Source organism: Rhinolophus ferrumequinum, chromosome 24, assembly GCF_004115265.2.
Source record: "Rhinolophus ferrumequinum isolate MPI-CBG mRhiFer1 chromosome 24, mRhiFer1_v1.p, whole genome shotgun sequence".
NCBI lineage: Eukaryota > Metazoa > Chordata > Mammalia > Chiroptera > Rhinolophidae > Rhinolophus > Rhinolophus ferrumequinum.
The window spans coordinates 5,127,935-5,262,955 of record NC_046307.1 but is presented as its reverse complement, the minus strand read 5'-3'; the positions used below and the strand labels follow the sequence as shown (position 1 = coordinate 5,262,955).

The window sequence follows — 135,021 nt, the reverse complement described above, 5'->3', positions numbered from 1 at the left end:
GGCAGCTGAGGGTGCCAGAGACAGACCCAGCCTCTGCCCTCCTGTATCAACCATAGCTGCTCTACCCAAAGTCATTCAGGGCAAAGCGGGCACCCAAGCTCTGCCCCCAGCCCCAGCAAACCCATGGGCGCCCTGGCTCCTTTCAGCAACCTACACACGTCCGTTTATCTTTGCCCTTCCTGGGCCTATTCCAAATGCTCTGTGCCGCCTCTGGGAATCCCGAGGGCCACAGGTTTGCTACTTGCTGGTCATCGGGAGCTTTCTGAGGCCATGCACAGCTGAGATGGGGAGGGACGGACAGGCAGGGCGTTTGTCACAGGGATGTGCATAGAGAAGTACCTGCGAGCCAGGCGTCTGGCTCCTTCCATGGATTACCTCTGGACAGAGCTCAGAGGAGGAAATGACTTCCTGAGGGCAGCCAGCAAGTAGAGGGGCCGGCATTTGAACCCAGCTGGTCTGGCTCAATGCCAGGACTCCTCGCCTCCCTGAACTGCCTGGCTGTGCCCTCCCCCACCGCCCCCTGCCACCACCCTACCCATTGCCATTCCCTGCAGAGGCAGCTTCATTTGTCAGCCTTGCCTTTCTGCCACTCAGCTTGTCAGGCAGTTGCAATGAAACCTGTCACTTAGAGATGGCTCCCAGCCCCCCTGCCAGAGATGTCACACAGCCCCAAATGCCACTTCATTTGTTCACTCACTCATTCAATCAACAACCCCTCCTTAGGGCCTGCTCTGTACCGGCCCTGTCCCAGGCACTCAAGACCCCAGCCCATCACCCTGGCCCCTGACCTCAGGCAGCTCCCATTCTGGCAAGACGTGTATGACATGGACACAAATACCAGACTAAAATTCGGGTTTGGGCAACAGCCCCTGCTCAGGGATAGAGAAAGCCTGGGAGGGACCTGGGGAGGGAGAACTAACCTCCCCACCCACTCGGTGCCCTGTGGCATGTAAGATATCCTGACAGGGTGTGCCAGCTGGAGGAGGGCATGGCCTGGGGAAAGGCCCAGAGGTGGGGAAACACGGGATGGGCGTTTATTGTGTCCTGTCACTCTCGGCAGGCCCAGTTCATCTTCCCCACCGGACACGGAGACGTGCACGGTAGAGCCCACTACACCTCTGGGTGGTCCAGCTCAAGGCCAGGTCCTGGGAAGCAGGGTGGCCTTACAAAGGGCCCAAGGCTGGGGTCCGCTCCACATGACTGGCTCGGACTGACGGGGCCAGGCTCCCAGGATTCTCTGTGGATGTACCCAGAGAGGATCTCAGACCTCAGTTCTCTAAGCTGGGATGAAATGAGACGATAGTAGAGAGAGTCCAGCACAGAAGATGCTCAGTAAATCAGCCCTCCCTTTGAGATCTGACCCCCCCAGGGGTCAGAGTTCAAGAGGAGCCCCTGGGCCCTTTACTCCCAATTGACCTTGACCAACAGTGTCCCAAGGGCTGAAGTCCTGGGCCTCCCAGCTCCCCTGGGACATCGGTCTGCCCAGGGAGGCAGCTTAGCAGAGGGGAGACCTCAGGCTCCAGAGTCAGGCACACCTGGGTTCCAACTTCAGCTCAGCCATTTTCCAACGGCATGACTGCTTTGGGCCTAGGTCTCCTCACCTGTGAGATGGAAGTAGTACTAGTTGCCACACAGGATCAGGATGTGAGGATGGACTGAGAACGAGGACGTGTGCTGTCAGAGTGTGCCTGTCACACAACTGGAGCTCAGAAATGCGAAGCCACCTTCACCTTAGTAGTCTCAGATACCGGGGCTCCTCCAGGGCCCATTTCCTAAGGAAAAAGTTTGGCAAACCAAGGCCTGGCCATGGGTCAGAGGTGTCACTGGCCACCACACCCTTCCTCATCCTCCTTCCCCTTTTCTCCCATTCACTCACCACTTCTCCTCAGGCAGGCCGGGGTGGGGCAAGGCCAGGCCTGCTCAGCACAAGTACCCCAGGCCTGGGAGCCTGGGCAGGTCAGAGCACGGCAGCAGCAGCAGCATGAGGTCAGCGGAGCCCCTGCATGCTTGCTGTTTCACATACGGGCTTCCTTTGCCCTTCCTAGCAGCCCCAGAAGTTTGGGAATGCCGAGTCCATGCTCCCCAGGGGGAAGCAGGTCCAGAGAAGGGAAGTTACTTGCTCTGGAATAGTGGAACTGGAACCCCTCCCTCTGGATCTTGGTCCCTACCCTGTCTCAGCCCCAACCACACAGATCAACGACCAGTGGGGCAGGAGGGGCTCAGGAAGGTGAATGCAGGCTGCAGAGATGGGATGCTCGGTGGTGGGGCATCCCTGATGGGGAGGAGTGCCAAGGCCACCTAGGAGGGCAGAGGAGGGCTCCTCAGGGCCCTGGTGGCTGGTTGGGAGCAGCAGGGCAAGGAGACAGGGAGTTGTGGGTTCCCTCTTACAAACCAGGCCTGCCCTCTGGGAGCCACCAGATTGGCAGGGGAGAGAGGCCCAGACGAGCGTGGTGGGCAGGGGGATTTGGGGTGGCTGGTGTTTGTGGGTGACTAATATCAATGGGCATATATTGGAGAGCCATTGGGTGGGGGAGCAGGAGCAGATACCCAGGCAGAGGAAACAGCAAAGCAGGAAGCAGGAGTGTGTAGGGGTGCGGGGAAAACAGAAAAGTTTGATAAAGTGTAGGGTGGAAACGAGGGGGAGGGAAAGAGGGGGGCTGAAGGGGTTCATTAGTCAGGCCCAGGCAGAGCTTCAGCTATCACCCAGCGCCTGCTCCGCCTCCCAGGGCAGGGAGTGGGGCCCGGGGAGACCCTGGGAGCCAGCCCCACCTAAAGATACAGAATGTCAATTCTACCTATTGCAAAGAATAAAACAAAATAGGAGTGTGGGCTGGGAACTGGGGGGCAGGTCGGGGTTGTCAGCTCTCTGGGGTCCTTGCCTGCCCCAGCTGCCGTGGGGGCTCTGAGCAAGGGAGAGGCTGAGTCCTGGGTTAGAGGGCAGGCCAGAGAGAGGCCAGTGGGTGTGGGAGAAGGCAGGGCCAGGTGGCACCCGAGGAGGGGGAGGAGAGGGGAGGCAGGGTGGTTCTCAGAGACCTGGGAGGAGGGCGTGGACAGACAGCAGCACGGTGGCTGGTAAGTGCTGCAGAGCAGCCTGGACAGGCAGGTGCGGGGATCAGGGGAGGTCCCAGGAAGAGAAAGAGCAGGCTGGAGGGGCTCTGTCGTCCTTGCACACCCCGACAGTTGAGACTTCGTCCTGCAGCCTTGGGAGATGACTTGGATGCAGCCATCGGATGGATGGGGGAGACTGAGGCAGGAGGGCAAGGCTGGGAGGCCAGGGCGGAGTGTGCTGGGAAAGATTCCAGGCCCAACCCTGCCCTTCCCAAACTTTCCCTCGTCCTATCCCAGTGCTCCAGGTGGGAGACGTGGCTCAGGGAGGAACGCACGGTTATGAAACTAGAGAAGGGCAGGGCTGGAATTTGAATCCAGGTCTGACAGACCCTGACACCTGTGCTCTTTCCTCTATGGCAGGGATTGCAAATTTGAAAGAGGGAGCAGGGTCCGACACCAATACTAATATAACAACAATAGTAACGTTCCTTTGGTATTGGCTGATAGTGTTCTGAGATATGTATGTGTGTGTATATATATATATATATATATGCCCAAAAAATGTATAAAAGTGGACACTTTGGTCAACATTGCTCAAGCAGTAGTTCGCTGTGATCAGAAGTGTCTGGACACTGATGGTAACCACTTTGAGCATCTCTTGTAATTGCAGGAGTCAAACGTGACTTGTATTCATTCATCTTTTGTTATCAGTATACTTGTATGTTGAGTATCATAATTTTAATACAGGTTTCCTTTCTTAAAATGTGTATACATTTTTGACACCCTCTGTATATATATATGTAACTTATTTAATCACAGCAACCCTTTGAAGTCAAGAGCATTATTTGCTCCATTTGTATAGCGGAAGAAACTGAGACACAGAGAGGTGAAGTAGCCTGTCAAAGATCACACAGCACAGATTTGAACTCATGCAGTCCAGAGCAGTGCTTGCCTCCATAAGTAACATAAATGCATCAAACTGGCACCAGGGACCTCTGAGGGCAACCAGTGCCCCTTCTAGGCACTGGTTGCTCTTCAGTGCCAGCCAAGGTTGCCATCTTGGAAGAAACTCAGGATAGCTGGGGCATTACAGTCATAAAGGGGAGACAGAAAGCTGGGGTTTTCTGTAAAACTATTGATTTTTAAATGAGGGAAACGTCTTTAAACTTAAAAAGAAAAAAACATTCTGAGGACCAAGATATTAGTAATGTCCTACATATCTGCAGGCCAGCTCCTGCGTGTGACCTGAGTGCCCCTGGTGGAGGGGGGATCAGAGAGAGAGGTGGCAGCCAGGAAGGCAGGGAGAGGCTTCGGGGATGGTGGTGGCGGTGGTTGCAGACCTGTTTCCAGTGGGGATGGGAAGAAGGGAGGGTAGTGCAAGCTCCCATGACGACCTAGTGAAAATGTAGGAGGCGAGAGGGAGGGAAGAATTGGGGATGACTCAAGCCCTGGTGTCGGGAGCTCAGATGCTGGGAAGAAAGATGGGGTGCAAGGAAGCTGGTTGGGCGCCCGCTGTGGTGGCAGGAGGTGGCTTCCGTTTGGGACTGGATGAGTTTGACGGGCTTGTGGGACACTTGCGGAGATGTTAGCAGGAATTTGGGGAGATGTGGGTGGGAGAAAGGGCCCAAGACAGAGTCAGGGAGGGGTAGAGGCCACCTTGTGTGGGTAGGAGATGACGAGGAAGCTGGAGGAGCTGCTGGGAAGGTGGGAAGACCAAGCAACAGTCATTTTGAAAGGAGGGTTTTTCTGTTTCACTAATAGTTGGGATTCCCAGAGAACTCAGATTTTGCGGGGGGGGGGGGGGGGGGGGGGGGGAAGGGTGGAGTGGGCCTCAACAGCAATGCTACTCACAGTGTAGCCCCTGGGCCAGCAGCGTCAGCGTCACCTGGGAGCTTGTCAGGGCCATCCTGGGCCTACTGAATCTGAATCCCTGGAGGTGCGTCCCTCCCAGTCACTCTAATGCACACTGAAGTTTGAGAACAACCGTTCTGCAATATAAAATAGCATCCTGTACCTACCCAAGGAGGGGTGGGACTCAAGGGAGACCGGAGACCGTAGGCCTCAAGAGGAAATGATGGCAATAAGGAGACCATCAGCTACAGAGATACCTCTCCATCCTCAGAGAGCAAACATTGATATAGCACTTCCCACCTGCTGGCCACTGTTCCAGGTGCTGGAAATGCTTTAAACTAACTTGGTCCTCACAACAGCCCCAGGAAGGAAGTTACTATTATCATCATGCCGTTTCCAGGTGGAGACAAGTAATTTGCCCAAAGTCACACAGCGAGTCAGTGGCAGAGACAGGATTCAAAGTCTTCCTATCCTACATAGCCATGCTATATGTACACCTGGGCTCACCCAGCAGGCGCTGGAGAAGGAGGGAGCCAGGGGACACTGGAGGATACCAGGCAAAAGTCCCAGCACACAGGGGTTGGCACATGGTGGAAGGAGAGCTGGGGACAGCCTAAGCAAAACCTTGAGCAAGCAGTGACCTGGCTGGGAACGCCCAGCACAGCCCCCCAGGCAGAGAACACAGCTCCAGTCCTGGGGGGCCAGGGCCAGAACTGTCTTTCAAAATCCACCCTGGGCTCTACTCTGATTTTCTACCTTGGGTCTCTTGTAGGTTCTGGCTGTCTCAGATGGAGGTAAGTGACAGAGTGTATGAACTCTGGCTGGGGCTGGCGGGTGGTGCATGTGGAAATGGGGTGGGGATACCCTTTCTACTTGCTATCTTTCCACAGAAAGTATCTGTAGTTGGGGTTGGGCCAAGGGCTGGGGAAGGCCAAAAGGCTCACCTCCACTTGTCCATCCCCCTGCAGAGCTGAGCAGCACGGCAGGGCCCAAGGGCCAGGGCGAGGGCCGAGGCAGCTCCCTCAGCATCCACAGCCTCCCCACTGGCCCCAGCAGTCCCTTCCCCACCGAGGAGCAGCCTGTGGCCAGCTGGGGCCTGTCCTTTGAGCGGCTGCTGCAGGACCCACTGGGCCTGGCTTACTTCACTGTAAGACCTGGGGTGGGATAGGGAGGGTGGAAGGCAGTAGCCACTGGGGGCGGAGGTGAGGGGGTGTTGGGTCATGGAGAGGGCATGGATGGAGCTTCAGGCTGGTCAGTGGGACTCTTCTGTCTGCTGCCTCTTCGAGCCTTTCTTTGGCATCCTCTCCCTCTTCTCCCAGCTGGGAACTTTGCTTTTCTCTGTCCTTGTCTCTGCTACTCATTTTCTCTCTGTGCCTCTGGATCTGGCCCCATCTGTCTGTCTGGCCTGTTTGGCTTGGCCTCTTGGCCCTGTGTCTCTATCCCAATCTCTTTGATCAAATCCCCTGAGTTTCTGTGACTCTGACTGCCTCCTCTTCACCCACCCTTCCCCAGGAGTTCCTGAAGAAGGAGTTCAGTGCCGAGAACGTGACTTTCTGGAAGGCTTGCCAGCGCTTCCAGCAGATCCCTGCCAGTGACACCCAACAGGTAGGGGGAAGGGGGAGCTGAGGCAGAGGGGTGGCACCAGGGCTTCGGCGGTGCCCCTGACCTTCTCCTGTTCCTCCTGCCCAGCTAGCCCAAGAGGCCCGCAACATCTATCAGGAGTTCCTGTCCAGCCAGGCACTGAGCCCGGTGAACATCGACCGGCAGGCCTGGCTCGGCGAAGAGGTGCTGGCCGAGCCCCGACCGGACATGTTCCGGGCACAGCAGCTTCAGGTGAGAGAGTGTGGCCCAGGAAGGGAGCTCAATGAAGCAGAGGCGGGCCCACATCCAGGGGCGGAGCCTGAGCGGCGTGGAATAGGGAAGGGGACAAACTTGGACGTGGGCACCGAGCCAGATAAATGCGGGGACAGGGCGCCAGTCAGAGGTAGGTACCCAAGCTGCGGTGAAGAAGGGGCCAGGGGCGGGGCCTAGCCGGGATACAGGAGGGGCCTGGCCCTTGGAGGTGGGGGTGCGGGGCTAGGGGCTAGCTCCCCAGGTTGGGGACCCGGGCAACCCCGGGGGCCTGGCTGGTGGCTCCGGCTCACCGCCCGGGCGCCCACCCCGCAGATCTTCAACTTGATGAAGTTCGACAGCTATGCGCGCTTTGTCAAGTCCCCGCTGTACCGCCAGTGCCTCCTGGCGGAGGCGGAGGGACGCCCCCTGCCGGAACCTGGCTCCTCGCACCTCGGCAGCCCAGACGCGACGAGGAAGGTGCGGACGACGGGTTGTAGGGATCAAGGGGCCGGTGCAGGTCTGCGGGGGTTGCCCGCCGTCTGTGTGCGGGCTAGCGCCCAGACTCGTGCCAGCGTCTTCCCTGTACCTGCAGAAGCCGAAGCTGAAGGCCGGGAATTCGCTGCCGCTGGGCGTGGAGGAGTTGGGACAGCTACCGCCGGCTGAGGGCCCTGGGGGCCGCCAGCTCCGCAAGTCCTTCCGCAGGGGTGAGGGCGGGAGTGGGCCTCAGCAGAGTGGGGGCCGGGAGTTTGGGCAAGCCTTGAGAACTCCCCCTTCCTCCTACTTGTCCCACAGCCTGTAAGTCTGTGAAAACCGAAATAAATGCAGGTACCTGTGACCACCGCGTTTCCCCCGTGGTTCGCTTCCCCGGCTAGCCCCCAGAAGTTTGGGAAGCCCCCTCAGTAGCAATGCTTGCAGGAACCCAAACCACGTTCGACCCATGTAGGCGAGCTCCAACAGCGTCCACCGGCTGGGGAGAGGCCTCAGCAGAGGGATGGGGGTGGGGGCTGCCCCGTTCATTGCTCCCTCTCTTCTAGAACTGGCGGGCACCGCGGCAAATTCGGCCTTGCGGCGAGGGTCCCAGGGCTCCCTCAACTCCTCCGCCAGTCTGGACCTCGGCTTCCTTGCCTTCGTCAGCAGCAAATCTGAGGTGAGCCCACTGCCGGGAGAGACGAAGTGTGGGCTAGGGCCACTACTCAGGCCCCTTTGTGTGGCGGCCGCCATCATTCCCAGTCACTGTCCCACTTCCCACCCCCTTACCCCTCACAGCCAATCCCTGAGCGTCCTTACTTTCTTCCTGTACTTATCACATTGTGTCCATGCACATCATGGGTGCACATCTTCTTCCGTCAAGGTGTATGCACGCATGGGTGCCCAGGTGTACACAGTGCCTGTGTGGGGGTCAGTAGGTGGACTTGCCTCTGGGTGCCTGTGTGCCTGGGTGAGCACACATGTGTTCCTGTAGAAGGACTATCTTGCTTGCCTATAGGTGTGCTCTTGGACGTGTGTGTGCAGGTGTACATGTGTGTGCCCCAATGAGCTCACCTGTCTGTGCACCTGTCTGCATGTTCTTGCATGTGTATACATGACCTCCCCCCACTCCTGCCCTGAATCAGAGCCACCGGAAGAGCCTTGGGAGCTCAGAAGGTGAGAGCGAAAGCCGGCCAGGGAAGTACTGCTGCGTGTACCTGCCCGATGGCACAGCTTCCTTGGCCCTGGCCCGACCTGGCCTCACCATCCGTGCCATGCTGGCAGGCATCTGTGAGAAACGTGGCCTCTCTCTACCTGACATCAAGGTCTATCTGGTGGGCAACGAGCAGGTGCGAACCTGGCCTGGTCCCCAACTCTAACTCCCTTCCTGGTACTGAGCCCAGTCATGTTTCTATCTGTGCTCAGCTATGACCTCCACCCCAACTCCATTCCTAACCCCCTGGAGCAACCCTAATTGCAACCCCGTGCCCTATTCCCGACCCTTCCCTAACTCCACTCCCCCCCGCCCCCACGCACGGCCAACTCCAAATCAACCCAGCACCAGCTCCTAACTGGAACTCAGATATCCGCTCCTAACCCCTGGAAATCCTACCCCTACCCCACCCCCATCCGGTTTCCAGCTTTACCCATCATCCTCACAGGGACGATCTCTGGGAGGTAGAGTAGGGAGAAGCACTGCTGGAGCTGGGTTTGTCCCGATCACTCCAAGCTGACTGCCCATCCCTGAAATGACCATTTGGGGGAGCCCTCACCTCCTCTGTCACCAGGAGCACCCATGCACAACTAACCTATGAAAAACTTTCCCTTAGGTGCAAACTAGCATAGCTTTAACAAGGAGACTAGGGAAAACGCAACTTTAAATTAAACCACCCAGTAAGGGGGATCTAAAGGAAGGATGCTGCATCCCAGAAAACCCAACATGATTTCATCCACCCAGTAGACAAGTCCTAAGGCCCTGCCAGGTGGGTGGGCAGAGGGACCTGGGCCTGAGCTCTGTCCCCAAGGTCTACCAGCTGGAGGTGAGCCAGGCAGAATGTGATCAGGGAAGAGGAATCCAACCACCAGAGAGTTTCTGGAGCACGGTAGACATTTCTGGTTGGTCCCAGGAAGGCTTCCTGGAAGAAGCAGCAGTTAACAAGAATGAGGAGGAGTTTGCCTGTCAGAGCTGTGGGGGGAGGACATTCCAGGCAGAAGGAAGAGTTTAAGCGAAGACCTGTTGGTGGGTAAGAAGTGCAGGACATGTTCAGGGGCCTGGAACATGGGAGCCTGAGGGCAGCAGTGGGAAGAGCTCCGCCCACACTCAGGCCTCCCGTAGCCCAGATGGGCTTTCATGTTTACTAAATATAACTTCACCACCCACACCCCACCTGTCCCTGCAGCACAACACAGGCCTATGGCAGGGGAGAGTTTGCCTCCCTGCCCCCAGCTGGTGCAGGCATGGGGCCTGGGGGGGGGGCAGTAATCACTACAGCTACTGTTTATGTACCTACTATGTGTCAGGCACTTCACATCCTCCTGTTCTCACAGATCTTGGGGGAAGAGCCCTTTTTGCACTGAGGAGACAAGAAGTGTCCATAGTAGGTGGGGATGGAGAGAAGTGGTCAAGTGTCCAAAAAGGGACAAGGCCTGGGTGGCTGAGCAAAGGTGGGTGGTGAGGAAGGAAATTCGTCTAGCTGGTTTGGGTGGGTTTCACATGCCATAGGGACAAGGGGCAGCTGTCCAGGAGGCAGATCCTGTCCTGGCCCAGGAAGAGGTGCCCTGTGATCTAGGACCTAAGCCTGCTCTTTTGCCCAAGCAACCCCATTACCATTCGTGCTGACCCCACCCCCATGTTTCCCATAACTGTTCCTTTTGCTAGTCTGTCCAGCTTTCTCACCACCCTTCTCCCTGGCCTTGGCCATGCCAGGCTTCCACTCCAGCCTGGCCTCTGCCCCATTCGCATCTCTACTGCTCACCTGCCCATCTGCCCTTCCCTCTGACCCTTAGGGCGGCCAGTGAGGAAGTGAGGGTGGTTCCCTCCGCAGCAGGGATAACTAGGGGTGGGGGGCAGGGACTCAGACCCTGCCTGGCGTCTGCAGAAGGCCCTGGTCCTGGATCAGGACTGCACAGTGCTGGCGGACCAGGAAGTGCGGCTGGAGAACAGGATCACCTTCGAGTGAGTGCCCCCACTCCAGGCTTGGGTCCAGGTGTCGTTCAAGCTACTGTTCTCCCCTGCAGGTCCCGCCCCTTGTGCTAACCCCGCCCGGTGGGCTAAGGCCCCACAGCCAGCTGGCGCTTCTCCCCAGTTTAGACTCTGTCGCTTCGGGGGTTGGCGTGGGTGGGTTGGGGGAGAGGCGGGGTCGGCTCTCCACCCTTCCGCAGCCCCAGGGTCCCACGCAGGCTCGAGTTGGCTGCGCTGCAGCGCGTGGTGCGGATCTCCGCCAAGCCCACCAAACGGCTACAGGAGGCGCTACAGCCCATCCTGTCGAAGCATGGCCTGAGTCCGCAACAGGTGGAGCTGTGCCGGGTGAGTCGCGGTGGGAGGCAGGGGGAGGGGGGGCACAGGAGCGGGGGCTGGGGAGCCAGGGGGGGGGAGGGGCTGCGCTCGAACAGGCAGGGAGGCCGGAGCTGCTGACCTGTCCCCGCAGCCAGGTGAGAAGCAGCTGCTGGATCTAGGGAAGCTAGTGAGCTCCGTGGCGGCCCAGAGACTGGTTTTGCACACGATCCCAGGTAGGGATATTGGCCCTGGCCTTTTTCCCCTGGGGATGGCTCTGGCCCAGGAGTAAGGGGGTCCAAATAGAAGGCAAACACAAAAGGTGGTGCTCTCTGCCGCAGGTGCGAAGATTTCCGAAGCCAGTGTCACATCCCCGTGCCCTAACCAGGTGAGCGAAAGGCGGCGCCCCTCTTCTGCACGTTGCTCCTCCCCTCCTGGTTGTGGCTCTGACCCCGCGTTCTCTCAGGGAGGGCCACCTAGAACCCAGGACAAGGCCACCCATCCGTCTCCACTGCCCCTCAACTCGCTGGCCAAGGCGCCCAGTAGTGTCACTGAGAAGCGACAGACCTGTGACATTGAAGGTACATTGGGGATGGTGGGGACTAAGAGACCAGGGAGGTTGGGACCAGGCTGGATGCCACTGGGGCTGAAACAGGAGGGCTGGGGGCCATTGGGGTTGGGGAATCAGTGGAGCTGGGACAGGGGCGGGAGGGACATGGTGCTGGGATCAGGGAGGCCGTGGCAATAGTATGGGCTGTAGAACTGGGGTGGACTAGTGTGGGCAGGTATGTACCGGGGGGCCCCCTGACTCTGTGGCCACCCCTAGGCCTGGTGGAGCTGCTGAACCGGGTGCAAAGCAGCGGGGCTCATGACCAAAGGGGACTTCTCCGCAAAGAGGACCTGGTGCTTCCAGAATTTCTGCAGCTGCCTGCCCAAGGGTCCACCTCCCAGGAGGCCCCACAACAGACTGAATCATCGGCCCAGCCCAAAGGGGGCACCTCAGAGTCTACTGCCCACTCGGTCCTCTGACAGCTGTCCAACCGTCCAGGCTGGCTGCATGGCACCTGGCGGGCCAAGCATGCCGTAGGCCCGCTCTGCATGCCCTGTCTGTGCCATGAGTGTCCCTGGCATCTTCCTGCCACGGGCAGGCCCGTAGGAAGAGTCAGGATGGGGTGGAGCAGGGCTCAGAGTAGCCACACCCCACAGCTGCCACCACTTGGTCCCTTACAGGCTTGCCCACCCACCCTTTACAGCCAGGCCAGTAGGTGGAGATGGGCACCCCCACACTCCTCCCTGTGTAGGCATGTCCAACACGGGGGCGGCGTTGGCAGTGCCAGCCTCCCTACCCTGTGCCAGGCCTCATCAGGGAGCAGGAAGAGGAGCCAGCCCCTCCTCAGGGAGCTGGTATGAGTAAAGCCTGGGGGTGCAGGTGGGCAGCCCCTCCGTCCACAGATTTTGCAGTCGGTTTGGGACAGCTGGGTTTGTCCTCGATGTATGATATTGTTATTATAATAATTATTGTTATTCTGCCATGAGGGTGTTCCTTGTGTACCTTGTAATCCCCCCCCCCCAAACCGCACTGCCTCTGTCACCAAGTTCACAGTGCCCGGAAGCTCTTGGGGACCTCAGGATGTGTCCCTTGACTTCCTGTTGTCAGAATCTCTCTTCCTGACTGCACAGAGTGTGGGGGTGTGAGTGTGTGTGTGTGTGTGTGTGTGTGTGTGTGAGAGAGAGAGAGAGAGAGAGAGAAAGAGAGAGAGAGACAGGGAGAGAGAGAGGAGGGATGAGGGGCAGGCCCCTCTGCGGAGCTGGGCCTCTGCCAGATGTCACCATGTTATCCTTTGGTCTCTGATCTGAATAGTGTTTGGTCGCTGTTTTCTGCTTCTTTTGTGACTGTGTTTCTAGCTCCGGTTCCTTTGGAGGCATTGAAGGCCTTGTGGGGGACAGTGGGTGGTGTGGTAGGGGCAGGTTCTGCCCCTTGCCTGCTTTGTCTGGATGGTCTTTCCTGTCCCCAGGCAGCCAGGGAAACCTCACACAGGGAGGGGCAGCAGGCAAGACCTCCCAGAAGGAGGGCCCCAGCCTGCAGGCAGAGAAGCCAGACTGAGTCCTGGTGCTTTGACAGAGGAAGCAAGGGTACACAGGAGCCTGGAGAAAGTATCTGAGGACTGAGTGGCCCTCCTGACCCCTCAAACAGGTTGAGCTCTCGTCCCCACTCCAGCTCTTTGCACTTGCTGTCCCCTCCACTAGGATCCCCAGCCCCCACTCACCCTTATCATGTAATGGGCTCCTCATCCTTGAAATTTCTGAAAGAGATCCATGGGGTTTGCTGACCCACCGAGCCTTTCTCCAGAAGTTGAAGCCAAGCCTTCCTAGGAGAAGGGGCCTCAGCCCTCTGCTACCCTCCGTCCATATTTGGCTGTGTTGACCTGACCCCTGGCTGCCGGCATGAGCTCTTGCGCAGACCCAACCAGTCAGTTTGGTTCAGGGATGATCCTTTCACCCAATCAGAATACCATTCCTGGTCATTTTCTATCATTTCCTGGGGATTTGCAGAAAGGACCTGTAGGAAGAGAACCTGCATGCAAATGAGGGCAACACAGGACTGAGAGATGGAAGGAGATTACTGACAAAATTATCTAAATGCCTAAATTCACACATGCCTGAAGTCAGTCACTCCTAGACTTCAGCGTTAGGCAAGCCAATACATTTTCCCCAGGTGTGTAAACTTGTTACTTTGGGTGGGATTTCTAAGATCTGCACCCACAAAAGCCCTGCTCATTGAAGAGTTTGGCTTAAACATCTCAGAGGAGCCTTCCCTGGTCACCTGGTGCTGTGGGCTAAATGTGTGTATCCCCCACGTTCATATGTTCAAATCCCAAGCCCCACGGGGATGGTGTTAGGTGGTGGGGCGGGGGAGGTGAATAGGCCGTGAGGTGGAGGCCTCCTGAATGGGATTAGTGCCCTTATAAAAGGGACGAGCTCCCTCACCCCTTCCACCATGTGAGGGCACCGCGAGAAGAGAGCCCGAAGAGGGCCCTCACCAGCCCCCGACCACGCTGGCACCCTGATCGTGGACTTGAAGCCAGCCTGTAGAGCTGTGAGAAATACACTTCTGTGGTTTATAAGCCACCCAGTCTCAGGTATTTTTATTGTAGCAGCCGAAACGGACTAAGACACTCTATGTGAAGTGCTCCCCAACTTTGTACTCTACCAGTCTATCCAGTGTTTGTTCTTCACAGCACTCAGCCCGCTCTGTAATGATCCCGTTTCTTATTTACTTGCTGACAATATGATGTATGTGCCCTGCTGGCAGGGACCTCGTCCCTCTTAGTCACTTCTGTGTTTCCTTGGCCTAGTGCGCTGACAAATGAGGCTGCAGCCTCAGATAGTCCCAGTGGAGGCAGGGCAGTGGGGGTCCTGGCCGGGGACCGCATAGCACCAGGGTCACAGTCTGTGGCCAGAGGTGGGGGTAGGAAGGGATAAGCCCAAGTCCCTTCCCTGGGCTCTGGGACTTCTCCCTGTGGAGGAAACACCCTTCCATGCCCAAGGATAGAGAAGTGAGGACACTGGGTGAGAGATGGGGTATCTTCTCAAAGTTGGCAGATACTGCAGGCCACGCCCACCCTTCTGCAGATCCCCTAGTGATTGATGATGCCTGTGACTCCTAGGAACCAAGGAGATCGTCCCATGGGAAAGGGGTCAGGGGTTAAGTGGAAGAGTCTCCCTGGAGGTCAGCCCCTGCAGGGGGAGGAATTCACATCTACTGAGGTCCCCAAGTTAGGCGCACTCCATCTTTTATCTCATTTTTGTTCTCACAACAAAACAGCCTGGTGGGGATGAACCCACCACTGCAGGAGGGGAAGTGACCAGCCCAGGATCCTGCAAAGAATTGTCCCTGAAACTTGACCAGCACATGTTGTCTGACTTGGTGACATACCCCAGGGAGGGCCTGGATGCTGTAGCAACCCCCAGGGCCCTTCCATGGAGGGGACATTGATATGGCTACCCTTGGGGGCAGTTTGGGAGTTTCTGCTAAAAATTGAAAACAACCTCATGTGACCCCAGCGGTGCCACTAGAGAGTCGCTCATTCTCAGGGAGACCTATTCCTGCACGGTTGTCTATGACCTGAAAACTGACAAACAGCCCAATGTGGACGGGGGTAGGAAGTCAGGTAACACAACTGGTGGTGTTGTGTCCATGCTCTGCAATGTCACACAGCAGGTAAGGAACTGGGTACAGTGTGTCCTGATGTGGGAAGTTCTCCACGATGTGTTATTATTCAGAAAAAAAAAAAAAGCAGAGCAGAGCATGAAATCTTTATATAAACCACAAACACACAGGCACTTATCAGTGTACAGAAAGGGGAGAGAATGTTCTAGAAGGATACATGCCAAACTGACAAGGAGATGGGGAGGGCACCAGGATTGGAGGCAGAGGTCAAAGGAGACTTTCACCTTAGCTTTACTTTTTTAAAAGGATGAGACTGAAAATAATCATAACACAAAGAACTTCCCAAGGCCACTTCTTTGTCACTGCTGGTCCACCATCTCTTTCTCCAGAAGTAGAACAACTCTTCCTTTGGGGACTTCAGCCCACCACCCCAGAGGCCCATTTTGGTTTGGCTGGGTGTGTCCCTCTGCCACAATCCTCTGTGATCCCCTCCTCCAACATGTCCCCTGCAGCAGCCCTGGGCTGAGGGAAACCCAGTTCCCTCCTCCCAGTTTCTGTGCTCCCAGAACCCCTCGAGGTCCTGGGCTCTCGTCATCCCAGCTTGGCCAGGCCCAGGGGCAGCCGCTGGTGAACCCACGGGCTGTGTTCCAAAGCTACTGCACAGAGTTAGACTCCTGGGTGGTCAGGAAAGTTCGCAGAACTGCTTCCCCTCATCCCACGAGGTAAGAAGCCTGGAGGGGTGTGGGCCCATCTACCCAGCGCCCAGCGGGAAGGAAGGGAGAGAGCGCACATTTGCTGACAGCTCTGCAACCTCCAACAGCCCCATCTTACAGAGGACACAGGCTTGGCCAGCAGGTGTGACTTCGTTGAGGACACCATGGGACCCAAACCCATGTGGTTCCAAGCCTCTGAGAGAGAATCTTGTCCCCTGTCTCTTGTCTCTAAGCCCACTTAATAGCCTTGGATGACATGAAATGGGCACGGGCCAGCAAGGGGCTACCCAGTGACCTGGGCTCTGGGCCAGGGTGGGGGCAGATGGAGGCACGGGCTGCTCACCTGGAGCCCACTGAAAGTGCTGACACAGCTATGGGCCGGTGCTCCCTGCAGCCACCCCCACCCCTAGAGTGAGCACAAGGTACACCCCACAGGGGGCCTGGCCTGCTGGTCAGGTGACTAACTTCTGGGGGAATTAGAGGCTGGAATTCAGCTTCCACAAGGAAACACAGGCCGGGCTAGGGAGGAACACGCACGGTTGGTTACCTCGAAGCAGATGCAGGCCTGGCTGGGCACAGGCCCATAGAGCTCCACAACTGCTGGAGTTGCCATTCCTGTCTCTGTTAGTCCTAGGGGGTCCAAGAAGATCTGGGGACATTAACGTGTATGAGTCCTGTGAGTTCCGCAGGGTCTGGGCAATGGGTGCTCTGTGGCCATCTCAGCTCCCATCTCCAGAGAACTGGCCTGGGGGTAGGGCAGAGGCAGAAGCCAAAGAAAAGCGCCACAGAACCAGTGCCCTACTTCCAGACCAGCCCAGGGTGCCAGCTGCCAGGATGAAGTCCTGGCCAGCTAAGATGGGTGGGGAGGGGTGACCCTACTAGCCAATGAGACCACCATCTTCCTGTCCTGATGCCAAGGAGCTGAATGAAGGAACCCAGAACCCAGACTCAAAACCCACAGTATGGAGTGTGGAACAGGAGCTTGGAGCCTGGGTACACAGCCTGGAACTGGAGTCTAATACCCAGACTCAGAACCCAGAGCTTGGACCTGAGAACTTAGGGGCAGGACCTAGAGCTCCCCGCTATAGGCCACAACCAGGATGGGGACCCCAGAAGCTGGAGCCCAGGACCTGAAATCTAAAGCCAGACCTCAGAGTTTCAGGTCTGGAACCTAGCAGGCAGAGCCTGGGACTGCCATCTGGGAACATGCTGTCCACAGCCTCACGCTCAGGCCTGGTCCCCTGGGCCAGCGGGAAGAGCATAGGGCTGGAGCACCGTAAGAAAGGGAGCTGCAGTGGAGAGGTGATTTCTGAGAAAAGCCTGAAGCAGCCTCAGCTCTTTTGGCCACAGACTTTGGCCTCATCAGTCAATGAGTGACCAGTGCCTGAGTCACCAGGACTAATCATTATCCAGGGCACTTATCCCCTAAACAGAGACAGGACATTCTCAGGTCAGCTGCCCCTGCCCTGCCCCACAGGACCTAATGTAGTCTTAGAAAGAAAATGGGGCTTGGATGGGACAATGTCTCAGAGCCCTGCCTGCTCTATGCTGGCAACTCAGATTCAAGTCCAGGCTCTCCAAGAGAGGACAAAGTCAAGAGGGCCAGGGGACAGATTGCTCTGTTCCCCAACAGGAGTGTCAAGCAGCTCCTATTCTCCTGTATTCTTCACCCAGCCCACAGGAGAGAAGGGCTGCCTTGACCACAGATCAGAGAGGATGTGTCCATGTGTGTGCAATGCACAGCGGCTGTGTCCCTGTGTGACCATGCTGGCCTGACTGCTGGAACGGAATGTTCACTGCCGTATTCCCCACGCACAGCAGCACCGTGCTGACTCAATGGGGCTTATGTGTTGGGTGAATAAATAAGCATGTTGATGAGAGGGGGCAGTTCTCAAACTGTGCTGATGGGGAACCCTGCTCTGGGGTTACACCGCTCATTAGCCAGATCCCCCCAAAATCCAGTTCCTGGACAGATGGTCTGGAATGTTAGTTTTTCCTCCCTTGATTGTCCTCAAACTTTAGGTCCTGCAGAAAATTCACCCATAGAAAACTGTGTGTATTTAAGGAGCAATGGATCTTAGTGGAGAATTGCAGAGACAGCTGGCTGTGCCCGCCTCCGCAGCTTGCTCCGTTCCTGGACTTGCATATTTGTTCTTGGCATCGTATCTACTCCGGTCAGCAGCCATGCTGCTCCTGGGAAAATCGCTTTCGTTGGTGTGACGAAATTCAATATCTGTCCGCCTGTCACATTCACACTGGCCATGATGTCTGCGCTTCCCACTCGTGGCCAGCTGCCTCCTCCCCCAGCGCTCTCCCACATCACTAAATCTGCTCTGTTCTCACATCAGCTGCCCTCTCAGCAGACATAGCTGACCAGGGCATCTCTCAAAACTTGGCAACTTCGGCTTCTGGGGCATCCGCTTTCTCCTCTTCCTCCTGGTCCCGGCTGCAGGCGGGGATCTCAGTGTCCTTTCCTGGCTCCTCTTCCTCTGTCCTCCCAGAAATGTGGGGGCTCCTCTGGACTCAGCCCTGGGCCCCAGCTCTCCTCATTGTGCATACTCTCCCTGGGGGGGATACCTTCACAGGGGGAGCCAAGCCACGTTGAGACCCCGGGCTGTGATGGAGGCTATCTTCATGTTGAGAGGCTAGCAGGGGCAGGATTTAAAAGGGAGAGAGGTGACACGATGAGAACTGCGCTTTGAAAAGCTGGCTGGCTGCTTTGTTGGAGGCTGGATTGTAAGGAGTGAGGGCAGAGCCGGGAGAGCATTTGGGAGGCTATTGCAACAACCCAGGTGAGTGACAGTGGCCCAGAGCTCCTGGAGAAGGAAAATCAGGAGAATTGGACAATGGATTAGAGATGAGGAGGTGCAGAAGGAGGTGTCAAAGACGCCTGCTCCATTTCCTGTTCGATGGACCACATGCTGCTTCCTGGGGTTGGGATAAGCAGGAGGCCCCATGTGGAGTAAGGGGAGCACAGTGTGTGCTTTAGACCCACGGATCCAACTGCTCACGCCAGAGGCCCCTCAGACACAGCAGTACAGACAGATCTTGGCATCTTCCCTCCAGGATGACTCCTCCTCCTGGAAGCCTTTTCTCAATGTGAGACACTGCCAACCACCCAGTTCCAGGCCTAGAGGTCTGGAGAGGCCGTGGCCAGTGTGCACGTGACCAAACAGGACAGGAGTCACCCTTCCGGGGGACACAAAGAATCTGTCATAGACAGGGAGGAGGCAGGCTGTGAGCAGGAAGGAGGTTGAAATGAGCGAAGGGGTTGAGAGGCTGGAGGCTGGCGTGCAGCCACTTTCTGTGCTCCTCTCAGGAGTCCCTGAAGCAGCCCTGCTCGGCTCCCACGTTGTGGGGCTTTTGCTAGGGCTAGAGCAGCCCCATCCCACCCCCAGCATTTTGGGAAATATTTTGAATGTATAAGTCCACAGTATTTTGTAATGATATCTTTTGTGATGGGTTTGATCAGTAAGTGCCTCCCCCACTAACCCCTGAGCGCCATGAGAGCAGAGAAGGGCAGCCTTGAAACTGTCAAAGATCAACCTTATTAAAAAGGGAAGCACCCTGGTTCACAAGCAGCACCTGTGAAGCAGGCTGCGGCCACTTCTGTCCAGCCCAGTCTGAGCAAGGCAGGGTGGGGTGGGGAAGAGGGCCTGCAGTTTGGAGTCTCTGGGCCCACTGTGGGGCGTCGGGTGCTCCCCGGGTGGGGTGCTCAGGCTCAGACAGCCTCTGACCCACCCTTAATGTGACTTTAGCAGGACCTCTGAGCCTAAGGACAACTCCGACAGAAGAACTCACTAACAACCGCATTTCCCTAGCTTGGGGACACCCCTCCACCCATGCATGAACCCTACCTTATCCAAACCACTCTTTCCAGGTTGAAGAGGTTCCTACATCAATTAGGGGTGAAAAAAAAAAAGAAACCACAAAACTCATTCTTGAGAACATTTGAGATCTTGCTTCCCAGCACGTCATCAGTTTGGCTCAAATAAACTCACAATTAAAAAAAAAAAAGGCAGAGAGAAAAGGACAAAATGCACTGTTCTAAACATCACAGTGATGGTTCTGAGAAGCAGGGTTGCTTTTATTTTCCTTTTCCTATGAATGGAGACTTTTGTAGCAAGCACCAGGTGGCTGATTCCCTGCCTCAGTTTCCCAGAATCTCCCAGAACAAGTCATAATACTATGAGTTGTGATTAAAAAATACGAGGAATGCTTAAATTAAAAAACAATGTATCACAGTAAAAGATACATTGCCATTAATCCCCCTCAAAATACTCCCCTTCGCTTTGAACACATCCCATCATTCTCGCCACTTTCTAAAGCAGTTCTGGAAGTCCTCTTCCATGTGTTCAGTTGCACTATTGTGGCTGCGTAGTGTCCTGAATCAATTCAAAAATGTTTACTTTTCATGGTCATTTTGACTTTGGGGAAGAGCCAGAAGCCACATGGTGCCAGATCCAATGAATAAGGTAGATGAAGGCACACCGTAATGCTTTTATTTGACAGAAATTGCCTTACCAGAATCAATGTGTGACATGGAGCCTTTCTGTTGTGATCAAAAACTACAGTGAATGCTGCTGCCACATGCCATCTAACGGAAAGGCAGAGATCTTCAATACGGGAATTGGAAAGTCGAAACTTAGTAACGGTGTGTGACAAGTTTCACCTTGTTCAGTGCTGTCAGTCGGGTGTGAGCTACAGGTGAGGGGAGGTGTGTTTTCAAGTGTGCTGTAAATCATCCTCCATCATGACAGCGCTCCATGTCACACATGGCTTCTGGTACATGGCAATTTCTGTCAAATAAAAACATTACAGTGTGTCCTCATCCACCTTATTCACCAGCTCGGACACCGTGCAACTTCTGGCTCTTCCCCAAAGTCAAAATGATTTGGGACATCGAGGCAGCCATGACAGTACAACTAAAGACACTCATGAAAGAGGACTTCCAGAACTGCTTCAGAAAGTGGCAAGAACAATGAGATCAGTGTGTTCGAAGTAAGGGGGAGTATTTTGAGGGGGATTAATGGCAATGTGTCTTTTACTGTAATCATTTTTTTTTATTTAAACATTCACTGTATTGTTTGATCACATCTCGTATATGGCTTATTGTCCTAAGCCGAGCACGTCTCAGAGTGAAAGGGGATGCTGGGCCAACAGTCATACCAGGACTTGGCCAGGAAAACCGGGACTTACGGTTACCAAACCAATCCCAGCTGCACCTCCGCCCCCACCCACTTCTCTCCCCTGTGGGTTCTGTGACCTAAACTGACACAGCCCTGATGTGATGGACCTGGGATCAAACCCAGGCTTGCCATGTTTTCTGCTCTGAGTCGCTTCGACGGAGTCCATTCTGAGCACTACACAGTGGACAACTCCACAATGCACTGCAAATTAAGTACTAACTAGTTAACTTTTGTCACATTACAGAGGGAACTGTGCAGAAATGTCTACCTTCCTTGATGGAAAAAAGGTTGGGTCTGTGTCACCCTAATAAAATACGTTCAATATTGAGTAGGACTGCAGCTTAGGGGGCCCTGAGCAATCAGACGGTAGGTAGCTGGTGGGCCAAGAGGAGTTGTGGACCTGAAACAGGACTGAGAATCTAGAGGAGGTGGGGCCATTTTATAGCCAGGATACTTCAGCCATCCTGGAGACAGTGAAAAGGTCACGAGAGCATGAAGAGAGCAAACACGCTGAGGACTCTGTTCTAGGCACGGAATGGGTCATTTATCTCATTGAATTCTATAACTCAGAGAAAAAGCTGAGCTAATTGCCATATGGTGAAGGAACTATGGCTCAGAGAGGTGAGATGACTGGCCTCAGAATCCCAGGCTGACTCAGGGATTGGACCATTGCTTGGACCAGGAGAGAAGCTGGTCTTGCCAATCTTGGCTCAGAATAGAGTAGGAACTCAACTAATATGCTTAGAAATAGATGGACAGATACATGACCAGCTGGTGGCTGGCTGGCTGGCTGGCTGGCTGGCTGGCTGGCTGGCTGGCTGAATGAATGGATGGATGGCTGGCTGGCTGGCTGGATGGATGGATGGATGATGTTAGGTAGGTTAGTCAGACAGTTGCCAAACTAGATCTTAAATGGAACCACCATTGCTGGATCTGATCCAACTATGATCCCTTAGTCTAAAGGAAGTTTCCTTCTCGTCACTCTGTGCATCTGGTCACTAATTCAGGCTCCACAGTCCTGTGAAAGGGAAACAAGCTTCTGAAAGTCTTCCTTAGACCCTCTGAGTTTCATATCATCCTCAGTTTCCCAATCCAGAAATCCAACTGTATATTTCCTCCCCTCCCACTCTCCGCATCACCAATTCTACTGCCCAAGTATCCCTGGGATGCATCCTCCCCTTTCCATCCCTCCTGTTCCCACCTTGGTTCAGACCTCATTATCTCTCACCTGGACCATCTTATCAGCCTCTTAACTGATTTCTTTGCTTTCAGACTTGCTCCCTGTGATGCATCCCAATCCACATTCCCACCCCTACACCGAGAGGGACCATTCCAAAATGCACATAGGTCCTTCCATGTCTGGCCAGGGGCCTCACTTTCTGTTAGACTCACATCCTGGATTAATGGTCAGGCATTGTAGACGCTTCAAGATTCCATACTATGCAGCGTCTCCATGTTTGTTTCCTGTTGCTTCCTCCATCACATACTCCCTCTCCTCCAAACACCTTCTCCCCAAGACCTACAGACACAACAGGACATTTGGGTCACTCCCAGGGAGTCCTGTCATGCCAAGAATGAAAGGAAGGGACTGGAGCTATGGAATCTCTTTGGGGGCCCTGGGAACAAGATGCCTGAGTGGCTTCAGGGTCTCTACCTGGGGGTAGGGAATGTGTCCCTGCCTTGGCTGAGTCTGGGTGGTGGCTCAGGCTGACTGTCTGTGTGGGGGAGGGGATAGCCTGACTACAGACTCCCTCTGCAGAGCTGACGATTAGCAATTAACTGGGAGGAATCTCGGGGGTGAGGTTAATCGGGGAACAGAGGGAGGGCAGCTAGGGTTCTAGGAACTTTGCCCTTGACCGGAGGGTATAAAGAGGAGGGTCCCAGCTTCTCTGGGACTTCCCTGAGCCGCTGAGCAGGAGCTGAAACACAGAACCCCCAGGTGAGCCCAGGGCCTTCTCATCCCAACCTCATCCCCTACTCCTAGGTTATCATCCCGGTCCTCTCACTGCTGTCCTAACTGTCGCCTGCTTCCTGCCCCCACAACATCTCAGGCCCAGCCCAATCTGGCTCACTCCCCAAAGTAAAAAGGACTCATGGTCTTCCAGGGCTGGGAATTCAGCTCGACACCGCTCCTCCAACCCCACAGCCAAGAATCCTTGGGACAATGCTGGGGGTGGGAGTGGGGGTTGGAAGCAGACTGGAGCACTCCCACCATAACAGCCAAGAGCTCCTGGGGCAGTTCAGGGGCGGGACCTGAAGCAAGTCTGGGCTTCCCAGACTAGGGGACAGGGTGGGAGGGCCCTCATTCCCTAAACCATTCCTGGTCTGAGCCTCATTCATGGGAGAAAGGCAGCAGGGTTTGTTTATTGTTGGGGGGTGGGGTAGGGGTTGGATGGGGAAAACACTTCACTTGTGAGGGGAAGCCAGGAACTTGGGATCCAGGCCAGTGGACCCTTCCCTGAGTGCGTGCCCAGCTGGCCCCATGAGCAAGCAGGGGTCCATGGTTCCTCAGCACTGGACAGTCAAGACTCCTGCGTGGCCCTGCCCCGGGCCCACACCTATAGCCTCTTGCCAGCGTGCTCCCTGGTCCCCTCCAGCCACTGGGCCTTCTCAGCTCCTCCCTGCACACGGCCTTGGCATGCATACTCTGCCCCTTCTCCTTCTGGTAACTCCTACTGACCATTCTTTTCAGCTTGATCCCCTCTTCTCTCCCCCAACAGGCCACCCATTCATCACAGGCACCTATATCTGTCATAGAACACTTGTCCCCATTGTCATTTTCCATCTATTTAAGGGATTATTTCATTGACATCTGTCTCTGGACCACACTTTAAGCTTCCTGGGGGCAGGAGCTGTTTCTGTATTCGGCTGCCACTGAACTCCAACATCTAGCTCGGTGTCTGAAATAGAGCTGACGCTCAAGAAGTCCTTGCTAAATGAATGAATGAATGCCCAATTCATGCTGAGCACCTGAGCGTGCGTCCCGGGGCGGGGGGGGGGGGTCGGGGGGAGTGGATGGTGTACTTCTCTGGGTGTGTAGTTCAGGATTACCTGCCATGAGTGTTTCTGCAAGTGAGTGTGGAAGTGTGGATGTGAGCGTGGGTGTGTGAGTGTGCGTGAGTTTCCAGGACACAGCAGTTGTCATTCAGTGTTGCTGCAGGCTCTACAGCGTGTGCCCAGGATGATGTCCTATGGAGAGAGGCTGGGGGCCCCTGCTGTCTCCCCACTCCCAGTTCGCGGGGGGCACATGATGCACGGGGCAGCCTTTGCCTATGTGCCCAGCCCTCAGGGTGAGTGTGCTCCCACCCCCGGACCCTGCTTACCCTCAGTTGCCCACATCCTGGGCGAAGCCTCTAGCACTCCACCCACACTCTCTGACCCCCCCACCGGACCTGGGGCCTCTGACCAGCCTCCTGACCAGCCTCCCTCCCCAGTCCTGCACAGGATCCCAGGGACCTCCGCCTATGCCTTCCCCAGCTTGGGCCCCGTGGCCCTCGCCGAGCACAGCTGCCCCTTCGGGGAGGTTCTGGATCTCCATGACCCTTTGTCTGCCAAGCTGGCCCTGGAGGAGGAGCAGAAGCCAGGTGGGCCTGGGTGGGGAGGTGGCAGGGCATCAGCAGTCAGTGCCCCAGCTCTCTGGCTACTGTGCTCACAGCTGTCCCATCTCCAGAGCCCGGACTGGTCCAGAAGCTGCACCGGGCTGGCCTGAGCCTCCTCAAGGTGCCACTGATGCTCTCTTTCCTCTATCTCTTCGTCTGCTCTCTGGATGTGCTCAGCTCGGCCTTCCAGCTGGCTGGAGGTAGGGCCAGGAGAGGGCACTGGGGGAGGGTCCCTGAAGAGCCTCAGACAGCACTGGCTCATGCTTCCCAGGGAAGGTGGCTGGCGACATCTTCAAAGACAATGTCATCCTGTCCAACCCGGTGGCGGGACTGGTGGTGGGCATCCTGGTGACCGTGCTGGTGCAGAGCTCCAGCACCTCCACGTCCATCATTGTCAGCATGGTCTCCTCTGGCTGTGAGTTGGCCCACCAGGGCCCGGGAAAGTGTGGGCAGCTGGGTGTGCTGGACAAGAGGGTTGGGGGGGACAGGGCAGGGCTGGGGTTCAGGGGGCAAGAGTGGGGACAGGGTGCTGAGGACAAAGGGCAGAGCTCTGGTGTCTCCCACTCTGTCCTCCAAGGCCTGGCCAAGACTCTCAGCAAGGGGAGGTGCCCCAGGAGCTGGAAGGGAGGCAAATGGGGGGCACAACCCCAGGAAGGCTCACCTCCATACTGCCACACAGTTACTCATTCCATCAGTCAGGGAAACAGAACCAAAGAAATCAGAGAAACGGAATCTGCAGGACATACTTATGTGATTTATTGCACGGAATTGGCTTACATGATTGTGAGGCTGGCTAGGCAAGCCCAAAGCTGGGAGGCAGGCCGTGGGGAAGGGCAGGCCGTGGGGAAGGGCAGGCTGTGGGGAAGGGCAGGCCAGAACTCCTGGGCAGAAGCCCGTGCTGCAGTGCACAGGTGGGATTTCTTCATCCCCGGGGAGGCTGCAGATGTGCTCTGACAACCTTTTACCTGATTGGGTAAGGCCTACCCAGGTTATTGAAGTTATCTCCTTTCTTTAAGGTCAGCTGGTTGTAGAGGTGAATCACATCTGCAAAACACCTTCAAAACAACATCTAGATTAGTGTTGGATTGAATAACTGGGTACCATAGCCTAGCCATCACAATTATGTACAACGTGTGCACACACAAGCAAGACACACATTGGCATATAGGACACATGGCTTCATATGCACGTGCCCACACATATTCACATATGTGCACTGCAGTGCATGTGCATTGGTTCACGTGCATGCACATACATATAAACACACAGCATGTACCCACATGTACCTGTGACACTGAGGTGGGCAGAGTCAGCCGCATGGCGGGAATGCCCACTGGGGGCCTGGATGAGGGTGGGTATGGCGGGAAGTGTTTGCGAGCAGAAGCGGCGTGAGCCAGTCAGTTATGAGGCCCCCTCTTCTCCCAGTGCTGGACGTGAGCTCTGCCATCCCCATCATCATGGGCTCCAACATCGGCACCTCTGTCACCAACACCATCGTGGCCCTGATGCAGGCGGGGGACAGGACGGACTTTCGGCGGTGAGGGGGTAGAGTGGCGAGGGGCCTGCGCTTGTGGGAGAGGGTGGTCCCAGAGGTCAGGAGCCTCCGCGGGAAGGGCCTGCCCTGCAACGTGGCCTCCCTGCCCAGGGCCTTCGCGGGGGCCACCGTGCACGACTGCTTTAACTGGCTGTCAGTCCTGGTCCTGCTGCCCCTGGAGGCTGCCACTGGGTACCTGTACCATGTCACTCGACTCGTGGTGGCCAGCTTCAACATACGGGGTGGCCGAGACGCCCCTGACCTGCTGAAGATCATCACGGAGCCCTTCACTAAGCTCATCATCCAGGTAGGAGCAGGGCTGGCACGGGGGGGCACCGGGGCACCGCGAGGGCCCCGCCCTCACTCCCCTTGCCCACATCTTGCCCACAGCTGGACAAGTCCGTGATTACCAGCATCGCCACCGGTGATGAGTCCCTGAGGAACCACAGTCTCATTAAGATCTGGTGCCACCCAGAACCCCTGGAGGTGAGTCCCAGGTCTGGCCCCAGGTGAGAGGACCGCTGATTAGCGTCATCGTCTGTTCAAAATGTTCCAGGTAGACCCTAGAGAGCATTAGCCTCCAGTAGGCAAGTACATCTCACTTTTACTGTGAGTCTGCACCCATGGCAGACATTGCTAATCTCTGCCAGCCTCACACCGGCTTTAGACTGCCATTACCAATCAATCAGGGTTGGCACGTAATCGATCTAGCCCAGTGGTCCTCAAAGTGTGTACCAATGGCACCTGTACTACCTGGGAACCTGTAAGAGATAGAGTATTAGGCCCTTCCCTCAAACTACTAAATCAGAAAAAAAAACTCGGTGGTGGGAGCCTAGCAGCCGAGTTTCAACAAGCCCTCTACATCTGCTCCAGCCTCTAGTTTAAGAACCACTGATCCAGTTCACTCCTCTGGTTTCACAGGTAGAGAAATGGACTCCAAGAGGCTAGGAAACTTGCTGGAGGTTGTACTGCTGTGTCAGGTCCCTGAGCACAGGTCTCACCTTCTAGGGCGCTCTCTTCCCCACTAGGGGTCGCAGGGGGCTAGTGACTCAGCTCTGCCATGTTTTGGGGCCCAGGTAATGTGGGGAGGAGGGCAGGGAGAGAACGCTATAAGGAAGCTCAGGAAAGCAGAGCTAACAGGATACTAGCCCAGGGCCACATGGAGACCTCACTGGAGACACAACAGCTCGTTGTGCCAACATCGGGGCTCCTTCCCTGGAAGACTCCCACAGGCATGTGTCCCCTTGTCCTTCCGCACGGTTTCTACTGCTTCCTGGCTTCTACTGCCCAGATGACAATCTCTTTGGATGAGTTGGACATTCATGGACTGGCCATTACACCAAGCTAACAAGGAAGCAGGCAATCAGCGCTCTTTCTCACTCAGCCATAAATGGGGAAATGCTTCATCAAAACCAAAATATGCCCAGCACCTGCTTTCCCTTGATTCTTACACACAAGAGCAACTCCATTTAGAACAACATATAAGGAAACCTAAAGCCCAGGTCTTTCCTCCTCATCATCTCCACCGCTACTTGATGTCACCAAGCCTTTCTCCCCTGTGGCTTGAACAGAGAACAGCCTTTCAACCTGCCCTGGAAGATTCCCTTGCATCTGAGTGGCGCAAAGCGCCAGCTCAGCCCCCCTGAGTGTCCAAAGCAGTTTGACATCAAAAAGCCTGTGCAGGCAGCTTTTACTCTGGCATTGTGACTTCTCTAACAACCTCCACTTTCTCACGGGCTTGCGGGGCACTCCCTAAGCTCTCCGAATCATCACAATCCTCTCTACTTCATAGCAAAACCTAGACTGAGAGAAATCACACACTTTGATATCTGCACAAAAAACAAGCCATGGAAGGGAGCTCCTGGGCCACCCCACTCGCTGCTCTGAAACCCCGTGGCCCACCTGCACCCAGCAGGTCCCCCTGCCACACGTACCAGAGATGGAATTCCCATGCTGTGCTGGTGAGGTGGACACGAGCATCCCGTCTTCCACGTGAAGCAACCCACCTAAGGTGTCTGGGCCAGAGCTGTCTTCACTGCTCCAGCTGCCACCTGCATGAGCACTGGCTACTCTGCTCAGCTCTCCCAGGAGATCCTTTCCTTAAGAGCAGTTTCCTCGGCCTGGAGAGTCGCTGCGGGTGAGACCTGAGCTCCCTGTTCTCGCCTTCTCTGTGGGATGATTTCAGTAGGAATGTGGCTTGTGCAGCCTTGTGCTCGCTCTTAGGAGGTGATGTGTGCTGGTGGCTCCTCCTGCACTGAAGACAAGTTTTGCTCTGGCCACCGAGTCTCCCTGTGCTCCCTTCCAACCTATCCCCGTTGCCTCCAGCTTTCACCAAGCTGGACCCGACCCCGCCCAAACCAGTCTCCAGGGAGCTGTGTCACCAAGGAGAGGACTGGAAGTCTGTAGTTGTCTAGATGGTGAAAGAAAAACCAGAGGCAGTTTTAGTGTTCCAACACCTCTTGGCGCTCTGTGGGTCTGACTCTGTCTTGTAAATTATCTTCTTTTGTTCTCATTCTGTGGATTGTCAACCATACCTGCCTAGATTAGCATCTTTTGAGGACTTGCAACCTTGGAAGCAGGAATTATTACATCCCCATTTTACAGATGAAGAAACTAAGGCTCAAAGAAACTGAGGCCCAAATCCGTGCGATTGAAGTAGGACAAAAATCCTGGGGGAGTTTGGAGCCCGCGTTCCTGAATCCCCATCTTGCTGCCTCTTCCAGACCGAGTCTGCTGTCCCACCATTCATGCCCATTCCCCACTCTGCCCACCATATCTGAGCGCCACCAGGTGACTACAGACATTCAGAGGTGGTAGGCGGTGCTCTAAAGAGTTCTCCTCTTCACCACTAGAGGGCGCTGCTGGCACGGTGATCTCCCTCTGCTTCCAGAAACAAAGACCCTAGAGCTCCCCTTCCCCTGGAAGAGAATCTATTGCGCAGGCCCACATCCTGGTGTTTCTCCCAGCGGAAGGATTCTTAGAGTCCGGCATTCCTCTGTAAGGTTAATCATCTCGTTCAGTTCCGAGAGGTGCCTCCTTAATTTGGGGTGGCTCTGCGGGCATTTAAATCCCAACTCCCTTCCAAGATTCCTCACAACTAGCCCTTGGGGAGAGGTGGGCAGCATTGTGGACCTCTTGCTGCAGAGGAGGAAACTGAGACCCAGAGAGGTTATGTGTTTGGTCCAGTGTCGCACAGCTGGAAGTGGTTCAGCTGAGGTTTGAGCTCAGGGCTGTCAGGCTCACCATTCTGTTCTTCCCATGGAATTCACGACCCCTCCCACTCCCCCACCCCACCTCCACCATGCCCTGGGGGTATTGCCCCAGACCCTGGGCTTGCTAGCTCGTTATCTAGGCCGGAGCTTCTATCCTCTCCCTTCTTCCCTTTATAGTCTCTGGACTCCCCCTGTGAGCTTAGCCAGGGCCATACAACTTCAGGCAGGAAGGTCAAGTTTCCAAAACCCCAGGTCTTAGCCCCCGGCCCTTGCCCGTCTCAGCACTGCCAGCCCCCAGTGAGACCCCAGCCAAGCTACTGTCCTCCAGCCTCCCAGGATCCCACAGGCCCCTCCCCCAAGAGAACCCCAGGCCCGGCCCAGGGAAAGTCAGTGCGGCACAGGTTGGTCAGGCGCCCATCCATCTCAGGGAGTCATCTTCCTTTCAGGGATCCAGGCTGGGGCCCCTCCAGGAAGGTCCACCAGGCTCTTCTCCAAAAGGGCCAAGACCTTCAGACACATCTGCAGGAGCCACTGATCCTGAAGTAGGATGTCAGCCACACAACACACCCTTTCCACTGTGTACTCCCAGATGGGCCCTGCGAGGGAAGCGTCTGTCCTTATTTGGAGGCACAATTTGCTGAAGGCTTGTCATAAGCTAAGCCCTTTGCTGAGCATTTCACACTCATTTTCTCCTATAACATTTTTAACAGCTCTTTTATTGTCCTGCTTTAGAGAAAACAGGCTCAGGGAGGTGGCATGACATGCGCAAAGTAGTTGGTATAAGCAGCAGGATTTGAACTCAGATATGCCTGACATCAAACACCTGTCTCTGTTTCTCACACCTGGTGCTCTCCCTCACACCTGGTTCTCCTGATTTAAAAGTAGGTGCTATAAGTACTAGATCTTACCTCTATCATACACCTTTTACATGATACAGTTTAGAATCAAACTTAAAAGAGCTGTAACACTGAAGTGCCAGGACCCCACCTGAGTGCCACCCACCGTCAGCACCGGGGGAGGTCAGAGGTGTGTGGGATGCAGAGCTGGGGGTGGGGGTGGAAAGGGAACCAGCGCCCATATCAACTCCCAGAAGAGGCAGAATATGTTTGTGGGGGCACGGGGGAAGTAGTGGCTCTTGCATTTTGCCCGGGGCCCTGGGAGTAACTGTCCATTCTGGGGCTCCATTCCCCTCTGTGAGCCATGGCTCCCCAGCCAAGCCAAGCCCACTTTCTCCTTTCAGAGATCTGGCGGAAAGGGAAGGCACCCCAGGTTGCATTTTAAAAATAACTCTTTAACCCAATGAGGCTACAAATTAGTGTCCGCAGACCAGACTGGCCTCCACAGAGTTGTAAAGCACGCCTTAGAGGGGTTGCCAACATTTACAGATTGCCAAAATTTACAACATTTATCTAAAACCAGAGAGTTGTGGTTTCTCGTGTAGATAAGGCCCTTTGGCCATGTGGGCTGTGTCCCTGGATGGTGACAGTAGCCAGGAGCTGAATAGCTGCTGCCCCTATAGGCCCAGCACACTCCCCCCACCACCTCCACGCTCAGCCTGAGCCCCTCACTTAGGCTACCTACCTGGCCCGGGGCCCTCTGAATTGGGGGGCCTCCCCAGAAACCTCCCTCACTTCACTGATAATATAGGTGGGGGAAGGAAGAGATGTGGAGCCCACCAGTGACCCCTGCCCCCTGCCCCTCTCCAGATAGGGAATTCAGCAAGGAGGAAACGGAGCTTGAGCAAGGTGCCTCAGCAGAGAGAATGGGACGAGGATGCTGGGGAGAGGGGCACCGAGAGGGACAGGTAATAAAAGACGGGGAAGGAAGAGTTTTCAGAAGAAGAGAACTATGGTCAGCAGCATCCAATGCCAAGGGGAGGTGGCAGAAACAAGGGCAAGAAGCCACCAGACCATGGGCCCAGAGAGAGCCAGATTAGTGGACTGATGGGGCAAAATTGCAGAGGGCCGACCGTGGACAGATTTTTGTGTGGCATGTATTTTTACGTCCGTCTCTTCAGCAGAGCAGATAGGCTCAGAGAGGGCAAGCAAACCACCCAAAGGCACGTAGCCAGGAGGCCCATCACCATTCCCCCATCCCCTCTCCTTAATCTCCATATTAGCTCCAAACCCAGGCTGCATTTTCCTAAATTCTCTAAGACACCTTCCTCTTAATCTAGGCTCCCACCCCTATGCCCAGGGCAGAGGCCAACACCAGTCGGAGCCTTGGAAATGCCACCATGGAGAAATGTGAGTGCCTGCATGGTGGGAGAGGTCTGGCCTGGCAGGGGCAGAGCCTGGCAGAGATAGAGCCATCCCCCACTTGGTCACTGCTACTTCCAGCCCAAGGAAGGGTGGCTGCCAACGAGCCCAGCTCCTGCTGTCGAGGTTTAAGGAGACTGAGGTGGGGCCTTAGGCTCCAAACTGAAGAGGGTGGCACTGGTGGGGGCCGAAAGCCAGGTAGGGGCTCAGCTCTCAGCAGCTTGACACCCCCCCCCCAACAGGCAACCACATCTTCGTGGACACCGGGCTGCCTGACCTGGCCGTAGGGCTCATCCTGCTGGCTGGCTCCCTGGTGCTCCTGTGTACCTGCCTCATCCTCCTTGTCAAGATGCTCAACTCTCTGCTCAAGGGCCAGGTGGCCAAGGTCATTCAGAAGGTTATTAACACCGGTGAGCCCAAGAAGTGGGTAGAGAGGCCCCAGGATGGGCCCTTTCAGATCTCTCTACGTCCTGCCACTGCCTCATTGTGATCTGGGGAAAGCCCTACCATCCGAGTTTCAGTTTCCCCATGTGATCAAAGAGGTTGGAATGGGTGATCTGTAGGCCCCGGAGGTGCTGATAGCTAGGGATCTTTGCCTGCCTCTGGCTATGGTCCCATTCTAGGAGATGGCTCTAGGGAGATTCTCAGAGACCACTGTTTGATTTGATCAACAAATGGTCATCAAGCTCCTACGGTGTGCCAAGCGTAGGATTGTGCCAGAGATACAGAGGTGAGCCGCACAGAGATGGATCCTGCCCTCAGGGGCTCGGGGCCCACAGAGAGAGAGGGCAATGAAAAACAAACGACCAGGGAGGATACATTCGGAGAAAAAGAGAGGTAACTGCCGAAGAGAAAGAAAAATGGCAGCACAATAGAGTGTGGGAGAGGCTGGTTTTGATGGGCCGTCGGTGGCCTCTGTGTGGAGGTGACATTTGAGCAGAAAGCTCTAAATGAGGCATCCAGATATGGCTGAAGTGCCTCTGGGTGAAGGGAACAGCAAGTGCAAAGGCTCCGAAGCAGGAACCAGCTGGGCGGGTTTGTGGCCCAGAAAGGTGGCCAGCTGCTCGCGGGAGCTCAGTGAGGGAGGCTGAGAGAGGCAGGGAAAGGTCATCAAGGAGATGGAGGAGCAGATCCCTGGCCACAGGCTGTGCTCCGAGCCTGGACTTTGTGAAGGATGATCGGGCCACTTGGAGGGTTGGGGGCGGGGACTGACACCGTCTGATTTTCATTTTAAGCTTCATTCTGAGCTTTCAGATCTGCTTGGCACAGGCAGAGGCTGCATGACAAATGCTGGAATCGGGAGCTCAGAGGAGGGAGCTACAGAGTCTGCCCGAGGGCTGGGTCAGGGAGGGCTTTTCAGTGGCGGTGCTCTCCACACTGAGCCCTGAGGGTGAACATGTAGGAGGGGGGAGGGTATCTGGGCAGAGAGAACAGCCTGGGCAAAAGTGTGCTGGAACCAGGCTGAGAAGGGCCTTTAACTCAAGATCAGAGGGCCAGTGGAAGACACCGCAGTTGAGCAGGAACTGACAAGCTCCCCTTGGAAGCTGGCGTCCAAGACCTGCTCCCCAAGGCAGGCTTTGGCTGCCCGGCCCATATGCCTCCACTGACCCTGCTGGGCTGGGTTTCCTCGCAGACTTCCCCGCCCCCTTCACCTGGGCCACAGGCTACTTTGCCATGGTGGTGGGTGCTGGCATGACATTCGTTGTCCAGAGCAGTTCTGTGTTCACCTCGGCCATCACGCCACTCATTGGTGAGTGCCCATACTGAGGGGGGGTCTAGCAGGGACAGGGCTGAGCGGGGCGCGGGGAGACCATATTCTGCCCTCTGCCCCCAGGCCTGGGTGTGATCAGCATTGAGCGTGCCTACCCCCTCACACTGGGCTCCAACATTGGCACCACCACCACAGCCATCCTGGCTGCACTGGCCAGTCCCCGGGAGAAGCTGTCCAGCGCCTTCCAGGTGTGCCAGAGGCAGGACTGGGCTGGGACTGGGGCGTGGCACTGACCAGGGTGGGATAACATGTAACAAATGATTTGAACTGCTGACGAGAGGCCATCCACTATGCCAGGCTCTGTGGCAACCATACAGGCAAAGTAGAGCTGGTGCCATCCTCAGGACCCTCGCGTCTACCAGGAAGATGTGACTTAGAATCACACCAATAAACAGTGCGTGGGATGTGCCCTCTTAGGAAGGGGTGCTTAAGAGAGGGCATGGCCCAGTCTGGGGGATCAAGTATGAGTAGGGGATACGTAGGACAGCAGAGGGGTTGCTGTCCTAGGAGCAAAGGAGTAATGACAAGCCAGGGGCTGGGGCCCAGGCCCAGATCCATCAGGAGGCGCCACCAGAAACTAATGAGGAGAAATCTTTGAGCTGCTGGATTTGGGCAGGAGCTTCTGGGGGATTCCTGGGAGAGGGATCCCTGGGGGAGATGTGGAGTGTTCAGGGGAGTGGTTATTTGTCACCTGGCCCAGGAGTGTGTCCATATTTTACTGGAGGCACATCAGCCCTAAGCAGTGACTTTCCTGCTGTCACGATCAGGCCGGGCCCCTATTATCTTTTCCTGCCCAGCTGACTCAGGAGCCGGCCGGGCCTGTGCCCACATCGGCCCCTTTGCCCTCTCCCCTGCAGATCGCCCTCTGCCACTTCTTCTTCAACATCTCGGGTATCCTGCTGTGGTACCCAGTGCCCTGCACACGCCTGCCCATCCGCATGGCCAAGGCTCTGGGCACGCGCACCGCCAAGTACCGCTGGTTCGCGGTCCTCTACCTCCTGCTCTGCTTCCTGCTCATGCCCTCTCTGGTGTTTGGCATCTCCATGGCAGGCTGGCGGGCCATGGTAGGTGTGGGCGCACCCTTCGGGGCCCTGCTGGCTTTCGTGGTGCTCGTCAGCATCCTGCAGAGTCGCAGCCCCCGGCACCTGCCCAAGTGGCTGCAGACGTGGGACTTCCTGCCCCCCTGGATGCACTCCCTGAAGCCCCTGGACCGCCTCATCACCCGTGCCACCCTGTGCTATGCCAGGCCCGAGCCCCGCTCCCCCCCACTGCCCCGCTCTCCCCCACTGCCCGCCAGGGTCTTCCTGGAGGAGCTTCCCCCGGCCACACCATCTCCCCGCCTTGCCCTGCCTGCTCGCCACAATGCCACCCGCCTCTAGGCGTTGGGCCAGACTGCCACGTGGGGTGGGGAAGGGCCTGTGCCTGGTGCCAGAGGTGGAAAGGCAGAGGGGTAGGTCTGTGTCCTGTGGGCGTGGGCCTGTCCTTGTGCAGGTCCTCGGAGGTCTGGGCTGTGTGGTGTGTGAGCCTGTGTGTCAGCCTGCGCGTGTGTACATGATGATGTACCTGTGGGGGCGCTGTGCAGGCTGCAGGCTACCTGGGGATAATTTCCTGTCCTTTGCACATATGTTTGGAGGCCTGTGCTTGTGTCCTTGTGTGCATACAACTCCAACAGGGCGGGCAGGAGGAAGGGTAGGTCTGAGTAGTGACTTGCAGCTGTTTGCTTGTGTATAGATGTGGTGCCTGAGTCACTGGCTGTATTCTCACCCCTCCCGGCCACCTTCCTTCCTTCATGATACCACTCTCCTCGTCCTCACCCAGCTTTCTGAATCACCACTAAGATGCCCTTTCCCAACACTGCCTGATTAAAAATACGAATTAAACTTTGTCCTGCATGTGGAAGCCTGTTTGCTCTCACCTGGGGGGGCGGGGGAGGAGAGACCATGGTTTGGAGTCCAGCAGCACTGTCTCCCCTCCCAAAGACAGCCCGCTGTGCCCTGGAGAGCCAGCCTGCAAACTCACCCCAACAATCTGCCTGGCCCTGCCTTAATGAGTCCAATCCACAGTTCAGATTCCCTGGAAGCACCCCAGGGCCTGGGGCCACCCCCAAAGCAAGTGTCAGGAAGGCTCTCTGCACCTCCATCCCCCAACTTACCAGGCTGGCCTCCCCCATCGCTCCTTGCCTCTGATTCCCACCTCCCTTTTTTTGGGACAAGATCAGTTCTCCAGAAAACAAGTGACAGGTGGGGGCTTGTTAGGTTCACTGAGGGAGGGGACCAGGAGGGTGGAGATGGACAAGAGAGGCCATGCCCCGTGTCCCAGTGCACAGGGGACAGGGACCATCCACCCTTCCTCCCACCTTTGCCCTCTATCTTTGGCAACAAACCAGGCTTCATTTAAAGCCACCCAAGTTTTCAATTCCTCTTCCTCCATAGCCTCTGTCACCCCCAGCTGAGGCCTGCAGAGGGCTGGAAGGTGCCAAAGTTCCTCCCTCTAACCCAGGAACCTCTCTGGAACCTTTGGACCCCAAAGTGGCAGGAAGGCTATAGGGCCCAGACCCAGCTGTAGTCGTTTGGGCCACATCCCCTCGACCCACCCCCTTTGAGGTATGTGGAGGGAAATGCAAGGGCCTGGGCCCAGGGAGTTCCCACGCTGCTCCCCAAGCCTCCTTGTCACCCGCTCACACCCTTGCTAGTGCCCCCTCCCGCCAAATGGAGGGTGTGAGAAGTACACTGACCTCCAGCCTGGTGAGGGGACTCCTTTTATATTTGTGCTGCCCAGAGGTGAGGAAAGTTTTGTGGGAAAGGATGCTCAGGCCTGAGCTCCAGGGTTTGAGAAGGCTGTTCCTTGGAACTCTTGCTGAGCTGCGGTGGCCCAAGGACCCTGGGGAAGGCGACAAAGCTCCTGGACTCCGGTCTGGGGAATCAGGTCTGAGGTCCCTGTGGGGGAACAAATAGCAGGGACCGTTCTAGAGCACAGGGAGCTGGGAAGCCTCTGGACTCAAAATCCCAGCCCCACCAGGAAACCCTTCTGCAAGGATCTTCCATGAAACCGGTGTCATCATCATCATCTCCCCCCGCAAAAAAAAGAAAAACCAAGGATGAGTCTGCCACGCCCGGATCTGACTTTACTTTGGCTCCTCTGCTGCCTGGCTGTCTCCTAGGTGCTATGAGTGCGCAGTCCACGGATCAGCTCGTGCACCTTCTTGTTGAGGATGCCCCCATGCACACCCCGTCGGCCCATGAGCACTAGGAGTGCGCGCGGGGTGTGGCCCACGCAGACGGCACGCCCATCCAGTCCCTTTGTGCGCGCATCCAGCACTCCGTCACCCTCCGCCAGCAGGTGGTCTCGGATGACGCAGCAGCGGAGTCCCGCCATGCTCAGGCCCGCCTTCAGGAAGGTGCTCCGGTCCGGCCCAGTGAGCACACCCACTTCCTGCGGTGAGATGGCTGCCAACAGGCCCCCCGGCCTAGATGCCCACACGCAGCGATTGTCCGAGTGACCCACGATGGCCACGTCGTCGATTCGCTGGTCCCGCAGCACAGCACTGATGTAGCCTTTCCACTCTCCCATTCTGGCTCAAAGTGTGCCCCTCACCTTGCACTTTTGAGGGATGCTGGGCTGCTCCCTCCTAGAACCCCGGGCACTGTAACGTATGTGGGGCGGGGTTGTGACGTTCAGGCAAGGAAATGTCACAGAGCGGCTACCTCCTGCTGGAGAATCGGAGAATCAGAGCAGGGATTCACGTCTTACCCCTGGTGAAGTTCTAAATTTAGCCTGAAGGAGGGGATCGTATGAAAGTCAAAATAATCCTCCAAATCCAACTTAAATGACCCTTCAAGTACAGTACACATGTGTTTAAAAACGAAAAGAAAAATGCCATGTTCGGACTATCGGACCTCTTGGCCCGGTAACCATTCAACCCCCAGAACGTGGTTCGCAAACGTTAGGAGCGTCAGCATCTCCTAGAAAACTGTTAAACAGATCGCTGGGACCCAACTCAGTTTGATTCAGTAGTATGAGGTGTAGCCTGAAAACATGCATTTCTAACAAGTTCCCTGCCCTCCCTGCTACCTCTGGTCCAGGGACCACACCTTGAGACCCACTGCCCTAGCGTGGGTTGGGCGGCAGTGAGGGTCTTCCTCGCAGGTCCCCAGCCTGAAGAGTTCACGTTGCTGTTTTAAAGTTAAGCATTTATAACCATGGTTCTCAACCCCAGCTGCACATGTAATCACCTATGACGTTTTTAAAACATACCACTGCCCACTCCCCACCCCTAGAAATACATACTGACTTAATTGCTCTGAGGTGGATTTGGGGCATAGGTTCAAAAGGCTCCCCCACGTGATTCTGATGTACAGTCGAGGTTGAGAACGTCTCCATAAACTTAAAATATTGGTAAGTTTCAAACGAGAAATAATATGTGGAATCACCTTGCTCAGGGCTGGGTACACAAGGCTCAGTAAACATCAGGGGGACATGAATCTAAATCTTGCATAAGGTATTGATAGATCCTGTTCCAAGGGGTGTGTAGAAGCCTGCACGAGTTCACAGTCTCAGCATTTCCCAGCAGGACCCCTAAGAGCTGTGCCTCTCAAGCATTTCCAAAAGCACTTTATTGAGTGCCCATGCCATGCCTGACACGGGCTGGTGGTGCTGAAACACAATTCTTGCGGTCCAGGATCGTGCCCCAGCCATTCTCACATCCAGAATCGCCCAGGAGGGAAAGACCAGTTCCTGGGAGGTCAGGAATTGATGTGCTCCCGGATCCAGGTCAGGTAGTAGGCCACATCGGTGTATACACCTGGCTTGTTGCGGTCGCCACAACCCGAGCCCCAGCTGATCGTGCCTCTCAGGATGAGCTGGCGCTCTACGGACTTATCCTCACACACCAGCGGTCCCCCGGAGTCACCCTGGGTGAGGAAACGCGGCTCAGCGTCCTTGGCCTGGGGTCTGCACTTGACCCGGTCGGAGGAGAGCGCCAAGCGGGCCCAAGGCCTCACCTGGCAAGCATCGGTGCCGCCCTCCAGGAAACCAGCGCAGAGCATGCCAGGGAGGAAGGCGGTGTCGTGCACGTCGGGGGCGGAGCAGCGCTCCTGAGGGATGAGCGGAACCTGCGCTTCTTGCAGGAAGCTAGAATATTCCTCCGCCCCTGGGAACCGAAAGCGCTTTGTTCACACCCCTTGGGACTTGGCTTGCCGCTTGGCAGTGGACCTGGCTGAGCCAGGCTCTTCCAAACCCACTGATTTCCTGCCTCCTTCACAGCAAGCTCATGAGGGAGGGAGCTCCCGGTAACCCTGTTTCACAGATCAAGAAATTGAGGCCCAAAAGGATCGGGATGTGAATAGGCGCCCCCGGAGCAGGGCTGCTTTGGAAGTCCACTCCGCTTCCCTGCCAGGGAACCTCGCTCCTCATCTATCCACCCTGCTGGAGCGCAGGGCCGGTGTCCTTTAGCCTTGCAGCCCAACGCCCAGAGAGAGAAAGAAAGTGTGATTCTCCCCGTACCCCTCAGGAGATTTGGGGGCCCCCAACAGTGAATCCCAGGCCCTGAGACGAGCGGGCTGCTCGGACAATGGCCGTGCACATCCTCACAACCCACCAGTTCAGAGCCTCCTGTCCCTGGTGGTACCCACGCTGTGGGATCTCTGGCCTAGCCGGGTGACCAGAGGTCTCCCTCCCGCCCCCAGCCGTTCTGCCTACCCTCGAACTGGTGCCCCCAGCCGGCGATCTCGCAGGGCGCGGCCTCGGGTTGGGCGGGGTCGGCAGCACTGCTCGGCAGGCACACTGGCTGAACGGAAGGCGACAGGCGCGCGCAGCTGCCATCCGCGTTTTCCTGCAGGTGCAGCAGCGCTAACCAGGGCAGGAAGGAGTGTGAGGCCGAGACGCCGGGCTCCAAGCCCTCCCCACCATTCATTCCCCTGATCCCCTCGGGGCGTCCCCACGCACCCAGGTCGTGCTGGTAGGTGATGGGCGAGAAGGCCTCGTGCAGGCGGTAGGCGCGCACCGCCAGCGTCTGACACTGCTCACAGCTCTGGTTGTAGCGGACCTGGCCCAGCACCACCGTCAGCTCCTCCGGCGCCGGCCTGTGGGCAGGGCGGGGAGAGGACGCGCGATCAGAGCGGGCCACAGGCGGCCTTGGGGAGCCTCCCTTCTCGAGCCCCTTCCTGGGGTTTAGCTCCTGGGACCCTCTGGAGGGGAAAGGGGGAGCTTAGGGAACGGATTCGGGTGTCGCGCGGAAGCTGGGCACGGAGGAGAGGAGCCAGGGCCCGGGCTGGCGCTGGACTCTCGGTACTGGCCGGTTCTGCAGGCAGTGAGCCGCGGTCAGCACCCAGCAGGAGGCAATGAGGCTGCCAGCGCAGAAATGATGGCCCCAGTACAGCGCGGCGATGTAGGGGTGCGCGCCGGGCAGGGCCACCAGTCCCCCGACGACGCGGCTCAACGAGCCTTTCCGGAGCCGCTGACCACAGCCCGCCGCACTTGGTCCGGGCAAGGGAGTCAGCTGCATCTGCTTTGTTCTCGAGGCTGTGGAGGAGCCAGGGCTAAGGACAGGGAGATCCACGAGCGGCTGGAACGTAGCTCGCCCTCGCCCTCTCTGCTAGGACTTCCGCCCCTTCCCTATTACCTATCATGCAGGATTGAGATGAGGTCTGGAGAGTCGATCTTGGGATCTGCGCTGCCTAGAGGCAGCAAAGGGGAGTCCTGGTACACAGGTGGGGCCTGGAGAGTCCCCCGGATTGGGGCTTGACACTGTGCAAGGAGGCAGTATTCCCAGCTCAGCCGGTCGTCGCTCCACACAAAGCACCACGGGCGGGTGTCATTGTCCGGGTTCCTGTAATCACAGGAGGGAGCACTGTTAGAGCATGGGGAGCCCCAGGGGGTCCTGGAGAGGAAGGGGATGCCTTGCCCTGCAACTCTCGGCGCACCGGCAGAAGGCATGGTCGCCCAGTCCCCAGTTCAGTGCTTGCTCTGCAGTCAGGTTCCGGTAGGTGGCCTCCGAGGTCCAAGGCTGACACCGAGCGCCGGAGAGCGTGGTCTCAGCTTTGCCGCGATAGCTGAGCCCGCGGCCGTCGTAGCAGCTCGCCTTAGTGTCTGGGGAGAGAGGAGACTCCCTGCTGCCAGGGGATAGTATGGTCCCGCCGCCCTCTCAGCCACTCTCTCGTCCCTCGTCGCATGCTGGCCCCACGTTGGGGCGGGGCTTCTGCTTCCCCCTGGGCCCTAACTCACCCACGTCGCAGTTCCGTCCTGCGTAGCCCTCCGGGCAACCGCACAAACGGTGGCCCTCCGCCTCTAGGCAGCGGCCCCCATTGAGGCATGTGTTGGTGCGGCAGACTGGGAGAAGGAGCACATTGAGCCACCTGTGGGCCCAAAGACCCAGCAGAGAGCTGTCCTCCCTACACTGGCACACCACCCGGTCTCCTCGTATCTTCTCCTCCCGACCTTTGACCTTTGGTGCTCCTCCCCACCCAGTTCCCAACGGATCCACTCACCCTGGCTGGCCAGGGGCTTGCAGTGGGCTCGGGGACCCTGGCATTGGCACTTGGTCACACCTGTCGGCTCAAGACTATGCCATGTTTCATTCTCATGGAAGAACTGGAGAAGCTGAGGCTCAAAACACTTCTCTGGGGACAAAGTGGGGCAGCGGTCTCAGGAGAGGCTGGGACCATGCCAAGTCTCCAGAGGTCCAGAGACCTCTTCAGTAGGCCCCTGCTGCTCCTGTTCCCGAGCCCCCTCCCTGGCCCTTGCATCTCCTTACCTCTCTGGCAGTGCTTCCCGGTGAATTGTTCTGGACAGATGCAGTGTGGGCCTCTTGGCATGTTCACACAGGTCCCTCCCCTCTGGCAGGGGTTGTGTTTGCTGCAGTGATCTGAGAGATGGACACAGTGGGAGGCAGGCGGGGAGCCTGAGTCAGACAGATGGGAGCCATGTCCGTACCTGAACCTGTTTGTTTTACGACCTTGTTTCCAGGCCTTAAAACGGGGCTATCCCCCCTTCCAGAACTTCTCCCTCTGGAGGGAGGGAAGGAGCTGGGTGGACCCAGAATCCCAGGTGTGTAGAGTCTGATGATACCCAGGAGAGTAACTAGGGGGAAAAAGAGCGCCTTTGGCCACCCCAGAGCTACATGTGTCACCTTGCACTTTCTTGGGCTCCAAGCAGTATGCCCATCGTTGGTCCTGCTCGAAGTTGGGGGTAGTAGCACACCTGGAGAGAAAGATAAGGCTCCCAGCTCTGCTGAGGGGCTGTCCCGCCCTCCCCATCACAGCCCCCTGTCTCCAAGCAGGGTTCTTGGGTAAAAGGATGGGCAGAGTCCATTTGCCCAGGCCCCTGCTCCAACCACGTCTGGGTTATCTTACCAGGGCCGGGAGCCGGGCCAGCGCCTGTGGATGCATTTGTGGTGCAGCTGCCGGTTGTACTGGAAAGGGAAGTGGCAGAGCTCCCCAGTGACAGTGAGAACTGCAAGGATAACACACTCTCTGAGGATGTTCCCTGTGCCCAACCTTCCAGGTACCACCCTCAGGGTCTAGTTGAAAAGGGATAGACCCTTGAAAAGATCATTGTGCCTTCAAACATCCTGCTTAAGAAGTTGGATTCCAGAGTCAAGCAGCTGGAGCAGACTGTGACTCCAGCACCTATAGCTGTGTGACCTTGGGCAAGTCTGCAGTCCCCCACTTTAGAAGAGTACTTGCCACAAAGTAGGCACTTCATAAATACTTGTTAAATGTTGAAGTCACTTGACCACTCTGAAGCTTAGTTTCCTCTCCGTAAAATAGCAGTAACTATATAGTTGAAAAGTTTCAGTTTTGCATGATAAAAAGATTTCTGGAGATGGGTGGTGGTGATATTTGCACAATATAAATGTACTCAATACCACTTAACTGTACACTTAAAATGGTTAAGATAAATTTTATGTTATGTGGATTTTACCACAATAAAAAATTTTTAAATAATGATGTAGGTATATTAGTGCAGAAAGGTGTCCATAATTTTAAACAAAGAACAAGTTACAAACAGCATGTCAGTATGGTCCTATTTTTATACAAATACATATGCATAAATAAGAAATCTAGAAGGGCGTTTTCAAAATTTGTAAGAGCGGTTTTTGGGAAATGGTGGATTATGGATGACTTTCTTCTTTTGCATTTCTGTAATTTCTAAAATTTTGGCAATAAAAATTTATCGCCATTATAATTTTTAAAAACAGTATAATCGAGCCTCATCATTCACAGATTCTGTATTTGTGAATCTGCCTTCTTGCGAAAATTTATTTGTACTCCCCCAAACCAATTCTTGAGGGGCTTTCATGGTCATTCACAGACATGTACAAAGCAATGAAAAATGTGAGTCAGCAGAAGCATACCTTCCCATCTGAGGTCAAACTAGGTGACACTCTGCTTCTCGTTTCAGCTTTCCTACTGTAAACAAGTGTCCTTTCCATGATATGAGTGCCACGTTTCTCACATTTTGTGCTTTTGGTAGGTGATTTTGCTGTTGAAAATGACCCCCATAGAGCTGAAGTGCTGTCTAGTGTTCCAAAGTACAAGTGGGCTGTGATGTGCCTTATGGAGAATATATGTGTCTTAGGTAAGTTTCGTCCAGGCTTGAGTTATAGTACCACTGGCTGTGAGTTCAATGTTAACAAATCAACAATACCTATTAAGCAAGATGTCTTTAAACAGAATCACACATAAAGCAAGGTTATATATTGACAGTTGATGAAACCATTGTGACCAGAGGCTCACAGGAACCCAACCCTGTATTTCCTTTAGGAGCAATGGTTCAGTATATTTGCTAACTCAGTGTTCGCAGTGACTTTACAGGACGTGACTACCACAAATAACAAGAATTGGCTGTATCTGCTTCAGAGGAGTGTTGGGAGGCTTAAATGAGGTAATGCCTATAAAACACTTAACCTGGCACATAGTACCTGCTCAATAAACATTAGCTGCTCTTTTGTTGTTAAAGGCACAGTGGCACTTGCTGAGGGCCAAACCAGGGACAGGACAATAAAGGAAGAGGGAGGGGTTTGAGATGGACTTTTAAGATGCCAATGGGCTGGACAGAGAGGAGGCTCATCCTCAGTAGGTGATTAGACAAGGACAGGACACCTAGGCTGGATCAGACAGGAGCGCCGGCCGAGAGCCGTCTGGCTGAGGGTGAGGTGAGGAGAGGAGAGGGGGCTGAGGCCATTGGGGCTGGATATACCGAGCCTCAGTGCCCTGCTAAGGGGCTGGGCCTGTCCCCACCAGACTTGCCACCAGGGGCAATAAGGTCACAACTCTAGGTGAATATTTAGTGCCTGGGAGAATGAAGGCAGTGGGGAGCTATGGCAGGGTTTGAGGAGGGGGGAGATGGCAGACCACCCCCCTCCTAAAAGGGAGCTTAGTAAGAAAAGCTAATATAGTTTAAGCATTTACCATGCACCTGATGGTGGGCTGAGTGCTTTACATGGATTTATGACTCATTTCTCCTTCCCAACAACCCTAAGAGGTTTACTATTACCAGCCTGGTTTTACAGATGGGGAAATTGAAGTTTGGAGAAGTCAAGTCACTCGCCCAGAGTCACCCAGCTCATAAACGATGAAGCCAGGATTCAGAGGCATTTGGACTCCAGAGCCCAGCTCTCGATCCTTCCTTGTCCATGGAGGGCCCTGGCCACTGTGTGGCAAGACTCAGTGAGTGTATCGAGGAAAGGAAAAGAAGAGGGGAGGCTGGGGAAACTGAGGAAGACTGGCAGGCAGTGAAATGGCACTCAGATACAGCCCAAACCCTGCCCTCAAGGAGCACACAGCACACTACCACTCTGGCCCCCAGTGCCCTTGGGCACAGACCTGGCGCACAGCTGGCACTCAGGTCTGAATGTCAGCCAGATGCCTCTGGGGACAGGAGTGATGGTTGTGCGCAGGATCCCACCCCTTGACCCAAGAGACTGACCACTGGTGCACTCCCAGCCGTACTCATTCCCACCTAAGGGTATCTTAGGAGGCAGAGTGGGCTACTTACCCACTGTGTGTTCATCTGCTATGCGCTCATGTGCCTTGGGGGCTTTCCGAGTTGGAGTCTGCAAGAGGGGAGAAGAGGGCAAGGAATTTGCCCAGAAAGTTGTAACCTGCCCTGAATCCTATGCCAGTCCCCAGCTTCTTCTCACAGCCCACAGATGTAGAGATTTCCTCAGGAGATCTGGACCCCTTCTTCCTCCTCCCTTCTCAAGGTCCCTTTCCCCCAGAAATGCAGGCCATGCCCTCATAGCCATAGGCTCTGGCTGTCTCCTCTGCCTGGGCCTTCTGGGCTGGTCGTGGGCAGAGACCAAGGCTGTGATAAGGGCGCCCAGGGCCATCCCAGTACACCCCTCTTGGTTCCCACAGCCCTTACCGGAAGTGCCGACCCCAGGCTCACCAGCAGGGACCCCAGGAGCAGCAGAGCCCTCATGGCGTCTGTCCGTTGGTCCAACAGCCTGCCCAGGAGTCCAGATCAATAGAGTTGGCCAAAGGTCTCTGAGGCATGGGGAGAGGAGATTGGTCAAGCTGCCCTCCTGGGCCCAGTGGGGCACATGTTGTTTGTGGAAAGCCAAGCAGAGCAGCTTCTTTGGCAGGCCTCCAAGGGCAGGGAAGTTGGGAGTTGGGGGTTTGGGATAGAATGATGGGGAGCTGCATCCCCCCTCTCTTTCCTAGACAGTGGGACTGGAAGCAGGAAGAAGGACTTCTTGGTTTCCAGGTCCCATTAGGGATGAGTAGGCTAAGGAGACCCAAGAGAAGCTCCCTACTGTTGCGATCTTAAGAGTCCATTGCGAAGTGTGGTTGTTTTCTATTGTTGCCTAAAATGAACCACAAACATCACAACTTAAAACAATCTCCACTTATCAATTCACAAATCTGTAAGTTGAAAGTCCAGCACTGCGTGACTGGGTTTTCTGCTCAGGGTATCACAAAACTGATACCACGGCTGAGTTTTCTGGAGCCTTTAGAAGTGGAAAAATCCACTTCCAAACTAGTCAGATTGTTTCCAGAATTTAGTTCCCTGCATTTGTAGGACGGAGGTCCCTGTTTCTTTGCAGACTGTCAGCCAGGGGCCACCCTCAGTCCCAGAAGTTGCCTTCATTTCTTGCCATATGGCCCCCTCCATCTTCCAAGACAGCGGAGAAAGTCTCTCCCGTGTGGAATCTCCTTTTCCAGGAAGAAACCTGTCCCTTTCAAGGGGTCACCTGATTAAGTCAGGCTCACCAAGGATAATCTCCCTATTTTAAGGTCAACTAATTTGGGGCCTGCATTACATTTGCAGCATTCTTCCACAGAAACATCTAGGTTAGTGTTTGAATGAATAACTGGGAGAAGATAAGTGTACACCAGGGGGTGGGAATCTCAGGGGTCATATTAGAATTCTACAAACCACAGAAAATGAGAAAAAGAAAGTAAATGATTCTATGGGAAAAATGCTAAAACAAGGGGCGCTAAAATGTGCACTTGGAGTATAAGGGAGGGCGATGGGGTGAACACGTTGTTTTTCCTGCCCAACGTCCATTAACATTGGGTTAGTAATGACAACCTGATTTTTCCTTTGGGAACCGCTGCTTTATTCCCTCCATGAGTTTCTGTGCCACCAACTCTACCCTCCGGTCCAGGGCTGGGGGTGTGGCCTCTGTCTGACCAATTGGTTCACAGAGAAGCACATATACAAGTTTGGCCGGTCAGAGTCAGTCTCGGGAATTTCACCAGAACTTTGGTGAAAGAGGTACTTTCTTCCCACTTGTAGTTGCTAAAAATGCAAACCTGGAGATGTTGATGGCCATCTTTGTCACTGCTCAGTGAAGGCCTGACAGTGAGGCCTACGCATGGGAAAAGCAGAGCCAACAGGGAAGGAATGATCAGGGATGCAGTGGAGGCGGGCTCCAAGATGGTCCCCAGAGACCCTCACCTCCTGCATTTCATGCCCTTGTGTATAGTCTCCTCCCACATTGAGTCAGAACCGTTCTGTGTGTCCAATAGAATATGGCAGAAGTGATGGTCTTTGACTTCCAAGCCCACATCATAAAAGGCATTACAGTTTCTGCCTTGGTCTCTTGGATCACTCACTCTGGAGGAAGCCAGCTGCCATGCTGTGAAGACACTCAACCAGCCCTGCAGCGAGGCCTGTGGGGAGAAAGTACCAGTTTTACAGCCCGTACCAATTTGAAAGCTGTGTAAAGGGGCCACCTTGGAAGTGGATATGCAGCCCCAGCCAGTGTCTGACCTGCAGCCTCATGAGAGACCTCAAATCAGCCAGCTAAGCTGCTCCTGAAATTTTATTCTTATTGAGATATAGTTAACATAAAACATTATTGCTCCTGAATTCTTGAACCTCAGAAACTCGGAGGAATCCTAATGGATTGCTATTTTAAGCTGTAAATTTTAGGGTGATTTGTCACCCAGCATTTGACAACTAGTACAAATGGATTGATTCCCTGATAACTTTGTTGGAGAACTTGGATGCTAAAACTAGAAGAATCCTCAAGAATTCTCAGTTACAATAAAATCAATTTGAATGGATTTCTTTCCTTTCCAGAGGAGTCCTGACTGATACAAAATAATCTGTGGGAAATGAAGTGGAGACAAAATGCAGCAATTTCTTACTTCTGCTGGAAGAGAGGCCATGAAAGACTTCCTGGAAGAAAAACCCAGCAAGTGGAGGGCAGGAGAGGTAGGAGCACATTTTCAACAATTGTTTTCAAAGGTAACAGGATGGACAACTGTTCAGGCCATGATGAAAGTGAAACTAGGAGATGTACAGATGAAGTCATTAAAGTGAGAGCATCTTAGTTCTTTTTTTTTTGTTATCTAATATTTCTTTCGTTATATTTGATTATGTCACTCCAGTTAAAATAAAACCACCTTGGTGAAAAGACAAGGCAATTTTTTTCTTTTTTAAAAACCATTAAAGCTTATTGAAGTGACAATTGTTAGCCAAATTACATAGGTTTCATGTGTACAATTCTGTGTCACATCATCTATATATCACATATGTGCTCACCATCCAGAGCATCTTCATTCTTGATTGCACCTGAGTACAGACCACTGCCCAGGGCCAATCTCACATTGGCCCCTTCCTCCTCGTGAGAAGCTGGCTCGCCCTTGGAATGGAAGGGGCCTTTAGAACAAGTCTTCACAATGAATAAGGGTTTGTGGGGGAGGGGGAGGGGTGCTTTCAGAGTGAGTAATACAACTTCACAAAAGCCTGGATGTATCATGTCAGATGGGGAATGTGCTGAGCACAGGGTGCTTTGTAGGGAATGTGAGATGGGGCGTGAAGTCCTTTGGGACTGAAGATGGACACTCATGGGGAGTTGAGTGCTCAACATCCATTCCCCTTTCCTCTTTCTCTGGTCTCCCAGTTTCTATCTGGGAAATCACCCCTCCCCCACTGTGTGGTGAAAGGATAATTTCTAGGCGGTCTAGTGACCGCCTTCCACTATGGAAGCCTAATGGACCAAATCACCCTCTCCCTACCATAGCATAGCCAGAGAGAGCTGTTTTTTTTTAAAAAAACCCTCAGGCCCAAAATGGCACCACTTGAGCTAAAAGCCCATGATACCAAACCCGATCTAATTGCAGCTTCAACCTCTCCCACAATCTTAATCAACCAGTATGGAATTTTCCGGTCAACACCAGTAAGGCAACTTGTCACATAGGCTCTCTCCATCCCCCATAGAAAGAAGAGGCAATCTCCATAATAAAAAACCCTCCCCCTCCTTGCCCCACTAAGAAAAGATGTCCAGGCCCAAAAAGAATCCTTTCTTTCGCTAATACTAGCTCCCTTGCCCCACCCTTCTTTCTATCATTGACTTAAAAATAATATCGACTAGGTATTTCATCACCTAGGATCACAAGGATCTATTCAGGAAAAAGAAAAAGGTTGTAACCCGGCACATGCAGAGATGGCAAGCCACTTGCACATTCTGGCCAGGGAGCCAAGATGGAGGGGTATTTAAGGAAGGGGAAAAGGAAGTTAGAGCCATAGCGTTTTACTATAAAGGACGTTAGAACTGGCGACTGAACAATAACATCGACTAGGTAGTCTGTCACCAAAAGGATTTATTCGGGAAAAGGGAAAAGTACTGCAGCAACATGAGAACATTCAGACCCAATGAGCCACGTGCACATTCTGCCCTATGCCAAGATGGTGAATATACCGGGGGTGCCAAAAAAATGAATACAAGTGGACACTTTGGTCAACGTTGCTCAAGCAGTAGTTCGCTGTAATCAGAAGTGTCTGGATTCTGATGGTAACCACTTTGAGCACCTCTTGTAATTGCAGGAGTCAAACGTGACTTATATTCACCTTTTGTTATTGGTATATATTGAGGATTACAATTTTAATAGTTTTTTTTCCTTTCTTAAAGTGTGTATACATTTTTTGGCACCCTCTATATATATAGGGCAGGGAGACAGGAAGTTAGAACCACAGGATTTTATGAAAAGGAAGTTAGGACCCTAGAGTTCAAGGAACTCAGCTCTGCCTACATACCTCTCAGCCTGATTAGTTTCCTTAGACTCCCAGTTCTTCCTGTAGGGTTCTCGAATGAACTTCCATAAGCCCTACCTCCTCCCATAGAACTTCCTGCCCTATTATGTTTTCTTCAAGTTCCAGTTCATCTTTATCACTATAAAATCCTTCCACTTTGTACAACTCTTCAGCGGGCCCTTCTAGTCTCTAGATGGGATACTGCCCGATTCATGACTCACTTAATAAAGCCAGCTAGATCTCCAAATTTACTCAGTTGAATTTTGTTTGTTGGAGGTCTGGCACTGCATCCCCTGTGCCCTGACCAGACTGTCCCTGCTACAAGTAATGCCAGGATGCCATTGAAAAATCAAGCCTAAGGTTGGCATAGTGGCTCAGGTGGTTGGAGCACTGTGCTCCTAATGCCGCTAACGCCGAGGCCACCAGTTCGATTCCCACATGGGCCAGTGAGCTGTGCCTTCTACACCTAAGATTGTGAGCAGCAGCAATCCCTGGAGCTGCGCTGCCGTGAGCGTGAGTGGCTGGCAGCCCGCGAGAGTCATTTGAGAAATGAACCGGAGTGGGGGGATGGGGAAGGCGGAAGAAGGGGGAGGGAAAAAAACCAAAGCCTAAGCAGGAAGAAAGTTCAAATTCATGATTTTTGTTACCCCGGGGGCCAAACCGCCTTCTGTGAAGCCAATAACGAGACAGAAAGGGAACCTTAACAGCACGAGCTTTATTCAATGGCAGGAGAGAACGGAGACGTGGGAGCCTTGCTCTCAGATCAGCTTCTTCTGAGTTAAGGGTTGAAGGGTTGTCTAAACAGAATAGTGGAAATGAGGAGGTTTATATAAATAGATGGGAGGAATATTCCTGGGTGTTTTGGGAAAGGGGTGGTGGTTTTTTTGGAATCAGCGTTCTGCCTTCTTTTTGTCCTTTTATGGTCTCTTCCCCGTTTTCATGACAATTGTCAACTGTCATGGTACCAGTAGGTGTGTCATTTAGCATGGAGATTAAATTATACTGAACTTTGAAGTCCTTCGGGGATCATTTAGGCAGCGTCTTGGTCTCAACCTGTTTGGTCAAGTTCTTAACAACTATCCACAGGCCTTCTTTTCCCCAGAGACAAATAGAGTTAGAGTGGGGAGGGTTCATCACAGACCTGCTGTGGAGTAACAAATTCCCCCCTTTCCGATGTTTCACTCTTCATTCTTGAGTTGGTGCTGAGGGACGAAGGTCTGTCTTCTGTAGCTTCTTCTAGTTGGAAGAGGTGATGGCAGGGGCCTCATTAGAGAAGTGAAATCTTTCCCTAGCTAATCTTAAATATGTCTGATTTTCTCCTAGCGGGAGCTCGTATCCTGTGTTATTACCATCTGTCGTTTGATTGTGTATGGAGATGCCTGCAGGAACTAGGAGTCCAGGGTACAATGGCCTTCATGTTGAGAGTTGTCTATCATGGGTAAGCCATAGCTAAAAGGAGAGAGGGAAAAGTTGGGATGGGCCTCCCTGGGCTGGAGAGGCGTTTAAACCCGGGGCCACATAGGAAGACATATCCTGGTGGTGTACAGGCTTGGCAAGGGGAGATGGAGTTAAACCATGTGATTAAGACTGGGTCCCAAGATGGGCTTTTATTACAGCAGGAGGATAAGAGGCCTCCCCAAAACTCAGGGTCCCTGGGCCCCGTTGGTGCCCTCTCAGCTTTAGGAGGTAGGTAGTAGAGTCACCAAGATTCGTTTTCAAGTCCTTCCTAAAGAGTACATCGACCCCGGGGGCTTGTTGCTTCTTTCCCATCCTTAATCTTATGGCTGGCAGGACACCAATGGGTTGTATTAGGAGTGCACCTCAGGGGGTATTGAATGTTAGCAGGAGGAAAGAGGAAGCCCTAGTTTTTATAGGCTGACCACTTTGGCAGTCTAGGCATTGGGTTTATGAGGAATTACAGTCAAGTTCTCTAACCCCAGTTCTGCTAGACTGGTTAAAAATTTGGGTGAGGTGTATGCATTCGAGGTTTGTGTCTGTCTTGTCTAGTCTGAGGACTATGGGAGAGCTGTTAGGAAAAGATTTGGGGGAGGCCTGAGTGAAATGTGAGGTTCACTGCTGTTTTGATTGGATGATATTGAGGCCAGTTACTCTTGGTGTGGGGATGATGGTGACAAATCCAGTGTCGAAATACATTATTTCCTAGTGCGATGATACGAGAGAAGTTAACTAGGGCATTTGTTTCCCATAGAGAAACAAATGGGTAGAAAGGGTAGAAATGGGTAGAAACAAGTGGGTAGAAAGGGTTGGGGGTAACCGTTCTACACACATAAGGTTTATTAATGGGAAAAGCTAGAAGAGCTTCATTATGATATAAAAGAGTTATTGAGGGGAAGAGAAGAATACCCTTCAAAGTAGCAAATAGGAACTCTATAGCGAAGAGGAGGCTATAGATTGGTGCTAGTTAGCAAAGTATTAGAAGATTACTTATCTGGTTCGTTATTCTTCCGGAACAACAGTTCGAGGTCTGGTATAGGCTTGCAGAAGTATTGTGGGTCTTGGAGTGTCTCAGGCTCTGGGCTGGTCACCTGCTTTACCCTCTGTAGGGGATATAAGACAATATTCTCTGTGACTTAAGGGTAGAGTTGGGTGTTTGAATCATTAAATAAGGTCCTTTGCGTTTAGGCTCTAAGTGACCTTGGGGCCCGTTTTCCCTCTAAGTTTTTAAGTAGACCCAATCTCCAGGTTGGAAGGATGTAGAAAAGTCAAGTCAGAGGGGGCGGGTAACCCCTGGTTTCCCAAAGACCTTGGTGTCTTTGACTATGTCTCCAATCAGGGTGGCAAACCAGGTCTAGACGGGATAGGCCTGCCATACCTGAATTTGCAGGGGTTTAGCTTAAGTCCCCCTTTTGGAGCTATCTGTTACCTTATCAGGGTTTTAGGAAGGAGAGAAATCCAGGGCAGAGAGGTCTCCTGGCATAACTTGGCAAAAGTCCTTTTGAGTGTTTGGTTGGTCTTCTACCTTTCCCGAGGATCGGGGTCTCCAGGCAGAGTAGAAGTGCCATTTGATGCCCAACACCTTGGAGGCATCTTTAGTGATGGCCAATACAAAGGCTGGCCCATTGTTGCTCTAGCTGGAGCATAACCCAAATCTTGGGATATTTTTTTTTTTTAAAGATTTTTTTATTGGGAAAGGGGAACAGGACTTTATTGGGGAACAGTGTGTACTTCCAGGACTTTTTTCCAAGTCAAGTTGTTGTCCTTTCAATCTTAGTTGTGGAGGGTGCCGTTCAGCTTCAAGTTGTTGTCCTTTCAGTCTTAGTTGTGGAGGGCGCAGCTCAGCTCCAGGTCCAGTTGCCGTTGCCGTTGCTAGTTGCAGGGGGCGCAGCCCACCATCCCTTGCGGGAGTCAAGGCATCGAACCGGCAACCTTATGGTTGAGAGCCCATGCTCCAACCAACTGATCCATCTGGGAGCTCAGCAGCAGCTCAGCTCAAGGTGCCGTGTTCAATCTTAGTTGCAGGGGGCGCTGCCCACCAGCCCTTGCGGGACTTGAGGAATTGAACTGGCAACCTTGTGGTTGAGAGCCCACTGGCCCATGTGGGAATCGAACCGGCAGCCCTAGGAGTTAGGAGCATGGAGCTCTAACCGCCTGAGCCACCAGGCCAGCCCAGGATAATTTCTTTTAAAAGAGTCTTTGATACATGTTTTTAATGTTGTTTGTCTTCTGTGCTGTTCCTGTAAGTTTGCTATTAAAATGCATTAAACTTAAAAAAAAAAAAAAAGAGTCTTTGAGGCCACTAGGGTGGTTTTGGTTCAGGTGGGGAAGTCCTCTACCCATCCCAAAAATGTGTCAAGAAGTACTAGGAGATATTTGAAGTTCCCCTGAGCCCTTGACATGTCTGTAAAATCAATTTGCCAATCTTCCCCAGGTTGAACTTCAATAATGAGTTGGATGAACCTATTTTCCAAGGGCCCTGGTGGAATGGGTGTTAGGATTGTTTAGATAGCAAGTGGGACATGCTTCAATTGTCTCCGACTAAGCCTCGGAAGTTAGGGGCTACCATTATTTTGCACAGCCAGTTATAGAGTGTCTCCTGACCAAAATGAGTGGCCTGGTGGGCTTCTCTAATAGTTGGTTGAGCTACAGCTCTTGGGAAGAGAAATTGCCCTTGGGGGCTTATTAACTATCCTGGGTGGTCAGAGCTCTTAGTATAGCCCTATTTAAGATCTTTTCATGTCCTTTTGGGGAATAGATGGGAGTATATGAGTAAGGTTTAGGGGTGATGGTAATAAAGACAATTGGAAGGCAGTTCCTTGTATGGCCACATGTGGGGCTGCCAGGTCTGCCCTATTGTTTCCCTGTATGACTTCAGTGCCCCCCTTTCTATGTCCCTGACAGTGTATTACAGCTACCTGTTGGGGCATTTTAATAGCTTCTAAGAGGCATAGAATCTCAGTGCTGTGTTTATTTCCAGAGCTTAACATTCCTCTTTCTTTCCATACAGCCCCATGCTCACGTAAAATGGAATAGGCATATTTAGAGTCAGCATATTTATGAAGAATTTTTCTGAAGCACTGGTTAAGGTGACTAGTTTGGCCCTTTGGGCAGAGCCACCTGGTAGCAGAGCACCAGCCTCCATGATCTTGAGAAGGGGGACCATAGTATATCTTGCTTTGAGGTCTGGCCGGTTGGAATGTACCTCTTTTGATATCGCCAGGTAATTGTGAGTTAAATTGTCCTGTTCTGTAGGGAGGAAGGTGGCTCAGTTTAGTGTATTACAGAGTTTGAGGGTTAAATTTGAGTTGTTTAGGAGTATCACATGTAGTTGAAGAGTTGTCCCTGGGGATAGCTATTTTGCCCCCTTTTCTTGTGAGAGACTGAGTGTGATGGGGAGTCCAGATAGTTAGAGGTTGTCTAAAGGTTAGCTTCTCCGTCTCTTTAAACTACATCCTAAAGACGCTAGAAATGACCTGTTCTTTGACTTTCCTTCTACTCCTATGATAGTACAGTTGTTTGGATCCTATTTTCCTGCCAGATGTTCGAGACCAAGTAAGTAGGAGGTCCCTGTATAGACCAAGAAGTCAATCTTCCCCTCCATTACGGTCAGGGTCCGCCGACGTTCCTCAGGAGTGACTTTAGGGCCTTATGAGGTGCCTCACGGCTCCTCCAGTCTTCTTCGCCCACAGATTGTGCCATCTGTCAGGATGCACCATGGCCTTGTGTGTGACGTGGCTGCTGTGGGAAGCGTGGGGGACATTCTCCTTTCCAGTGATTCTCCTTTCTGCAGAGTGCACATTGGGGGGCTCCTAGTCTCTGGGGTCTCTTCGGTCCCCCGGGTTGGGAGTTCATGTGACTGACCGGAGTTGTAGGGTCTCTTCTGGGAAGGCCCTGTCATGCCCTGGGCTCTGGCCGACCCTGCAGGCTGAGGGGCTGTGTTCCTCCTTAGCTTTGGACTCCAGATCCTGACGGTTGAACACCCGGAAGGCCAGTTCTACCAGTCTTGAGGAGGGAGTGGTTAGTTCTAATTCTAGTTTCTGTAGTTTCCGCCAGATATTGGGGGCACTTTGGGATATGAAGTGGGACCAAAGGACTGCTGCTCCCTCTATCGAATCAGGGTCAGTATTAATATAAATGCGAAAACATTTGCGGAGTCTTTCCATGAAGGCAGAGGGGTTTTCCTTAGGTCCTTGGATAATCTCCTGATTTGTATTCCAATTTATAGGCCTTTTTCCCCAGCTGCCTGAACTCCTCTTAGGATCATAGGTTTAAAGTGGGAAAGACGGTGCCCCCACCCCCCGGCGTCATCTCTATAATTCTATTTGCGGCCCACCTCTGGGACTGCCTGGACGACGGGCTGATGTATTTGCTGTCTTCCTCCCTAGCCTCGGTAATGACTAGGGCTTTTTCCTCTCCCGTGAGGAGAACATTCAGGAAAGCGTGCATGTCTCCCCACGTGGGGTTGTGGGCTTGGAAGATGCCCCTTATTAGATTTAGGAATCCCTCTGGGTCCTTTTGTTACCCATAGGAGTGACCTTTCCGATTATAGAGATCTGAAGAGAAGGGAATGCTGAAGGCTATTATGTCATCTCCATTTCCAGTGAGGACTTCTCAACTCCCCCTTTTCCCTTCCCTATAGGCTTGTGTAACTCCACGTGAACTTCATTTGTTTAGCATGCATTCTGGTTTAATCCAAGCAGGCTTTGTTTAGCTGGATAGAACTATGACTCTCTTGCATTCTTTCCCCAGATCCTCCTACCTGTACACATACTGTATGTTCCTTCCTTTTAATCATTAAGCCCTTTAGGACATTAGGTTCTGGTCTGTGTCAAACTCACTTAAAAATAAAGCTTCAGGTCTGTCAACCATGACCAGGATATATTATAATAACTAAACCTCAAACTAGAATAAGGTTTTAGTCAAACAAAGATAACACCTTGGCCTCAGTTATGTTTCAGCTCCGGACCCATGAAAGTGGAACAGTCCCACAGACCACATCCCCTGGAGACCAGACTGAACAATGCCATAACTGACACCAGGACCTGCAGCCATGATCAATGGCTCCCTGCCTTAGCCCTGACCAATCAGTGGAGCCCACCTCCCCAGTTCCCATAGCAACCATGATTAATGATTTTTCCCGTCTATAACCGAGCCACTAGAAGCCACAGGGGAGCCAGGTTTGTGAGAGCACAGGCTCACCTGTGTCTCGGGCTTGGTGCCAACTCCTTAAATAAACCTTTACTTTCTTTGCTGCAAACTCCTGCTCATATCTTTATTGGCTTGAGTGTGCGCAGGCAAGTGGACCGTTTGAGTCTGCCATAACACTTGTAGCTAGTCTCATTGTGTTGGCTGAGCTAGTATCCGGATCCAGTGAAGGAGATAACGCAGTGCAGAAGGGGGAGGAAGTAAGTGAACAAACCTAGGTTTTCAGAGGAGAGAAAAAAGATGAGAGAGAGAGAGAGAGAGAGAGAGAGAGAGAGAGAGAGAGACGCTAGTCCCCTAGGGAGAACTACTGACCTTGTGGATATGGTGGTTCCTCTTTCACCTTTTCCTGGAACCCTGTAGGGGCTCAATACTCCAGAAGGAACCAGAGACCTTGTGCAGGGCGCTCCCTAGCACAACCTTGGGTTCAGGCAAGAGTCCTCAACTATATAAGTCCAGAGCCTTTTTTCCTTGGTATTCACTTCCATTTGCCAGCTTTCCTTTTCCATGACTGACTGTTAATAGAACTCCATTTTATAGTTCCTGCCTTTCTTTCAGCACTTATTATTCTGGAGAAAGGACATAGGGTCAACCTGGCTTCCCCGAATGGAGTGCCAGGTGATCAGGCCACCAATCCCTTCATAGTTGCCATTTGTTACCCACGGGCCAGAAGCCCCTTCTGCGGATCTCATGTGGGGTTCTTTTTCCATTCGGTGTCATGATCACAAGAGATCTAGAGTAGAGCGTCTCCAGAAACCGTGTCGTGCTTTCAGTGGTTTAACAATGTCATCAAGAACCCAACTTCTTTCTTCCTTTTTTTCTTTTCAATGGTCCTCAGTGTTCAAACCCTAATAGTCATTAGATGGATGTCACAGCTCCAGGAATCACATAAACTCCAGTGAAAAAGAAAGACTTTCCTTTCCAATAAATCCTTCTTAGAAATGAAGATACCCTCCTCACAAAAATCCCAAGCAGACCTCTCCCTTCATGGCTCATTGGCCAGAACTGGGTCACCTGACACCCCTAAACCAATCCCTGGTCAGAGTAGGAGATCTTCATAATTGCCTTAGACCAATCAACCCTGGAGTTAGATCAGAGGTGTGTGAGGTAAAGAGGCCACTGGACCAGAATTGGGACTCTGCAAACAGGAAAAGGAATGATAGGGGTGTTAGTTGGACAACTACAGTGTCTACTGTAATTCCTGCTTCCTGGTCTGCTCCAGGCCCTTGTTTTTTTGCCTATTTTCAGCCTATTCCTTCTAGTTGATGCTGTGAACTCCTGAGAACCTTTGTGTAAAGTAAACTCCCTCTTGTTTAAGTAGCTAGAGTAATTTTCTGTTGCGTGCAGCCAAGAACTCTCTCTTTCTTCCTGATGCCTCAAGTCTAGTCAGCCTCCAAGTTCTATTCATTCCACTGCTTAAATGTTTCTCAAATCCCTCCACTTCTCTTCATTCCTACTGCCTCTTTCTTTGACTTCCAGAAAACTCAAGGTGACTATAACTTGAGAGCCTGTGGTGGACATCTATCATTTCCCCTGTGTCAACATAAGAAACATCGAAATCTGAAGAGAATTTTTATAAGAATTTATTTGAGCCAAACTGACGACATTGCAGGGAAGCAAGATCTCAGGTGCTCTGGAGAATGACAGTTTTGCAGCTTCTTTTACACATTTGGAATTAAGGAGGGACCATATGGAAGATTACATGGAGGTGGGAGAAAGCAAGGGACAGGATAGTTAACATGATTATGTGCTCCCTTGAGGGTGGTTACCCCTTTGAGGGGTCTGGAAAAGAGGATTACTTCTGGTATTTCAAACGTGTTAACCTGGATGAGCAGAAACAGTGGACAGGGCTGCTTACGACAAAGATAAACCTTTTACTAAAGAAGTCATAGGACTGGGGTGTGACTACCCACCGTGACCCGCCCAGTTAGGAATTTATGATCAGATCACCGTGAGGTTACTTTCAGTACATACCCCCTTCATCGTCCACACCTGTTTAGCATTCATTGTCCCTTTTAGTAGTAATGGCTCTGTAACATTGTGATTTATAAGATAGATAGATAGATAGATTGATAGATAGATAGATAGATCGATATGAGGTCTGACAAATAAGTTCGCAAACTCAACCTAGAAAAAGTGCTACATACCTCATTCCTGAATATCACTATGGTCAGCTTTGAAGTACTTCCCTTGGGAAGCTAAGCACCAATGCCAGCGTCTAGTCCACCCGTCAAAACAATTTTGGAACTCTTTTCTGGAATGGCCATCAGAGCTGTCATCATATTACCCTTGATGACCTGAATGTCATCAAAATGTCTTCCTTTCAATATTTCCTTTACCTTTAGGTAAAGAAAGAAGTCACTGGGGGCCAGATCAGGTGAGTAGGGAGGGTGTTCCAATACAGTTATTTGTTTACTGGCTAAAAACTCCCTCACAGACAGTGCCGTGAGTTCTAGTGCATTGTCATGATGCAAGAGCCATGAATTGTTAGCGAAAAGTTCAGGTCGTTTTCATCTTTTTCACACAGCCTTTTCAGCACTTCCAAATAGTAAACTTGGTGAACTGTTCGTTTAGTTGGTACAAATTCGTAAGGAATAATCCCTCTGGTATCAACAAAGGTTAGCAACATTGTTGCAATAAGTTCACGAACTTAGTTGTCCAACCTCGTAGATAGATCGCTAGATAGATGATGTAGATATATAGATATAGATACTGATGTAGATGTAGATATAGATATATAGATAGTATGGTCATCCAGATGACTGAAATATATTTCTCACATTTATTTGGTCTTCATCCATAGTTTCTGGCTCACGGCTCTGAAACCCAGTACATGGGCATTTCTCGGTATAACTTTTGTACCCCACCCACGGGTGCGTGGTGGTTGCCAATAAGAGCCAACCATGTGGTCAGAAGATTGGAACTTTCAGCCCCCACCCCCTTACTTTCAGGAAGGAAAGAGGGGCTTAAGGTTAAATTAATCACTATTGGCCAATGACTTAGTCAATCACAACTACGCAACGAAGCCTCCATAAAAACCCTAAAGGACAGCTCATTAGCCATTCTTAGGAGAGCTGCCATGTTGTGGAACTGGAACACTTCCACGTGCCACCGTGCAGGGCCCCAACCTCCATGAACACAGAAACTCCTTTGTTCAGGACTTCACTCTATATATCTCTTCATCTTGGTTGTTGATTTGTATCTTTGAATATCCTTTGTAATGAATTGATAACCTAGTGAGTAAATGGGTTTTCCTGAGTTCTGTGAGCCATTCTAGCAAATTAGTCGAACCCAAGGAGAGTCTCAGTCATAAGAATCTCTGATTTATAGCCAGTTGGTCAGAAGCATAGATAACAACCTGGTGTCTGAAGTGGAGGGTGGTCTTGTGGGACTGAGCCTTTTACCTGTGGAATCTGATTCTACCTCCAGGTAGATAGTGTCAGAATTGAGTTGAACGCTTGGATACCCTGCTGGTGTCTGAGAATTGGATCCTGGAACCCTTTAGGCCCTCAGTGTTTTTTGGGGAAAGCACCCATTTCCTTCCCCCACCATCAATTTCATCCACCATGGCTAAAATCAAGTTTACTCCATCCCTCAGCTGAGGTTAGAGTGGACATGTAATTCAGACTTAACCAATCAGAACACTGTCTCTCTCGCTCGCTCTCTCTCCTCAGTGATTGCTTCAAAACGAACACCTGACTCAAATCAAACCAGTGGGAGGCAGCCCCAGGATTTTTTCTGGAATCATCAAGATAGAAGCTGTTTTTATATAAGTTGCCATATTGGTAAGAAATGAGCGTGGAGCTGCTTTAACATCTCAGAGGGAAACCTGCCTGAGAATAAAGACAACACAGATCAAAAGCAGAATCAGAATGTGGGAAAGACAAATTTTGAGTGACACCATTTGAGACCCGGGATCCAAAAACACTTAAAGTCAGAACTACCACCTATACTTTTCAGTTACTTGAACCAATAAATTTCCTTTTTTGCTTAAGCCAGTTTTAGTTGCAACCAAAAGTCCCAACTGATTCAAGAATTCATACATTGTTATCAGGAAGTTCCTAAAACAAAACAAAACAAAACAAAACAAAACAAAACAAAACAAAACAAAACAAAACTCAAGATCAGCTCTGTAAATCAGTAGCTTAAAGAATAAGAAAATAATGGCCTTAGAAGCAGGGACTGTAGGTAGAAAAACAACAATAATCTTGAATCAAGAAATCTTCAAATCCCATCTTGGCCACTGAGCCCCCAGCAAAATGCTGGGTCAGGGCTCAGCCTCTCTGAACCTTAATTGCCACCCCTCCAGAGGGAAGGATGGGCACTCACACTGCCTGGCAGAGATAGTGAGATGTTGGCATGGGGATGCATGTGAAAAGGCAGAGCCTGGCATGCGGTTGGGGTTCAAGCTACAGAAGTTTACAAAGAAATTTCTCCCTGTGAACACCCTCCCCCTTGTCAGCAATTTCTACACATCTGCCGCAGTCCTCCCTGCACATCTGGGGCTCCTCCATCAACTGCTTTGGACCAGAGCAGAAAGGCACCATCTATCTTCTTGCCCTGGCTTCTGTCTTCTACAGCTGGGGTGTGGGTCTGTGGGATGAGAAGTGGGAGACCATCAAGTTCCTACTCACAAGTGCCTGGATACATGCAGACACAAACAAACCCCAGACCTCCGTAACGGAGACTTGGGGCATACCTGGCAGAATAGGCAGAACTGCCTGTTCAAAGACAAGTTTAGGAGCTCAGAAGGTACCCATCCCGCCATCTTTCATTCCTTCTCAGGGGTGCCATTTTTCTCTCAGTCATTCAGGTTGTCACCATGGAACCTTTGTAAAAATGGAACCCACTCCTTCCTCCAGACCAGTGCTGTCTGACGGAACTTCCTGGGATGATGGAAATATTCTCTGTCTGCTTTGTCTCATATGGCAGCCACGACTCACACATGGCACTACTGAGTACTTGAAATGGGGCTAGTGTGACTGAGGAACTGAACATTCATTTTATTTCATCATTTTAATTAATTTCGATTTAAATAGGCACATGAGGCTAGCAGCTACTGTATTGGACAGTGGAGCTCCAGGTGGATGCAGTATGTAGCTGACCTTCACAAGGACAAGAGGGAGAGGGGTGGGATGGAAAGTACGAGAACTACATGGGCCTAATCAAGTTGGGCCTCAGTAGGTCATGGGGAGGAGCTTGGGTTTTATTTGTTATTTTTTTTAAACTCTTATGTATTTTAAGTGTGTTTTTCCAGGACCCATCAGCTTCAAGTCAAGTAGTTGTTTCAATCTAGTTGTGGAGGGCGCAGCTCACACTGGCCCAGCGGGGACGGAACCGGCAACCTTGTTGTTAGAGCATCGCGCTCTAACCAACTGAGCCAACCGGCTACCCCTTGGGTTTCATTTTTAAGTGTAACAGGAAAGTGTATTAGCTGTCTATTGCTGCTGATAACAGATAACAAACTGCTCCCAAATTTAGTACAGGATACAGCCTAAGCAACAAACATTTATTATGTCCCAGTTTCTGTGAGTCAAGCACCTGGGCACTGTTAACGGGTGCCTCTGGCTCAGTCTCTCACAAGGCTGCAGTCATCTTGACTGGGGCAGGATCCACTTCCACGTTCATTCCCAAGGCTGTTGGCGGGAGACCTTAGTTCCCTGCCATGTAGGCCTTTCCATGGGGCAGCTCAAAACTTGACAGTTGGCTTCCCTCAGAGTGAGCCAGCGAAGAGGTGAGAGTAGTCGCCTAAAATGGAAGCCAGGGCCTTTTTGCAACCTCATCTTGGAAGTGACATTCAATCACTTTTGCTGCATTCTTTTCATTAGAAGTGAGTCATTGGGTCCAGCCCATACTCAAGGGAAGGGGACCACATTAGAGGGAATATAAGGAAGGGGGATCACTGGGGCCGTCTGAGAGGCTGCCCCCCGACCCCAGGAAGATGCTAGAGGATTCTGAGCAGGAGAGTGACAAGATCAGGTTTTTAAAAAATTAACAGTACAGTCTTGTGATACAAGATGAAAAGTCCAAAAGGGTATACAATATAAGGCCTCCCTCCCACCCTGTCCCCAGCCACTTCATTTCCCTTCCTAGAAGCAACCAATGTTCCCGGGCTTCATGGGGCTTTCCAGAAGCGCCCCATCAAAGCAAATCCAACTGTAGTAGTTGTTAGTGTTGTTCACCAAATATTTCCAATAATATTTTCCTTCCAGGCATACAGTTGTTATTCCAGGAATCCATTTCTGTATGAAAAACCATTCCCAACTTAGTGGCATAAAATTACAACTATTTTATTATGCTCATGGATTTTGTGAGGTTGGGAATTCAGGCAGGACCCAGCAGAGTTAGCTCCGTCTCTCTGCCACAAAGGCCAGGGGGGATACTTGAATGGCTAGGGCTGATCCCAAAGGCCAGGAGCTGGAATCACCTGGAGGCTTCCTCACTCACACGCATGGTGCTGCCATCAGAATGCCAATGGGAGCAGAGCACCTACTGGCCTTTCTGTTCAGTTTGGACTTCTCACAGCCTGGCTGTTGATTCCGAGGGAACATCCCGAGAAAAGCTTCCAGAGGGTAAGCACTGCCAGAGCAGCAGGCTGCCTGGCCTTTTCTCACCTAGCTTCAGACCTCATGCGCCATCAGATTCTACTGATGGCAAGAGTCACAAGGGACAGGGAAGTTAGAGGCCACCTCTTGATGTGGGGATGGCAAGGTCACCTTGCTGAAGTGCCTGTGGGATGGGAGCTTACTGCCAGGCTCATCTTTGGAAAATATAATCTTCCCCCGTAGTGTCGTACCCGCCACCACTTTCAAGTCAGTTCTGGCCATGTGGTTTGCCTTGACAGATGAAATGTGAGCAGAAGGGACTTGTGTCACTTTTATATGCAAGCTCTAAGGGCCATAGGACGATTCACCACATTTCCTTGTTCCAGCTGCCACTGTAGAAACACAAATGGAGCCCCTGTCATCCTGGGTCCCTGAGTGATGGCTCTGACTGGAGCCTCCCACCTCCCAACAACCTGCGTTGGACGTGTGGTGGGCCTGAGAAATAAACGTTTGTTGTTTGAAGTCACTGAAATTCAGAGATTGTTTGTTACTGCAGCATAACCTAGCCTATACTGTCCCTTTCCACAAAAATGGTAGCAAATCTTACACACTACTCTGCACTTTGTCCTTTTCATTTAACGGTATATCTTGGAGATTGTTTCTATCTGTACAAGAAGAGCACCCCCAGACCTTTTTTTTTTTTTTTTTTTTTTTTTGCAGCTACATCATTTCTATACCGGAAAGACTGAATTTTACTCAATCAGTCCTATTTAGGATAATTAGTGCCGTTCATCTTTTTGGACACAGCTGCAAGGAATAACCTTCAATATCCTTTTCTGGTTTTGCCTGAGTGAAATTATATTTGTAGGAGAAATTCTTAGAAATGTGTATCGAAGATGGTGTGTGGTAAACGCCCCTTTTAAAAAGATCACTTTGGCTGTAGGTAGAGAATGAGCCAGAACCTGAGAGCTATGGGTGACATCTTCCCCTCTTCACCCCATACCAGTCGCCAAGTCCTGTTTATCCCAGCTGTATCATCACTCTCAATATGGCCTCTTGCCTGTGGCACCTCCTGGCCACTGCTGCAGCACAGGACACCGTCATTCCTCTCTGATGATTCCTCCTAAAAGGCCTCCCACCTGTCTTACTCAGGATACTTGGCTGCAAACAATGAAGATAATCCTGGGTAACAAGCAGACAAGGAAGGAATTGAATGGATGCTCAATTCGGCTGGGTGCTTGCCGAATTCCCCTGCCCAGGAAGGGCCTGGCTTGACCACCTCTGCCTCCGTAATGAATCCTAAATGATCCTCTGATGTCTTATGTTAATCATTTGCATTGGATACAAATACCTAATTGGAAGTGTTGAAAACGTGTGCCAGCTACCAGGGACCTTAGAGAGAAAATTCTGCCTCTCCTCTGATTTCCACAGTGGAAAGCAGGGCCTGTCTCTGTATTTCATGTTTCCTCTTAAAAAGGAGCGCTGTTCAGATGCTGGGCAGCCAAACAAGTCAGCCTAAGTCCCTCTCTCCGACCCTTGATCCCCAACCCCTACCAGGTCCTTCACAATGCGGCTCAGAGTAAGCAACTCTGATCACACACCACAGCACAGCGCTATCCTCAAAATGAAGTCCAAACTCTTAACCTGGCTTCCAAAGAGCTCTCTGATCCAGGCCCTTCCAAGGCCTGACCTCATTTCCTGGCCTCCAGGCCCACCCCAAAGTGCACCTGAAATTGAGCCCTTACTGCCTTCCTCGACAGAGCTTTGAATATGCGCTAGCCCTCTGTCCAAAAGGCTCTTTCCTTCCCTGCTCCTGTATCCCTGAAACCTAAACATTCTCACTTAACTCTCAGGTGTCACTTGCACACAACAGCCTTCATTGGGTGAGGTACCTGCCCTTTGTCTTACTAGCCACTGGGTTTCCCTCTTTCAAGGTACTTGCCTTTCCTCCCAAATGTATCCGACATCCATGCACTTGTCTCCATCTCCACTGCCTCCTTCTTGGTCCAAGCCACCATCCTCTCTCCCCTGGAATTCTGCAGCCTCCCAACTGCTCTCTCTGCTTCCATTCTTGGCACCCTTAAAATCCACTAGCTAGAATTATCCTTTTAAGTATAAAGCATCCTTTCAAAAGCTTCACATTTCACTTAAGAAAAACAAACTCCTCACCATGGTCTGCAAAGCCTTCCACCACCTAGCTAGTGCCCTTGCTCTTTCATCCGATCTCAGACCCTTGGGCCCTGAAATTACGCAGGCCTTCTTCCTTCCTGTTCCCTGAACACACGACCAAATTTATTCTAGGCTCAGAGCCCTTGCACTTGCTGTTGCCTTTATTTGGAACTCTGTTCCCCCAGATCTCTGTGTGGTTGAATCTGCTCAGATGTCACACCTTGGTACTATTCCCCCTGACTCTGTCTTGTTGTCCTAAAAAATAAAATCGCCAGTTATTTTACCAGCAAAAGGGGTTTATTCTGGAATAGCAGGGAACTGCAATTTGCAACAAGCATGTTATATATACAAAACCATAGGCAAGTCCAACAAGCAAAGGAGAGGAACGTTATTTTATAAAAAGGAGGAAGTTGAGAGAAGTTGTTTTAAAAGAAAAGTCCACTGGAGGAAAGGGATAGTTCAGGGTGCTGACGGTTTCTTACCCGCTGAGTTGCTGGGCAAGAAGGGAAATCTTCCTTCCTCCTGCTGGAGTAAAGTAGTACCAACATGTAAGGTGTGTCTCTTCCTGTTGAGGTCCCTAATTGACTCCTTCCTCTTGGGGTCTGTAAATGATGTCCAGTGGTAGTGCAACAGGGTTCCCCTTTCCGGCCTCCCCACTCCATTTTAAATGAAGTTTCCCGTTATTAATTTTCAGTCTTAGTACCACTTATTACTCTCTGAGACCGTCCTAGTTATTTATTTACTTACAGGATTATCATCTTTATCCCCCTTCTAGCATGTAAGCAGGGAGCTTAGCTATCTTGCTGACACCACTGTATTTCCCAGCACCTGGCTTGATGCCTGGCACAAAGCGGGTGCTCTGTATTTTTGGATGAATGAATGGATAGGTACCAGAAGCCTAGTTGAATCCGGTTCTGCCTTACTCGCTGAGTCTGGGTTAAGTCCGTTTCCTGGTGTGTGAAGTGAGGGTGGAGGGAGTAGGATGTTGAGCTAGAAGGTGTTGATTAGCTGTAAAATTTCGGCCTTGTTTTCTTTTCAGGCACAGGACCTCCGGCGCCTCAGCTCCCCACCTGTATAATGGGCGTGAGCTCACCCCATCCTCTCGGGGTGGTAGTGCTGCCTTATAAGGCAGCAGAGGCCGAGGGCGGGCGAGGCAGTGTGAGTGGAGAGAAATCACAACATCCGGCTGCGGGGGCGGGGCGCGGGCGCCAGCGGCGGCCGAGCCGGAGGCCGCTTCTGGGCCTCTCCCCTCTTCTGATGTGCGCCCTCCAGGATGGTCCCACCCAAAGGAATACTGCCGGACATACGGCCCAAACCAGCTCGCGGCTCAGAGGCCCAAAATACTAAGTGTATCCCCTACAAACGCTAGGAAAGCCAAGGCGAGCCCCAGGAACCCCGGCCACACCCCCCTCTGATGGCCCAATCAGAGTGCATTGCAGAGAAAGACTGAACATCCGGCCTCCAGGGCGTGACCCAGAGGACCCACCTCCGTTGTCCCAGGAGGGCTCGGCCCTAATTGGCAGTTCGGTATCCTACGAAGGCCCAGAAATTCGAACCTAGGGGCCGAACCCCACCTCAAACCAACCAGGAAGAGATGACGTATTAAGTCCCGCCTCCTTGCTCCTTTGAGCGAATCCCTGGCTCCGGGGGCGGAGGATAATGAAGAGGCTGTCTAATGGGTAGACGGCGCGGGGAGCGCCCGCCTGGTTATTGGTCGAGTAAAGTAAACAGAGGGTGGGGCGGGGCGGGGTGGGCCGGCGGCCGGGTGGCCTCCGGGAGGGGGCGGAGAGTGCACGGCGGGCGGCGGCGGCCGGGGAGGCCGGAGAGGCCGCGGCGCGGTCACTGCGAGCCGAGCGGAGCCGCGCCGATCGCCATCCGGCACCGGCTCCCGCGCGCGATCCTGGCCGGCGGCGCGGCCCGGCGGCGCCGCAGCCCATGGAGCTCGAGAACATCGTAGCAAACACGGTGCTACTCAAGGCCCGAGAAGGTGAGGCGGCCGGGCGGGCGGCGGGGTGTAAAGAACGCGGGCGCGCGGCCTCCGAGCTCGGCGGCGCGCCCCAGCCGCCGGATCCCCTAGGGCAGCGTGCTCAGCGCCCCGCACCCCGCTCAGACACTAGCCCTTCCGGTACGGCGTCCTCCTCCGCACCTGCCCCTGGTAGCCGGGGCCCAGGAAGGGGCGGGGGTCAGGCCGCCGCCCTCGCGGCAGGGGAAGGATGAGAGGGTGAAGGAAGGAGAGAGGAGAGGAAGGAAGAGACGTGGGTGGGCCCTGAGACCCTCTCTGAGGCCTATCGCAGGTGAGGGGTGAGAAGATGCCCCTGGAAGGGGCAACCTAACCCCACGTGCCGAGGCCCAGACCCCGGCGCACAGCCTGGAACGCCACAAAGTTGGTGCAGGCTAAAGGTTTGGAGAATGAATGAACGGCCACCCGACTTGGGGAAACTGTTGGACACATATGCTACCAACATGACCTCCGCTTGTCGGGTGCCTCATGACACTGGAGACCAAGGAATAGGTCACGATTTATGCCCTCAAGAAGCCCAGGGTCTAGTGGGGCAAAGGGACACGGAAATAAGTGGGAGCCAGCTTTGAAGGAAGAGAGCATGCTGGGCTGGGAGCACTGTAAGTACAAGGCTTGGCAGAGGGAGCCCGACTAGTGAACCAAGTGTGTGCTGAGCTCCTCATGGTTCCCTCCCCATATCTTAGCAGACATCTGCTCTAGAGGGTCCTGGGCGACACAGAAGGACCAGAACTGGTCCTCACTGCCTTGTGGTCAGCCTGCCCCTCACCTGCTATTGTCCACCATGGTAATTTAATCACCAAACATTCACTATATGCTGTGTCCTGTCCAGGGTGCTGGCGACCAGCAGTGAGCAAGACCCATTTTGGAACTCTAGGGCAGGAGGTCGTGACAGTTTTTCCACTCTTTGCTGGGTTTGCAGGCTCAAAGAGTCATCTGCTTTACCCTCTTGCCCCGTTTTACAGATTGGAAACAGGCTCAGACCAGGGACTAGTCCCCTGGTCACATAGCGAGACTGTGGTTGACCCAGGCCTAGGACACAGGATGCCCTCCACACCGTCTGCAGGAAGCCCAGTGGAGCCCCCAGCTAGCACAGCTTCTGATACCCTCTGCCTGCCCAGAGCATGTTGACCCCAGGGAAGCGCTGTCTGGAAATGGGCATGGCAGGCTGGGTCCTTAGTACCCTTCCTTATCTCCTGTCCCTTATCGAGTGCGGGGCTAGGCCTTCCTCCCAGCCTCTGGGGGCATCTGCCCGTCCTGTTCTGCCTCGTCATCCAGCCAGCCAAGGAGGAGGGGTGAGGAGAGCCTGGCCAGGCCTCCTTCCTAGGGCTGTAGCCAGTTCAGGCCTCAGGCTGCTGAGAGCACTGCCTTGCCTGGCCAGAGACTGGACAGCTTCAGACAGGCTTCCTCAGGCCATGAGTGAGGCGTAGGAGGCTATGGCCAGACCGGGGACCGGTGCCTCCTCTGGAGAACCCTCACCTCGCCTGGCCCTGGCCCTCCCAACTGTGTGGCTCTAGATAAGTCTTTTCTCTCTGAACTTCAGTAACCTTGTTGCGGACAGGACATGAAAACTAAAGGAAATCCCAATTGTCACTGAGTCCTGAACCGTGGCCCATGGACTGGCTGCATCAGAATCCCTTAATGAACTCGCTGACAGTTTGGCGCTGGGCCTTTGCCAGCTTCCCAACTGATCTGAGGTCCTAAGTGGTTTGAGAACCCTTAGTGTATGTATTGAGTTGGCACCTAACGGATTCCTTAGCATATTTGGGGTGGGAAAGGAGCTTGGGTTGTGGTCCCAGGGCACTGGGCTTGAATCCTGCCTCTGGCACCTCCAGGTTTTGTGATCTTGGACAAATTGATTTATTTCAGAGCCTCATGAAATTGGGCCAGGTCTGGTAGAGCTGCTGTGAGGATGAAGTGGGACTGCCCTGGGGTGTGAGCCTTCAGTTAGTTGTTCCTTTCCCAGGTGCCCAGAGGCACAGCAAGGGGACCAGGCTAGGGTGGGGAGGAGCCCCACTGACTGGTGGCAGTTCCAGGACAGGATATTTGCATGTGACTCTGCTGCTGCCTTAATGTGGCTGGAAGGAGGGGGAGGAGGAAGTAACTGATGGGGGAGGCAGGCGGATGGAGCATTGGGTGAGGGACCTGTGGGGGTGGGGAGGAGTTCCCCTTGTGGGGAGGCCTTGCCTGGGTTGGAGGTGGGGGTCTGTTGCTCACTCACAGTGGAGCAATGACTGTGGGGTGCAGGCTGCTCGCAGGTTTCCCAACGGGTACCCTGCATTACTTCCTCTTCCGGGCAGCTTAGGTAGGGGAACCCATTGAGGGACCCATCCCTGCTTCCTCCCTAGAAGGCAGCCCATCCGCCCTGCATCACCTGTTTTCAGCCAGGCCAGATGGAAACTAGGCTGGGTAAACCATAGGGGAAACTGAGGCCAGGCAAGGGAAAGCTTGAGGTTGCCATTGAGTTGTTGGAGCTGGGGGCCTACCACTTGCCAGAGCCCTACTGGGTGCTAGACACAGACTCTCCTAGTCACCCTCACAACGCCTCTGGAGGTGGTTTTGGACCCAAACTACGCATGGAGAAATTAAGGTTCAGAGAGGGCAAGTGATGAGCCTAAAGTGTGAATTGGAGATTCCAGCCAAGGTCTATGACTCCAAGATTCAGGCCCCCTCTGTCATCCTCAACCTCGTGGCCCATGGGCCACATCCGCCTAACTCTCTCAGTAACACGTTTTATTTATTTGACTGCAGTGGTATTTTTTTAAAATAGGAACCAATATTTCGTGTAACAGTCCGGATTCCCAGCTGCTCTTGAAAACTCAGGAGAGCTGGCCACACTGAGCCAGCATTCCCACCTAGCAGCAACCAAGCAGCAGCTGGACTTGTGCTTCAGTTGCCCGTTAGAAGGGGCATGCCTGGTCCAGTTCACCATACTCCCTACCGCTCCTTCTTGTCTCCCATCTGGTCCACAGTCACCATACCTCTCTGGCTCTGTAGGCATTTGAGCTGCTACCCTGCTCTCAGCAGCTACAGGTGCGGGGTTAGCTGAGTAAAATGAGGCAGGTTTCAGGGCCAGGTAAGCCCTTGTGTGCGGGGGTGTGGATCCTGAGTGCCAGCTCTCCTGCCTCGCCTGTTTGAGTCTCTGACAGCTCTGACGCAGGGCCCGGTGACCCAGGCTGCTGCTGTCTGGCTCTGGCAGCTCTCAGGCATATCCCATACGTCCCAGAATCTCTCTCTTCTGGGTCTTGACTTACACAGGTCCTGCCACTGTCTCTACTTTCTCCACCTGGGAAACGCTACCTGGCAGGACGCAGCTGAGGCTTGCTGAGGCTGCCCAGAAACCCCACTGTCCCCCAGCTGCCTGGCCTTACTGCCTACCCTCTTGGCTCTTCCAGCCCAGTAGCCCGTAGCAGGAGGGCCCAGGGGACCACAAGTGTCCTGGAAGTCAGTGAGGGCATGTTGGAGCACGTGGAAGAAAGGCCCAAGGTGCCTCCTAGAGTGGGCTGTGCTGAGGCCGGGCCCTGTAGGCCTCTGGACAGCACTGAGGGTGGAAGGGCGGCACCAAGGCGGCTGACTCAGCGCCTGTTTGCTCCCACAGGTGGTGGCGGGAATCGCAAAGGCAAAAGCAAGAAATGGCGGCAGATGCTGCAGTTCCCACACATCAGCCAGTGTGAAGAGCTGCGGCTCCGCCTCGGTGAGGCCTGCATGGAGAGCAGCGGGTGCTGAGGCCAGGGGGACCTGCTGGTGCCAGGGAGCCTCCCCTGAGACCTCACCCTGGCGCCAAAGGGCACGGTTGGGGTATCTGGGGAGCAGGAAGATGGAGGCTGCACCACCCAGCCTAGTTTCAGTTCCTGGGCTTGGGGTGGGTGGAGGGTAGAGAGCAAAGAGGACAGCAGGGGGTGGTTGGGGTGGGTGTGGGGAGTTAGGCAGGGTCAGAATTGGGGCAGTCTGAGAGAAGCAGAGGAAGGAAGGGCCAGGCCTAGGGGGAGCAGGGCTCGGGACAGGGTGCAGTGAGGGCTGGAGCAAGCCCACAGATTGACTGCGTTGGGATCCCCAGACATGTGTTCAGCCCCACCCAGTCCAGTCCAGGGAGCCCAGCAAAGCCTTGAGCTGAAGGGCCCAAGACCCCAGTTCCTGCTCATTTGGGCTATGGCCCCAGGTCTGAGCAGCACTGGAGGTTGCTCAGGCCCCTTTGATAGCCTGCACATGGGCAAGGACTATATTGTGACGGCTTCCACTGCCTGCGAAGGAGGCCTAACCTCTAGTTCACCGGAAGCCACAGCTTCCTCCGTACTTTCGCCAGGCAGGCGGCAGGTGTGGGCTCAGCCTGGGCCTGGCCGGAACCTCACAGACCACACCCAACCCCAACACTGTGACGAATGCAAGTGTTATGACCCAGGAGACAGTGCGGGGAGATGAGGGCCCCAGCTCTGGAGCCACACTCCTGACTGTGTGACCGTGGACTAATCGCTTAGCCTCTCTGGGCCTCAGAGTCCCAAGCTATGATGTAGTAGAGGTGGGCAGTAGTGCCCACTTCAGGGTTGTGGGGAAGGCTCTAAAGGAGATAATGGGTGCCGTACTGCAGGGCTGAAAGCTGTTGTTGGGGCCCAGGCCCTGGCGGTGTGGACAGCAATACCCCGCCAGCAGGCTTCGGGTCCGAGAACCCAGCAGCTCCCATCTCTGCCTGCAGAGCGTGACTATTACAGTCTTTGCGAGCGGCAGCCCATCGGGCACCTGCTGTTCCGAGAGTTCTGCACGACAAGGCCTGAGCTGACCCGCTGCATTGCCTTCCTGGACGGGGTGGTGAGTGCAGCTCAGTCCTGATGTCCAGCGTGGGCAGAGGTCCCAGACCCCGTGTGCCCCACCTAGCATTCCCCAACTGTCACATCCCCCAGACCCAAGCCTCTCCACCTTCCACCCTATAGGCTGAGTATGAAGTGACCCCTGATGAGAAGCGGAAGGCATGTGGGCAGCGGCTAATGCAGAATTTTCTGAGCCCCACGGTGAGTGAGCAGTGATGGTGGGATGATGGCAGTGAGCAGAGCTCAGTGATGGGGAAAAGCGTGACCACTGCCTGGGCACAGATGCCCTGGAGTTGCTCCAGGCTCACCAGTCAGCACTGTGGGCAGAGCCCAGGAGGGTGGGCCGGACAGCCTGCCAGTGGCTCTACCTCAAGGGTCGCAGCGGGAACTGAGTTTAGCAACAGGGCAGGCTAGCACTCCACGGGCCTGCAGCTGCCCCCAGCGTGTTCCCTAGAAGTAGCAGCTGGCCAATGGGGCCCTGCACTGACCTGTCTGTGGCCTATCCCCAGGGTCCTGACCTCATCCCTGAGGTCCCCCGGCAACTGGTGACTAACTGTGCCCAGCAGCTGGAGCAGGGGCCCTGCAAAGACCTCTTCCAGGAGCTCACCCGGTAAGCCTCTCCTTCCCACAGGCCTAGAATTGTGTCCCGAGAAGGGGGCTTCTGTGGGCCTGGAAGGCTGTGAACAGCTCAGCTGCTGGTGAGGGGATTCAGTCTCTCATCCTGACCCTGACCCTGCTGTGTGACCTTGGGCAGGTTGCCTCCCCTCTCTGTAACATCCTCAGCTTCAGCATGGGTATGTGTCTCCAACCTAGGTGGGTTAGCAGGAGGGTTGGCAGAGGATGCTATCTTTCGGGCTGAGCGTGCACTTAACAGGGCCTGGCCCATCAAGCCGAGAACCTGGGGTGTTGGGCTGACTAGCAGGCTGGGCCTTCTCAACAGGCTGACCCATGAGTACCTGAGCGTGGCCCCTTTTGCCGACTACCTCGACAGCATCTACTTCAACCGTTTCCTGCAGTGGAAGTGGCTGGAAAGGTGAGCTCCTTGAAGGCTGAACCAGGGCAGGACGGGTTGTTGGGGCTGTCATGGGCCTTGGGCCCCTGCTCAGCCATTTGCTCCCCAACCTCTTGCCCACAGGCAGCCAGTGACCAAAAATACCTTCAGGCAGTACCGAGTCCTGGGCAAAGGTGGCTTTGGGGAGGTGAGTGGCCAGCCCAGAGACCCCTGCAAAGTGAGGGGGTGGGGTAGGTCCTGGACCAGCCCTTTACCCCCCTCTGAGTCCCTGTACCCCCAACAAGGGCACAGCTGGTTCCCATTTACCCCATCTACCCTGGCTATAGGTGTGTGCCTGCCAGGTGCGGGCAACAGGCAAGATGTACGCCTGCAAAAAGCTGGAGAAGAAGCGAATCAAGAAGCGGAAAGGGGAGGCCATGGCGCTCAATGAGAAGCAAATCCTGGAGAAAGTGAACAGTAGGTTTGTAGTAAGTACAGACAGGAGACCCCGCCCCACCCTGGCCAGAGCTTACCCTCCCCGCTCACCAGGCTGAGATCTGCCCCCAGCCGCCCCCTCTAGGCATTGACTCCCACTCTTGAAGATGCTTGAAGGGCAGGTTTGAGATGTTGATAACAGGACTGGGGAGCAGGCTAGTCCCCCCAAGAGTGGCACCGAGAAGGATTTTTTGGGTGGCTGGCACCAGCCCCACCACCAGGTAGCCTGTGGCCCCTGCCTGAGGGCTCGGGTCCCCCCCGGCCACAGGTGAGCTTGGCCTATGCCTATGAGACCAAGGACGCGCTGTGCCTAGTGCTGACACTGATGAACGGAGGTGACCTCAAGTTCCACATCTACCACATGGGCCAGGCTGGCTTCCCCGAGGCGCGGGCCGTCTTCTACACCGCGGAGATCTGCTGCGGCCTGGAGGACCTGCACCGGGAACGCATCGTGTACAGGTGGGAGCTTGGCCGCTCTGCCAGGGGCTGCAGCTGGAAGGAGGGTGGAAGGACGTGGGTGTGCCAGGGCAGTCATGCAGCCACAAAGCCGTGCTGAGCCCTGCGAGGGACCGCCTGGGGGCTCCATACTCGCCCACGCCAGGCGAACTTGTGAGGCTCAGAACCCAGGCTCTGGGGCCCAGCTGACACGGGTGTGAATCCCGGCGTAGTCACACCCCAATCCCTGTTCCCAACACCATTTCCTTTCCTGGGAGGTAGAGGCTATATAATTCCTGCCTGGCGGATTATCATAGGGACTGAATGGGATAATGCAGTTAAGTACACTGGAGCCTGGCACTCAGGGCTCGGCAGAGAGAGCTCTGCCTGTTACTGTTATTGGTATGATTTCATTTGAGCTTTGCAACAGCCCCAGGAGGGGACGGATGAGCAGCCCCATTTGACAGAAAAGGTAGAGTCAGCCAAAGAGTGGAGGTGTGGGGTAGGGGGAGCCCTTCAATACCGGGGTGAGCCAAGGCTACTGGTGATATCTGGGGAGCTTCCCTGGGTGGGAGCTGCCTAGCAAGTCCCAGGAGTCCTGGCTCCATTGATCCGTCTTCTGCTCCCTCGAGCCGGGGCTGCTGCCAGAGAAGGGCAGGGCTATCTGTTGCCCTGGCAGCAAATAGCTCCTACACCTTGTTCCACATCCCGTCCCAGGAGGCAAGTGAGCTGGGAAGGGTGGGCCCTGTCTGGCTGCCTTGCAAACTCTGCAGCATCTGACTCTGCCCTTCTCTTCCACAGGGACCTGAAGCCAGAGAATATCCTACTGGATGATCATGGTGGGTGATTTGGCACAGCTGGGGTAGAGTGGATTAGAGTGGGGTATGGCCCTCCTGCTTAATGGGTCCCCCGCTTCTCCACCCACATTCAGGTCACATCCGCATCTCTGACTTGGGGCTGGCTGTGCACGTGCCCGAGGGCCAGACCATCAAAGGCCGCGTGGGCACCGTGGGCTACATGGGTGAGTCCCTTCACTGTCCTGGGCCTGGCCCCACCACTTCTGTTTGGGAGTCGTCTGTGTCTCGAGGAATAGAGCTAATGTCCTTCTTTTATAGATCAGGAGCTCAGAACTCAGCCAGGGCCGCATACATGTGTGAACCCACATCATTCAGTCACTAGGTACTTACTGAGCTATTGGCTGGGCCTGCAGGTGGCTACCTGTGAAGGACGAGAAGGGACGCAAACCTGTGTCTGTGGCCCCAGGCTTCCGCTCCCCTGACCTGCCCATCTGGGGAGGGGCCAAGATGAGGCCCCGAGTTTCCCTCAGGGACCACATGACACAGTAGACAGAGTCCCAAGGATGCCCCGTGCCCCTTGCTTGTGTGTCTTTGGGCCAGACTCCCTATATCCCCAGATTCCCTCTCCCTGACCATGAAGCAGTCACCATCCCTGTGGCCAGGGTCGCCTCAAAGATGAAAAGAGGCAGTAGAGACAAACCCCGCTTAAGACCTGCCCTGGCTGGCAATGTAGGCACCTAGCAAATGACTTTCCTCCTTTCCTCTCTCCGAGACTAAATCCACAGGTTGTAAACTGGTAGCCACACAGGCCTCATTTGGCCTATGTTTGTGTTTCAGTCAAACTGTTTTTAACACAGTTGGAATTGGTTGCCAACATTAAATAAACCAGACAGCTTCACATTAAAAATACGCATTTCTGACTTCTGCAAAATGAGAAGACTTGGCCCCCCGAGGGGCCGCATCAGCTCCCTTTGATGGGGCATGTGCTTTTCTACTCACCACAGTCCCCACCAGGCCCCTGGCAGTGCCTGCCTGGCTGATGAATGTTTCAGCTGATCCCTTCCTTTGATGTGCTCTGGGCATTCCTGAGGCACCCCTAACTCCTTTCACCCCTGACACCTATACCATCCGCCCAGCTCCGGAGGTGGTGAAGAACGAACGGTACACGTTCAGCCCAGACTGGTGGGCACTAGGCTGCCTCCTATATGAGATGATCGCAGGCCAGTCGCCCTTCCAGCAGAGGAAAAAGAAGATCAAGAGGGAGGAGGTGGAGCGGCTGGTGAAGGAGGTGGCCGAGGAGTACTGCGATCGCTTCTCCCCACAGGCCCGCTCGCTCTGTTCCCAGGTACGGCAGCCAGCGGGAGGCCCGGCCAGGGCCAGGGCGGGGGCACCTCTCCTGAGGCCACCCTGATCGCCCCTCCCCGCTACAGCTTCTCTGCAAGGACCCTGCTGAGCGACTGGGGTGTTGTGGGGGCGGTGCCCGTGAGGTGAAGGAGCACCCTCTCTTTAAGAAGCTGAACTTCAAGCGTCTGGGCGCGGGCATGCTGGAGCCGCCCTTCAAGCCTGATGTGAGTGCCACCCACTTCTGCCAAAGGCAGGACCAATCCCGGGGTAGGGGCTGGGGATTCTTGGAGCTCAGGATACCTTCAGTGCAAATGTTGGAAAACCCAACTCAAGTGGCTTAGTCAACAAGACAGATAATTCCCTGGGCTCATGAAAGTGAAAAGCCTCGGGAGAGGTCTGGCTTTGGCATACCACATCCGGGGCTCCAGCATGTTGTAGGAGTTTTCTCTCTCTTCCCCTCCCTCCTCCCTGTACTGGTCAATGTGCAGTCTTCACCGGCAGGCAGCTCTCTTCAGGCTGTGACAGTGGTGGACCCAGCAGCTCTGGCCCACATCCTACCAGCCTAGCCATTCTAGTAGACCATGCCTCTTGCCCAATAATTTCAAAAGAAATCCTGAAGGGGGGGCGGGGGGGGAGTGAGGCCTCAGGCTGATGCTCATGGCCTCTGATTGCTCAGAGGCCCCTCAGTGTTCACACCTGGATCGGAACACCCACCTGAACCACTGCCAGTGGGGGAGACCAGGTCCTCAAAGGAAAGCCAAGATGCCACTGACAGTAGGAGGAAAGGCTGTTGGGCTGGCAGAGCATCAGCTGTCCGCTACACCTGGCAGCACTGACTTCCCTTCTGTGGGCAGAGTACTCCCCCTTGTAGATTCTCACCCATTTACTGAGCATCTCTGTGGGTCAGGCATCCTGCAGGCAAGAATATCCTTGAGTCATCAGATTCCAGATGGCAAAAACCCAACTCACAGTTCCACCCAACATGGCACTTACTGGTTTATTTGGTTAGATAGTCCCAGAGTAGTAGGGCCGACATCAGGATGTCACACCATGTTGCCAGGACTCCATCTCTTGGCTCTGCTTCACCCTGTTGACTGTCCTCCCACTGAATTCAGGCTTCTCTGTATAGTCACAGGGAAGGCTCTGATTGGTCAAGATTAGATCATGTGCTTGCTCCCCTCCTATGTGTAAGATGACTGGATCTTGTGATTGACAGTTCACTAGGAACACTGGGAAGGCAGGAAGGTGATGGGCAGGCCAGGTTGATGGCTGTCAACCACATATGTGATTGTTTATTCATTCAACAAATATCTGAGTGCCCAGATGTGCCAGACCTCAGAAATAACGATGTCACTAGGACCTAGTCCTGCCTTCATGTGCTAGTGGGAAGACACACCAAAATAAACCAGTAAGTGAAAAAAAAATTAGGTAATGTGAAGTGCAGGAGTACTAAGAAGAATACTGAGCAGGCTAAGAAGATTAGGAATGGTGGGGAGGTTGGGTGTATTTTTAGACAGGATGGTCTCTGAGGAGCTGATGGTTAAGCAGAAGCCTAAAATATAGGAAGGAGAGAACCCTGCCAAGATTCAGAGTATGAGCATTCCAAGGAGAAGCAGCAGCCAACCAGTGAGGTCCTGGGGCAGGGACCAGTGTTGAGATGATACAGTAACGAGGGGCTGGTGTGACAGACATCTCTTCTAAGTGTGATGGGGCCTTTGGAGAATACTGAGCAGGAATGTGAGGTGTGGGGAGTGGGTGAGTGGAAGTGGGGGGCCCGCTAGGGATCTGCCACCTCTGAAGGATTGTGTCATGGAGGCCTCACTGGCTGGCATCCTGGGGTGTGGGCACTGGCTGTGGGCAGTGGAGCCTGAGAGCAGCAGCCTACCTCGGGGCTGGCACTGCCACGCCGGCTTCACATTCACATCTCATTTAACCTTGAAACCATCCCACTGCTTCAGCTTTCATTTGAAGAGAGAAAATCAGTGCCTTGGACTCGAACTTTTTAGAAGGAGCAGGTGAAAAGCAATATAGTTTTTAACAGCTTTATTGGGATTTAAATCACATACCGTACAATTTACTCATTTTATGTATATCATTAAATAAATGGTTTTTAGCGTATTCAGAATTGTGCAATGCTCACCACAACCAATTTTATCACTGCTCTCCCTCCCCTGCAAAAAAACTTCCCATTGGCAGTCATGCCCCATTCTCCCCTTCCCCTGGTAACCACTAATCTACTTTCTGTCACTATATATTTGTCTATTCTGGACATTTCAGATAAATGGAATCATGCACTATATGGTCCTTTTGTGTCTGGCCTTCTTTGACTTTGCATAATGTTTTCAAGGTTCATCAGTATTGTAAATATCAGTTCCTTTTTCTGACTGAATAGTATTCCAGTGTACGACTGCCACGTTTTGTCTGTCTGTCTTCATCAGTTGATGGACATGGGTGTTGTTTCCACTGGGGGCTGTTATGAATAATGCTGCTATGAATGCAGATACAAGTTTTTGTGGGGACCTATGTTTGCATTTCTCTGGTGTACACCTTGGAGTGGAGCCGCTGGCTTATATGATGATGCTATGTTTAACCTTTGGGGAACTGCCAGACTTTTCCAAAGCAGCTACCATGTTTCCCCGAAAATAAGACCTAGCCGGACAATCAGCTCTAATGCATATTTTGGAGCAAAAATTAATATAAGACCTGGTCTTATATAATATAAGGGGCATGTGCTCCTTATATTATAATAAGACCAGGTCTTATATTAATTTTTGCTCTAAAAGACTCATTAGAGCTGATTGTCCGGCTAGGTCTTATTTTGGGGGAAACACGGTACACCATGTTCTATGGTGATGTTGTAATTGACATCCTTAATAGTAGGATTTAGAAAACAATGTAATGATGAAAACAAAGTGGCCTGCAGTGAGGTGGGCTCCCAGCCTGCTGGGAGTGTGGCAGGGCTGTTCTAGCCTCTGGTTGGCTGTGAAGTGTGAGGGATGGAGCAAGCTGTTGAACATCCCAGGACCAAGGGTGCGCTGCCGGAATGGCCTGCTGGGATTCAGCCTGCGCTCACCTCGCCAGCTGCACACCCTGCAGATGTGTGCGGATGGAGGGCGCGCCTGTTAATTGTTCCACCAGGCACTGTGGGGATGGCTGGCTGCGGCAGGTCAGTGAAGGAGAATGATCCCCAGTTTACAAAGGGGACACTGGGCCTCAGAGAGAAGGGATTGTCAAGCTCAGGAAGTGCACAGGGCGCCAGTTTTCTACTCCAAACCGGAGAGCTGCAAGGGGCAGAACACAACCAGGTGAAGGCTGGAGCGATTCTAAAAGCTAGGCTGTCTTGTCTTTGTCCCCCCAGCCCCAGGCCATTTACTGCAAGGATGTCTTGGACATCGAACAGTTTTCCACGGTGAAGGGTGTGGAGCTGGAGCCCACCGACCAGGACTTCTACCAGAAGTTTGCCACGGGCAGCGTGTCTATCCCCTGGCAGAACGAGGTGGGTGGGGCCTGCCCAGCTGGGGAGGTGGGCTCCAGTGGGCGACGCTGGGGGCAGCTCTAACAGCTGCCCGCCCTGCAGATGGTGGAGACTGAGTGCTTCCAGGAGCTGAATGTCTTCGGGCTGGACGGCTCGGTTCCCCCAGACCTGGATTGGAAGGGCCAGCCGCCTGCGCCCCCCAAGAAGGGACTGCTGCAGAGACTCTTCAGTCGCCAGGTAACCCCCAGCAGTGTCCTACCTGGGCCTCCAGCCTGGCTCCAAGGGACGGTGGGTGGGAGGCCGAGCCCGTGCCCGCATGTGCTGTGAATGGGCTTCCTCCAGCCATGCCAGCGGTGCCCAGGGTCTCTGGCCTCATTCCCGCCTGTCCCCCACCCCTGGCTGGGCTCACGGCCTCTTTTCTCTTTCCAGAGGTGAGCAGTGTGGGCTCCCCGTGGGTTGGCCTTGCTGCCTGGCCTCGGGGAGCCACAGGCAGCCCTTCCATGGCAGAGGCGAGATGTGGGTGAAAGAAGTCCGGTGCCCGCTCCCCATTTTCTCCTCCCCACTGTTTCCATTCCCTGCACCCCAGCACCTTCAAGCTGCTAGCCTTGCTTAGCCATCTGTCTCCCCGTGCGCTGCCTCCACCAACCCCAGGGGAGAGTGGCTGGATGGTGCCTTGCCCTGGCAGAGCCTGGGGCCCACCTGGTCCCCCTTATTTCAGCCTGTGGCCGGCAGCCTCTGCACTGATGTCCAATACATGTCTGGCCTGAGCTGCTCCAGGCCCTGGGCAGCTCCTGGCCTGCCCTGGCAGGGCCACCCAGTGATGGCACTGGTGGCTAATGGCACTTGCTCTGCCTCTCTCCCTCCGTGTCTTTCCCACCCTCCAGGATTGCTGTGGGAACTGCAGTGACAGTGACGAAGAGCTCCCCACCCGCCTCTAGCCCCCAGCCTGAGGCTCCCACCGGCGGTTGGCGGTAGCAGCTACTCTGAGTGATGCTGACAGTTTTGCACAGTGGTCCTCCCCATTGTCCACTCAAGGTGTGGCCTGGGGAACACAGCTGGAACTGTCCCCAGGGTCCTCTGCCCTTCAGCCCCTCATCTGGCTGAGTTTGGCAAGGCCTGGGCTGTCCCTGGGACAAAGGTGCGTCCCTTCAGCTCTCATCCATGGGGCTCGGGGTTTTCTGTATTTATGTGTTTGTACGGATGTATATAGCAACTAGAGCATTCTGAAGACCCACGCTGGAGCTGGCAGAGGGGCCACTGCCAAACTCCAAGGCGCCTCAGGCCCCTGAGCCCCCAGCACTGTGCTCACCACCGCCCACTTCCAAGTGAGACTCGTGCCTGCCCCTGCCGCCCTGGACTCAGGCCACTGCCTCTGGGGCCCAATGCTGTCCCTTCTCAGCACTTGTCAGAGCTGGATCTGGGGCCTCTGCGTCCCCTAGGCCTATGTCAGTGTGACCAGAGATGGGGCTGACCCTGGGACCCATCAGTCCACTGCCCAGGCTGTCCCGGATGGGTCTGCCTCTGCCTTCCAGCTCCCAGGGTGCCTCGTCCTTCATGCTGGGCCCTGTCCTGAAGACACCTCTTACAGAAATGCCCCATCCCAGGTGTGTGTGGGGGGTGTCTCTGGCCAACCCTCAAACATTCCAGACTCCCCTCATAACAATAGACACTCGTGCCCAGCAATAATCCAGCCCTCCCTATGTGCCTGTGGGGTGTGTGTGTGTGTGAGAGAGAGAGAGAGAGAGAGAGAGAGAATGTATGTATGTGTGAGAGAGATACGGGCAGGCTGAGGCGGTGTGCCTGCGCCCCAGACCCCAGCCCAACCCTTCGCAGACTGTGATGGCCATCCTAGTCCCAGTGTTGGGACAGTATGGGATTACAGGACCCTGGTTTTTCCATATTTAAAGCCAATTTTGATTACTCATTTTGTCCAATGTAAGCTGCCACGTGTCTATGTGAATACAGCCCGAGCACAAACCTGGCCAGGTACCCCTGCCTGCTTCTTTCTTGCTCCTGGTGTCCAGCAGTCTTCCTGCTTCTCTGGACCTGCTGGAAGTGGGAAAGGATTGGAGGTGGGCTGCCCCTCCAGTAAGGCCCAGGAGCCCCCAGGGCTGCTCTTGCGGCAGCCTCTCTAGGCAGCCAGGCCTTGGTAGCCCTTGGTCTCACCCAGAGGATTCCTCAACTTCCTCAATGGGATGAGTCCTGAGGGAAGAAGCCTGGGATCCACTCTGGGGTGTGGGTATCTGGCTCTGCGTGTGCTGGAGAGGCAGGCTTATCTTGTAGTGTCCCCTCGAAGGCCAAGGTGGTCTGGCCGTCACTTGTGGACTTGGAGCAGCCTGCGGAGTGAGGTGGGAGCTGCTGTTACGTACACCTGCCTGGTCTCTTACCTGGACCCCTGCTGTGTTCCTGGCCCATGGCCAACATATGCTTTAAAGCCACTCCTCTGCTTTGCCCTTGAAGCAGGAAATGTTGCTGGGCAAAGCTGAGACGATGACGATACTGCGAGTTAGGCTGTAGCAGGGGTGGGTGGGGACCAGCCATGTGGGCAACAAGGAGGATCCTCTGAAGATAGCAGTTGAGCCAGGTCTTGAAGGAGACATTCAGCTGGGGCCAGAGAGGGATTGGGGAAGTATTCTATTCCATAGCATTCCACCTACGCTAAGATTTGGGGGGACAGCCTGTTGACCACCAGTCCCAGATTTCACAGACCTGTCGCTCCATAATCTCCAAGTGACCCCGGCCCCCCACCCGCCCCCCAGCCCCCGGGATGCTCTGTAACCACCATAAGGGTTTGTTCATTGCCTCTGGGCTGTGCTATAGAGCCACATGAGCTTTGCTGTTAGTTCTGGGTTCAAGTCCCAGGCTGGTCACTTTTCAAGCTGGCTTTGCATAGGCTAGGAGAATACGCTGAAGCAGCCAGACACCCTCCTTGAGCCTCTAGGTCACTGGCAATGACTCTTCCCTGCCAGAGGAGTGGGTGCTAGGTGCCAAGCTGACAGCTATCTGAAGGGTAGCTGGAAGGCTCCAGGCACCAACTTAGCAAAGGGCCCTCTTGTGCTGTCCCAGCTCTTGATGGGCAGTGGATTGTGTGCTGCCTCTTATATTAACTTGAAAAAAACGGTAGAGAAAGGGCCTTGACAAGGTCTTCCCGCTGGTGAGTGGCTGTTGAAGGGTAGACAGGAAGCCAGCTGAAGATGAAGCTGGATCCTGCCCTTGAGGCATGAGGTTGGGGCCCAAGGTGCATTTGCCTCTCCTCAAGGCTTTGGGGGAAGGGGGTAGTTAATAGGTATCAGCGCTCAGAGGCCAAAGCCCAGCCCTGGGCAGGGGTGAGTGGGTGCCAGGTGGATAGGTAGGACCCTGGGGCATACCCCCTGCAATGGGTCCAGACCTTCCACCAACCTCCGGTTGGGCTAGGGAGACATTCAGGAAACTTCTTGACTAGTGTTCAGCTCACCTGAATTTTCACAATGGACCTTTGGCAGAGGAAACTCCCAGAATTCACTTCCCAATAAGCTTTTCCTAAGCTCACCTCCTGTCCATCCAGCTCTGAGGTGGGAGCTGGGGATTCAGATGGAGACAAGGCCCCTGCCACCTTGGAGCGCAGTCTGGTATGGAGGCAGACATGGGAACAATGGGACCCAGTGTGGTCAGCACTGTGGCAGAGAGAATTCTAGAGCTGCCAAGGCTGGGGTTAGGGGCCAACACCAAGCAGGGGAGGCCCTTTGGCTATGTAGGTGTCAGAGTTGGTGCCCCCCAGGACACAGGACCAGACGTACCTGGGTGGAGGAGCCAGCTGCATAGTCTAGTGGTTTAGGATGATTGGAGCCCAAGTTACGAGATGCAGCTATGCAGAGCTTTGAAAGCTGTGTGTGGATATGGGGCCTTTGCAAGGCAGAAGAACCCCTGAAGAGTTTTTAATGTGTTAGGGTGTCTCCCCAGCATGTACAAAAGCATCCCAAGTTTCCTTTGGGGAACCCCTCTCGATCCATATGGTTTAGATGGGGCTGGGCTTGCACCTGCTGCATGCACACACACCTAGAGCTGTGACCAGAACTGGCAGAGGTCCTGGGTCTTAAACCCAATTTTCATCAGGGCACAACCCCCAAAAGCAAAATGCTATGGCCATGTTTGTGTCTGCATCGCTGAGCCTGACTACAAACCCAAGGAGTCTGAATAGCCTACTCACCGTACATCGGGAGCAGGGCAGTTGGGTTCACAGGGCCACCATGATGACACCGCTGGGGTGCAATGACTTCCCCAGATGAAACAACCCAGTTAAGATGCTGGTGGACTTCCAGGTTCAGACTCAGCATAGAGAGTGGGGCCCCCACTAGGCTCACTTCTGTTCCTGGGCATGAGCAGGGTCCATGGAGGCCAGCATTATGGATCCAGCACTTGGTTCTCCTGCTGCTATTTCTAAGTAGGCATGTGGTGATGTACACTTACTGGGGACACTGTGGGAGGGGGCCATGAATTCATGAGTTGGAGCCATATTGGGTGTCTGCCTGCTCCAAGCCGTGCCTATTGCGTGTGTGCAGTGCCTGTCAGTATGCAGCCGGGGTCTGGACGTGTGAGTGCTTTCCCGGCAGAGCTGTGTGTATGTATGTATGTGTCTCAGGGGTCTGGACTTCAGTTGCTTGGCTGAGCATCCCGTGTTCTCCGCCGATTGTGTGTGCCGGGTCCGCCTGCATGTGCCCGGCCCGGACAGCCTGTTGCCAGAAGGTGTGCGGCTTGGCGTGCGCATTCTCTGTGCAAGGCGAGCCCGGCGCTGCAGGTGGGTGCGGGTCCTGCGCCTTTGGCTCCCGGGATAGCCTCAGCTGTGAGGGGCGGGGGACGGGGGCCCTGTGCTAGCGGCCGCGCGCGCGCACGCCGGGCTCGGGACGCGCCGTGAACGCGCCCGTGCGCGCGACCCGCGGCTCCAGCCCAGCGTTCCGAGCTGCCTTTGCTGCCAGTCAGCTCTCCGGGGCCGCCGCGTTCTACTCCCGGCTCGGGGCTCTGTCGGCGGGGTTCGCGCCGCTCTCCCGGAGCCAGAAGGACGAGCTCGAGGAGGATGCCTGGGCCCGTGAGTACGGCGGCGGCGGCGGCGAGCGGGCGGGGACGGAGTGCGGGCGGAAGACGGTCCAGTGGCCGGCCCCTCCCCGCGCGGGCCGCTCCACTCCCTGGCCCCGGGTCGCCGCCCCGACCCCCGCCCCGGCCAGCCCCTCCCCCAGCCCACACCAGAGGGAGGAAGGGAGAGAGAGGGAGGGCGCCAGAGAGCTAGGGAGCCGGAGCGGGGCGCGAGCAGCCACCGGTTCGCTTGGAAACGGTTGCCACAGCAACGGGGTTGCGCTCCCCGGCAACGCGGCTGCAGGGCGGCGACGCCCCCTCCTACCCCTCCCCCATCCCACGCGGGGTCGCATTCCCGGGTCGCAGAGGGAGAGGGGATACGAAGGCTCCCCCTCTCGGGGTGGAGGGAATTTCGCCCTTCTGGCAGGTCTGGGTGTGCCTGCCTCCACAGACCGTCGAGGGTGGGGGTGGGGGGCGAGCGCCCCATGGGCACGATCTGGCTCCCACGTGGTTGCAGTCGTCGCAGCAGAGCTCCTGGGGTGGCTGCAAATGTGGGGGTGCCCTAGCCTGCCGCGGCAGGAGGAAGCATGGAGACTGGGTCCAGGATCTGTGCCCCGCCATCCCCACCGCCGCTACCACTACCCGCCTGCGAAATGGCGCGACCCGAGTTGGTGCCCCAGAGGCATGTTCCTTACCAGGGAAGAGGAAAGAAGCTCACGTCCCTCCTCCTCATGGCCCGGGCATGTGCCAAATGCGGCTTGGGCCGGTGGTGGGTCTCTGCTCAGCGTTCCCAGCCACCGTTCTCCAGGGAGGGGTGGGCGCAGCGTGGGCAGGGGCAGAGGAAAGAACATTGCTGACCCCGGGAGGGAAGCTGAAGCCCGGGCCAGATGGGAGCGCCCCGACCCGTTGTCTGGACCACAAGTGTCCCTTTCTTGCCTGAGCACAAAGCCCAGACTGTGCTGGGTTGCATGCAGGTTGGCCAGCAGGCAGGCCAGCATTGCATAGAGATGCCCTGACCTCCAGGGGAGTTCCTCTGGAAGGAGAATGGCCGCTGAGTCAGAGGAAATGACCTTTGGCTTCCCTCCCAACCTCCCCTCAGTGGGCAGTATGCTGGGGAGAGACATGGCCCTCTGGCCAGTTCTTCCTAGCTTGACTCAGCAAATGCCAGACCCTACCGACCAACCTACCCGATGCCTTGACCACAACCACCTTTAGTTTTCCTTTCCCGTCCAGGGAGGTATTCTGACCACCAGAGATGACCATTACCCCAGGCATTTGAGGCCTTGGCATAGATGCCCATAGATGGGTGGTGCCCTAAGTCAGGCTCCAGGCTCCCTCCCACAGGCAGCAGTGCTTTTGGGATTATTTACAGGCCCCTTTCATTTCCTTCCTGCTCTGTGTGAAACCTGTGGTAAGGGCTCTGCATCTATTATCTCCTAATCCTTACAACAGTTATGCAAGGTAAGTTTATCTATCATCCCCACTGTAGAGGTGAAGGCTTCAAGGCTCAGGAAGGTAGTGACTTGCCCAAGGTCACACAGCCAGGTTTCCAGTACAGGTTTGTCTGCTGGCACAGCCCCTCTACCTACTACACCTCTCTTATGAGCCAGGCAGGAAAGATCTGTAGAGCCTACTAGAGGAGCATTCTTAACCTTCTTTCACATTCCCATTGAGCAAATGCTGTCTTTCTCACCTTGGTACACCTTTCCTTTCTCCAGAAATATCAGCCACATTCCTGTTCCTCAGATGCTCTATAGGACTGTGCTGTTGCCAGGCTGGCTCCCTCCCTTCCTCCCTCCATTTTCTCTCTCTGGGGAAGACCAAGCGGTGAGGGCTGCCTCAGTCCGCAGGGAAACTGCCACCCCCCCCAACATACACACACACACACACACACACAGACACGCCCTAATCCTTTGTTTGTGGGCTCTATGGCCTGAGCAGCTTGCAGCCTGGCTGTGGTAGAAGGAATTTAGCAAAGATGGCTCATGTAGTGCTGGCCCCTGTGGGTGCTCAGTCTAGCTCAGGGGCTGGAGACCCGAATGCCTCCAGGGCCCAGGGGGCAATGGAATGAGTGAGGTGGGCTGGGGAGCTACTCAGCTGCAGTTTGTCTCCATGTGAGAATGTGGACTTGGTATGACCAAATTGTCCTATTTTCAAGATGAGCCAGAAATCCAGACTTTGATGTATAATCTGGTTTTTCAATGTTGGCAGCTAATCAGAATATTTAAAAAAAAATTGCTTGTGTGCCAACAGAACACAGCCATAAACCATGTCCAGCCTGAGAGTCACGAGGCTGAGACCTGTGGTCCACGGTGAAGTGACAGCACTTTTTGCCAGGCCACCCTTGGGCATGTGTAGATGTAGCGCCATAGGCTGGTTTCCCCATTTTTTGAGCCTTTTGAGGCGGCAGGATGCTGGCATTTGGTTTGTTGTGCGTAGCCGTGTATGCTGGTCTAGAATTCTTTTCACCTCCCTCGTCAGTTTTGCACCTCCCTTGTGCTGCCAGGCAGGTCTCATCGTCCCTGTCTTACATGTGAGGGCTCTGCATCTCAGGCATGAGAACAGCGGGGATGGGGTCACACAGCCCAGGCAGGGCAGAAGCGGACTTTGAACCCAGGGCTCCCCCTTCAGTGCTCTGCGTGTTAAACCAGGCTACCCACAGAAGAGGGGATCTCATCCCCCTTCCTCCCACCCCTGAGGTGCGGCCAGCTCCCTCAGGGACAGATCTGAGTACAGTAGATACTAACCCAAGTAAAGTGTCTGTGCCCACAAGCTGCTGGGGCCCCAGTCTCTGTTGTCCTGTTTGCAGTTCCCCAAGCCTTGGGTTCCTAGCCCGGTGCCAGGGTTGGCTCAGAGATGCTATCTACAAGTGAGGGTGCCAAGCCAGTGCCTTGGCCTAGCTGAAAAGGAGGTTCTGGCCAGCTCCACATCTGGCTGATTGTGGCAGCTGGGACAATTCCCGTCATCTCTCTCTCTGGCTTCAGTTCATCTGTCTTGGTGTGGGAGGAGTGTAAAAATGTCACCAGTGCCTCCCTGAAATGACCTTCCTGCCAGGACAGCGGACTTTGCCATCACCTGGGCTTCACAACCACCCGGCTATGTGGGCCTCGGCCGACCCTGGCTCCTTGTCTGTAGACGGGGTGGCAGCAACTACCTCTGGCTGCCACTGAGATAATGAACGTAAAGAGGCTAGCAGCAGGCCTGGCGTGCGCGGGGCAGTGTGGCAGCCGCCTGACTCCACCCCACTCCCCCCCCCCCCACAGCTCCAAGTCCCTGTGCCTTCACCTGACAGCAGCTTTGGCCTCACATCCAGGGAACCGCAAGACCCAGAGCCCCAGAGGCCTGGGCTTTTCTCCGCCCACCCAGAGCCCTGGCATGTGTCTCCATGTAGTCTTTCCTTTTATTCACTTAGATGTATGGTCCTCAGCTCGCTTATAAACCACCCTGCAAGGGCCAAGAGCTGGGTGACGGCTTCTCTCTCAGTGACATTTTGATGAATGGCCAACATTTCCCAGGAATGAATTGGATGCAGACCCAGCTCTTGATGTGTTCCTTGTCCTACGGCTAAAAGACCAAACAGGTAACTGGACACCTCCAGTCACTCCTTCAAGTGCTTTTTGAGCTACTGTGTGCCAGGTGATCAAGACAGATGCAGCCTCTGGTGGTGGACACAGGCTACTGCAGAGCACTGGGAGATCACTGGGCTTCTCAGCCAGCCCTGGGGGCGCTGGGCTGTCTGGGGGCCGACTTGTCCAGGGAAGTGACACATGAGGCCATGAGGCTTAGTGCTGAGCGCTGTGGCCAGAGCCTTGGGGCTCTGTGGCGGGCTCCTGGGGGAGAAAAAGCAGAACACTGGGCAGCACAGGGTGCTGAGAGGTGAGTCTCAAGAGGTCTTCGTGGGAACTCCTTTCGGAGGCCATGATCTAGGTCAGTGGTTCTCAACTTGTTCCCTGGACTAGCAACACTAGCATCTGCTGGGAATTTGTTAGAAATGCAAACTCTCCGCCCCGCCCCCCCAGACCTGTGACACTGGGAGTGGAGTCCACACTCTCTCTTAAGCTCCACATGGCGCTGAGGCTCACGCCAGTTTGAGAGGCACTCATGTAACCATGTTAAAGAGCTGGGCTGCCTCCTGAGGCAGTGGGAAATGGCTGGAGGTGCAGGCCAGAGAGTGCCTGGGGGATGGGCAATGTGGACAGAGTGGGTGAGCTGGGCAGAAGCACAGTGCGGAAGTAGAGAGAGAAGTGGCAGCATGGTCATAGGGGCCTAGTTGAGACGCTGGTGGCCTGGCCAGGGCAGTGGTAGGGAGACCAAAGGAAGTGGACAGATGAAGGCGCCCTGCAATGAGGACTTGGTGGATGGAGTGACTGGGGTCCCTTTGCTGAGATATACTACCCACTACCCAGTAGCAGACCTGTGGGTTCTGAGGTTGGGGTGCTGGGGTTCTTCATGCAGAAGGGCAGTGTGGTAGGTGCCTGCAGGGTTGCACGAGGCCCAAGAATGAGAGATCTGGGTGACCTTGGGTGTCACTTAATCTCTATGAGCCAAGTGTTCTCATCTGTCAAATGGCAAGAATGCTAACCCAGTACGCTGGATGATTGCGAGAACGGTGTATCCAGCCCTTGGGTGGGGAGCGCCTTGGGGACAAACACCTTTGCAGCCCCAGTTCAGACGCCTCCATCATCGTTTGTTGAGCATGTCCAAGCCCTTTGCATGGATTGGCTGTCTTCACCATGGTCACTGAGGAGACTGAGGGGACATGGAGTTAAGAAACTCACTCCCCCAGCCTTGCTTTCATCCCCGTGATGTGCTCCCAGTGAGCATGTGACCTCAGAAAACCATACAAAGCAATATGCACAGAAACTCTACAAATAAATTAAGACAGAATTCTTAAAAATATTTAAATAACTGGCAAGAAGGTAAGAAAAAAGAAAAAGACAACAAATCATAAAATGGCAGGCTTATTGAGGAGCCCATCAGAAGACACCACTTAGCACGGCCAGAGCTGGACAAGGAGCAGGTATTGGCTATGAATAGTCTGGAGGGGCCGGGGAAGGTGAGTGGCTGTGAGCGAGAGGCTACAGCAGGGTCTGCAGGAAGGGCTCCCGGACACGAGCAAGAGCATGACAGAGGCCCAAAGGGCAAAGGGGCAGCTCCTCAGGGAGCCTTTGAGTAGCTTGGCCTGGTCAGGAAGCACATTTAGAAAATTCTGAACAAATGTCCTGACAATGATGGACTGAGCACCCACTGGGGATTAGATAGATGGACGGAGTGACTCCCTTGGGCCAGATACTGGGCAGGAAGCAGGCCTCATACAGGGTCCTGCCCACTCAAACTGGGCATTGGTGCCCGTGTGGGGTCAGAGGGCTAGCTCAGCTGTGAGACTTCCTCTCTTGGACACATAGTGTGGCCTCGTCTGTAAAATGTAGCAGTGGTTCCTGCCTCCTGGCTAAGGGGCCATAGTGGCACACAGAGGGTCTTGGGTGTGGCCTGCCCCAGTCAGCCCTAATGCCCAGCCAGTCGAGCTGGGCTTCTCAGGGCATGGTCCCTGTCCTTTGTTCCTGGTTAACCTTGGAGCTGCTATCCCGTCTCTCCTCCACCCTGTAGCCTTTTCCCACTCTTAAGCTGAGGGTTGGTGGCCAGAAGGGCTGGGCCTTGGTGGGAATGAACAGGAAGGCACGTTTTGGCTACAACCTGGCCATTCTGCCCAGTGTCCACATGGCTGCCAAGTCCTCATGTATCTGCTCATGTGCACTGGGCTTTTCATATATAGCTCAGTTGTCATGTAGGGTAAGGTGTTTTGACATGGACTAGATTCAGACTCAGGCTAAATCTTTGCTCCTCCCCTTGTTAGCTGTGTGACCTGGGGCAAGTTCATTTCCCTCTCTGAGCTGGTCTCATATATCCAGTGGACCCCCAGTGAAAAGGCGGTGTTGGAGATCACACAAGATGCTGCATGGAAAAGGCCTAAAACCAGGCCTGACACTCAGTAGACAGTCCATTTCTAATTCAGCTAAACTCCATTACCTCCAGCGCCAGAAGTGCCTTTTCTGACCCAGAGCTGTTCCTGCTCTGCAGGCCAACGGGCCCCCTAGTTAGTGCCAGCTTCCTCAGAGCATTCCTGAAAATTCCTGTGGGCTCAGGAAAAGGAGAACAACAGATTTAATTAATTCCCAGTGACTGGCAGCATCGTGTTTTTATCTGGGCTGCGTCACCATGGCAGCCTCATGGCAGGGTTGTCGAGGGGGCGGGTGGAGCTATTGTTCCTGCCATTGTCTGTTCTGGAACGCAGGCCCAGGAGAAAGGGACTGGCACGGGCACCAAGTGGCACATGGCACAAGGCAGCCGTGGAGTCAGACAGGAGCCATCTGGGGTAGCCTGTGGCCTGGCTTCCCCCCAGCTTACTGCCAGAGCGGTCTGAGATGGCTTGATGTGGAGCCCTCAGCTTGGGGCTCAGGCCCACCATGGCCCCCAGACCTGAATGTGTGTGTGCCTTGGACATGCTGAGGATAGGGACACCCATGGGACTCCTGGAAGAGACCCACAAAGCTCAAGTAGCAGCACTCTTCCACCCTAGACTAGGGTTTTGTGGCCAGGCTTGGGTTCAAATTATAGCACTGCCACCTGCCATCTACATAGCTAATTGCTTCCCCCCTTCCTTACCTGTAAAATAGGAATAATTCCAGGGACCCCAAAGAGTTGTATGTGAAAGCCCCAGGGTATAAGGCACTCAAGGGCTCATTTGTGTTCTCTGGGGGTGGTGAATAGTCGCCTGCCACCTGTCACCGGCAGTCAGGCTTCCCTCCTACATACCTCTTAGGATGCAAGTTTCTCCTCTAAACCCTGCTGTGGAAAGGAGATGGAAGGAGAGGTGCCCATCTGGAGTGATGTGGGACCAGGTGGTACCAAAGATGAGTTACTTTTCCTTTCCTCTGCAGAAAGGGAAAGAAATTGAAGGGAAGTGACCTGACAGTCTGGAGGTAGAAGTGCAGGGCCAAAGGGGTTGGGCAAGAGTAGGAGGCAACCGAACTGGGATCCAGCAAGTGGAGAGGCCTAGAGAAAAGGAAGAGAGGGAATGGCCCACGCCCGGCAGGCAGGTATTCGAACGCATACAAAGGCAGGTGGCATGCAGTAGCAACTGGAACCACCTGCCCGAGCCCCTCTGCAAGAGCTGTGACGGCTGGGAGGCCACGGTGCACGGTGCGGGCTGGGATATTCCATGTTTTGGGCAGCCAGGGGTGGGAGGGAGCAGGTACAAGATATGGAGCGCCAGGGGCTGCCAGGCACATGCACAGGGCTGAAGCTGGGGGCCGGTGGCTGCTTGTGGGAGCATTAGGAGGTGGGCCACCCTTTCTCCGCCACCAGGAAACGGCGCCGAGGCTCCTCTTCAGCGCCCTGTCCACGGGCCTCGGAAACCCTCTCCAGGCTGGAGTACCCTGTACCCCGGGGATGTGGGTAGTGAATCTCCCTCGCTCGGAGACCGAGTCTGGCCTTCGCGCGCCCCCTGCTGGCCCGTCCGGAGTCCCCTCGGCTCAGCTGTGGCGGCTGGATCTCAGATCTGGGAAAACCCTACCCGGGAAACCTCGAGGCGTGACGTCATACCCGGTGACGTCACCGGGGCCCCGGGGAGTGCGGGGGTTCCGGCAGAGGCTTCCCCGGGACTGCACAGGGCACCCGCGCGGGCAGGGCAGTAGTCAGGGGCTGCAGCGCGCCTTCACCCTGTGTCTGTCCCACAGGTCCCGCGCGGCCCCGGGTGAGGCGCGCCCACGCGCCCGCCGGCGCCATGGGAAGGAGCAGGCGCCACTGCTGCTGCCCCCCGCCGGCGCGCGCACGACTTGAGCCCCGCCGCAGGCAGTCCCGGGCCGCGGGTCCCCAAGTGACACTGGCGGCGCCTGGGAGCGTGGCGCGGGCCCGGGGCCACGTAGAGGAGCCCAGTGTCCAGTGAAGCAGCCGAGGACCCGCCGCCCGCGCCGCCGCCATGGTTATGTCCCAGGGCACCTACACGTTTCTCACGTGCTTCGCCGGTTTCTGGCTCATCTGGGGGCTCATTGTTCTACTCTGCTGCTTCTGCAGCTTCCTGCGCCGCCGCCTCAAACGGCGCCAGGAGGAACGACTGCGTGAGCAGAACCTGCGCGCCCTCGAGCTGGAGCCCCTCGAGCTCGAGGGCAGCCTGGCTGGGAGCCCCCCGGGCCTGGCGCCGCCGCCGCCGCCAGCACCACCGCACCGCGGCCGCGTCGAAGTGCCGGCGCACGCGCACCAGCACGTGCACGTGCACCCTCTGCTGCACCACGGGCCCGCGCAGCTGCACGCGCACCCGCACGCACACCACCACGCGCTGCCGCACCCGCCACCGCCGCACCTCTCGGTGCCGCCGCGTCCCTGGAGCTACCCGCGCCAAGGTAAGTAGTGACCTCCGCCGGGGGCGACCCGAGCCACCGAACTGGGCCGGGTCTCGGCCGCGGGAGGGCTCACGGCTGATCCGCCCCGGTTTCCCCTGTACAGCCTCCCCCAGAACCTAGGAGGAAGGAGTGGGGGGCTGGGCCTGGGGTTGGCACCTGGCCAAGACTTGTGGGGGAGGCTGGGGATGGGTGGCCTCACGTCCTCGGACCGCTTCCCACTCTGCAGCGGAATCGGACATGTCCAAGCCACCATGCTACGAAGAGGCGGTGCTAATGGCCGAGCCGCCACCGCCCTACAGCGAGGTGCTCACGGACACGCGCGGCCTCTACCGCAAGATCGTCACGCCCTTTCTGAGCCGCCGCGACAGCTCCGAGAAACAGGAGCAGCCGCCGCCCAGTTACAAGCCGCTCTTCCTAGACCGAGGCTACACGTCGGCGCTGCACCTGCCCAGCGCCCCGCGGCCTGCGCCGCCCTGCCCTGCACTCTGCCTGCAGGCGGACCGCGGCCGCCGGGTCTTCCCCAGCTGGACCGACTCGGAGCTCAGCAGCCGCGAGCAGCTGGAGCACGGAGCTTGGCGCCTGCCGGTCTCCATCCCCTTGTTCGGGAGGACTACAGCCGTATAGAAGGGTGCCTGGCGTCCCGGGCCCCACCCGCGGACTCCTGGACTGACTGCGGGCTTTTTAAATGCTTCCCTTGGACTCCGGGGGCTAGGGGGGCGGGAGGGAGGGATTTCTTACCCCGTTTGTTACATTTTGAGGATAATAAAGGTGTGTGATCTGGTTTGGTACAAGCGGAGAGGTCACCCACTGCTTGCGCTCAAGGTTCAGGTGGCCAGGTGTGCATGGGTCTATGCAGGACCAAACCTGAATGCACTTTTCGACTGCAAAGTGGCCAGAGGGTGTAGAACTGAACCTGAAGTCAGCCTGCTTCAAACCACAGCCTCCTTACCCCCGGGAGCCTCAGCCCTCCACCCTCCTTGTCCATGAGATCACAGTGAGGGTGATCTCTGCGGCCTTGGAAGTGGGAGGAGTTGGAAATAGGGGTCCGGGCAGGCGGCCCACCCCAGATCCGCCCCTGGAGGCCCGGAGCAGCAGGCCCGAAGGGATCTGGATTTCTTTATTAACAGACATGAGCACGACCCGTTACATAAGTTTGTGCTTTCCAAAAAACAGTTACTGAATGTGAAAAAGGAACCCAAGCAAAGAGGGAGTAGTTGGGGCGGGGCCACCAAAGCCCCTGGCCCCACCCATAGCTCTGTCCTGAATCGCGCCTAAGGCCTCCAGCCTGGGACCCGCCCAGCAGGAGGCGAGCAGGAAAGGGCTGGGAAGCTGAGGGGCCCCAGCTGGGCCTGCTACTTCCTTTGGGCCGGGTGGGGAAGGGGTCAAGAGAAGGGCGGGGAGGGGGTCCCAGGGAGCCAGAGCCCACGAGCCATTTATTGCCATGTTTTCAAATTCGTGCAAAATATCTGAAGCCCTGGACAAAGAATACAAAGTGATATTTTTCCAAGAAACATAAAACTAGGAAAAGAGGTGGGGGGACATTTTCCCACCAGAGATCCCCCCGATGCCAGGCCCCAAGCAGGGTGAGGCCTCCACCCCGGCCAGCTGAGTGAGCAGGGAGGACTAAGCGCTACAATCTGGACCGGGCAGGGAGGGGGTATAATTTGCAACAGCGTCTCAACTACCAACGGGAGAAAAACCAGTCAACTGTACAAGTCTCCTATCAACTTTTAAAAAAAAGGGAGAGAAAAGCTGTAAAAGTCAGGCCCTGTGGGTAGGGAAGCGGCCAAGTTCCCAGCCGGAATCCGGAATGGGTGCCAGGCGGAGCTGCTTCCAGTGCAGGCGCGGCAGGCCATCTGGCCAGAGGCTGGCGTGGGTGGGTGGCCTTGGCAAGGGCAGCCTGAGGGCAGGCGCCACTGCTAATCTCCACCCTCGAAGCCCTCCTCCTCTTCTGGGACTGGGTCTGCATCCCAGCAGGTGATGTCGATTTCTATGGTGTTGGGAAGGAAGAGGAGTTAGTAGATTAAGACAGCAGACCCACGGCCATGTCTTCCAACCCCTGGGAGCTATGCCAGATATGTAGGCGTCTGGGGGTGCCTGTCCACACTTGAACCCAGCACCCCTACCCTAATTCCACCCCATCATCCCAGTGCTACCTGGAGGCTTGTTGTAGAACACAGGAGGCGGAGCCTTCGCACACAGCTCTTCTGATTGGGCGAACTCCTCCTCCTGTGATTGGCTGAAGTACCCCTCACTGGCCTGTAGGAGGAAAGCACCGGGTCACTGGGTCCAACCCAGCAAGACTTGAGCTGACCTACCAGGCCTGAGCCCGTTTCCCTGGCAACCAGGGATGGAATCACTGGTTGCCAGGGAAACAAATGCCTACCCTGGGAACAAAAGCAGAGCTGGCCCAGGGATGGGGAATGGAATGGAGCTTCCCCCCAATAATGTGGATCACAGAGAAAGGGGGTCACTGCTGCAAGCCTGAAAATGCAGGGTTAGTCCCCTGCTCAAGTCCTGACTCCCACCCCTCCCACCAGGCTGTCCTGCCCCACCTGGGTCCCCTCCTTCTGGGTGGTCTCGCCATTGGTCAGCAGGTGTGGCTCAGGCTCGGGTTCCAGCTCCGGCTCTTGATCCAGCTCCTCTAGAGCAGAGGGTAGAACTGGGGCCTGGGGGGCGGCCAGGGGCTCCCCTTTTACTGCCTCCTCTGGGTCACAGAAGGTGGCTGGCGGCTCAGGCAGCTCATCAAAATTGAGGAGACTGGCACAGCCTTCACCTGCTGGCGGCAGTGGCTCCTGAGCCACCTCATCCAACAGGGGCATCTCCACCAGAGTGACCTCAGCACCCGAAGGTGGTGTGGGGGCTCTAGGCTCAGCCTGGGGTGCGGAGGCCCCTTCCCCGTTGCCAGGCCATAGGTCAATGAGGCTGGCTGAGGTGACAGTGTTGGCAACAGCGGTGTCAGCAGCAGCAATGTCGGTTTCAGTGGCAGCAGCAGCCAGGGTGTCTGCTACAGCGGTGTCAGCTATGGCAGGCTCCAAAGGGGCAGCCAGGACAGCCTGTTCTGGAGCCACCATGAATATCAAGTCCTCTGTGGGGCTGCCTTGCCCCCGGGGAGGCTCCTGTGCCTGAGGAGGCTCCTCCACGGGGCCAGCCCAGGCCTGAGGGGCTGCAATTCTGGCCTCCTTACTGGTCTCTTCGCTATCCAGGCCAGGGCCAGGCTCCTGGGTCTCTGTTACAGCACAAATGGAGGAGACAGATGTGACCAGCTCCCTCAGGGAAGGATGTAGGCCCTGGGCAGCCACCCTACCTACCCGGCCCACCCACTGAGGAGTAAATGACATTCCGGAAAGAAGACCTCCACTAAATGCTCCACGCTCCCTCCAGCACCCAGTGGGCCCTGCTGCCTCTTTACCTACTGTTTTTAAGCTGCTCAGCAGCCCTGGGAGGAAGGCCCGATCCCCACACCAGGGAGAGACACACACTGAGGCTCAGAGGACAGGTCTGACTGCCACTTCCAGGGTAGTGCAGTCTGGGTGATGGGTGGCTCAGATCCCTGGGGAGTTGTTACCATGGCCACGTGGGGTTTCCAGCACAGGGACTGGTAAGAGGCCTGGGGCAGCTAGGGCCCCTCACTTACCTTGGGCTGGTGGAGGTGGTGGTGGCAATGGTGGAGGCTGCGAGGACGTAACCTCATCCAGAGCCCGCTCAATCTGCTCAGAAACAGGGGTGGAGGCCGTGCTGGAGTCAGATGGGCTCCGAGTGGGGATGGGGGTGGGTGCCATCCTCCGGTGGCTGTCCAGGTGGCTGCCTGTGGAACAAACCCCGAAGCTGGTCAGTGAGGGCCAAGGAGCCAGGTGGGACCAGGATCGTCCACCTTGGGGCCTGGCCAGCACCTTTTCTCTGGAGTCTGGATGGGGGCTGGGAGCTCCCCAGGCCCCCCAGGGGCCAGACCACAACTCCAGACCTGTAAGCCAGGCCAATGCCCCTTCAGGGCCAGGGAAAAGAGGCAGGCAGTACCTGCCCTGGGGACAAACACCAGAGATCAGTGATCAGGCTGGGGGAGTGAGGGCGGGGGGCTGCTGGGAAGCGGGGGCCCTCCTTACCCCCCTGCCGAGGCCTGGGGCTGCTACCTACATGGGAGGGAGGAAGAGAGGTTTGGGGTGCGGTGACAGGTGATATAGGGAAAGGGAGTCCGTGGAGGGGAGGAAGAGGAAGAGGAGGAGGAGGAAGGCCCACTGTCCGATGCCTTTATGAAAGGGCAGTACGGACGACCTGCCAAGAGAGACAGACAGAAAGAGAGAGAGAGAGAGAGACAGAGGACAAGAGAGGGTCAGTCTCCCCCACCCTGGCCCCAAGGCCTCACCCGCGCCCGGGGCTGGCCCTGGATGTCCAAGCTGCCTTTTGCCAGGGTGCACATTCAGCCAAGCTGGGCTATAGCTTCAAGCTGTCAGGACTCCCACCAGCAACAGCCACGCACAGCAAGGAGCCTGCCCCACACAGCCAGCCTCTGTGCAGCACACACCCCGGGACAGCCTGTCCCAACCATAGAGCCCCAACACAGGCCAAGCACACACACGGGCAAACACTCAGGCCAGCAAAAGGGTGCTTTGGGGGAGGCAGAAGCTGCAAGGAGAATCCCGACAGGGAAAATGGGTGCAGGCTCCAGAGCCAGCTCACCCCACATGCATCACAGCCCTCAGGCAGGGCTTGGTTCAACCCCAGCAGGGCCACTCCACTCCCCACAGCTAGGGGGCGCCTTCGCCCATGCCAAAGCTGTCCAGATGGCCTGTAGCCGGGCCCACTGCTCAGCCAAGGCCCAACATCGACCTCCCCGAACCCCAGCCTTCTCAGTCCTGCCACCTGGGAGGCAGTGGATGGAAGCACACTTGATGAACAACCTTGCGGTCTCCATAGGTCCTTGGGCAAGGCTTCCCTTCCAAGAAAGGGCGCCGAAAAGACTCAAGGCCAAAACCTGAGGAGTGGGGGTTAGGTGGGGATGGGACCTGGGACTACCTGGTCGGTGGTTGAAGGGAGAGGGCACATCGCAGCTGCCTGCAGAGGCCGATGCGACCCGTTCCTGCTGCTTGAAGAATTCCCGTGGGTTGTCAGGCCGCTGGGCAATAATGGCCGCTGCCTCCTGGAGGCACAAGGAAAGAGTCAGGGCCAGGCTGGGCCCCACTGAGGCAGCCCCTGCTGGCTTCACCTACCCTGTTCCACTAGCTCTCACCTCTACCTCCGATTCTGACTTCTTCATCTGGGTCTCTTCCTCTTCATCCTGCTGGTCACCCTGAAAACCAAAGGTACAGTTCCTGGGCCACTCCACCAGCAGCTCTGGCCTTCTTATAGGCCCATATTTCCTCCATGATCTGGCAGGAAAAGGCTTGGATGTGGCACATCGGCTCCCTTCACCACCCAGTCACACACCTCCTTCTCTCCATCCACAAGGCTCTCAGCTACCTCTTCTCTAGCCTGAACAAGTGCCTGGGCACCTAGCTCAGCTCTGCCTGCTCCTTCACCCCATCCAACCAGGCACCCAAGGCCACCCAGGAGTGCTCCCTGCTTTGTAACCAACTCTTCTTGAACCTCCTACCCCAGCACCCAGCCAACTGCGCTCCCGTCACTGCTGCCTGGATCTCGGCATCATGACCGTGGCTTCCTCGTTAGTCCCCTGCCTCTGTGCTTTCTTCCCCTAATTTCTTCTCTATACGCCCTGAAAGGACCTTCCAAAATCCAGATTAGACTATGATTTTTCCTAGCTTAAAATCCCTCAGGGCTTTCTCATGAGCCACAGTGAGAGCTGGTTGAATATGGCACACACATGGCTTCTGTTTTGCCAGTACAGTGGTACCTCGGTTTTCAAACGTCTCCGTTGACGAACATTTTGGTTTACGAACGCTGTAAATTTTATGGATCTATGGTATCATTAGATAGTAAAATTAATGCTAAATTTGCAGTTTTAGGGGTTGACTTTAAAGGTCTGGAACGGATTAATCCATTTGGCATTACTTTCTATGGGGAACCATGCCTCGGTTTTCGAACGTTTCAGAATTCGAACGGTCTTCCGGAACGATTACGTTAGAAAACCGAGGTACCACTGTATGTTTTTAAAACATGTTAATTAGTTGCCTCCACTTAAGAATTGGGAAATTTCATACTGAAATCGGGATCTCCAATTTCTCTTAAAATGCCAGAAGTCCTGGCAACACTGGCCCATAAGCCCCAAGGCAGCCATTGACCAGAGATATGCTGCAGCCAACCTCACACCAGGTGTAATCTATCCAGTTTGTCACAGTCTCCACCACTCCCTACTGCCCTTCACCTGCTCACTTCACTTGCTGTTTTGAGATTGCAACCCCAGGAGTACAGGCAGGTCAGGCCCCTGGCTTGGTCCACATTCCCCTGCCGCTGCCTGACCTCGCCTGTTACCTCTCCCAACACCCCCCTCCCACCTTGACCCACCCACACTCGGTGAGGTGTAGACATAATCAGCAGCATGACATAGTTGCCGTTCCTGGAACGTGTATGCCATTCCACTTGGCATGGTTGATGACTCTCTTTCCTTCCCCAAATGCCCCAGCCCCACCCTATCTTCAACTCTTCCTGCTTCCAGCCTCAGTTTGTGTACTGCCTCCTGGGGAAGAGGTCCCTGGCCCATTCAGGTCGTTTCCTTCTCTGAGTCCCCACAAGGTGTTCCAGGCACACACCAGATTATACTGAGAAATTTCCTGTTTCTGGGATCATCTCCCCCCTCTCTGTGGGTGACACAGAGATGAGAACTCAGGTCTGTATGTGAGCGGCCAGCACAGGATGAGTTGATACAAGTTTGCTCCGTTGGACTCACTACTACACCAAAAGCCTCTTAATCAGTGTCCCCTACTGCTCCTGTGGCAAATGAGACAGGAGGGACTGAGGGGAGGAGAAAAAGCTGCAGGTACGGTGGTGAAGTAACAGGGCTCCTTTGTTTTTGAGCACATAACCTAGAACTGAGAACTTTTCTGTCAGGGTGCATTAGGAGAATGACCCTTCAAAGTATCCACCCTAAAGAAGGTTGTCACTACAACCACAACTTCGTGTCTTCCAGAATTAAGTCTAAATTCCTGTGACCTTGCTCTCTCTTCCCAAATTTCTCCTGCTTCTCAGCCCACTGGGCTCCAGTCAGGCTCCTTGCCTTCTCACAGATGTACACCCCACCAGCCTTTGTGGATACTCTGCCTGTGCCTAGTATAACCACCTGAGGTTCCTCTGCCTTATTCGGAAAACAGACCAGAGGCAACATACCACAAAAGCTTTAACTACCAACGAGGTCAAAAACACTGAAACTGTGGGTAGGAGAGAGATCAATACACTAACCATACGGGTATACAGAACTGCTGTACCTGAACATCTGCAAATACGTGGGAGCTCCCTGGCAGCCCAGACATAAAAGGGACTCGGACAAGGAATGCAGTTCTTAGGGGAGAGAAAGCAGAACATCTCCTTAAGCTAAGAGATAGCATTTTATAGTTCTAAATTCCAAAGTTTCTCACTTAGAGAACCTGAACCTACTTGTAAGGCCATCACACGGACTTGCTAGAACATCCACTATCACTGTCACATGAGCCACACTTAAAAGGGCCAGATGGGACTATAAAATAATGGTTTAAATTCCTTAAGACTTTGCCTGCAGTGTTGATCATTGGTGCAGATAAGCCATCAGTTCAGGGGGTTCACTATATATCTTTTCTACTTTGTGTGCATGTGTGTGTGTGAAATTTCCCATAAAAAGCTTTTTCAAAAAGCCCTTACTCTGAATGGATAAACAAGATGTGGTATATAGATACAATGGAAAATTATTAGCCTTACAAAGGACATGCTGACACAGGATGAACCTTGACGACATTATGCTGAGTGAAATAAGCCAGTGACCAAATGAAAAATTCTGTATGATTCCAGCCATATGAGATACCTAGAGGAGTACAATTCATGAGATAGAAAGTAGACTGGCAGTTGCCAGTGGCTTGGGGAGAGGAGAATGGGGAGTTAGTGTTTAATGAGTACAGAATTTCAGCATGGGAAAATGAAAATAATTCTGGAGATAAACAGTGGTGATGTTTGTACAACAATGTGAACATACTTAATGCCACTGAAGTGTACATTTAAAAATGGCTAAGATGGTACACGTCATGTGTATTTTGCCACAATTAAAAATAAACTCATCAATTAATTTAAAAAAGGCCTTGCCCATCTTATTCTTCACCATGTTTCTAACACCTGTCACATGGCAGGTGGTGGCTGGGGTTTGTTGAATGAATAACTGTGGCTGGAGCTTACCAAACGCACAGCATCTTCATCTGTCCAGGAGCTGATGTGACTGGAGGCACCTATGATAGCCACTTAATGCCAGTGTCGGCAGGGTGTCCTGCCCCCTCCCTCCCGGCGTCCTGTGGGTGTGGCCCTGAGTATCACCCACCTCCTGTCCTAAACTGTACCATGCTCAAAATTCCATTCAAAACATGATTTTTAAGGGCTAATCCACAGGTCCTGTGGGACACTCCAATGTTTGGAGGTTCCAACAGCACCCCTGGAACAAGGGTCTGCTCTGAAGGAGACACTACACACACTGTGTATTAGATGCTCAGAGCACCAGCCAGGTTCATTTGTGTGACTGCAGCACTGGGTTAAAAGGACCAGTTCTTGAGCCCCCTAAGTGCAGGAAGCATGTCTAATCCATACTGAGCCACTCAGGCCCTGCTGGGAGGGGACAAGGGAGCCTGGTCAGCGAGGATCTGGATGAAGATAGATTTTTCTTTGTCTAAAGTATAAGCTTCTCCAAGGAGGTCTCTTTCCACAGTCAGGGGTCAGACCCCACGTGACTGAGTGGCAGGCCTAACCCTCCATCACACTCCATGCAACGGTACCCAGAATGCCCAGCACTGTCCTCAAGCCACTGATCTTCCCACAAAGCCCAGGAACACAAAGCCCATCCTCATTTCCCCGACCAGGAGACTGAGAGCCCTGGCTAAGAACTTACAAAGATGGACTGCTCCTTCAACCGCCTCGTGGCCTCTTCAGCTTCTAAAGTCTGCTGTTTCCTCCTGCAAAGATAAGCCGGCGTGCAGCCCTTAGGACGGGCCCAAGCGGTCCTGCTGGCCTGGGCGCGGCCTGCGGTGGGGCGGTGCTGGCCCACCTGTGCTCCTCAATCTGCTGTTCCCGCTCTCTGTAGCGCCGCTCCCGCTCCTCCTGCTCCTGCCGCTCCTGCTCCATCCGCTCTTGCTCAAACCTGAGTCTCTCATCCAGGGCCTTCTTCCTCTCCTCCTCCTTCCTTAGCTCTTCCTCCTTCTGCAACCACCCGTGCCAAGGCAGTGTAGGCCCTGAGCCTGGGGCCCCCTGCTCCTCCTGCCCACCCCAACCCAGGGCTGGGGAGGTACTGGTTCTGGGAAATAGGGTGAGCCCGCCAGGAGTAAGTCTCGCCTTCAGCTGGGGGAGTGCGTGGAATGGGACACACTATTGAAGGAAGGACCTGGGGAGAGGCCCAGAGCCGCCCGTGGGGTTGGGTCAGCTAGGCCTGTAGGCTGGGGTCTGGGGCCACACCTTGGCCTGCTCCCAGAACTGCTCGCGGTTAATCCGCTTCATTTCCACAGCTGCATCAGTTTTCTGGTAGGTGGTGCCCTGCAGAACCAAATGGCGTGGCATGAGCTCAGAGAGCAAGTCTAAAGACTGAGAGGGTGGGGGCAGGCGGAGCCCTGGGCAAGACCAGCTGGCCCCAGGCACACACTGACCACCGGCTCAGCGTTCTCATCCTCGCGCAGCCGCAGTCGGTGCAGCACCGGGCTGGAGAGCCGTGCCAGCCCGTTGGAGAGCCGCTGCCCGATGGCGCCCGCATCTATGTCTTCCACGCTGCTGGCGTTCACGATCACGTCGACACCCTGCAGCAAGAAGGTGTGTTGAGGCAGCATGTCTCCTTCCTGTTACCACCACCTGCATACTGACCCTGCCCTAGGTGGCTGGTGCCGCCCTGACCAGCCCCGGCCCCACTCGCACCTGGAAGAACTCAGCCACCTTAGCCACGTGGCTGGCACAAGCACATTTGCGGGCATCAGGCACATCTTCACCGACCTGCAATGTACCCAACAAAGAGGCTGTTGGGAAAGGACGGGGGGGGGGACAGCAGCCTGAGGCCCCCAGCTCCCTTCCCAGGGGTCTAGTGGGGTTCTCTGCAGTGTTGTCAGTGGGTGGAGCAGGGTGGAGAGTGACTGCTCTGGGGCCTCAGCTCCCTTCCCTGCCCACAGCTGCATACCCAGTTGATGAGCACGTATTTTGGCAGAGCAGCCTGGGAGTCCTTGACGCTGCAGAAGCCGTACATCACCTTCTGGTTCTCAAAGTGGCCCGAGAGCTCCTGCAAGCCCCCATCTAGGGGAATCAGGAGGGTGTCAGGACTCCTGTCTCCTGACCCCTTACCCTACAAAGGCCCTGGAACCCACAGGAAAGACTCCCCTTATGGGTCTGCAGGCACCCCCAGGGACCTGGAGTTCTGTTGGTGTGAGAGTGGGGTGCAGGCACTAGCTTTGCCATTAAATCCCCCAGGGCCTGACTTGGGATAGGACTGAGAAACTGCTTGTTCTTCACACATCCTCATGTCTCACTTCACACATCCTCATGTCTCAGGAGGTACTAGTGCCCAGTGAGGTAAAATAAAGACTTCAGGCTCAGGAGAAAGTGGGGCTGGTCTGGGCCATCCCTGCTAGAACCCCTACCCCCGTGTGACTTTGGGCAAGTCACTGTTCCTCTCTAAGGCTGTCTTCTCATAATCCAACAGGAAACAAGGCTCCCTCCCTCCCCAACCCCGGGGAATCTTAGGGATGACCAAGAAGGACCCCTGCCAGATAAGTGTGGGTCTGATAGATGCAGGCGAGAGAAGATGGCCTGGAGCCAGGCGGGTGGGGAAGAAAACAGGAGGAGGGGGCGGGAGAGGAAGGCGAAGGAATGGCTGGAATTCTTACCTCCTGACGCTGCAAGCTTGAGGTCATCTGAGCCATCCTCATATGTGTACAGAGCCCTGGGGAGAGGGAGGGGTAGCTCAGAACCGTCAGGGCCCAGGCGCCAATTTGGGGTGGGGATGACTCTACAGAGGAGGAGGAGGAGGAGGAGGAGGGACACAGAGGGGGCAAAACAGGACAGGGTTCTGGCTGAGCACTCTCCGACTGACAACTGGAGGGGGAAGGGGGCCTGGGTTAGGTGGGGAATAAGCAATGGGGGCTTAGAAATCACTGCCCATGTGTCGTGTCCTCAGAGCCCTGGCCCTGGCAGCCTACAATCCAGCAAGCGGGTGTGAGATGGAGATTCCAAGGCAACGGTTCCTTGGTTACTGTTCCCTGGCTACCACGTTCCTCATCCCCATTGGCTGTTGCCAGGAACCTACCTGGCGCTGCCTCAGTACCCACTGCCCCTCCCCACCACAGCAAGGGAGGGGGAGGAGAGAACCTGGTGCTCACTCTGCTCAGGGCATCCCCTGGTAACCATGGCAACTCAGCAACTGGCACATGACTGGCCCATCCCAACCTCAATCTCCTGAACACAAAGGACCCCAGGGATCCGCCCTGGGTCTCAATCTCCTCCTCTCTGAAATGGGGATGAGGTCACCCACTCACTCTTGCCCAGACTCTGGCCCCTGGGTGACCACACACTTCTGGCCTTCTAGCTCCTAAGCCACCTCTGTCCTAGCTGAGGCCCTGGCCTCCTGGGACTGCTGGCCTTTCCTTCTGCCTTAGCATCACCAGAAAACTGACCTAGGAGCCTTCCTCCTCCCTAGATTTTTTTCTCGCCAGGCAGCAGTGGCACAGCATCCATTTCACAGATGGGAAGGCAGAGATGTCTGCTCCCAAGGACCCCCTAGGAGGACAGACCTGGAGCAAGAAAGAAGGGCCCTGTTGAGGAGGCTCCAGAGGGCTCAGCCCCTTCCCCAAGCTTCCCTTTTCCTACTGCCAAGGCAGGAGGCTGGGGGCTTAGAGGAGGGCAGGTGGGAGCACAAAGGAGATGGAGAAGAGAAAGGGACGGAGGGAGTCAGAGAGAGGAGAAAGGAAGAGAAGAGAAAGGAGGAAAGTGAAGGTATGATGAGGAAATGAAGGAGGGAGGGAGAGAGGGAAGGAGGGAGGGAAGAGGGAGGACACACACACACACACTTTCCAGGACCCCTCCCTCCGGAAAGGGACACAGGTGGGCTGTGAGGCCCAGAGCTCCTGCTCCAACTGTCGCCTGGGCCCCAGTGCTGGCAGCTGCTTCCCAGCACAGCTGTCCCACCACCTGTCCGGCTGCCCTAACCCGTCACTGGGAACAAAGGGCCCTCAGAGAAGCAAAGTCTGCCCCTTCCCATTCCAAAAATGAGAAACTGAGGCAGAACTCTGAGACCCTGGTTCCCAGACACACACACCTCCCAGGGGTGACTATTAGCCTCCCAGAAGTTCTGAGTGCCCTTGCTACACATGTACTGCCCCTTCCATCCTCAACTCTTGCCTGCCCACTTCCAGCCACCTTTCAGCTCCAGCCACTGACCTGACAGAAACCATAGCTAAGTTCAAAGCCTTCAGCAGGCCTTCAACCCTGAGCCCCACCTGCCTGCCTTTCCAGCTAGACCTTCTGTGTCCACACCACACACTGGGGTCACACTAGACGGCTCGCGGATGCCAAACACAGTTCTGGGTATTTCCCACCCTCGAGCCTTTGCATATGTGATTCCTGTCACAAAAAGACCAGACCAGTTTCTCTACCACATGCCCACCCCTGGCAGAAATCCCTCGGGGCCCCAATGCCAGCTCCCTAGGAAGCTGTGCCCTGTCCTGAGGTGCACCTCCTCAGGCATTATCACACCCCAGCAGGGATGGAAAAAGGCATCTAAGCCTGCCGCAGATCTCACTGAACAAGTGCTTCTCAAATACCGCAGAGCCGGCTTTGGCCTGGGCCTGGACAGTGGGAGCTGGTGAAACCGCAGGAAGTCAGAGTGGGGGGAACCAGGAATCTACATGTCTCACCAGCTCTAAGCCCTGGAGACAGACACTGCCTCAGACCTAAGCTTCGCGGAGGCAGGATGTCTGACTCAGTCAATCAACATACTTCACTCTCTGGGTCCAGGGTCCAGCCCACAGTGGCACCAGTAGGTACCTGAGATACTGGCACTAACACTGAAAAACCATCTAGGCCAGAGAAACTGGACTGAGGTGAGTTGGGAGCTGGAGCTCCAAGGAGATGCTGGAGTCAGCTAACGTGGGAGGCTGAGGGCAGGTGGACCCCTCAGGACAATCACACTCTCAGGATGTCAGAGCCAGATGGGCCCTGGAGGTCCCGATATGGTTGAGTCTCCTTGTTTTCAAGAACACGAGAAGAGCAGGCACTTGTGTGTGGTCACATAGTGAGTCTGTCACATCCAGGGCAACACTGGCTCTTCCCACTACACAACCTAACTTCCTGGGGTCCCCTGCTCCCACCTGGACAGTGGTCCATTTCAGATGCCCTGCCACAGGAGTGACCACTCCCCTCCTGCTCCCCAGCCCCACTCAGAGGCAAGATAAGGGAGGGCAATGATAAGCCTCCTTTGCTCAGGCAGCAATTTTACCCAAGACATCCTCCTCTAGACTTAGTGTCGGGTCTGTGCCTGAGTCCTGAGACCCCACTGCACCCCTGGCTCGGAGCTGGCAGCAGGACATGATCCTCACACCCTTTTTACAAAATGCTACCTAGGCCACTGAGAGTGAATACGTGTGTGCATGTGCGAGGCTGTGTGAATCTGTGTGTGCCTCACACACACCCAGATGGGGTGACGCACGCCAGTGATGAATAACTCACTCTGGCCACATGGATGCTGCTGCGTGGTGGGAGCCCAGCCCTCTGCTGAGGAGGACGTGGGCCAGCAGTGGTTGTGTGGACCCGCACTGGGCCTCCAGAGCTCTGCTTTTGGGGGGTTAGGCCCGATGGGGTGGTGATAGACAGTATCCCCAGACTGAGGGTGAGGGGGGCATTCTATGATGGACCCTGCCCCTCTTCAGGCAGGGCCCATCGGGTCTCGAGGCCAGCTCCTCCACTAGGCCAAGGCAGCCACTTGCCCTGGACTTCTCCCATGATCTCAGCCCCCAGGGGCAGGGCTGGGACAATGGGTGGGCCGCCTGCCCACTTCGCCTGTGCTGGCCTCTCCTGTGACTGACCTGCAGGACATGAGCTTGTCTCCCGCGTCCATCCCTCCAGGACTGGCTGCCCGCCAGTGCTGCAGTACCGTGGCATGGACACCTCACCACTTGTCCCCTCCTCCAGCCCCCAGGTCAGTGTCCCTTCCCAAATGCCTTCCCAGGGTGAGGGTAAGGCCAGCTCAAGTGAGGTCCCTCAGGCCTGCCCTCACACTGTACCTCAGTTTCCTGCCTGCCAAGGGGAGAAGAGGCCTGGGAACAGAATGGGTACCTGCCCCAAGAGAAGAGTCTTTTGGGGGGATGATTCCTGAATGGGGCAGTGTGGAACCCCTTGGCTTTCCTACCACCCTGGGGACACCAGCCTCAGAGCAGGTGGTCCACCCCTCCCAGAGCTTGGGGAGACAACAGCTGGGGAGGGGGAAGAGGGCAGCCCAGCTCCTCCCCCACCAGGAAGCCGAGAGCCCCTTGCCACTGTGCGATGAGGCTGGGGGCTCAGTGGATCTACTCAGCCCTCATCCCTCTCTAGGGGCTCCCTCCACGCGTGTGCGCCTGAGGGCTTCCTCCCAGGGTCCCCAGCTGGCCCCCTTGGCATCTCCCAGCCCAGCTGCCCAGTACCTACAATCCCATTTATCTCCGTCTCCTCCACGACCACTGAGAGGAACAGGAGTCACTGCACGGTTGCCATGTGCAATGAACGTCTTTCCATCACACCCCAACTCCGAGAGGCCCCCCCGGTGGGCGGGGCGCCTCGGCCCCCAGCCCGCTCTGCTCCTCCCCCGCCCTAGCGTTCCTTTGTGCTGTGGCCGGCCGGCGGGGCTGGGCCAGGCAGGCTGAGCTGGCTCCGCTAGCTGGGTCCCCGCCCCGTCACCGCCCGGTCCGCGCCCGCTAGAAGGTAGCGAAGGTGCCCTTGGCCGCCCGGTGCACACCTGTCCCCTGAGCCCCGGCGGGGGAGAGGACGGGGGATGGGCTCCTGCAGGACCATGTGGCCCCGGGCCACACGTCCAGATCCTGCGTCTCTCCGACCCGCGTCTGGCCACCGCTCATACCGCGCGCCTGGGCCGGCCTCGGGGCGCAGCACCCCGCCCGGCCCCTCCCCGGCGCGCACAAAGGCAGCCCCTCCCGGCCCTCCCAGGCCGCTCCACCATTTCGGGGTCGCCCCCTCCCTTCCCTGCAGCCGTGCGGCGGGCCGGGTGGAAACAAAGGCGCGGCGGCGGCGGCGGCGGCGCGGGGACAAAGGGGCCGGGGGGCGGGGGCGGGGGCTCACCAGTCCGCCGCGCTCTCCTCCCGGATCACCTCCTCGTACGCCGCCAGCAGCTCCAGGCGGTGGCCGCTGAAGCTGACGCCGGCCATACTGCGGGCCGGACCCAGGCCGAACGGACAGACGCACGGACGGACGGACAGAAGAGGGAGGGAACGAGGGAGTCACCGCCGCCGCCGCCTCGGAGCCTCTGCAGCGTTGAGAGCCGAGCGAGCCAGCGGCCGGGGGAGGGGAGCCGGCCGGCGGGGGGCGGGGGGCGCTGGCTCCGCCCGGCTCGTCCCTCCGCGCTCGGTCCTAGCGCCGCCCGGGCCCAGCCCAGGGGGAGGCCAGCCCCCCCTTCCCGGCCTGCCCCAGGCGCCCCCCGCCCCTCACCCACCGCCTCTGCGTCCGCACCCGGGCCAACCTGCCCCTCCTCTCCCGAGGCCCATCGCACCCGCGTCCCAAACCCTCACCGTGTTCCCAGCCTAAGGTACTCACCCTCTTCCCCAGCTCCAACCATCCCCGTCCCCAGCTGATTCTTCTCCTAATCAGCTCCCAGTCCCAATCCCAAATCCACTTCATTCCAATCCGGCCCAGTCCCATTTGGTGCTTAATTATCTCCATCCTGGTCTCACCCCCATCCCTGATCCATCCAAACCCCCAGTCCCAACCCAATTCACAGATCAGCCACCCCTGGCCCATCTGCCGCCCAGCCTCACCTCGGAAAGGCCCATTCAGTCCATCCTACCACTGTCCACTGCCATCTCTTTCCCAGCCCCAGTTCCAGCCCCATTCCCAACTCTATGCTTAGCATGCACCCCCATTCCCCACACCCCATCCTTAGATGCACCCTCCTCAGTCCAGCCTATCCTGTCCTCATTCTGATCCGAGTAACCAACCGCACCTCTACATCCCTGCCTCCTTGACCATCCCCAGCCCCAACCAAGCTCATTACCACAGTATCGCCAGCCTCTTCCACCACCCCTAGGCTGAGCCCCCCTTCTTTACCAGCAGCCTCCTGGCCCCTCTCAGATGGGGTCAGCCCAGGAACTCCTTTGCCTTGACTGGCAAGCCTCAGGCATCGTAGAGGATCCCAAGTGGACTTCCTTCAAGTAGTAGCATCTAACTGTAGACTCAGGGAAGGGTTCCTCCAGGACCAGCCTCCTGGCACTTTTTTCCCCCAAAGCTCTGAGCACAGAAAGCACTAGGGCCTCAGAGGAGTCCCCTGCAGGAGAGTGGGCACCACTGCCAGCACCTCCAGAAACACGTCTGCTCCTTGCTGAGGTGGGACCCTGAAACTCTCCCCAGCTCTCAGAAGCCTTTCGCACCACCTACAAAGCCACCCCCATCTTCCCAGGGAGGTGATGGAACCTGAGCTAACTACCTAGTCTAATCTGGGAGACGGTTCAGCTGGGCCTCTGAGTTCTGAGTTGGCCACAGGAGGAGGAGAGTAGCGTGTGCGTTGATCTCCAGCAGTGGTTCCCAGCGCTTTGGAGTAAGAAAACCCTCTTAAAACTCAAAAGCGTTCACAGACCCCTGCCTGTGCCCACTATGCCCATGGACCCCTGGCCCTAGCAGTTTCTCCACAGCCCCCACTTGGAGCAAGGCCCAGGCAAGGTCACTAGGATTCTGGGGTGGGAGGAAATCCCATGACAGGGCTGAAGGGGAGATCTTGGGTCTCAGCCCCTTCCTGCTTCCTTTGACTTGTCCCAGCTCAGAATTCCTCCCACCTTCCCCTCCCTGGCCCCCTTCCCAGCCTCCTGCTTGCTCGATTTCACATCCACAACACAGAAGCCCACATGCATGCTCTCCCTCAAATTCCTGCCTCTTTCCAGCCACGCCCTCTTTACCATCTATATTTTTATATAAGCTCATTTTAGAATAGTTTTAGATTCATAGAAAAATTACAAAGATGGTACAGAGAGGCCTTGTAAGTGGAACCAAGAGGGTCGCCTGCTTGGCTGCCCTGGAGCCCAGCCCTTCTGGTCTTCTCACCCTTCTCCCTCCACATCTTCATCCTGTAATTTGTATATCTGTAATCTGTCTCCCCCTGTCTCCGTTGTTCTTGGAATTGCTCTGGCCAAGGTCACTAGTGACCCCTAAATTGCCAAATTCGATGGTCCTGTCTTAGTCCTGTTTCTTCGACCTGTGGGAGTGGGGTGACCATTGATCACTACCTCCTCTGTGACCCTGCCTCCTTTTAGCCCTGAAAGCCACACACCCCACTTTGGTGGGTGGGTGCTGGGTGCTTACTTGGCGGTCCTCCCACCAGGACTTGGTGTCTATTACTCTCAGCACTGAACACCTTTTAAGCCACTAACACAGTGGTCTCCCCACCCCCAGAGAGTGAGCCTCCACAACACCCTGGGAGGCTGGTCCAGTGGTTTCTGGGTCCCCAGAGTGCAAAAGTCAACAAAGAGGGAGAATTCAGTTCTGAAGCTGGTCACTTGCTGTGTGACCTGGGCTAAAATGCTTTCCTTCTCTGAGTTTCCTCTTTGATAACATGTTGTGAGTGACTGGATGGAAGCTTGGAAAATAAGAACCCCTCCCTTCCTTTTCACAGCCTGGCCCTCCTCCCCCCCACACCCACCTTCCTATTCTGTGCTCCCCACACATCTCAGGGAAGGCTTCGAGGATGACACATTGGCCTCAGGACTATTTTTTAGCACAGGCTGGTGGAGCCTTCTCTGCCCTCACCCTGACTCTGCAAGTTCATACCAAGCACACCTTCAAAAATGCCCCCTCATCCTTGCAGGTGTGGGCCCTGGCACTGGGCCGGCCACTTTCCCACAGAAGCTCTGCTCCTCACAAGCCAATTGCTGCCCAGATCTTGCTAATCCACGGACCTTGCTAACCGTGTGACCTTAGACTCACTCCTTGAACTTCTTTGTCTTACTCGTTTCCAGCTACAAAATGGGGATGATGATGATGGTACCTACCTCATAGGGTCTGTTTGAGGATGTTAAAACAGTATCTAGAAAGTGCTTAAAATGGCAACTGCACATAGCAGATGCCATTGAGATGTGGGCTGTTATCACTATTTTACAGATAGGAAAGCTGAGGCTCAGAGAGGAGCAGTGAGGCCCCGAGGCACACAGTTGGTGAGTAGCAAGTCTGGATGGGAACCCAGGACTGTCCCACATCACGTCAGTCTACCACCTATTCTCCCACTTCCCCTTCTAGCACCCCCATTTCCACATGTAGGGGCTAGCCTGGCCTGCAATTTAGTCAGAGGTAGTTCCTCAGGTTACAGCTGTAGGGTCTAAGGAAAAGTCCGGGTGCAGGAGTCCTGGGCATGGAGGAAAAGTGCCCAGTGCAGTGGCTGTCCATGGTCAGGCATCCCTGTTATGTAAAACTTCCCAGGCCTGAGAGACTGAAGAAAAAGGCTGACAACTCCAGCATTATATCAAGAGTTTATTAAGAGAGCTTACATAAGAGGCACATCTTGGGCGATGGCACTGAGGTGACAGGGATGTCCTCCAGGCCACGTGGCAGGCACAAAGGGTTATATAGGACAGGACTGGATGGATGGGGCACCGGGGTGTGACCTGCCCAGATAATGGGAAAATGCTTCCCATGCTTGGGGGGCGGGGTGTGCAGCGACCTGTTCCAGGAAGGAGCAGGAGGTGGGACACATGGGAGGGGACCATGGGACAGTCTCTGAGGGGATTTATGGGAAGCAGTCTGTTCTGGCCCGGATCTTGTTGGATCTAGCTCGAGGGTCTCTCCTCCATAAGCCCTACCCTTGTCTTCCGGCTGATTTTTCCACTACAGGCTCCAGAGGGGAGCCTGTGTTCCAGGCCCACCGGTCAGACCCAGTGACTGCTTCAGGGATGGACACATGACCCAAGTCAGCCCAATGGGCAGCAGCCCTGGGACTTTTGCTGGAATCATTGAGAAAGCCTCTACTGGGGCTGCTGAGCTGGCAGGATGTGGGTCTGGAGCTGGTTGAGGGGTGTCTCCCCAATAATGGGGAGAGCCGCCTGAGAATACAGCCAGCACTTAGGAAAGCAGTGCCCAGAGATGGAGACAGCAGACAGACTGCTGGTAACACCCAGAGTACCTGGTCCCACCAGATCTGAAGCCGTTAACCTCAGTTAAATGAGATAAATTCTCCCTGTTTCTGCTAAACTAGTTACACTTGCACTGAAAGAGTCCTTCTTCATCTACCTAGTAGCGGTCATTTTTATCAGTGGCAAGGGAAATGGGTGAAAGCTGAGCTGACCTAGTCCCCCAGGCTGAGCAGGAGACCCAGGCCCATCCCGGGGCGCTCCCTGACCACTCTGTAGCTACCCCACTGCATGATCTCCCCGGGGTGGCCTGACTTCCTGAGTCCTCCCCAGGCTCCCAGCGAGCTTCTTCTTGTCCTACCAGGGCCCCTGGAACCCTACCTCCCCGTTATGCCCCAGCTGGGGAGGAGCCCTACTTCCACTCTTGGTTGGCTTTGGACTCAGGCCCACTCAGTCCTCCCGGCTGCTCCCTGCTTGTATGGGGCTGGCCTCAGCTGCCTTCCCATAGCAGGGCTGCATGGAAGGGTCCACAGGGTGGTGTGTACCTTGTATGTGTTCCAAGGCCACGCAGGGCCTGGCACTGAGGAGGCAGCAACAGAATCATCAGTTCCTGCCTGTTCTCTGTACTCAGTTCCTCTCCCTCTACCGCCTCTCTCCCTGCTGACTTTGAATGAGCTCTAGCTGCTCTGAGCTGGAAAAAGCCCCTCTTACACACTGCCTCTCCAGTTCCCACTCAGCCCCCTGCCATGGGCTCTGCCCCTTTAGCTGGGGAGGCTGCACTCTCCAAGGGCGCTAATGGCTTCCCCTACCTGACACAAGGACATTTCCCAGTCGCCACGGCTTCCACCCACACAGCCTCGCACCCCAGCTTTGGAACACTGTGATCCCTGCAGCTCTGTGATGGGGGAGCAGCCAGGAGGCGCAGTGGGGAGCACTGCAGCCTTGAAGCAGCAGACCCAGGCCACTCTGGCTGGGTGGCTCTGGCCAGGTCACTTTCTCTTTGAGCCCCAGGTCCCTCATCTGAAATATGCACTTAATGACATCTCTGTTAAGTGTGTTTCCATGATTAAATGACATATACTCTTTAAGTGATTGCTCTGTGGGTCCCAGCAGAGGCAGCCGTTCGGAGCAGGTACCCCGTGCTTGTTTTTACTTCCATCCACGTGAGCACCTCTTTCCTGAGGTTTAGTCCCCAGCTCTCTGCTCTCCATCCTCCTTTCCCCTTACATCCACCCTTCTACTGTTTCCCTGAAAATAAGACCTAGCCGGACCATCAGCTCTAATGCGTCTTTTGGAGCAAATATTAATATAAGGCCCAGTCTTAATTTTAGGGTCTTATAGTAAAATTAAGACTGGGCCTTATATTAATATTTGCTCCAAAAGACGCATTAGAGCTGATGGTCTGGCTGTCCTATTTTTTGGGAAACACGGTATGAGCTTCCCCTTCTTCACCCACCTTCCCTTGGCAGACACCTCCCAGTTTCCTCCCGTCACCCTTCTGGGCGCACAGGTGTAGGGCTGCTAGTGGTCCTCCGGCCACCACAGCCCAGCCTCCTCCGAGCTGTCTGCACTCTCTTGTCTACACTCTCCTTCTACATCCTCACCACCTCCCCCTTGTTCCTCTAACTCTGGCAGCGGCCCCAACTCTCTGCTAAACTGATCTGGCAAATATCACCTTGTTGCGAAATGCCATGGGGACTCCTCGGCCTTATCTGCCTGGTTGACACTGTTGGCAGGTTCTGGAAACACTCTGGCTGAGCCGGCTGCCCCGCCCGACCACCTGGCCCCCAGTTCTCTGGCTGTCCTTGCCCTCTGGCAGCTCCTGCTTTCTCTGCCCAGTACTGAGATGTTGGTGCTTCCTGGACTACCTCTTCATCTTGGGGCCCCAGCTGTGCTCACACTGGATTTGACCTGTTTATTCTTTTTTAAATAGAATTTTAAAATCTGACTTAGTTGCCAACATTAAAAAACCAGACTTCACATGAAAGTCTGAATCTGCGGACAATGTCGATAAACTGGCAGATCTGGCCACAGCTCGGCATTCCCGTGTGGCAGCCCTTGGCTGAGGCTGAGGGCGGCTGCCCTGGGAAGGTGGGGGAAGCCTTCCCCACAACTCCCATCATCCGCCCTTGTGATCTTGTTCCCTTTTATCTATGGAAACCCAGCGTGGACCGAGGGCTTCACGGTTCAAGAGAAGTGGGAGAGAGTACATTTTTTGTGGAAGTGAAAGACACTGTTTAATATGCCAGGGATATCTAGGCTGAAAGAAAAACACACTCCACCTGCTTTCCTCCTGGGGTGACCTGCCTGGGCCAGCTCCCCAGCTTTCCCTGGGCATCAACTACAAGCAGCTGTGATGACTGCCCCCCACTTGTCCCACACTCTCCAGAACTGAATCCAAGGTGAACCCAGACTTCAATCTTCAGCTGCTCCCTGAATTTGGTTGAGAGACTGAACGAGGTGCCTGAGGGCCATTTGTTGGCCATCCACTATGCGTCAGGTAGTATTCCAGACTCTGGCAAGACACGATGAAAATAACACAGGAAGCCCTGCACCCATTTCCCAGAGTCCTCAAGAGAACACAACAGATCCTTCTCTTCTCTTAAAGGGGATGGGCCCCAGGACCTGTTGAGAACGTCAACAACTTCAGATGTCCATGCCAGGGAGCCCGAAGGACAGGTGGTCAAGCAAGGCGTGCTCAGTTGTCCGGGCCTAGTTTGGCCCTCTCCTCAGTCCCTCTCCAGTCCAGGCCTGGGATGACAGGCCCCCTAGGGTGGTGGATGGTACCAGTAAGAAGCAAGAGGCCCTGCATCGATGGGGCCAACACCAGTCGACACGCATCAGGGTACCCGGCGGAAGCCAGCTTCCTCGCGGGGCACTGACTGGTGAATGGGGCTGTGCCAGTCAGTCCCAGGACAGTGCACCAAGCTTCAGGCCTGGCTTCTGGCTCAGTGGCTGTGTGATCAGATCTCCTAACCTTTCATTTACAAAATGAGAGTAACTGCAGACATGGCCCAGGGTTGCTCGGAGGATGGTATAAGCCAATGTCGGCAACAGCTGGTATATTCCAGAGGCCGAGCAAACTCGCCTGCCTTCCTCATGTCACCCCTCAGCTCCCTCAGACCTGTCACTGGGTCCCATCTCTGCCATGTCACTTTCCGCTCCTCTCTTCCCCTGGACCCTACCCCTCCTCCCGGGCTCCTTCCCTGTCCACCCAGCTCACAGCCAAGGCTCTTTCTACAACACAAGTCTGAACTGGTTGCTTCACTATTTCAAACTCGTCTGTGCCCTGACTCCCCCCCCCCCCCCACCACACACACCTTGCTCTCAGGAGGCAGTCGCAGGTCCTCAGCCTGCCACTGTGGCATCCCAGACCCTGGGGGCCTCCCTCTCCATCCCCACCTTCCTCTGCAGCAGCTCTCTAGCAGACAGATGGCAGCTGGTCCCTCCGAGTCCCATCTCTGCACATCACCCCAACTCCTCTTCTCCGACTTCCACACCAGGCCAGACCAGGCTCCCCTCACTTCTGTGGGCATCTGGGCCCAGCACACGGGATCCCCCTTCCTCTCTTCCTGCTGACCATGAGCCCTCCAGGACCTTTTCACAAGTACCTCCAGGACGGTCAGCCCTAGGAAAATCAGCTTCATCTACTCTTCTATGTGCCTCAGTTCCCACCATTCCTGCCAAGTAGGGCGAAGTACACACAGGACACAGCTGGATACAGGTTTATTGTGGCACTGGATGTGAACAGGGGCCGGTGTGGCCAGCACCGATTTGTGATGGTGAAGGGAGTGGGGGGAAGTGAGGGGAGTGGGGCAGGGCTCAGGGAACCCCAGGCTCGGGCCAGGAGTTGGGATTGGGGTGACCTTTGCCAGCGCTACCCAGAAATCTGAGACGATGACCCCTCCAGCTGGGCAGCGGGGCAGCAGTGGGCTGCAGGGGCTCAAACGTGGGAGAAGGCGTGGCTCTTGCAAAGAGGCTTGTCCTTCTTGGAGTAGAAAGTCTTTCCTTCCAGGTTGATCTGACATATCTGGGGACAGCCAAGGTCCAGTCCCTTGGGGTTGGGGGGAGGCAGGAGAGGCCCCTTCCCAACCTTTCATGAATCTAAGAGGCAGGTGGTGGGTGAAGAACACAGGGCACTGGGGTGGGGCCCGAGTCTGAGGGGGCACTCACTGCGCAAACGAAGCATGTGTCATGCCAGCTGAAGCCCAGTGCCTCCAGGAAGCGGTCCCCAGCGTCGATCTTGAAGTCACAGCCCCGGCATTTTGTGCCAAACATCTTCTCATAGTCTGGGGGAAATGGAGGCAAAGAGAAGGGGAGGACTGGGTTCTTGCCCGCCCTCGCCCCGCCCCTTTTACCTGGCCCTGCCCCCTTACCTCGCTCGCAGTAGGGCGCCCCTTCCTCCATGTAAAAGGCCCTGTTCCGAATGGGTGTCTTGCAGGCCGTGCAGGTGAAACAATGCACATGCCAGGTCATCTTCAGGGCGTGCATGATTTCCTGGGAGGAGGCAACAGTTACCTGGCAGCTCAGTCCCCGCCTTCCTCTCCAGAGCAGGGGACACAGGGAGGTGGGAGGTGGGCCGTGGGCCCTGGGCCCTCTTCCTTCGCATCGTAATGTTATGTCCGCACACATCCTCCCTATTTCCACCCGGTCTCCCCGTGATGTCCACCGTGTCTCTGACTTGCCATGTCCAAAGCTCAGCTCCCAATCTCCACATTCCAAACCCCATCCTCCCACAGCTGTCCCCGTCTATTTTTGGCAACTCCATCCTTCCATCTGCACAGGCCAAATTCCCCTTTCTCTCACACCCCCCGTCAGTTCCACCAGAAAATCCTTTTGGGTTCCTCTTCAAGAGGCACCCCGATTCTGGCCGCTTCTCACAGCCTCCCTAATTCGGGATATGAGCCTCAGACATCTCCACACAAAACCAGCTTCTATGCTCCTTCCTCTGCTCCTACTAAGACTAATGTCACACGGGCCAGGCCACATCCCCCTCTGCTCCACATTTCCAAACAAAACCCAGAGTCCTGTGAAGGGCCCAGCGGCTAGCAGGTCTGGTCTGTCCCTCTGCTCCCCGACAGTTTCTCGCCTGTGTTTGAAGTACCAGGCACCCCATCTTGGGGTTCCACACCAGCTGTCCCCTTTGCCTGGATTGCTCTGCTGGATATTTGCAAGCCTCAGCCCTTACCTCCTTCAAATTTCTGCTCAGATGTCACCTTATCCATGAGGCCTACTCTGACAACACCGGTTCATACTCCACCCCGCCTTCCCAATGCCAGGCTCCCAAAACCTTTAACGTGCACTTCCGTTCCCCGTAAGACGCCTTAGTAACATATTACAGGGAATGTTAACTGGTAGGTCTACTGCTCATTACCTGCCCACCCTCCCCCACCCCCGCCCCAATGTAAGGTCCTGGAAGGCAGGAAACATCAGCTGTCCTGTTATCTCCCACCAGAGCCTGGCCCTGGGGGTACTCAAGAGTTCTGAGTTGACCTGCTCCACTGGAAGAGGTTGGAAGCAGAGTCTCAGCGGCCCCCACCCCCACCTCCGGCCAACCATGGCAGCAGCATTCAGACCTGGAGCAGGCAGAGGGCAGTGTGGAGCCTTGAGGGGGGTCAGATCTGTGGGTTCAGCTTTTCTTCTTGGCTGGGTGGGTTGGCCATCAGCTTTAGCCTGACACTTGGTTCCTTCCTTTGTGAACCGGGAACCTAATCCTTTTTGGCAGGATTGTCATGAGGAGGGCCCCACGTTTGAAGCTGGGACTCCCAGACCCCGTGCCTGCCAGGGCCAGGTGGTATACAAGATAGGGCAGGGTGGGGACTGTCATGGGGAGCAGCTATCCTGCCTGTAGGGGTGCCGACTGGTTCATTCAGGAATGCCTGGCGAGCTCAGGTTGAAATCTATGTGCTAAAATGAAATCTGATTTTTAAATTCTGGCCCTTCACTTAAAAATGACAGTATGGACCAAGTTAGACCTAAGTGTGGGCAGCATCTAGCTCTCAAGATGGCCCACTCGTGCCCTGTACAACATGTATGTCCCATCTCACATACACCACACAACCACCCTGGCCAGGACTTACTGCCACCCTCATTTTAGTGAGGTCCAGAGAAAGGAACTTGACCCAGGTCACCCAGCCAATGGATAGCAGAAATCGGTTTTGTGCCCACATCTAGCTGACTCTTCTCACTGCCTAGAGTTGCCTCTTTTCAAGGAGCAAAATGTTAAGGTGAAGGTCAGCTGTCTGCTGGTAAGACAGGGGCTTGGGCAGGCCGCGAGCTGGGCCCAGTGAGCACATGGCAGGGAGGCAGGCTTCTGACAGTATTCGCAAGAACCTGTGAGACAGTTATCAATGTCTATTTTACCCCTCGTTTCCTAAACCTGTTTGCCTCTCCCACCCCCATTGCCCCAACCCTGGCCCCAGCAGCTCGCTGAGGCACACCTGACTTCCACCAGCCGCAGCTCCAAATTCCTAACACGGCCCCTGCCGCCTCTCCCGCCTCACCTCACACTTTCCCAGGTGTTGTCTTGTGACACAAGCTATTTCCTCTGCTTGCAGCACTCTCTTCCTGATCCTTCTCCAAGTTAATTCCTACTCATGTTTTAAGTCAGCTTACAGGCCACTTCCATTCACTCCTTCAAGTGTTGACTGACCACCTTCCCTGGTCCAGCCCACGGAGTTCACATCTCCAGAAGAGATGGGACAAAAGGACTGGGGGGTAGTGAGTCTCTGTGGGGTATCTGGCCTGGTGGGGAAGGTGGGCATCAGGGAAGGTATTCCTGAGAAAGTGATATTTGAGTCCCAGATGAGAGGGAACGAGGTAGGAGTTCGAGGGCTAGTGTTCCTGGCAGACGAGTCTGTGCACAGGCTCTGAGGTAGCAGGGGTGGGGCAGAGTGGGGAGAATGCCACGTTGGCAAAATGGAATAGCATCTGTGGTTGGATTACTGGGATGAAGGGGTCTGGTGGTGAGTGGGGAGCCTTGAGAACACAGGGTCCCAGATGGTCACCAGACCAGGATGGCTCCCCCCTCTAATGTGTCCACACCCTCCAGAGTTTCTCTCCAACTCCACTCACAATGTGATCACCCTGTGTCTCCCCATACTCCACACTGAGCTCCAAGCACAGGCAGTCCCTAGCACCAGACGCAGGAAGAGAACAGAGCTCATGGCAGGTTGGGGAGGTCATCCTCCTGCCCCCACTCCAATGGTGAGGTGGGGGTTCCCTAGGCTGTCAGGCTCCAGAATCCCTGCAAGAGGGGTAGCTGAGATTTTGGGGCCACTCTGTGGAATCACTGGCCCGGGCTGGGGCAGGAGCAGGAGGAGGGTTTGGCATCAAAGCTTACTCCAGGATTCAGGAGCCTGCCTGCCCTGCGGCCCTCAGGAGCCAAGCCAGCTCCTCATCTATGGCTTGGGTGATAACCCTGTCCCCCAGGATTGGGGGTGCGGGAGGCAGGACAACAGAACAGTGTAATGCAGGCAGAACAGTAGGGCCCCTACACCTGAAACTAATAAAAAAAAAATTTAGGACCTTGATCTGTAGCAAACCCAGATGCCCAGTTCAAGGGGTCCTGGGATCCAGCCCATTCTTCTAGAACAGTCCAATAGGGTGTGGCCTAGGTTGGCAGGGAACTGGCTGTGATCTTGGGCAAAATTCCCTCATCTGTAAGATGGGAATAACCAAACTGACTTCAGAGTGGGACTGTGAAGCGGGGTGCCTACACACAGTAGGTGCCCCACATAAACTCACTATAGTGACGAAGAGTGTGGTAATATCCATTCTTCCATCTAATGATGGAACCCCCACTTTTTGCTGGGTACATGGCTGTCCAAAACAGACTGTATTTCCCAGCCTCTCTTGTAGCTCAGTGGGGTCATGTGACTGAGTTCTGGCCAATGGGACGGAAGCAGAGGGCTGGGTGGCAGCATCTTCTAACGATGGCTGCCATGGGCCTTCCATTCCTTCCTCTCCTTCAACTTCCTGCTGGCTGGAATGGGAAATTTTGGCTGAGGTTCCAGATGCATGAACTGTGAGTGGAAAGTAAGCCTGTGTTGAGAATGGCTGTGCAGCAAGAGGCAGGAGCCTGGATCTGCCTACCAGTTCCAGATGCCCACCTCTGGACTTCCTTAGGTGAGAGATAAGCTGCCAGCATTTTGAGTTCTTCACCACTCGTGGTCAAGGTAACGCTCACTAATACGAGTATCACCACAGAGTTCTCCGGCCACACCTGGCAGCTCTGCCTCTGGATCCAGGACTAAGGAGAAGCATGAGTGGCAGGAAGAGCCCAAGCTAGAGTCAATAGGGCCTGAGGCTCAGCCCTCCCACTCTGTGCAGCCTTAGGCAGTTTGTGCCTGTCTCTGTGCTTCATGTCCATGGATGAACAACAGGACCGCCCTCGGCTTGTCACCCCTGCCTGTTCTGTACCCTTTCCCCTGGTTCTGGCCTCAGTCTGACATCTTCCATGTCCCCCTCCCCAGAGTGAGCTCCTGGGGCAGGACCCACACTTGTCTCTTCCGAGGTGTCCCCAGCATGGGGCACACTGCCCACACTTAACAAAGAGAACGAATGGGGGAGGTGGATGGCCTGTCACTCTTAGCCATGACATGTGCTGATCTAAGTTCCAAGCCTGACTCTGATGGCAGGTTGGTGGCACCACAGGAAACTTGGCCAGGCTATGTTGTGTGGATAGCCTCAGTGGGAAGACTCGGATTTTGAATCCCAAGTTTTTGAGTCTGCATTTTTGGCTTTGCCACTTAATAGTCCTGCATCCTTCAAGCACATCAAGTGATCTCTGAGTCTCCTATTTTTTTCACTCACCAGGGGCGCAGACACTGTGGACCAGCCTCTCAAAAGTCTGTCACAACTAACTCCCATCTTCTCTTATGGAGCATGGAAGCCAAATTACTGGGTTTGCCCTGTGGCCCAGGGGTTCAGAAGGTAACAGTTCCAACAATGAGATGTAAGATGCACGTTCCTTTCTTCCAGAGTTAAAAGGCAAAACCTCATTAAAAGAATCCCATTTGTCCCTTCCGCTTCCCTCCTGTCTGCAACAAGAATATAAGGCTGGGGCTTGAGCAGTCATCTGGTGACCATGATAGGATAAGCTTGGGGACAAAGGTCTGCATGCTAAGCATTTGGGAGCAAAGAGGCAGGCAAAGACTAGAGGCATTCTTGAGCTGCTGTTCCAGCCCTGGAATCTTTATAATTTAAGTATAACCCCTTCTGCTTAAATCTCTACAGTGGGCTTTTCTGTTATTGCAGCTCAACGCAACGTCACTGACACAGCAGACACCTCTTATTTTGGCCTGACCGGAACTTACTTCCCTTCTTCGGGGAACATCATGCTAGTTTTAATTCAGGGAACCAGTCCTCCCTCACTCTCAGCCTGTGGCTCAGGTCGGGCTACCCGATTCCCACTCCTGGAAGGGTGTCACCCAGGCCTGACCAATCAGAGTCACGGGGCTTGGAGTCAGATGGGCACGTGACTCCAGCCAGGCCAATGAGCAGCAGCACTGGGATGCTTGATGCATCAACAAGCCCAGAAGTGAAGCCCTTGTTCACTCTGTGATGCTAAGCTGCGGAGATGTGACTTGGAGTCGCTGTGGCTGTATCTTTGCCACCTTCTAGGGAAAAGGCAAGCTGGGAATGAAGCCAACACAGATGAAAATAGAGGTAAGGGGTAGAAAGAGTCCTGATGACCTCAGGACCTTCAGTAAGCTGGATCTGAAGTTAGTGCCCCCTGTGCTTGTCAGTTATTGGAACCAATACACTTTTGTTATTCAGAGGATCCTGGCTAATGCAAAGTGGGGCCAAGAGAGCAGCCCATTCATTATTAGGCTGCGAAGGATCCCAAGGATTTTTACCCACAGAGAGCCCCCAGGCCCAGGAGCTGCTCAACCACACTCCTCAATGCATCGGGGTCAGACTTGCATTCCTGCCCATCCACCAGCCCCACTCACGCCTGCGATCTTCTTCTTGCACTTGGCACAGCTGGGTGCATAGCGCATGTCATAGCAGGGTGGGCAGAAGATGGCACCCTTCTCCTCGAAGAAGCCGCCCTCTTCCAAGACCGTCCCACACTGGCTGCACACAAACTCCTCAGGGTGGTATGCGTGGCCCAGTGCCACCAGGTAGCGGCCCCTGAGGGGGAAGGGAGGGCAAATGAGGTGGGGACTCCTGGCCCGAGCCCAAGGGGGTTTACTGAACACCTATTCTGAAGCCTGGAAGGGAAAGTCCATTCTCCCCATTTCCCAAAGAGAGGAAAAAACAGGTTTAGGAGGTGACTTACCAAGTCACAGTAAGAATAATGAAGCTGCATTGCTTTGTGACAGGAAATGAGGGAGTGGGGCAGTATTGGGACAGGGCGGAGGATTATAGTGGGTGGGGCTGCTGCCTCGGGTCTAATTAGCTGAACCCAGGGAACCAGAGCCCTGTGGTGCAGGAGGCCCTGAGTACCACTGAGCCCTGATGACCAGTGGGTCCTGAGCTGACCCTGGGCCCACCCTGTCCTACCTGCCTGTTCCATCTGCCAAGGTCCCAGATAAATGGGGGTACTCTGCAGAGCTTCAGAGCTGACAGCATTCGAGAGCAGGGCTAGGGCTGAGAACTCGGTAGGCTCCAGAATCTGGTACACCGACTCTGGGGGGCTGTATGAGTCTGCTGGGCCCCGGGGAGCAGTACAAAGGAGGGGCCTCTGGCCTGTCTGTTCTCAGAACAGAGGCTTAGCAGAGACATACCGAGTGAGCAGGAGGGAGAGAGGTAGAGGGGCTGGGAGGGGCAGGCCCTTCCTTGCCTGAGAGAAGCAAGCCTAGGGGTGCAGCTCTGATGCGTCATTGGCACTTCCTCCATTTCAACGGGGCAAATGCTGATAGAGGCTGAGTGGGGGAAAGGGGGAGGGGGGAAGTGACGCAGGATTCAGAATCTGAGGACCCAGCCCGGGTCCCTACCCCCACTCCAACTGCAAACTAAATCCCGTCCTGTAGCAGCAGCTGAGATGAGTGGGGAGAAAGACGGGGGAGTAGAGGCTGGAAAGACACTAGGACCAGGAGTTAGGACAGGGAAGGCCCGAGTAGGAAAGGAACAGGGCCACCCACCGGATGACCTTGTGGCACTGGTGGCACACGGGAGTCTTGCCATTGCTGCCACCACCCCCTCCTGTGCCCCCTCCAGCAGCCGCCTGCACGATGGAGGTGCGGTTCTGCAGAGGTGTGGGTGTGGCGGGTTGGCTGTGCCGGGTCAACACTGTGCTCGTCTTGTCTGGGGCGTAGCGCTCAGCAAATGCAGGGTCCACAGCCCAGGGTGGGCGGCTGGTGGGGCTGGGGGTGGTAGGGCCTGCCAGGGCCAAGGAAAGTGACTCTAGGGGTGGTGCCCAGGGACCCCAAAGGACAGGGGGTAGAGCCCAGGGCAACTTGGACGGGCCTGCCACCCCCACGCCCCTGTGGCTACCCACCCTTCCCCAGGCCCAAACCCACTCTCTCTCACCAGGCCAGGGTTCCTGGGGTGTAGCTGAGGCTGGTACTGGGGCTTCTGTCCTGGGCACCTGGCTGCGAGATCTGCTATTCAAGGCCCTGCACAGCTGGGGCTCCTAATGTGGCCCCACCCACCAACCTCGGTCCTGCTAGCCCCCTGGGAGATGCCTGGGTGAATGAGAACTGCTGGGCTGGACTCCAGGTCCCACTGGGGTAGGAATGGATAAAACAGTTTCCCCTAGCCAGGTTCCAGCGGGCTGGTCTATTGTACAGGGCTGGGAGGTGGAGCAGGGCTCTTGCTTCTGGGGCAGCTCTTGGGGCCCCTTCATTCCTGAGAGATCCAGCTCTGATGGCAGGGTCTCCTTTGCCAGGTACCTCCTTCCACTGAGACCCAGAATGGCAGGGCTCACACTGGGTCTGAACCATCTAACACTCCCACACCCAAAATACAAACCCAGCCCAGAAAGACAGAAGACAAGCAGAGAAAGCCGGGCTGAGAGTGTTTATTTCCATGCCTGAGCCAGCACAGACCTGGCAGACAACAGTACCAGAGGGCAAAGAGGGAAGGCAGTGGCAGACGGAGCCAGGCCCTGTGCCAGGCAGGCAGCCAGGGCCAGGATAGCAGGCAGCTCAGTCCAGGGGCAGGAAAAGGGTGGGTCAGATAGGCAGAAGCTGCAGGCACCAGGGGATGCCCTGGGCAGGAGGAACAGAGAGAGAGAGGCAGAGAGGGCAGCCAGCCGGTGAGTGCCAGGCTATGACTGCACGTTGAGCACGTGGGCAGAGCGCTGGTGGTGCCAGTCCCGGAGGCGGGTGTAGCGTGGGCTCTGCAGCTCCAGGACATACTTTTCCCTGAGGGGCAGAGAGAGGAGGAGGAAGTAGAAGGAAGGAGAGATGCAAGGGAGGAAGGGAGGGAAAAAGGAAGGAAGGAGGGAAGGAAGGAAGGAAGGAAGGAAGGAAGGAAGGAAGGAAGGAAGGAAGGAAGGAAGGAAGGAAGGAAGGAAGGGTGGATAGCCCTGGCTGGGGACCCCCAGGAGCAGACACAGGCTGGTGGCTGGAATGGGAAAGGAAGGACATGAGACAGAGGTGCTTGTGCCTATCTTTTACCTTGACTTCTTCAGGTGCTCCTCATCCGGGTCTTGCACTGAGAGGGCAGAGGCAGGCATTGACCAAGAGAAGACAGAGGGCCACCCCAGCCCTGAGCCCTGGCAGAGGGTCACAGGGTGCGGAGCGGGCTCCAGATGAGCCCATACCCAGGCTGGGGGCCAGGAGAAGAGTCTGCCCTGCCCTGGGCTGCCACTTACTGAACTCGGTGCCTGTGAGGTGGGCGAGGATGCGGAAGGAACGGGACTGGCCTGTCCCCGGCCGCGGCCGCCAGTCCTCCGTGTCTTCCATCAGCCGCTGCTTGCTGGCATCTGGGACCAGCGGTCGGAGCGGCTGTCTGTGGGGAGGGTGTGGCTCAGAACCTCATGTTGGGGGTAGGCAGTGGGGGCAGCCCCTCCCTGGAATTGGTACATGTGGGCGATGCTGGTGGGAGAATAGGGAAGGGCAAGGCTGGGACTCTGCTGGGTAGATGGGGGGTTGATAAGTGGGAGGGCAGGAGGGCAATCAGGGTGAGAGGGAGCCAGGGCAGGGAGGGGCCACCGCCCAGAGTGCCAACAGGAAGGAAGAGAGGAACAGGCAGAGGAGGGGGCTCACTGACTTGTCAGGGGTCTGCACCTGTGAAGGAAATAGACAGATGGGACAGATAAAGGAACAAAGGGACAGACACAAGGGAAGAAAAAAGATAGCAAGGGGTCAGAGTGGCCGGGGGCAAGGCTGCACTGAGTGTCTAGGGCTCAGTGGGCCCAACACCCCAAACCCAGGCGGCCTCTGCTCGGTGCTGTATGACTCCCAGCCTCCAACAGGGCAGTGCCTGGGCAGGAGCCACACCCTAGGATGGCCCCTGAGCCTGCAGCCAGCCGCCAGGGGTCACTGCCACACAGTGCTGGACAGCAGGCTGGTGTGCAGAGCGGACAGAGCAGCAGCGGGTGGAGGGACAGACTAAGGACGTGGGCGGTGGGTGGTGGGCAGGCGGGACGTACCCATTCTGCTGCGGGGCGCTGTCAGCGGGCAGGGGCGCCCCGAAGGGCCGGGCCGTCTTGTTGAGGGAAGTGCTGGGTGCAAAGGTGTACCGCGGGGGGTCCGCGGCGGGGGCCAGGGCCTGGGCGAAGACAGATCCGGACACGGTGGGGGGCAGGGCAGTACGGGCAGGTGGTGGCAGGCCTGAGGGGGGTGCCCCCCCTGGTGCGGAGAGGACAGAGGCACTCCAGCCCCGCCCCCACACATCTGGATGAGGCTTGGGGAGAAGGGGCGACTCGGGTTTCAAGGGGCCCATTTGAGAGCGATGAACTCAGCCCATGAATGCGGCTTGTAGCACAGGCCAGCAGAGGCAGCGTGGACAGACAGGCAAACATGCGTGGTGCCAGGACCGTGCGGCAGCCCCCAACCCAACTCCCCGTCCCCGCCGCCCCACCTCTCCCCGGTGCTGGCTTCTGCCCTCTACTCCCGGCCAGGGATGGAGGTACTGAGGCTGCAAATCCAATCCCACCCCACCTGCCCAGATGGCCCAAGCCAGTTGCCTACCTTCTGCGGTTTGCTCTGAGCTGGCTGAGCCCTGGAGAAGAAGGAAGGAATGAGCAGGTCAGGCCTGAGGGTGCTCCACCCGCCGGTGGGTCACAGCCCGCATACCTGCTGAGACCCAAGCTGAGGCGCTCCCCGCAGGCTCGGATCTTGTTCTGCGCTTCGATGTGCGTGAGGCTTCCTGCATTCTCACCATCGATGCTCAGCACCCAGTCGCCCACTGCCACGCCGGCCTGTGCAGCTTTGCCTCCAGGAGTGAGCTGTGGAGAGACGGGACACAAGACTGCAGACCAAACTGAGGCCAACAGTAGTCAACCTGCCCAAGCTGCCGACTTCCAGAACCCAGAGGCCTCCTCATTCAACATATTCTGGGCAGCTGCTGGATACCAAAGCGATCTGGAAGGGGTGTGTCTCACCGGAGTTTCACAATCACTGAGCTTATTTAGTTCTTCACCTCCGTGAACCTCCCCACATCCTAGGCTTCTCAGCTCCGACCACAACCGGCCCAGGCTGTTCCACCCACCAGACATGCCCTCTGGTTTCAGCACGTGGCAAGCTCCTTCCTGACAGCCCTGAGTACTCTCACTGACCTCTTAACACTCCCAGCAACCCTGTCCTGGGGCCCTCTACGGGGATCTGCCAGGACCCGCTGAGCGCCAGGGATAGGCCCCCGTCACCCCCAGCTCTCAGTGAACAGCGCCTGCCTGGAGGGGGCCCGTGGTGTCAGCTGGGGCTTCGGGGCTGTAAATGAATGTCATCCCAAGCGTTCAATTGCCACATCACCCATTCTTCCAATCCTTCAGGCTCGGGTTGGGGACCCCTGGCTACTGGGGCAAATCACGGGCAATAGTAGGCTGGAAGGAATGATGTCCCCCAGCGTGAGCTGGGACCATCAAGGATCACTTCTGGAAAGTGCTGGGCCTTGGTGAAAAGAATGGCACGTGCTGCCCCGGAGGTGAGACAGTCCATTTATAAAGGCCTGAAGGCGGGGGGGGGGGGGGGGGGCCGCGCGAGGAACCAAGATTGGGCCTTGAGGTTGGAGGGGCCATTAGCAGTTTGAAGGCCTGGGGTAGGGTTATTTCCCAGGTCCCTGATAGAAGTGACCTCGACAAACCCCACTGGGCCCTGCAAGACAGAGTGGTGCTACTGTTCACGGCTCTAAGCCCCCAGGGCTACCCAGCCACTTGACAAGAGTGGGCTTTCTGTGGGGGAAGTGATAGAAGAGAGATTCATACTTCACAGCGGGGCAGGGGGGGAGTGGCGAAGTGGGGGTACAGGCTACGCACAGGCCCAGGAGGCTCCTCAGGTGGGCCCATGAACAGAGGGACCAGATTCGAGAATGACAGCACTAGGGCAAGAAAGGAGAGATGGGTTTGATGGCTCTATTTCATGCTTGAGAGGTAAGAAGTATAAGACAGGGTGGCTCCTTCTTCACCTGCTAAACAGTAAGAATTTATGGAGCACCTAATATTGCCACATACTGCCACTGAATTCTCTAATAACCTTGTGGAGTAGTCTGGGATTATACCCATTTGACACACGGAAAAATAGAGATGTTAAGTAACTTGTCTCAAGCTGCTCAGCTAGCAAGAGGTAGGGCCAGACCACCTGTGCTGAGGGGCCCAACTCAGAGGTTGGCCTACCTGGAAAGACTCCCTGACCCCCTGGTTGGGTTTGGAGCCTGGATCCCCTATCTCACCTTTAGTTCAATCTAACCCCTTATAATGGACATGGGGAAGTGACGCCCTTCAAGGGAAGTGAATTACTCAAGGTCATAGTGAGTCAGTAGAAGGCAAACCTGGTTCAGCCACTCCCTACCCACAGGCTGGCTCCTGGGAGGTGGGGGCTGAGACTGAGGTGGGGGTCCTGGGGTGGGCAGGAGCAGCTGGCTCCCAGAGGGGGTGGGGAGTAGGAACTACTTCCTTCCCAAGAGTGGGAATGAGGAGGATAGGAAGCACGTGAGGGGTAGGGGAGTGGTCAGAGCGGCGGAGAGAAAAGCAGGAGAACTAGGATAGTAGGAAGGGATGGTGACTGGAGAGAGAAGCAAGGAGGCCAGAGCGACCAAAGAGGGGGAAAAAGCCAGGGGGCTGGACACTGCATGAGGTGGGGGGTGAGTCAGCCTGAGGGCTCCACTGAGCAGCCCAACCCCCCAGTCCCAGACGTTACCTCATCTCCCAGGCCTGGGCCCACAGCCAGCCCTAGTCCCTCCCTCCATGCTGGGGTCAGGGGAGAGGGAGAGAACCGCCCCAGCTCATAAAAGACCACCCCACCCACCCACCCACTAGGGCCCAGGTCCAACTCCAGGGCTGGGCTCAGCTAGTGGTCCCACCCACATGCTAGGGCTGCTGACAAGGGAGCCAAGAGTGCCCCCAAAAGGCCACATCTGAAAGTACACCCCCCAGACCACTACATTGCCCATCCCGTCCAAAGAAGAAACTGAGGCTCAGATGCCAGCCAAGGCCTACAGCTCCCCAGCCACACTAGCCAGCAGTTTCCCAGGGAGGGGGATATAGGACAGGTTTCCAGGGCTGCAAGGCTTGAGGATTGTACAGGGGTGTGTGTATGTGTGTGTGTGTGTTAGGGGGACCACTGCCCTTAACTACCCTGCTGACCGGGCAGTTTCCAGGGGAACCCCTCGGAAAAGTCCCTGGGAAAAACGGTAACCAACTCCCTGCCCTGGCCACCAAGCCCAACTCCCACAGACCTACTCCACCTTGGGGCACCTCTAAGGCTGGGCAGTGCCTGGACAACCTTCTGGCCCCCTCTGGGCTGTGCTTGCCCTGGGCTTCCTGCCAACAGCTGCCTGCCCACCAGATGCCTGGGTGGGCCTCTCTGGACAGGCGGATGTGGGGGCAGGAAGTCCCCACCCCCTCCTAACCCCCAGACTAGTCAGACTCCAGCCCAAGGGCTGACCTCACTGTGCCTAGGTAGGCAGTTTGTTCTCTGTGCCTTACAACTGGAGCCATGGACTGGTAGTCACCAGCTGAGGCACCCACTGATGGGCTTCAGGGGTCCAGGCCTAGGCAAGCCTTTTTGGGCTCTGCAGACTATAGCCACCAGTTAGCCATCCCAGTGTGGGGCTGCATTCTTTGGCTTATAAGGCAATCCCCCTGCCACAGGGAGGAGCCAGCCCCCAGCTCCGCCCCCACCAGGGCAGGCTCTCAGGAGCTGGTCAGAGCCCTACACCTCATTCCACACCCACTAGGGGTCAAAGGTCACTGCATCCAGTAAGGGACCAGTGGGTGGGGATGGAGGTCCTCACATAGGCTGGAAGACCCACCCGGAGTCCTACCCACAAACTGCAGCTATCCTAGTACCTTAATGCCAATTCCTGCTTGACCATGGACTCAGAAAGAGCCCTTCCATCTCTCAGCCCTGAGTTCTCATGTGGAAAACCACGATAATAATGGCTATTTCCTGGGTGGCAAAGAGGTTGAAGTGAGATCCTGCAGTCAGAGTGCCCTGCCTGGAGCCTGGCTCCAAGTATTGCTCCCTCAAGCTGCTCAGACAGTTCCTAGAGACCTCAGGTTCCCCTCCTGCAGAAAGGGCACCCCTGGGGCCTCAGAGGTGGCCCCAGGAGCTTCCTGGAGTGGCATCAGATACAGTGCAGTGCTGGGGAAGTGTGGGGGCTCCTCTTCCAGTAACCCAGTTGGGAGTCTTCATGGCAGGTGCCCCCCACACCTCTGGACCCGGATACCTCCTGGCCTATTGGCCCTGGTTCACTCCTGCTCAGATCCCTCCCACACTCCCCATACACACTGGAGCACCCAAAGACTCCTGAGGGAGACCCTCCCCCAACCTAGGCTTACCCGGGAGATGGAGAGGGGCACATTGAAGTCCTTGCCTCCCTGAAGCCGAAAGCCCCAAGGTGCTGGCCCCTCGAGCACCACCTTGAAGGAATCCATGGTGCCTTCTCCTGAGAGGAGAGAAAGGTGAGTGGCTGGTATGGTGGGTACACAAGCACGTGCAGCTCCATACACCAGCCTTGGACTGATGCCAGGCAGGCAAGGGCAGATGCTGAGCACACCCAGGGCACAGGTAGTCAGGCTCCTCTCCTTGTCAGGTCTGGCTGGACTGTTGGCTGGCAGGTCTCACTTTGGAAAGACAGGAACAACCCCCCTCCTCCAGGGACTGTTGAGGGTGAGCAGAGCCCGCATCTAGCTTTTAGGTTCTTTTCATCCAGGAGTGGGCGGCAGAGCTAATGTGGCACGGCCTCCCCCCAAGCCAGCCTTGAGTTTCGTTCGGTGGGGTGAGTCAGGGGCCGGCGCTCCTCTCCCCCGCCCCCAGGTCCCAGCAGGCAGGCCGCGGCTGGAGCCTGCTCGGACTATATAAGGCGTGTAAGCTGACACTGTGCAGAGAGCCAGCCGAGGGAGCACCCGGGGGCTCGGGACTCCGGGGGGAGGGGGAGAAAGGGAGGGGGCTGGAGCGGGTCCTAGCCATTCCGGGACCAGTCGAGCCAGGGCGGGACCCCTGGGCGCTGGGGGTTGGGGGCGGGCAGGGGTGCGGCCCTTGCGGAAATCGGTGGGGGTTGGGACCCCAAAGCATGGCCAGGAAGGAGATTCATCCTGGGGCTCAGTGGAAGTGGTGCCTCCCACACAGGCCTGCTACATCCAGACGTGACTCAGTTTCCCCCTGGTTCCCCTGCCTGGGCCCCACAATATTGGACAAGTCCCGGGGGCAGGAAGCAGGGCAGGCGCCAATCGGCCCCGCCGCAGCCGGCTTCGCCGCAGGAAGGCGGAGGCGGAGGCGGGGTCGAAGGCAGGGGCCCGCGCCCGCGGGAGGAAGCTCAGTGCTGGCCACGACCCCTAAAGTCCTCTGTGCTCCCTAGCAGCCCCCTCCCTGGCCCAGCCCAAAACTCCCGCGCGGTCACCGGTACCTGCTCTGCCCCTCCGGGGCGCTGCTCGGCAGCGGGCTCAAAGGAACCGCGTTGGGACTGGCCGAGGTGTTCTGACCCCGCCCCCGCGTCCGCCGTCCGCTTTGAGACCGCGGAAGGGGGCGGTACCCGAGGCCACGCCCCATCGAAGTCACGCCCCCTACTGGCCTCTCCGGCGGTGGGAAGCTCCACCCAATCCTTCCGCCCCGCCCAATCACGAAGTCCCATCTCGCTTTGAGCTGGAAAACACAGCCCGCCAGGGTCCCCTCGCCGGAGCGGGGTCTGGGCGGGGTCTGGATGGAGTCTGGGCGGGGCCTGGATTGCGGTCTGGGCGGGGCCTGGGCTTCGCGACGCCGCTCGCTCAGCCCCTTGCGCCTCCTATTGGTCGACTGAAAAGAAAGCCGCCTTTGGAAACAGTCGTCTCTGAAACTTAATTTCCTCCTCGGAAAAATGGGACGATAATGCTCGTTTCACAGGGCCGCCGTGAAGACAAGCATTGTTTGGCGTAAGGCTCAGCCATCGGCGGCTGAGGGAATTGGTGGGGGGCACACATCGAGTTGGTGTCAGTTGAAGGGGGAACAGGGAAATTTGAAGCTATGTTTGCACAGCACTGAAAGCAGAAAGCAATGGTAGGAGTGGGTGGAAGTAAGAGGAGGGGCCCCTTGGCTGGGCCCTGAGCCTGCCCTGTGACCCTGCCCTCTGACCCTGGTCGGTTAGCACGGCTCAGGGTTGGCCCCACACTGTCGAGGTGGGATGTGTCCTGGTACTCCGTTCCAAAGCGGGCAGCGCCTCCAGTGGGGGTGTCAGAGTCCCCACTTTGCTCCTCCGTCCCTGCTCAACCTGGGCAGCAGCGTAGGCGGAGAGGAGGAAATTGAGCAGAGACCGGGAGTGTGCGGGTGAGTGAACTCAGCTCCTTCTAGGACATGGGCACTGCAGTTCGCCCCCTTCCGCCATCATCTCATTTCCCCCCTCTTGTACATCATTCCCCTCACTACACAAACTGCTGTACGAGTCTCGTGTTTAAAGAAATCCTCTCTTGACCGCACGTCCTTCTCCAGCTATGGCTCTTTTATTTTACTCCCCTTGAGAGTGAAATTCCTCGAAGGAATTCTGTCATGCTGTCTCGACTTGCTCTCCTCCTGTTCTCTCTTGAACCCACTCCAGTCGGGCTCTTGTCCTCCCCACTTCAATTCTCTGAACTAATTCCCTCTTCTCAAGGTCTCCAAAGACTTCTGAGTTATCAAATCAGTGGTGCTTCTTCAGCTTTCCTGTGACTCTACCTAGGAACAGCACTGGTCCAGGCGCACTCCAACTTTCCCCAGCCTCATCCCTCCTCCTCCATTGCTGCTGCTTCTCCACCTCCTTGGAAGGTCGTCATCTGTCCCCCAGCCTGGCCATCAGATCTTTCCGCTCTACACTTCCTCTCTGAGACCTCCTCCTGTCCTGTGGCTTTCAATACCACCCATATGCCAAGGACTACCAAGTTATGTGTGTAGCCCTGACCTCCCCGCAAGATCGCCAGGCTCTAATAGCCAACCACCTGTCCAACCTCTCTACTTGATGTCTACTAGATATCGCAAATCATTATGTCCCAATTTAAACTTGTGATTTTCCCACTTCCCTAGCTCCTTCCTCACTTCAGTAAATGGCACCACTGTTCATCCACCTGGTCCAGTAAAAACTATGAAGTTATCCTTCCTTCCTTTCTCTGTCATACTCCAAATTCTGCAAATTCCTCCTTCAGAATATGTTCCACATCTGGTCACTACTGCCACCATCGGTGCTGCCACCCATCTCGTGCCTAGACCCCTTAACAGTCTTCTAACACATCTCCTTGCTTCTATCCTGACCCACTCCAGAATCTTCTCCTTGCAGCAGCCAAAATGATATTTTTAAAGCAAAAATTGTAGCACATCACCTTTGGCTTTTAGCATTCTGGTGGGCTCATGTTGCACATAAAATTAAAGTCCTTAAGATGTACATGGCACTAATAAACTGGTTCCACCTCCCACCTGTCTCCTCCTCAGTCACTCTACTCCAGTCCCTCTGGCCTCCTCACTGCTCCTCCAACACGTCAAGCATATTCCTGCCTCAGGGCCTTTGCACTTGCGGCTCCTTCTGCCTGAGACATTTTCCCCCAGTTATCTAAACAACAGGTTCGCTCACTTTGTTCAGGTGTCTGCTGAGATGTTGCCTCTGAGGAGCCTTCCCTGATTCATATTATCTAAAACAGCAGCCCCCTGACACCTCACCTACATCATGCACTAGTCCCTATCCTGCTTTATTTTTCCCCAGGGCACTTACTACCATCTGACATTATATTAAGTGTTTGTTTCTTCATTGCCCTTTGTCCCCATTAGAATGTCAGTCCCATGAGATCAGGGGCTGTCTGTTTTGTCCATATTTTCCCCAGTGCCTGCACACAGTGTCCCTGCTGTGAAGGAAAAAAATGAGAGGGTGAAACAGAAATTGAGCGAAGGAAGAAGGGTCAGCCGGGGGGTCCTGGCAGTCCTCCAGCAGAGAGGACCCCAGGATCTGGTTCCTTGGGACTGTGCAAGACTCAGACCTGGAAGGCCACCAGATCTCCCTGCATAGGCAGCCCCTGGGTAGGGAAAGGCACTGGGCTAGGACACACTGCCCCCTCGTGGCCAGGACACTTGCAGCGGCAGGGCAACGACCCTAAAATCCCAGAAATCTGTTTCCAAAGACTTTTGCTTCCAGTGTGGTGGGAAGCTCACAGCCACTGCCATGAAACAAAGAGGCTTCGATTTGTAATAAAGGGAAGCACACCAGATTGGGTACTCAGAGTCCTGGGTCCTTTCTGGCTATGTCCCTGACACTCTCGGTAACCTACAGTGTGAACTGGGATTTGCTGAGCTGGCAAGGGCTGGATTGCCACCATGGGGTGGAGGGGTCCCTGCAGCAGACACTTGACTGGAGCCTCCTTGTCTCAGCTTGCTCTACGGCAGGCAGCCAGATGGCTCATGAGAAGACGTTACCATCACAAGGAAGGTCCATAAGTGGAGCCAAAATCTGCCTCCCCGTGGCTGAAACATCCTTTCAGGCTTTGCCATCTGTGGCCACACTGCACGCAGCCCCTTTCCCCCAGCCTCCCTTCACATGACATTTGGAGATGAATCTTAGACACCCAGAATCTTGAACAGCTGCACACTTAAATCCAGAGCTCATTGGAGAGGTTTGCACTGAAGGTACGCCACGTCTGGGAGACATGGAGACAGGATTGGCTCACTTAGGGCTGTTGTTCTGAAGCCTGGCTGCACTCTGCAATCACCTGGGGAATTGAAGAAATGGCTGGACTGAAGCCCTAGCCCCTGGGTGTGGGCCCAGGCGTGGGCATCTTTTAAAGGCTCCCAGGTGATTCCGTGCAGCCAGGGCTGAGTCACACTGTGTCGGAGGCCAGAGCCCTAGGCAGAGCTGGAGCAGGGGAGGAGGGAAACGAGTGAAGGAGGAGTGTCAAGTGCTGCTGAGACGTGGGGCGAGTCCTGGTCCCAAAGGGAGTCCAGCGGCTTTTGTTTTGGGGAACAAGGAGGTTGGTGACCCTGATAAGAGCAATGTAATGGTGTAGTGGGCACCACGGGGAGACGAGTCGGAAGGAAGAATGGAGGAAAGTGGAAATGAGAGTAATCAACAACTCTTTTGAGGACTTTCTCTGTGAAGAGGAACAGAGAAGTGGGGAGGTGCTGAAGGAGAATTTGAGGTCAAGGGAAGGTTTCTTTTAAAGATGTGAAATTATAGAGCATGTTGGTGAGGCTGGAAATGAGGAGGATGGAATTAACGGGTCGAGGAGAGAGGAGACAAGTCAGTTTGCCGAGCTGTGAGGAGGGGAGAAGAGCTGGGGTCAGAGCACGGACGTCTTGGGAACAGACACTTCTTCCAACATAGGTCGGGAAGACAGTGCAGGTGCACTTGTAGGTGGGAGGAGGTGGAGGCGCTTCACTTCTGTGGGCCACTCTTTGTTTGGATATCTGCAAGGTGGGAATGGGCAGGGGTGGAGAGAAGGTGAAGGTCTTGGGGAGGGAAAAAGCAGCTACTCTGGTTTTCCCAGGTACTCTGGTTTTCTCCATGCTTCACAGGATCTCTGGGCAGCATGGAGAGCCTGTCTCCGTGAGGTTTGAGATCACGCTGGTGAAGAGAGTGCAGTCAGCCTGGTTACATGAATTTCTCTAATGTCTCTGGCCATGGGCAACTGCCAGGCACTGTTGGAGGCTGGGGCTTTGCTGGACAAATAAGAGCAGGGCGTGCAGGGCGTGGCTCCATTAGGGGACTGCAGAATCTAAGTAGGACAAGGATGGAATTGTGGAAAGCAGTCGTGCAGACAGTGCAAGAAGGGTCTCTGTGGCTCCGGGCAGCTGAGGAGCCCTATGTACCCTCAGAAAAAGTGGGCCGGAAGGAGAGGTGGCAAGGCAGATGTTTGGAAATGATTGTGTCACTGTGAAGTGACAATGGAGCATCACTGTCTTTAAGATGAAGTTCAGGATGTGCCAAAGGTATGGGGCAGCTGAGGCAGAGTTGTGGTCGACGGGCCAGGAGGCCAGGTCCTCGGGGACACGATGCTCGTGTACATGGAGATCCCAGGGGTGGTGACAGGAGTAGCAGGAGGGGAGGACAGTAAGCCTGGCACTAAAGTCTTCATGAGACTTGCGTATCTCCCTCTGGGACGCGGGCGCCTTGAACACGGCCGTGTCCTCAGTGCCTCGCACAGAGTGGGCACATGGTAAAACACGCAGTTAAAAATGAATGGATGCATATCTGGTACGTAATTTAGTTTTAGCCTTGACAGTTGAGGAAACTGAAGCCAAGGGTTCCCCCAGAACATCTGTGCAGTTGAAAGTCTCAGTGGGAGCA

The 135,021-nt window shown here is 55.2% G+C and overlaps 8 protein-coding genes and 1 long non-coding RNA gene across 14 annotated transcripts in view; 4 read left to right on the top strand and 5 right to left on the bottom strand.

Moving 5' to 3' along the window:
• The window catches only part of RGS14 (regulator of G protein signaling 14), a 13,822-nt gene extending 1,597 nt beyond the window's left edge, over window positions 1-12,225 (top strand). The window contains exons 2-15 of the mRNA XM_033096928.1: window positions 5,672-5,693; window positions 5,868-6,046; window positions 6,412-6,504; window positions 6,589-6,732; window positions 7,066-7,209; window positions 7,325-7,436; window positions 7,767-7,879; window positions 8,346-8,549; window positions 10,299-10,375; window positions 10,600-10,726; window positions 10,848-10,929; window positions 11,035-11,081; window positions 11,160-11,274; window positions 11,520-12,225. Of these exons, the coding sequence (XP_032952819.1) occupies window positions 5,672-5,693; window positions 5,868-6,046; window positions 6,412-6,504; window positions 6,589-6,732; window positions 7,066-7,209; window positions 7,325-7,436; window positions 7,767-7,879; window positions 8,346-8,549; window positions 10,299-10,375; window positions 10,600-10,726; window positions 10,848-10,929; window positions 11,035-11,081; window positions 11,160-11,274; window positions 11,520-11,722 (1,662 nt within the window). The 3' untranslated portion in view covers window positions 11,723-12,225. The remainder of the gene's footprint in view (window positions 1-5,671; window positions 5,694-5,867; window positions 6,047-6,411; window positions 6,505-6,588; window positions 6,733-7,065; window positions 7,210-7,324; window positions 7,437-7,766; window positions 7,880-8,345; window positions 8,550-10,298; window positions 10,376-10,599; window positions 10,727-10,847; window positions 10,930-11,034; window positions 11,082-11,159; window positions 11,275-11,519) is intronic.
• A 10,430-nt stretch (window positions 12,226-22,655) lies between these two features.
• SLC34A1 (solute carrier family 34 member 1) lies at window positions 22,656-35,002 on the top strand. The gene is made up of 13 exons (XM_033096516.1): window positions 22,656-22,705; window positions 23,916-24,056; window positions 24,201-24,350; window positions 24,437-24,565; window positions 24,637-24,780; window positions 25,791-25,902; window positions 26,011-26,206; window positions 26,290-26,385; window positions 31,288-31,357; window positions 31,612-31,779; window positions 33,003-33,119; window positions 33,204-33,328; window positions 33,998-35,002. The coding sequence occupies exons 2-13, from the start codon at window positions 23,948-23,950 to the stop codon at window positions 34,517-34,519; spliced, it is 1,938 nt and encodes a 645-aa protein (XP_032952407.1). The 5' UTR covers window positions 22,656-22,705; window positions 23,916-23,947; the 3' UTR covers window positions 34,520-35,002.
• A 1,255-nt stretch (window positions 35,003-36,257) lies between these two features.
• On the bottom strand, window positions 36,258-37,608 carry PFN3 (profilin 3). Its single transcript, XM_033095750.1, has one exon. The coding sequence runs from the start codon at window positions 36,708-36,710 to the stop codon at window positions 36,297-36,299; it is 414 nt and encodes a 137-aa protein (XP_032951641.1). The 5' UTR covers window positions 36,711-37,608; the 3' UTR covers window positions 36,258-36,296.
• A 123-nt stretch (window positions 37,609-37,731) lies between these two features.
• On the bottom strand, window positions 37,732-44,591 carry F12 (coagulation factor XII). The gene is made up of 14 exons (XM_033095749.1): window positions 44,505-44,591; window positions 44,136-44,193; window positions 41,489-41,588; window positions 41,266-41,336; window positions 40,891-41,001; window positions 40,625-40,756; window positions 40,362-40,466; window positions 40,061-40,226; window positions 39,760-39,966; window positions 39,434-39,676; window positions 39,084-39,220; window positions 38,838-38,987; window positions 38,141-38,289; window positions 37,732-38,050 (listed from the first exon to the last, which is right to left on the bottom strand). The coding sequence occupies exons 1-14, from the start codon at window positions 44,559-44,561 to the stop codon at window positions 37,883-37,885; spliced, it is 1,854 nt and encodes a 617-aa protein (XP_032951640.1). The 5' UTR covers window positions 44,562-44,591; the 3' UTR covers window positions 37,732-37,882.
• Window positions 44,592-59,385: 14,794 nt separating this feature from the next.
• Window positions 59,386-65,313, bottom strand: LOC117016518 (uncharacterized). The gene is made up of 3 exons (XR_004421919.1): window positions 64,892-65,313; window positions 64,483-64,602; window positions 59,386-59,879 (listed from the first exon to the last, which is right to left on the bottom strand). It is a non-coding gene; the product is annotated as an uncharacterized LOC117016518 (long non-coding RNA).
• Window positions 65,314-65,790: 477 nt separating this feature from the next.
• GRK6 (G protein-coupled receptor kinase 6) lies at window positions 65,791-80,090 on the top strand. 2 transcript variants are annotated; one of them, XM_033096592.1, is made up of 16 exons: window positions 65,791-65,987; window positions 69,616-69,711; window positions 70,708-70,820; window positions 70,943-71,020; window positions 71,329-71,429; window positions 71,760-71,852; window positions 71,955-72,018; window positions 72,158-72,298; window positions 72,574-72,764; window positions 73,542-73,579; window positions 73,672-73,761; window positions 74,674-74,882; window positions 74,968-75,105; window positions 78,240-78,377; window positions 78,459-78,593; window positions 78,786-79,232. In XM_033096592.1, the coding sequence occupies exons 1-16, from the start codon at window positions 65,936-65,938 to the stop codon at window positions 78,789-78,791; spliced, it is 1,683 nt and encodes a 560-aa protein (XP_032952483.1). In that variant the 5' UTR covers window positions 65,791-65,935; the 3' UTR covers window positions 78,792-79,232. The 2 variants fall into 2 exon arrangements, with proteins under 2 accessions (XP_032952483.1, XP_032952482.1); XM_033096591.1 differs by lacking the exon at window positions 78,786-79,232 and adding an exon at window positions 79,241-80,090 and having other exon boundaries at window positions 65,817-65,987.
• Window positions 80,091-83,276: 3,186 nt separating this feature from the next.
• PRR7 (proline rich 7, synaptic) lies at window positions 83,277-92,592 on the top strand. Its single transcript, XM_033097025.1, has 3 exons — window positions 83,277-83,418; window positions 91,139-91,801; window positions 92,028-92,592. The coding sequence occupies exons 2-3, from the start codon at window positions 91,381-91,383 to the stop codon at window positions 92,423-92,425; spliced, it is 819 nt and encodes a 272-aa protein (XP_032952916.1). The 5' UTR covers window positions 83,277-83,418; window positions 91,139-91,380; the 3' UTR covers window positions 92,426-92,592.
• A 312-nt stretch (window positions 92,593-92,904) lies between these two features.
• DBN1 (drebrin 1) lies at window positions 92,905-107,465 on the bottom strand. Of its 3 annotated transcripts, none has more exons than XM_033096866.1 (15): window positions 107,216-107,465; window positions 102,781-102,836; window positions 102,078-102,190; window positions 101,822-101,896; window positions 101,560-101,706; window positions 101,372-101,449; window positions 100,968-101,119; window positions 100,812-100,875; window positions 97,029-97,088; window positions 96,815-96,938; window positions 95,936-96,073; window positions 95,439-95,609; window positions 94,357-95,030; window positions 93,958-94,060; window positions 92,905-93,791 (listed from the first exon to the last, which is right to left on the bottom strand). In XM_033096866.1, the coding sequence occupies exons 1-15, from the start codon at window positions 107,299-107,301 to the stop codon at window positions 93,721-93,723; spliced, it is 2,112 nt and encodes a 703-aa protein (XP_032952757.1). In that variant the 5' UTR covers window positions 107,302-107,465; the 3' UTR covers window positions 92,905-93,720. The 3 variants fall into 3 exon arrangements, with proteins under 3 accessions (XP_032952757.1, XP_032952758.1, XP_032952759.1); XM_033096867.1 differs by lacking the exon at window positions 107,216-107,465 and adding an exon at window positions 106,571-106,635; XM_033096868.1 differs by lacking the exon at window positions 95,936-96,073 and having other exon boundaries at window positions 93,216-93,791.
• Window positions 107,466-114,907: 7,442 nt separating this feature from the next.
• PDLIM7 (PDZ and LIM domain 7) lies at window positions 114,908-130,278 on the bottom strand. 3 transcript variants are annotated; one of them, XM_033096697.1, is made up of 13 exons: window positions 130,159-130,278; window positions 129,092-129,198; window positions 125,391-125,542; window positions 125,286-125,316; window positions 124,745-124,863; window positions 123,965-124,101; window positions 123,768-123,804; window positions 122,677-122,738; window positions 122,289-122,526; window positions 121,155-121,335; window positions 115,575-115,695; window positions 115,372-115,487; window positions 114,908-115,228 (listed from the first exon to the last, which is right to left on the bottom strand). In XM_033096697.1, exons 2-13 carry the CDS (start codon window positions 129,185-129,187, stop codon window positions 115,142-115,144), a joined length of 1,377 nt encoding a protein of 458 aa, XP_032952588.1. In that variant the 5' UTR covers window positions 129,188-129,198; window positions 130,159-130,278; the 3' UTR covers window positions 114,908-115,141. The 3 variants fall into 3 exon arrangements, with proteins under 3 accessions (XP_032952588.1, XP_032952589.1, XP_032952590.1); XM_033096698.1 differs by lacking the exon at window positions 124,745-124,863 and adding an exon at window positions 124,363-124,379 and having other exon boundaries at window positions 114,910-115,228; XM_033096699.1 differs by lacking the exons at window positions 114,908-115,228; window positions 115,372-115,487; window positions 115,575-115,695; ... (1 more) ...; window positions 122,289-122,526; window positions 122,677-122,738 and adding an exon at window positions 123,154-123,512.
• Window positions 130,279-135,021: the final 4,743 nt, after the last annotated feature.

What these genes read in the sequence shown, in the direction of transcription:
- SLC34A1 (XM_033096516.1), top strand. Translation starts at nt 23,948, where the DNA reads ATGATGTCCTATGGAGAGAGGCTGGGGGCCCCTGCTGTCTCCCCACTC. An exon ending in GGCCTTCCAGCTGGCTGGAG is followed by an intron (nt 24,566 to 24,636) that starts GTAGGGCCAGGA and finishes CATGCTTCCCAG; the next exon opens with GGAAGGTGGCTGGCGACATC. An exon ending in GACAGGACGGACTTTCGGCG is followed by an intron (nt 25,903 to 26,010) that starts GTGAGGGGGTAG and finishes CTCCCTGCCCAG; the next exon opens with GGCCTTCGCGGGGGCCACCG.
- PFN3 (XM_033095750.1), bottom strand. Translation starts at nt 36,710, where the DNA reads ATGGGAGAGTGGAAAGGCTACATCAGTGCTGTGCTGCGGGACCAGCGA.
- F12 (XM_033095749.1), bottom strand. Translation starts at nt 44,561, where the DNA reads ATGAGGGCTCTGCTGCTCCTGGGGTCCCTGCTGGTGAGCCTGGGGTCG. An exon ending in CACCTACCAGCACGACCTGG is followed by an intron (nt 38,988 to 39,083) that starts GTGCGTGGGGAC and finishes TGCCCTGGTTAG; the next exon opens with CGCTGCTGCACCTGCAGGAA. An exon ending in GCGGCACCGATGCTTGCCAG is followed by an intron (nt 38,051 to 38,140) that starts GTGAGGCCTTGG and finishes TTCCTCACCCAG; the next exon opens with GGTGACTCCGGGGGACCGCT.
- GRK6 (XM_033096591.1), top strand. Translation starts at nt 65,936, where the DNA reads ATGGAGCTCGAGAACATCGTAGCAAACACGGTGCTACTCAAGGCCCGA. An exon ending in AGAGCTGCGGCTCCGCCTCG is followed by an intron (nt 69,712 to 70,707) that starts GTGAGGCCTGCA and finishes CTCTGCCTGCAG; the next exon opens with AGCGTGACTATTACAGTCTT. An exon ending in TATCCTACTGGATGATCATG is followed by an intron (nt 73,580 to 73,671) that starts GTGGGTGATTTG and finishes ACCCACATTCAG; the next exon opens with GTCACATCCGCATCTCTGAC.
- PRR7 (XM_033097025.1), top strand. Translation starts at nt 91,381, where the DNA reads ATGGTTATGTCCCAGGGCACCTACACGTTTCTCACGTGCTTCGCCGGT. An exon ending in CTGGAGCTACCCGCGCCAAG is followed by an intron (nt 91,802 to 92,027) that starts GTAAGTAGTGAC and finishes CCCACTCTGCAG; the next exon opens with CGGAATCGGACATGTCCAAG.
- DBN1 (XM_033096866.1), bottom strand. Translation starts at nt 107,301, where the DNA reads ATGGCCGGCGTCAGCTTCAGCGGCCACCGCCTGGAGCTGCTGGCGGCG. An exon ending in AGTTCTGGGAGCAGGCCAAG is followed by an intron (nt 101,120 to 101,371) that starts GTGTGGCCCCAG and finishes GGGTGGTTGCAG; the next exon opens with AAGGAGGAAGAGCTAAGGAA. An exon ending in TGAAGGAGCAGTCCATCTTT is followed by an intron (nt 97,089 to 100,811) that starts GTAAGTTCTTAG and finishes TTTGGTTTTCAG; the next exon opens with GGTGACCAGCAGGATGAAGA.
- PDLIM7 (XM_033096697.1), bottom strand. Translation starts at nt 129,187, where the DNA reads ATGGATTCCTTCAAGGTGGTGCTCGAGGGGCCAGCACCTTGGGGCTTT. An exon ending in TGCCCCTCTCCATCTCCCGG is followed by an intron (nt 125,543 to 129,091) that starts GTAAGCCTAGGT and finishes GTCTCTCCACAG; the next exon opens with CTCACTCCTGGAGGCAAAGC. An exon ending in GCAAGAAGAAGATCGCAGGC is followed by an intron (nt 115,696 to 121,154) that starts GTGAGTGGGGCT and finishes GCCTCCTCCCAG; the next exon opens with GAAATCATGCACGCCCTGAA.